General features: G+C 43.1%; 3 protein-coding genes across 7 annotated transcripts in view; 2 read left to right on the top strand and 1 right to left on the bottom strand.

The window, feature by feature from the left end:
* LOC311165066 (glutaredoxin-like protein C5orf63 homolog) overlaps positions 1–2,556 on the bottom strand; it is a 9,180-nt gene extending 6,624 nt beyond the window's left edge. For 3 of the 4 annotated variants that reach the window (XR_014616899.1, XM_084224797.1, XM_084224796.1), the window contains exons 1-2: positions 2,518–2,556; positions 6–131 (exon numbers count right to left, since the gene is read on the bottom strand). The gene's annotated coding sequence lies outside the window, so the exon portion shown is untranslated. The remainder of the gene's footprint in view (positions 1–5; positions 132–2,517) is intronic. The other variant, XM_084224798.1, reaches the window with a different exon arrangement.
* A 47,013-nt stretch (positions 2,557–49,569) lies between these two features.
* MEGF10 (multiple EGF like domains 10) lies at positions 49,570–112,984 on the top strand (the record flags this gene model as incomplete). The annotated part of the gene is made up of 24 exons (XM_084224555.1): positions 49,570–49,685; positions 52,340–52,441; positions 53,137–53,237; positions 58,236–58,328; positions 70,455–70,701; positions 71,244–71,364; positions 73,209–73,345; positions 75,696–75,908; positions 81,241–81,415; positions 82,243–82,363; positions 84,791–84,954; positions 87,776–87,878; positions 97,058–97,204; positions 99,241–99,375; positions 99,712–99,840; positions 102,395–102,523; positions 103,610–103,738; positions 105,623–105,751; positions 106,280–106,516; positions 107,451–107,578; positions 107,741–107,864; positions 109,673–109,717; positions 111,619–111,825; positions 112,732–112,984. 24 exons carry the CDS (start codon positions 49,570–49,572, stop codon positions 112,893–112,895), a joined length of 3,396 nt encoding a protein of 1,131 aa, XP_084080681.1. The 3' UTR covers positions 112,896–112,984.
* Positions 112,985–143,558: 30,574 nt separating this feature from the next.
* The window catches only part of PRRC1 (proline rich coiled-coil 1), a 22,851-nt gene continuing 22,230 nt past the window's right edge, over positions 143,559–144,179 (top strand). Inside the window, exon 1 of one of the 2 annotated variants that reach the window (XM_084225610.1) lies at positions 143,559–143,682. The gene's annotated coding sequence lies outside the window, so the exon portion shown is untranslated. Of the gene's footprint in view, positions 143,683–143,779; positions 143,912–144,179 lie in introns of those variants that run through there. The other variant, XM_084225611.1, reaches the window with a different exon arrangement.

The following is a 144,179-nucleotide window of genomic DNA, read 5'->3' on the forward strand; positions in this document are numbered from 1 at the left end:
CCTACCAAGGCAATGCTGAACAGGAAAACAGGTGACACAGACCAGGGAGCCCACCTGGAGTGGGGACAGCAAACCCTGCAGCTGCGGAGATCCCCACGCAGCTTCTACCCCGCCAGACATTCAGAGGAGACCTGCAAAACACAAGAAAATCTTTTTGCTCATGACCCTAGAAATCTTTCAGGGAGAATCAGGTTCTTGCAGCAGCTTGAAATTCAAAGGTATCATCAGCAACACGAGCTGTGTCTGTGGGGTGATGCTATTGCATCAATCAGTGCATGATTCCGTGCACTTTCTCCTCCAAAGTGCAGTAACCTGGGGAAAATGCCACAAACACACTGCATTCCATCCCAGAGAAGATGGAAGTGTCACATTTGTCAACACATTTCGCTCAGTAATCCCTCCAGATTAGAGGGATGAGGCCATGGAAGTGCATCCTAGAATCTGGTCCAGGGCCACAGTCCAAATGCCAGATAATTTAAATTACACCCAACAGGTTGCTGTAACGGTCTGCTCTGATTACTGCACAGAACTTGCACAAAACAAAACACTGCTACCATAATGTAAAGTTTGTAAAAGAGCTTAAAAGATAACAGCAATAATAGCATAATAGAGGATAACATATTACATGGTTATATGTAAAATTTTGTATGCTGTGTTCATATATATTATAGAACACAGCATACAATATTTTATATATAACCATATATCTCATGAAATTGTATTATCTTAGATGCTACACATCCTATAACATCATCATATTAACAAATGTAGCAATAATATTAAAATATTAGGATATTGTTGATATTAATACATATTAATATTTATATAGGTAATATTAAGGTCAAATTAATATGTCAGTAATATTGCTTTGGTGCATTGTATGAATAATTATATTAATGCTACTGTATATATATATATACAGTGTATAATATATCTATATTATATATATATATTATGTATATAATGATACAGTATATTAATTATGGATATAATGATGTATATTATATTGTATATTATATATTACATTATATACAATCAATATATTGATATGTATATATTTCATTTCTATGTACAGCTTGTATGTTTTCAGTATACACATATATACATGCATATAAGTACATACCTATATATACATATATTCATACAAATAAATATTTTAATGAGTGTATATATATATATGTATACAAATTTATTTATATGGTACAAATTTATGTTAATATGTGTATATACAAATAGATATATATATTAACATAAATTGTATATACTTATCATTCCTAAACGATAATATCTGCATAAAAATATACATTATACATTATATATACACATATATGCATACAAGCATATACACATACACATATATATCTACAGATACGCATATAAATACATTAAATAGACAATAATACAAAATATATTATAAATAATATTTACATATAAGATACACATTTGTGTGCCTATACATATAATAATATGTACATATAATTTTGTGTGTGTATATGTGGAAAATAGGAAAATATATTATATATATAAGTAAGTATAAAAATTATAAATTATCATCTATATATATGTTTATGTGTATATGTGTGTGTGTGCGTAGATAGATATAGATATAGACATATGTATATGTGTATGTGCATATATATGCATGTATACGTACAATCTGGTGGGGCTGGGGTGGTTTTGCTCAAAAGTTTCCAAGTAGAAATGGTCAAAACTCTTATTATGTCATATATCTATATTGTATATAATGCCTACATATACATGCATATATATATACACACACACATATATGTATGTGTATATATATGCGTATATATACACACATATATACACATACATATATGTATATATACATATATGTGTGTGTATATATACATATATATGTGTATATGTAAAAATATGTATATATACACACATATATAGGTGTATATACATATATGTGTATATATGTGTATACATGTATATATGTACATACGTACAAATATATACACATATATAAATTTACCTATGTATATGTATATATACACACATATACACATATATACATACACACAAATATATGTATATATACACACATACACATATACATATGGATCTATATACAAATATATGCATATATGCGCGTGTGTGCGTATATCCGTCTGCATGTATATGCAGGCATTATATACATTACAGACATACAATAAGAGCTTAAAACATTTCTATTTAGAAACTCCTGAGCGAAACCACGGCGGCCCCGCCGGCGAGCCCAGCAGGGTACAGTGTATCCAGAGGCCTCCTCGCTCTCCCCCGCAAGGAGCCAGCCCGGCAGGTGATGCTGATACTCCGCAAACCTGTACCCGGACCCTCCGCGGGACAAGGAGCCGCATCCCGGGGGAGCAGAGCCGCATCCCGGGGGAGCGGAGCCGCATCCCCGGGGCTGCCGCATCGCGAAGAGCCGCATCCCGGGAGAGCAGGATGCCGAGGAAGCAGAGCCCGGGGAGCCCAGCCCCGCGGAGCCGCGGCCGGTCCCGCACCCACCTGCGGCAGCTCCGCCGGAACGCGCGGCCGCGGGCGGGGAGGCAGCGCCGGCTGTGACGTGACCGCGCCACGGGAAGGAAGCGACAGCGGCTCGGGAAGCGCTCCCGGGGCACAAAGGGGGGGGGCGAGGTCCGCCAGAGAAAGTAAAATGCGAGGAAGTAATAAGAATAGGGGTAGTAGTGTGAAAAAGGCCAAATCGCTTGGTTTTAGAAGTTTTAAAAGTTTAGTAGTGATACAATGGTTATTAAAATAGTGATAGAATTAGAGTAATAATAATTTGGACAATTTGAATTGGGACAATAGGAGACAATAGAAACAAAGAGTTACGGACAAAATAAGCCGAAAAAGGACACCCATTAACAGGATTAACCATTAAAAACACCAGCCTGTTGCAAATGCATAGACCTCATACTTGATGCATAAATTCCATTGAAACACAGGATTCTGTCTGGGCAGAGTCAGCTTCTTCCTCTGGATCCTGACGGCGTATCCTGATTCAGGGCTGAGTGAAGCGGGAAGAACTCGATGAGAGAGCAATGAATTGTTTTTCTCAGAAAGGTTTAGGTGTTCTGCGGCTGCTATCTCAGTGCGAGTCCTCTCTTAAAAAACGTATCTTACATAGCACAGTTTCTATTTTAAGATTTTGTTATAACCTAAAACTATATTTAACACACTACTGAAGAAAATTAGTACAGCATTACTTTCTAACATAACACATATAATATTCATTTTAATATTTGCAAAAAGCCAGTCATAAAATATGCATTTTTCACAGTAATGCAATAGCAATAATAGCAACGCAACAGAAATAATAGTAATGTAATAATAATAATAGAAATAGGAAGAGTAAAGTAATGGTTATTACAAAGTTTTGTTAGTAAGTTGAGAGACTCGCCATGGAAATTGGTGTGTTATTCCCTGAGGTACTGCTGTGAGTGCATGGAGGGTGGGTTTGGATAAATGGGATAAGGTGAAAAGTAGGGGAGAAAAAGAAGGGACATTAAAGATGGAGAAAAGGGAAGGCGGCAGGGAGGGAAGGAGGGAGGGAGGGAGGGAGGGAGGGGGGAAGGGAGGAAGGAAGGAAGGAAGGAATTCAGTCCAGATGATGACCCCCAGGGTCCTGGGGGCTTTGAGGGTCTTCCATGGCCTCATCCCCCCTACAAATCAACCTTTGGCCATCACTTCATGCTCACTTCCATGCCAATGGTACCTTTTTTTTTGTTGTGTCCTAGAACAAGGACTTTTGTCCCATGAAAGTGCTGCCTTGCCTCCATGGCTCTTTTCCAGTCACATCTTGCTTTTTCTTGGTGTGTTGGCACAACAAGTCCTGGTTGGCTCCACAGCCATCAGGCTCCCCATGGCCAGCACTGCTCCAGTTCTGCCCCCGGAGCAGAGTCCTGGCTGGTAGCTCCCACATCCCCCTCACTCCACTCTCTTATGTACCAGAAAGTGGGCAGCAGCCTCAAAATCTTCTCCTCCATCCTCTTGAAACATGGAATTTGGGCACCCACTCAGGCGGGTATACTGTATAATGGAAAAAAATCCACATTATTGGAGGGTATCACTGGTATCACAAAGGGTCACAACAATGAAAGCACTCAGGGAAAGAGCTGGGCCTGAGATAAGACCTTATTACTGCACGTAAAATCTCCAAGTGCTAGGGATGTCCTTGATACTCCATTTGACTACTCTGAGGTGTTTCAGTTGTCAGGTGTGTTCATTTTCCTTTCCCCAGAAAAGTTTTAAGTAAAAATTAGCAAGTGTCCACTGCCGGGCAACTAAAGCTGCAGGCTGATGTTTACATACTGTAAATACATACTGTATTTCTGCCAGGATTTTGGTTTTGACACAGCAGCTGTCCCTAGGCCGAGTGGGAGACAAATCTTTGGGTCGAGGCTCAAGTCAGCTTCTCCTCCTCATGTGTGCTTTGAGTAGCACAACAGCACTCAGGGGAAAGGCTCTCCAGGGCTGTAATCCTACCCTGCTGATGTGACATGTGTCATTAGCCAGCATTTAAACTAACACGAGGGACAGTCAGCTTGGGATCTCAGTGACTCCTTTTCAGACACTCTTAATCCCTGCTGCTAAACAGAGATGTAATGCTGGCAGCTGAAGCTGGCTGCTATTTATTTTTTTGTTTCCCAGCATCAGAAAATCCAGTGTCAGGCTTTGGTGTTTGGCACTGCTACAAGACAGACCTGACAAGCCTGACACAAGGGAAATGCTGAGCTGGCTCTCACCTGGATTTTAGTTTCTCAGAAAGGGTGGGAGGACATCCAGAGAGAGGGCAGAGGCAGGCTGGAAAGCAGTTTTAAATAAAGAGACCAGCATGCTCTTGACATCTCAGGTCTCAAATTAATCTTATCCCTCTTGCTCCCAAAGCAGTCCTATCCTCTGTGGGACGTGTCTAAAATTCCCAGAGGAACCTGAAGGACAGAGCTCCCCAAACTGGTCAGTTTATTTAAACAAAACTGCTGCTGAAGGCAAGAAGTGATCTGGTGTGTTCCTTTCCTGGTTTCAGTAGCATTGTCACTCTGTTGCCTAACACACAGTTCAATTAACCAAAGCACTGACCATTCCTGCCAAATCAGAATTTTCTTACTCTGCCAGATGTGTTTATTGTTGTGCACCCAGGTATAGACTGGTTTCACCCCCAGATCAGGCTGTTTATATAATACAGTATAAGTACCAGAATAAAAAAGAAAAAGAAAAGATGGAAAAGCTGGGAAAAAAGGAAAAAAAAATTTAAAACATTTTCTTATGCTACAAACATCTGCTTTGCAATTAACCAGTTTTGCTTTGGCAGGTTTTTGATACACCACTGTAGATATCTCAGCACAAAATTAACTTTGGTTTTAATCCAGTATGTATGAGATGAATCTTCTTAATCTTCATAGTGACAGATGCAGAAAGAATTATTACTTAGAGCATGTTTCACTATCACTGTGCTTAGGAAGATTGCTTGTGAAATGAGATGGATTGCTGTAAAGTTTGGTATTTAAAAATGTGTTCTGACATCTGAAAGTGCAACTCCATGCTATTTTTCATTATGGCACAAAGGACATCTTTAAATTTCAAGGGCAGTTAGGACTCAATGGTTGAATTTGCTGCATAGGTACCATGCTATGATGCACAAGTCTTCCTTTTTTATTTTTTCTTTATAGATATATCTGTTAAATAAAGCGTGGACAGGGCTTCACAATCCGAACTAAAAAGAACTCATGCTCTGATGGATTGCATTCAATTTGGTTCTCCTCCAGATTTCTGTTTTATTTCTCTTTGTTATTTTGAGTTAGAATCCCAGAATCACAGAAGGATTTGGATTGGAAGGGAGCTTAAAAGCCCATCCAGTGCCAGCCCTGCCATGGCAGGGGCACCTCCCACCATCCCAGGCTGCTCCAGCCCCAGTGTCCAGCCTGGCCTTGGGCACTGCCAGGGATCCAGGGGCAGCCCCAGCTGCTCTGGGCACCCTGTGCCAGGTGCCTCAGCACCCTCACAGGGGAAGATTTGTTCCTAATAATTGGGCTAAATCTACCCTTTTTCAGCTTAGAGCCTTTCCACACCTCAAATCCTGGGGTCAGTTTTGAGCAGCTCACTCCAAGAAGGACCTCGAGGGGCTGGAGCGTGTCTGGGGCAGGGAACGGAGCTGGGAAGGGAACGGAGCCCCAGCAGGGCTGGGGGAGCTGGGAAGGGGCTCAGGCTGCGGAAAAGGAGGCTCGGGAGGCCCTTGTGGCTCTGCACAGCTCCTGACAGGAGGGCACAGCCGGGGGGTCGGGCTGTGCTCCAGGGAACAGGGACAGGAGCAGAGGGAACGGCCCCAGGCTGGGCCAGGGCAGGTTTAGGTCATTAAATTTAAAAGAACTCTTCACTGAAAGGATTACCAAGCATTGGAACAGGTTCCCCAGGGGAAGGAATAATTTTGTGAAAAGTGAAATTCTTACTGCTCAAATAACCTGAGTATGGAAAAGGTGACAAATCGAAAAAATAATCACAGCATCACATATTCAGTAACTTCAAAAAGGACCAGAGGAACAGCAGAAAAATGCATTAGAGAATTTTATTCTAATATGAGAGAGAATTTTTTGCTGTAAAAAGAAGAGCTTTTAGAGATCTTAGCCTGAGGAAAAGCACCTTGAGGAATATGCTTAAAAAAACCCCATAATGTGTCCCTTAAATGATAAATGCCAGTGGAGGAGGATTTTCATTTGCCTAAATGACCTGCAGAAGGGAGGGGGGCTGCCTGCCCATGAACTTTTCCACTGCCTGCTAGCCCAAGGATCATCTGAGCACTGAACACGGCGACACGTTAATTGACACACTGTGTAACAGCAATTTAAGCAGGAATTTGAATTTATTTTTGTATCTCGTGTTTTCTATTGGACCATTGCCATGGTGACACATGGTATCCAAAAATTAATTTACTGAGCACCAAGAGAGCACTGGGTTCCAGGCTAAGGCAGAGCCTATTGGAAATCAATGCTGTTCTTTCTCTTCCCTTTAAAAAGCCTTAGGTCAGGCTGTTCTTGTGCATGCAGCTCAGAAAATAATTTGTGGTATGTTTGCTCTGAGTGCTAAGACCGAGCTGTGCTTAGCAGCGTTTTTAATAGTGAAATTTACTTCACATAATTTCCAGCTCAGCGGAGAGTATTTGAGGGAGAAGATGGAAAGTTTTTATGGGATCTAGGATAAACACTTATTTTTAAACAAACTGAGGCTGCTCTGGTAGATGGGGTCAGCAAATGCCCTACTCCCCTCATCTCTGAGATTATATAGTTGAAAAGTAACAGGACAGTGAAATAATGTGTATGATTTTGGGCCATGTATATTATGTGAGGGTTGCAGCAGTCCCTTTGCTGACCAAAATTCTCCCATCAGAGGCTCACTACCCCTTTGACTGCTCATAAATGACATGTGAACAAATAGCATTTGTCTGGCATTACAAAGTGAACAGCAGAAATTTCATTTTACTCCTATATATTCATACCTTCTTCATAGAAATATCTCCCTGTGCTTTGTCTCTCAAGGCAAAAAGAGCCTCACCACTTGAAAAAACATTTACAAACATTTCAAACATTTATTTTGAAAGAAAATTGGGGGAAAGACTGAGTGTGAGGCTCTGCTACGGTTTTCAAAGGAATAACTTTTTCTTTTTCAGGCTAACAACGCTAATATAAAATGTAGTGGTTTTTATTTTCTCTCACATAATGTGAGTTTTTAGAGGGAATGGATCTTATTCTAATACCTTTCACTCAACACTTTTTTCAAATTAATGCAATATATAGTTACTATCATGCAAAATTTGATTTTTGCTGTTATTCCTAAGTGATTACTTTACAGTGAAACACAAGTCATATTCTGCCCCTTTGCTAAAAAGCTAACAAGAAGTATTAGAGTGTTAAAACTCTGTATTCTGAAGACGAACTGAATAAAAAACCTGTCTTTACATTGGAAATTACAATTGTTTTAAACTTAGCTATCTGATTAAAGTCAGCATGTGGCACAAAAATTCTATTCCCATGAATTTTATTTTTTTTTTGGTGGGGATATTTTGTTTCTTTCTTCTGTTTCCCCATTTGCTACCCAGTAAATAATTGACTGATCACCAACATAATCTATGTTATAACCCATTCCCTTTAATGCCAGGGACATTTTTTGGCTAGTGTTTTTGTGTTTTGCTAATCACAACAGCAGCAGTGTTGTGTTTTGTGCTGATTTAAAATCAATTAAAAAATTAGTTTGAAGTCAAAACTTTGCATTTGACTCTGATATAAAAAAATGCTCAAAGTGGTTCAGCTGCAGAGGATTTTCCAGGCCTAGGGATGGGGCAAGTGACTTGTATTATGAAATTTTCTCTTTCATCAGAGAGATGGAAGATGAACAAAGGCAAATGGGAGCAGCTTCAAAATTCATACAGAGCCTGTCCCGTGAAGAGGACTTTACCAATGCATGGGAATTACTTCCTTGTGGATTTACTGTTCTTTTCTTAAACAAGAATCTAAAGTAAAGAAAAAAAATCTTCATTTGCTGCCAGGCCTTTACCTGGGTTCTTTTTCTGCCCAGAATGTGATATAGCACAATGTGATGTTACTATGATTTTTTTTTGCCCACAGATGAGCTCTGATTTCCTGTATAAAACCTTTAGTTACAAAGAAAATGTAAACCATGAAGAACTTCATTTGACAGGAGGGGTGTTGTGTGGATCTCAGAGTGGGGGTGATCTCAAACCCTATTCAGAGCTAAGCTTCTAATAATGTTGTTTTGGTTTTTTTTTTATTGCAGAGAGACACATGATGGGCTAAATATGATGGATGAAGTGGACACATGATGGATAAAATGATGGATAAAATAAACAGCCAGAAAGGATGACAACCCTATTGCAGCAGCATTTCCAATTAAAGCACTCCTGTTGCAACTTGTGCACAGGTACTATAAAATATGAACTCTTCATTTTATTCCTAATCAATGCAGCTATATCATGCTACTCACCTCCTCTGTTCCCTTCTGTTTGATTTAATTTCGGGATATTTCATTCGTTACTTCACTAGAGATTCAACACTTTCCTGGAGAGATTACACTGGAGTTCCCACAATTTAAATAAACAACATGCAGGCATTTTGTTCTTTCTACCAAAAGTCAAATTTTAATCCTGAAGTAACATTTAACAACACTGTGTGGCTTTCAGTAGGCATATAGCAGAAAAATTTTATTCTTTTCTAATGACTCCTTTTTTTCCTGATGAGCTCTCTGTTTGTGGAGGTGTGTGGATTACTGGGATGAAAACAGCTGAAAGGAGGGAGGATTCCAGAATATTCACCTCTTTTCTTTCTCAGCACTTCCTCTGCCAGTGAATGAATCCTCAAACGCAGGTTCAGCTGCTGGTATAAACTGAAAATTCCTTACTCTACACATTTCTACTCTCCAAATGAAAATGCAGCTAGTTAAGTACCTTTTTTTCCTTCTTTTCTTTTTCCCTCCTGTTTGTTTAGCTTTCAGTTCTGCTGGAGACATTATCTGCCTCCCTCTGGGTTCTCCATTGCCATCTTGTTCTATTCTGCCACTGTGGAATATCACCACAGCATGTCTTGTCAGGCTGACGACTGGGAAAACCCTTCAACTGGGAAAACCCTCCCCCCTCTTTCACTGCTTTCTTCTTTGGTCTACCTAGATCTTGTCATACAGCATCTCTAAACCGTTTTTTATGAGTTTTTATTACTTTTTTTTAATAAATAAATTTATTGACTACATGCTTGTGCATCTAAGATTCTTGTCTGCAATTCTTCAGCTCATTAGAAAGACTTTCTGCCACTTTGTTTGTGTTGGAGACAGCTATTTTCAGTATTTCAGAAACTAATGACACACAAAACAGTTGTCAGTTGGTACCATTCTGTTTACTATATATATTCACCTGATTTTCTGTTATTTTCTTCTACTTCCACTGTTGTTTCACAATGAAGAAAAGAAAAAGGACCCTGCTGTCTGGCAGCCTGCACCTTCAAGAGAAGTTCTTGTTCATGAAGCATATCTGGAATGTGACTGCATGCTGCCCAGGCATTGAAATAATACAGTAGATACTCAACAAAATGGATTTTTGACAACACTTGCAGAGGCTTTTTGGCAGTTACATTGCAACATTTTGTGTCAGTGTCGGTGTGATGCACATATTTATTTCTCTAGTGAGATAAAGAGAAATATACTGAGACAGTTGTTCTGAACAAAGTAGAAAGATATCTAAGTAGGCAAGAATATTTACTGAACTCTGGGTTAGTACTGCTGCGCAAATGACGAGGTAAGTTTTATCTAAGAAGTACAAGCAGAAAGTTGTACAAGAAAATCATACTTTCTTGTACATATTTTCAGAACTCGTATTTTGGGTTCACTGGGCTGTGTAGACAGGAATTTGGTGAGTCAGCCTACATGGAAAAGGAGCCGCATCATGGCCTCTTTCTAACAAAATTATTTTCCTGATTTATCTGATTTATTAATACCCCAGTCATGCTGCAAAACTTACTCCTTAGGGTGCAATCTTGGGCAAAAGCTGAAGAACTACAGTCCTGTTTTTTACAGCCTTCCTGTTAACTAGCAGAAAACTAGTATTTTGGGAAAAGTGTTAGGAGTTCATGCTGCCTTACAGATTTTTAATTCATAGTTGAGTGCTAAAAAAAGTACATAAGCACTTCATCAATACAGTATTACTGTAAACCAAATAACAGATAAGGTAATAAATCTGGATTGATGCTGCTGGTGATAAAGTGCAGTGTTAGCAGTCATTTTATTTATTTAAACTGGAAAGCAAAATTAAACTGACATGACCGAGATACAGCATTTGGGGGTCTCTTTTTACAAGTTTTTCCTTGTATTTCAGGCAAGTCCAGTTTTGGCGTTGCGATGTCCCTCTGGTTTGAGCTAAGTGGAATCTTGTCAGGAGGCAAAACTGAAGCTCAAAAATTTTGTCTAATTATCTGCTCAAGGACTTTGGGTTTGTCACAACAGAACAAAAATCACGATTCAAAGTTTATATCCAGTACAGGTCTAATTCTTTTAAAATGTGCCTAGGATTCTTCAGCCAGACAGTACAAAACTATCAAGGAATCACACTTTGCAGTTGTAATGTGTAATTTTAATTAGCAGATCTTCAGTCTAATGAGCTTCCAAATGTTCCTTGCATTTGCTGAGTTTTCATACAACCATGTGAAGTTTTAAGTACCTTAAATCTTAGGCTTAATCATAACCATGGTGCTCTTAAGTATGGGTACAGAATGACATCAGGCTTGCAGACATTTTCTTCGGCTGGAAATTAACATTGTCTGAAAAAGTGGTCAATTAAATCACTGGAGTAACATTTTTCTCACTGTCTATGCATCTCTGATTACTTTCAGCGGCTGAAATTGTGTGCCCACAGAATCTATAATGGGTTGTTACTGCTACATTTCTTATTTTTAGTAATACTACTCTAACATTAGCCTACGAGTTTTGGAGGGGTGGGGAATTTTGCAGAATTTTATGTAATAATACTAAAAATACTGTATGTTACTGAATACAAACAAAATCTTTCTTAATGATATTTAGGTTTAATTGTGCAGAGAGGTGAGAAGCTCATAAAGATAACTATATATTTAAATAGGAATAAGTGCAAGATTAAAATAATTTTATCTGCTTATGCTTCAGTTTTTATTCTAGTGTTTGCCACCTCCCAAGTTTTAAATCCCAAATACCACATAGGTGATACTCATATATTTTAACTCAGCTAATCCCACTCTCTTGCACTCCATGACTTCTTCCTAGCAGCTGTTTTCTAAGTAAATATGGCAGTGCTCTACCCATAGTAAAGTTACTTGAAAGGTAATTTTTTAAAATTTAAAAATAAAAAATGCCACAAGGAGGTGCTGAGGCCTGGTTTCCATTCCTGTATTAGAGCCTCAGTAAAAGCTATGGGAGAAAGGTTCCAGTTCTTAGCTGAGAAGAGTAAACAACAGAAATTAATAAATCCAAAAAATTTAGGTGAACTGCAGCAAGCTGAGGTAGGGCAATCTTCTATTTATCATATTTTTACAGCAGGTTATGGAAAAGTAATTGCCTTCTCCTCAGCAAGGTAGCTATTTAAAAGCAGGAGAATCTGCTATTCCTGAAAATTATCACTGCAAGGCATTACAAAATCAGTATAAAGACCAGAAAGCACTTCATCACTTCGGGGTTACTACAATAAGCAACTGCAAGGCACCACAATTTCCCTAGCAGGTACTTTGGTTTTAAAGCAGTAGAATAAATAATTTCTGTTGACCAAGGAAAGTCAACCTCTGCCAAGGCCATTTCAAAACAGATTTACTCAGTCAGTGCAGACCAGTTCTTCTTGAAGCAACGCTACCAAGAGCCATTTACTACTTAACCTTATTTCTGTCCCAGGTACAAAAAGACAAGGCTGCCAAGAAGGCATTTGCAGCTCAGGAATTAGGCAGATTTTAAATTAGGAACTCTGTGCATAATGCCAGAACAGGTGGAGCATCAAGATCTTGGGGGGATCGACTTCCAAATGTTAGGAGCCTGTCTAAATACAGCACACACTAATTAAAACACAGACTACAGCATCTGATCAGAATTTTGTGTGGTGTTAAGAGCAGAAAGAAAGAGTTGTTTGGAGCTTGTCTGGCTCTGTCTCTGCGTTTTACTCCCTTCTGCCGTTCCGCTCATGCCGAATTTCACTCCTCATTTTAATCATTTCACTGATTGCACTGAAGCAGCCATGCTACACCCCGCAATTACTCAAGGGGAGTCATCGGGATGCAAAATCACTCCTCAGCTCTTCCGAGGTTATCACCGCAACTTTTCCTGTTGCCCCAAATTCACGGGGCAAGGAAAATGCAGGAAATGTTCGTTATTTGGCAGAATAGCGGCACCCTGTGGCTCCTGCTCGACTTTGCTTTGAAATACTTACAATCCTTCCAACTTCCTCTCTTGCATGCTGGTTATTATTATAACACAAGCTAGAAGTTATTCTAGCCCACGAAAGGCAGCAGATTTCTTTTTAGAGACCTTGATACTCTGAGATACGAAAGAGTGCACTGGGGGCAAGAACAGGATTCTATCTTCAAAATGCTATTAAAGTGAAATTTTGTGTGTATTTATTTTCATTATTCACAGAATACCACGAAGCCATCTCTGAGGTATTTACAGGCAATTATATGTCCTACAGTATGGAGTAAAATTAGTCAAACTGACCTGGACCTCAGGCAGTGCCTTGGGTAGGCTTTGTGAACTTGATATCCTAACGTTTAGAAACCTAACGTTATTATTTCAATTTATTTCTCAGATAAAAAGCCTGGTGCTAATTTTTGCAGGCTCTGTGTTCTGCTGGTGCAAAGGACCCTCAAAAATGAGGCAGTGATCTGACCACCTTCCAGTATCACACATTCTGCGCCCCCTGTGACACCTCTGAGTGTCACTGTCACAGCATCTTCAAAAAATCTTGCCACACCTGCCAAAAAAACTGAGGCAGTGACACAAAATAATCCAAAAAAGAAGTTTAAACTCTTAGTGCTCTATGGTTTAATTAATTCTTTGTTAACCAACCCTAATATCACTGCCATTTGTTCTACAGGCTATGAGAAAGTTTTTCTTTAATAATAAATCTCTGCAGTGGCTAGTGCTATCCTCGGAAAGAAGTGAAAACGTTGATATGTTTCTGTTTTTTGCTGGCCACCAAACTTTCAGCACAGAGCAGGGCTCAGCAGAAGTCCCAGGTGATGGAGTTTTACTTCAGCAGCACAGACATGTGCCTTGGCCATGCAATAAAAGCAATAATCAGCATTTCTAGAAGAGCAAACTACAACTAAACCACACAGAGAAGTATAAGGGATTTCTACTGCACTTTGGGTGGAATTTCAGTTGTGTAGGTCAAACCAGGGCTTTACTAAGGTCACGCTGCCCAGAACCAACTTGTGAATCTCTTCTATCTGCAGGTTGCTATGTAACTTATATATGCTTATTTCATGTGCCCCATCCTGATTTTGCACCCGTATTTCAGGGTTTTGTCTCAGACACTGAAGCAGCAGCTGAACAGCCCCTGCTAGCTGACATTTTTTCTCAGATACACTGAAATGAGAATCACAATTCCAGAACAGCAACTACCCCTTCACTAGGAGCTGGGGTGGAGGCAACACTACTATGGCAAGAAATCCCAGAGCAACCTGGTAACAAATATAAGAAAACGAGGTAGAGTGCAGAGAGTGTGGCTGGTGGGTGTACAACAGCATAAGGGAGCAGAAAGGAGATTCTTCTGTTTTTCTTTTTTCAATCTGAAGTAAACAGATTATCCCCTCTATGCAGAAAAAATGAGAGCAGAACTGTGAAGATACCTGACTTGCTTCAAAATTACTGCACGGGATCTGTAGCAGGTGAGATACAACATTGCAGAGCTCAGGGGGTAATTTGCCCTAATGACAAGTTAATTGGCATGTTTAAATACTAACAGCTGCTGAAGCTGTCACCAGTATTTACTCACGGGTTCATATTTTCAATAATCAATGATGCCAATAACACCTTTCAGGTCTGAGCTGTTGGATATTCCATCAGAGGCTTAGGAAACAACTCCAGGGCAGGAAATTTACTGAAGAGATCCTGAAAAATAAATTTAATTCTCCTGAATTTTCAAGTGAGGTTGTGAAAGAAAGGTGCGATTTTTAAATAAACATCAGGTTCCATACATACATTTGCAACCATTTATGCACTTAAGATTCTAATGCAGAACAGAAATAATGATTTTGACACATTAGAAGAAAGCATAGTGAAATCCGAAAACTGAAATCTGTCAGTATGACATTTCAGTAACTGTGCTCCATCCTGTCTGTAGATTATGCGGGGATGGATCATTAGCAGTTCAAAACTCTCTATATTTAGGCCCTCTGAATGTACACGGAAAGTCTGAAAAGGGTGTAGAAGATTTTTAGATCAAATCTACTTGCATTTAATGCGAAATGTACAAAGGTGATAATGAAATAACAATCAAAAAAAATTCCAAATACAGTACACAGTATATACATTTTCTGTTTTTTTCCAAAATTAGAAGTTATATTTCATGTTAAAATATATTTTAGTATTAACAATCCTGTAGTTTCGTCTGTTGTGCAATATATAAGGGGTAACTAGTCAACAGGCTGGCTAGGTTATTGCAAAAATTGGTAGAAATTTAAATGAAGATTCTTATACTGTCTAACACTTGAAGCTTATTTCGGGGGGGGGGGGGAGAAAAAATTTGATTATATACTGATTTATATATGTAGAGGTATCATAGACCTAGTAACTGCTTTGTAACCATCAAGTATTTAATAACAGAAAGACCTAACTTTAAAGTTACTCTGATTTATGGTTCTGTCTGAAAATTTCCTGAAGAAGTGTTGCTTTTTCTTCCTTCATAATCTGGGGGGTTTTTTAACATGTTATTCCACAGAAAAAAAATTGAGGTATGTGAAGTGCCACAACTTCACCAGTTTGTTTGTAAAAATATATACTGGCATTAGAAGTCATATGCATTATAACTGGAAGAAACCTAATTATAATCTGTGGAAAGTAGCTCACATTCAAGCCTGGACGTTAAGTTTAAGGAAAGCTAATAATGAGAGATTCATCTTTCAGAAACTCAGGTCAGGTAAAACACAGAAACATTTTAAGCAAAAGCACTTTTTATTTTTGGAAACAAAAAAAATCCCTTTATCCCCTCCTTTTCTGAAGGAGGAGAATAAAACTCCTTAAACTCTGGCAGCTTGGAAAATTTTTGTCCTAATTCAAAAAATGACTCCTCAAGAATTTTACTCAGTAGAAGTTTACACTTCATCAATAAATAAGTAAATGTAAATCGCTGCTTAACATAATTTTTATCTACAGATATCTCTGTTTCACTATAACAGGGGTTATTATATTTATGTACTAAAAGAATTAGTATCTAATATTATCTAATTGATGTATTTAACAATACTCATATTCTGTTCCTGGACTTTTGCAGAGAACAAAGACTAAAGCTATAAAGAATCCTTTTGCTGTAAAAACACTAAAAAATGTCTTTCAAAACAAAAACTCTTTGTCTTAAATATCTTTTTTTTTTCACCTAGACTTCTCCATGAGACAGGAATGTCTGCTTTAAAGTGTATTTTGGAAGCCATACTCCTGGTTTAATCCAGAGCCCTCTCCTCTGTGCACTGCAAACACAGAGGAGAGCAGTTTCAGCCTAAAATCTGGCTGCCAGTGTAGCACCTGGAGGTAAAAATCAACACCGAGGTGTACAGGTTGATGTTATTTCCTGTTAGATTTGTTTACTGCAGCCTCGGGGAGGAACTGGTATTTTCTATGTAACAACCTTGACTCCTTTCACCTGGAGGAACTACTCAAAGAGTCTCCTTTGCCTTGTTTTCCATGAATTTTGATTGTTGTGTGTACTTCTATGCATTACAGCATACAGCACCTGGAGTGGCTGCAGTGCTTCCTGAGACAGCATATACACAAATACCCTAAAAAGTACCAGGCAAGTGTTTTTATTCTGTTTTATCTTTTCTGGTTTTGGATCTGTAAGGCACCATATCAGCTTGTGCATTCTTCAGATGCTTCAGCATAAAAATAATTAGTCATTTCTGCTTTATTATGTGGGAAAAGCAAAGGTGATAGCCTAGTTTCCAGAGTGATGTGAATGTAATACATAATTGAAAAAATACAGGGTGAAATAAACAAACAAACCCCCATGGGTAATAAATAAAGTTATAAATTAATATTGACCTGTTGAGTTGAGATGCACACTCTGTGCCTGATCTATTGCCCCCAAGAGCTTGGTGATTTTGTTACCAAGAATGCACAGCTGTAAATATAATTGCCTTATTGTTTTTTCTCCCCTTAGGTACCAATGTGAACAGCAGCAGAGGACAGCTGTGCTAAGCACAGGCACATCTGGCAACACCTCAAAGTTCCAGCACCATCTCAACGTTTTCTCTGCAATCCTATTTCCATGAGCTCTGAGATAAAGAAAAGCTGTGACAGCCAATAACCTGTGGCATCAAATTGAACTTCAGGCCACTGAATTACAGTGGAAGCCATGTGGCAGTAATTCCTATTTCTGCTTTTCTAGCCTGGCAGGCATTTCTTGTCTTTCAGACTTTCAGCTCTGCCAGAAAATGCAGCTGCTAATACACACCAGTTGTGTTAAATTGGAAGAACATCCCCTTAAGTGTTTAAGCTGAATTCAAAATGCAAAAGAAGTAATCCCAAACCCCAATTATCTTTTGAAAAAGTAAATAAAGCACTAAATCCTTGAGGGAGGTTGATTAAATCCTCCACCCTTTTAAATGCTGAAGGATGTCATATTTAAAGTGTGAGCTAAACACATGAGGGATCTCTGCTGACTGCCAGTGCAGCCGGCAGGGCAGCATTTGGTGCCAGATAGGTGTAATAGGGAAGGGAGTGCTTTTCCTGTGGAAGGGTGGAACACCTTTATATTTCTTGTAACTCTAAGTTGTGTAACTGTTCATGCATTTTAGCCACCATGAGTTTACCCACTTCAAACATCTCTTCCAGGGAAGCTCATCGGTGAGATCCAGATCGGGATTTTTAAGTCTAACAGCTTAATTCCTGCTTTTGTGGCTTATTTATTTTCTAGATGCCTGAAATGGTGCAATTCAAGTTGAGGAAGAACCAGGTATAATGTGAGACATGCAAACTGTCTTAAGAGTCATAAGGAGGTAGACAGAGTTTCTGCAAGCAAGCAGGAATACTGTCCAGGACGCACAGCAGGGTTTTCCACGTTAATTGAGGTGGTAGAGGTTGACTTTAAGTCCTACTGAGTTTTAAAACACAGAGCTCATGGTAAGAGTCTGATCTTTGGCACAAACTATTTGTCTCCCTTTAGTCTGTACAAAACTGCCAGCTATATGGGAACTGCAAAATTCCACAGAGTTTGGTTAGAGAATCAGACTGCAGTCTGCTCCTTGAGATGCAGAAGTTAAGCAAAATTACACTGCTAGGTAATAAGTACAAGAACATTTCTCCCAATTCCAAAACTACTCTGCATTTTCTGCCAGCTGTGGAACTGAAGCTAGCGAAAAGCTGCTTTTCTGTAATTGCCAAAGCTGACTCCAATACCATACATCTCATTTTTTAGATAAGAACTGACAGTACTTTCACACTACTTTCACACATTAGAACTCGGTTTAAATTGGTTTAAAAACTGTTGTAGAATTGCACTTTTAGCAGACTGAATGTTTTATGAATAAAAACACCCTGTATTGATGTGTTTGTCATGAAAGAAGCAAGAAAGAAGAAAGAAGAAGAAAAGGCTGTGGTTCCTGCTGTTGCTGCTCAGGACATCGGACTCTTTGCCAGGGAACAACTGCTGCTGCTGCTGTTCCTGCACAGAATCTAGGACTCCATGCCAGGGACTCTATGCCAGAGAGCAGCTGTTGCTCCATGCCAGAAAGTTTTTTGCACAAACTTTTAATACTTAGAACTCTTTCCCTTCGAGACTCATGTATTCATGCAATAAACAACTTTATAGCAACCAACCACTGCTCTTTCTTCTTTCAAGACCCCAGACCCAAGGACAGCCATAAAGGAAAGTAACAAAGACATAGCACTATGAAAACATCTCATGCTTTTCCGTAGGAGCTGAGATCACTTTTACTGTCACTGCTAATACCTGAAGGTGTGTGGAAGAAAACGATACTCCATTCCCTTTTAAGATGTCTGCACTAAAGCCCCTACAGCTGCCTTGCTGTGCCCTTGAGAACAACTCTGTGTCAAGGGTGAGGCATAACTCACTCTCAATGAGCTAAGGAGCTACAGGCCTTTGCTGCAGTTGGTGGCCAGCGTGACTGTGGGGGATGAGAGCTTGAACAGCTTTTAGGTATGAGACAGCAATCACACAAAGCTAGAGGGAGACAGAAAGGGTGAAAAGGATGTTGCAAGAGCGGGAGTTTAGCTGTAGAATCCTGCTGCCACAACTCACACTATGGTTGCGTACCAAATTTACATTATGGTTGCACCAAATCTTTACTCCTGTTGAGTCTCCCTTTTGAACATCCAGTCTCCATCACCAGCTGCATCTCCCTTTCTGCTACGTCTGCACCTCAACCAGCACTCTGCCCATCCACGGCCTCACCAAGGACACATCCCCTCCCACCTGCAGGTCACACATGACCTCTGCCACCAGCTGCTGCCCCTTCTTGGGGATGCAGCACTTCATCTCCAAATGGGGACTCAGAGGCCATCTCAGGGCCATAGGGGCCACCAGGCTGCACTGCGTCCCACTGTCACCACCCGTCCTGAGAAGAGCTCCCAGCCCTGCAAGCAACCTCAGGGACCCCCAGCGCCCTTCACCAGCAGAGCACCCACAACCTGCCAGCCACAGGGCAACAGCAGCAGCAGCAGCTGCCGCCCCACCCGCTCAGCCTGCAGGTGAGGGTATCCCCATCTTGCAGCAAACGAAGCAGCGCTGGAGACACCACAGCAGCCCCTCAGCCACACAGTTGGGGCTGCGTGGCCACCCCACGGCTCTGCACTGGGGCAGGGATGGGGCACTGCCACAGCACAGCCTAACCTGGTGGCCCAAGGTTTGCCTGTGCCACAGCCTCTGTGCACAACAGTGTCACTGTGCCCCTCCACTGTGTCCACTCGGAGTGTCCTGGCTCGCTCTGGCACAGCAGATGACAGAGGACACTCTCCCATTCCCTCCCATTCCCGGGAGGCTGGGAGAGCAGCTAAGGCTCTCACCTTGCACTGATCACATATTGAACGACGCTGATAGGAGTAAAGAAGTAGACTCCTATCAAGGGTTCTGTCCGGGTTTATTGCAGGATGGTATCAGGGGAATCCACCCAGGGGAGCCAACCAACACAAGACCCAGAACTGGGCTCTACAACAGCTTATAAACTGGGAGGGAAACAGCGGAAGGGGCTCGCCCATCCACCACTGAGTGTATACATAGGGCGGAATAGGGAAACAGACACCTGGGAGAACCAACAAAAGTAACTCGGGAGGAACCCCGGTGCCTGAACCTACCACTCAACACTCTGGTGAAAGTTTCTAGAGGGAAGGGATGGGCTTCCGAGTGACAGAATGGACACCAGGGAGGATTGGGGAAACTTCCAGGGCACAGGGGGTGCAGGCAAGGAGATGGACACGGAGAAGGAGGGAGGAGGCAGTAGGGGTAGAAGCATTCCAACAGCGGGGAAACTGGAACAAACCAAAGTACAAAACATTGTGACAGAACATACAGAAACACAATACAATACCCACAGCTCCTGGCAGCAGCCCTGTGGTCAGGGACTACTGCTGGGGCTGGCCCTTCTCTCCTGGCCTCCAGGAGCAGCTCCTGGCAGCCTTTCCTACAGCTAAGCTCCTGCTCTTGCACATCTGCAAACCCTTCCTGGATGACCCCCAGCATGGTGTGCTTGCTGTCCCACACCTAAAAGCTGTTGTTGCTCTCACCCATCACACTAACCTACAACTGCCACAAAGGCCTGCAACTCCTCAGCTCAGTGAGCAATGGTTCACGCTCAACACAGAGCTGCAGGGAGAACCACGACAACTCACCCAGCAAGAAACGCGGACACAGAGCTTGTTCCTCATGGCTGTGCACCCACAAATATCCACATCCACCTCTCTCCCAACACATCACACACCCTGGGGACACAGAGAAAGTAACAGAGCCAATGCCACCAGCATGAGCCCCCCTCTGCAGGGCCAGGCAAGTGTCCATGCAGGAATACCCCAAGACCCGCCTCTGTCCCTACCAAGCTGGCTCAAGGACACAGCAAGATAGCCATTGATGCCCCACCACCCAGCCTGCCCACACTGGACCCATACAGGTGCCTCATGGACCCCAAGCCTGCTACCCAGGAAGCCCACAGTGCGTGGGGACAGCACCCTCTGCACTCCATGGGCCTGGGGACAATGCTGTATGGGCCCTTTATGGGACCAGATTTTGATTGTGTGGGCACCTACAGAACTCGTTTCTTTCAGATGCTGCTGCTGGAAGCTTCCACCCACACGATCTACAAAGTCCACAACACCTGTCAGCCAAGTCCCAAACCACCAATACACACAAGCCCAGAAGCACACCCGCAACACCCAACAGGCAGGAGCTGCCTCACTGGCTGTCCTGCGCACCTCAGCACCAGCACACCCCAGGACAAGCAAAGGAGTGACTGGCTGAGAGCACTAAATGGAGCAGGCAAGACGTGCCTCAGCTGGGCTCTTCTGCTCAGACCTTCCACCCCAAACCCGTGGGCATACACACAGCCTGTGTACAGCCCAAATTTGCTGCTCTGGTATCTCAGCCCTGTCCGTTCGTTTTGCTCCCTGCCTCCCTGGCACAGGCACGTGCCAGCACTGCCCAGGCCATGCCTCTGACCTCCCAGTGCCCAGCCTTGGGCACTCTCCCAGGATGGGGCTCTGCTGGACAATGAGGGGAACCAGCCTTCAGTGCCCCAGCAACACCCAAGCCCAGGCACTGCTGGCTCCTCTCACCCTCTGCTTTCACCTCCTCCATGGAGCAGAGCACAAGAGACTCATCACAGAAGGCACCAGGGCCTGGCCTGGCACTGCCCTTCTGACACCTGACCACTCGGAAGGAAAATATCCAAGCTCTTGGAGAGTTGGATCCCCATGATGAGCACTGCCCAAACCAATGGCTCAATCTGCTCCTGACACGGCTGGGAGAAAATGCTAGTATGCAGAGCCTGCTCCTGGCTGCAGCTCTAATACAAAACCATGCGCTGGGCACACCGTGGTTTAGAAAGAGCTTTCATTGCCCACTATCTCCAGGGACATGATGCACGTCTTCTTCTGCTCTGGCCAGGTCTGCAGCTGCTGCTACTGAGGCTGCAGCTCCCTCACAAGAACCTGTAGGCACACACAAAGAAAGGACAAGCACCAAGGTCTCTGGCGCTTGCCCCTGGCATGGCCAGGAGACCACAGACGCTGTCCAGGAGCCACTGCTTGTCCATAGGAGGTCGTATCACTTTTAATGCCACTGCTAATACTTGAACTCGTGTCTAGAAAAAACTATCTTCCAATCCCCTTTAGACCTACACTCACACTAGGGCTGCACCAAATCTTTACTCCTGTTGAGTCTCCCTTTTGAACATCCAGTCTCCATCGACAGCTGCATCTCCCATGTACAAAATCAAACTACAAACATTGTGACAGAACATACAGAAACACAATACAATACCCACAGCTCCTGGCAGCAGCCCTGTGGTCAGGGACTGCTGCTGGGGCTGGCCCTTCTCTCCTGGCCTCCAGGAGCAGCTCCTGGCAGCCTTTCCTACAGCTAAGCTCCTGCTCTTGCACATCTGCAAACCCTTCCTGGATGACCCCCAGCGTGGTGTGCTTGCTGTCCCACACCTAAAAGCTGTTGTTGCTCTCACCCATCACACTAACCTACAACTGCCACAAAGGCCTGCAACTCCTCAGCTCAGTGAGCAATGGTTCACGCTCAACACAGAGCTGCAGGGAGAACCACGACAACTCACCCAGCAAGAAACGCGGACACAGAGCTTGTTCCTCATGGCTGTGCACCCACAAATATCCACATCCACCTCTCTCCCAACACATCACACACCTTGGGGACACAGAGAAAGTAACAGAGCCAATGCCACCAGCATGAGCCCCCCTCTGCAGGGCCAGGCAAGTGTCCATGCAGGAATACCCCAAGACCCGCCTCTGTCCCTGCCAAGCTGGCTCAAGGACACAGCAAGATAGCCATTGATGCCCCACCACCCAGCCTGCCCACACTGGACCCATACAGGTGCCTCATGGACCCCAAGCCTGGCACCCAGGAAGCCCACAGTGCGTGGGGACAGCACCCTCTGCACTCCATGGCCCTTAGGACAATGCTGTATGGGCCCTTTATGGGACCAGATTTTGATTGTGTGGGCACCTACAGAACTCGTTTCTTTCAGATGCTGCTGCTGGAAGCTTCCACCCACACGATCTACAAAGTCCACAACACCTGTCAGCCAAGTCCCAAACCACCAATACACACAAGCCCAGAAGCACACCCGCAACACCCAACAGGCAGAGCTGCCTCACTGGCTGTCCTGCGCACCTCAGCACCAGCACACCCCAGGACAAGCAAAGGAGTGACTGGCTGAGAGCACTAAATGGAGCAGGCAAGACGTGCCTCAGCTGGGCTCTTCTGCTCAGACCTTCCACCCCAAACCCGTGGGCATACACACAGCCTGTGTACAGCCCAAATTTGCTGCTCTGGTATCTCAGCCCTGTCCGTTCGTTTTGCTCCCTGCCTCCCTGGCACAGGCACGTGCCAGCACTGCCCAGGCCATGCCTCTGACCTCCCAGTGCCCAGCCTTGGGCACTCTCCCAGGATGGGGCTCTGCTGGACAATGAGGGGAACCAGCCTTCAGTGCCCCAGCAACACCCAAGGCTAGGCACTGCTGGCTCCTCTCACCCTCTGCTTTCACCTCCTCCATGGAGCAGAGCACAAGAGACTCATCACAGAAGGCACCAGGGCCTGGCCTGGCACTGCCCTTCTATCTGACACCTGACCACTCGGAAGGAAAATATCCAAGCTCTTGGAGAGTTGGATCCCCATGATGAGCACTGCCCAAACCAATGGCTCAATCTGCTCCTGACACGGCTGGGAGAAATTCAAGTATGCAGAGCCTGCTCCTGGCTGCAGCTCTAATACAAAACCATGCGCTGGGCACACCATGGTTTAGAAAGAGCTTTCACTGCCCACTATCTCCAGGGACATGATGCACGTCTTCTTCTGCTCTGGCCAGGTCGGCAGCTGCTGCTACTGAGGCTGCAGCTCCCTCACAAGAACCTGTAGGCACACACAAAGAAAGGACAAGCACCAAGGTCTCTGGCGCTTGCCCCTGGCATGGCCAGGAGACCACAGACGCTGTCCAGGAGCCACTGCTTGTCCATAGGAGGTCGTATCACTTTTAATGCCACTGCTAATACTTGAACTCGTGTCTAGAAAAAACTATCTTCCAATCCCCTTTAGACCTACACTCACACTAGGGCTGCACCAAATCTTTACTCCTGTTGAGTCTCCCTTTTGAACATCCAGTCTCCTTCGCCAGCTGCATCTCCCTTTCTGCTACGTCTGCACCTCAACCAGCACTCTGCCCATCCACGGCCTCACCAAGGACACATCCCCTCCCACCTGCAGGGCACACATGACCTCTGCCACCAGCTGCTGCCCCTTCTTGGAGATGCAGCACTTCATCTCCAAATGGGGACTCAGAGGCCATCTCAGGGCCATAGGGGCCACCAGGCTGCACTGCGTCCCACTGTCACCATCCATCCTGAGAAGAGCTCCCAGCCCTGCAAGCAACCTCAGGGACCCCCAGCGCCCTTCACCAGCAGAGCACCCACAACCTGCCAGCCACAGGGCAGCAGCAGCAGCAGCAGCTGCCGCCCCACCCGCTCAGCCTGCAGGTGAGGGTATCCCCATCTTGCAGCAAACGAAGCAGCGCTGGAGACACCACAGCAGCCCCTCAGCCACACAGTTGGGGCTGCGTGGCCACCCCACGGCTCTGCACTGGGGCAGGGATAGGGCACTGCCACAGCACAGCCTAAACACACCTGGTGCCCCTGGCTCCCTCTGGACACAGAGCTGCAAGGAGCATGATGAGAACTCACCAAGCAGAAAGTGTGGACACAGAGCTTCTTCCTCATGGCTGTGCACCCACAAATACCCACATCATGCCCCCCCACCAATACCTCACACAAAGCAGGGGCACCAAGAAGGTAACAGAGCCAATAAGAAGCATGAGTCTCTCTGCAGGTCTAGGCAAGTGTCCATGCAGGATCACTCCACAACCTTGCTGTGCCCCTGCCATGCTGCTTAGGGCACAGCAAGGCAGCCATAGATGCCCCAGAAGGTGCCCACAGCCCAGCCTGACCCCACTGGTCCCACACAGGAGGCACACTGACCCTACTTGACTCATTTCATACCAACATACACAGAAACACCCACAAACCCTGACATCTTCCCCAAACACAGCAGCAGCCAACAAACCTGCAACTTATCAGCCACCACCAAACCCACAAAGATACACAAACCCATCTCTGACATCCAACAGTGCCCCATAGTCTGAAAGAATTGCCACATAGATCCCCAAACCAGAAACAAAACCAAGCCAGCAAGAAATCAGCAAAAAGCTGCTCAGTGCTTTGCTCCAGGTTGGACTCACACACTACTCTGATGTTGAACCCCAAATGTGCCTGATGAGCACAAAGAAAAAGGAACACGCTAACATGGAAGGGCTACCAGTTACAGTGGGGCTGTGGACATAGGAAATGGAGGTGAAGAACCTCAAAACAGAAGGAGGACCCTTCAAATGGGGAGGAGGCACACCCATCACTGTGTCCTCTTTGTGACTGTCTGCTAACTCCTGATCAGACCTGACACCACAGACAGCAGGGAACACTCCCCCACGCCCAGGGGGTAACAGGAGGGTGGCTAGCGATGTGAGCCCCAAGTCAGAAGAAATGCTGGCAGAAAATGGCAGAGGAGGAAAGACTTGAGTGTTCGTTGAGTTTAATCCAAGGTTTATTGGGAATGCCAAGAGGAGTCCGGCACCCCTCAGGGCGACCAGAGGCAAAAAGCACAGACTGAACTCTCCCAACAACCTTTAAACGGGGGTGGAAACAAGGGCGGGATTCGTCCAACCACCAATGGGAAGAACTGGGGGTGTGGAAAACAGGGAGACAGATAGGAGCAGACATAAATTGGGAAGAACCTTGAGGGAGGGCCCTGACCTCTGACCAATCACTCGACTCCCCTGATGGAAGGTTCTGGAAAGAGGGGATGGGGGGGGCCAAGTGACTGACAGAGGCCCAGGGAGGACACTGGGAAATGAATTCAGCAGCAAATTGGGGGATTGGGGGGGGGGGGGGGGGGCAAGGTGAGGAGTGGAGAAGATTGACATAGGAGAGGAGGGAAGCAACTTGGGGTAAACCATCTTTGGCAGAGAACAGAGAGAACATAGATGAAACCATTACAAACTGAAAAAAGGTAAAAAAATCACAATGCAGCACACACCAACAACTCTGACTCCCATACAAAACCATGTCATTTCATCAAAGCCTTAAAGGCTGATGCAAAACCATGGTTATCAAAGGTGGAACAGCTATTCTCTAAACAAACCTCTGGTGGTCAGTCACGCTCCCAGCACTGTCCCTTTTGCTTTGTGGACTTCTTGTTTTGAGTAAAATTTTGTAACTTATTCTCACTTGGTGTCCGAGTCATTTAAAACAGTAATGCTACATGAAAGCCAGAGTTATCTAAGGCCAGAAATCCATCAGAAACGGACACAGGGGATGCAGCAGTCACCGCCTGATCTGCAAAGGCGGACTGGGCGCTCACGTCTCCATCCCACGGGCACTGGGCTTACCAGACTGCCACTGGCACTCACGGTCCCTAATCACACCTGGCCTCAAGAAAAGCTCCCCTACACTGCAAGGAATCTTGGAGACACACAACCCCTCCCTTTACACCCTGACGGGACCTTACAACCTGCTTCAAAACACTCTGCTCAACATCCCTGTGTCCCTGCAATCCCCTCAAACGAAGGGCTTAAGTGCCAACTGAACCCCACAGCCATCCCAAACACATGCAGTCCCGCCGGCCACTTGGTGTCCCCACATCTCTATAGTACAGCTGCCGTGATCTCCCTTGACACCACATCATTATTCTACCTCAGACAAGCTCCTGAGACCTGCTGCAGGCTCGGCCCATTGATTCACACCCTGGCACCAGAAAGGAGCAGCCAGCACCTCACCCCCGGCACCAGCCGTGCGTAGCCCCAGCTCCTGCCAGGCACCTCTGCAGCCTGTGAGCTCCCGCCTGAGGGCTTCAAGGGCCATCTCCGATTCCCGCCTGTGCCTCCTCAGGCGGCAGCGCCGCTGCGAGCAGTGCCCACCCAGCCCGAAGGGGACGGGGAGCGGCAGCCGCGGCCAGGCACCCGCATAGCGGGCACTCACAGCCCTGCGGCAGCGCCCACAGGTGCGGGCACTCGGCCTCCCCACAGCCCGGGCTGGGGCAAGCGCCCCTCCCAGGAACCCCACACTGCTTGGGGACACCACCCTCAGCAGCCCCACGCCTCAGGGGCAATGGGGAAAAGCTGTATGGGGCGGCATGGTCGGCTTTAGCAGCGTCGGGTCTGGTTTAACTTCTCAGCTTCTCTGGAAGTTACTGGAATGTTCCTCCCTGTCCCGCAGAGCCAATGGCGCCGGCTCCAGGACGGGCCCGCCGCTGGCCAAGACTCAGCCAAGCAGCGACCCTACTAACGCCTCTGCAACACCATGCTCGAATGTGGAAAAAAACACACACAAAAAAAGAAGCAATGCTTCTTGCAGAGTAAAATTCTTCAATAAACTTGAACATCCACAAGTGCAAAAGTCACCATGGCCTCCTCTCCGTAGCAGCTCTGGAGAGGAGCACATGACGTTTCCTTTGCTGTAAAAACGCGTCTCCTGAGGGGACTGACGATCAGCCCCTCACCGCGGGACCGAAGCATTCAGTCGTTTGAAAAGACGATTTCTCTCCTCAAGTACCTGATAGGTAGGTACCTAACTTTCTCTAGGCCGAACAAAATGATCTCTGAGGTCCCTATGTAGGCTCGCACTTAGCCCGCAAACGAGTAAAAGGGTACTGAGGGAAGGCACCGACACCTCACCACCGCGCCCCCAGCGAGACTGGCGCTGGCAACGCGGGTTAAGCGGTTAAAAATGTCTGTGGGACCCTCCCGGGGGCGGTCCGGGACCGGCTGATCCCCGCCGGCCTCGCCGCTCACACCGCCCTCGCTCAACTCCCGGCGGCGGCGGCCGGTCGGACGGGGAGGGCGCCCGCGAGACAGGCAGGCACTGACCGGACCCGTCCCGTCCCGTAGGTGCCGGGTGCGGCAGCCTCGGGGAGAACGTGGCATCGCAACCGCTCTTGCCTCTTTGGAGACCCCAGACCCAAGGACAGCCTCAAAAGGAAAATAACAAAGACACAGCACTATGAAAACATCTCATGCTTCTCTGTAGGAGCTGAGATCACTTTTACTGTCATTGCTAATATTGGAAGGTGTATGGAAGAAAATGATACTCCATTCCCTTTTAAGATGTCTGCGCTAAAGCCCCTACAGCTGCCCTGCTGTGCCCTTGAGAGCAGCTCTGTGTCAAGAGTGAGGCATAACTCTCAATGAGCTAAGGAGCTATAGGCCTTTGCTGCAGTTGGTGGCCAGCGTGGCTGGGGGGGATGAGAGCTTGAACAGCTTTTAGGTGTGAGACAGCAATCACACAAGGCCAGCCCTTGGCTCCAGGCGTACCCTGGGATCACCTTCCCGTTCCCTCCGACACCGAGGCAAATGCCATCTTCTCCTTATCCTTCCCCCCCCCAGGAAGGAGCTGAGGTTGGAGACCAGGGAGAGGAGACAAATCCTCGGGGCAGAACCTAGTGGAAGAGGCTGTTTTGGGCAGATACATGGCACAAGACTTCAACGTAGAAGAAAAGCCCAGGAGATCCCACAGAAGGAGGGGCTGCAAATACAGCCCACGGTCCTCTGAGGAGGAACAACCAACCCTGTGCCAGGAAGGTGGATGGAACTTCAATCACAGCTCGGAGCTGGTGGCCCGTAAGTAGCTTCACACTTATTGGGAACTACAACAGGGGCCAAGCACCCCTCAGGTTGATCAGAGACGAAGAGGTCCAGACTGAGGTCTCCCAACAACTTTTAAACGGGGGTGGAAACAAGGGAGGGATTTGTCCACCCACCAATGGGAAGAACTGGGGGTGTGGAAAACAGGGAGATAGAACCAGACACAAACTGGGAAGAACCTTGAGGGAGGGCCCTGACCTCTGACCAATCACTCGACTTCCCTGATGGAAGGTTCTGGAAAGATGGGATGGGGGGGGATTAGGGGATGGGGGGGGATTGGGGGGGGGGCCGCAAGTGACTGACAGAGGCCCAGGGAGGACACTGAGGAATGAATTCAGCAGCAAATTGGGGGAATGGAGGGAGGTGAGGAGTGGAGAAGATTGACATAGGAGAGGAGGGAAGCAACTTGGGGTAAACCATCTTTGGCAGAGAACAGAGAGGACATAGATGAAACCATTACAAACTGAAAAAAAGGTAAAAAAAATCACAATGCAACACACACCAACAACTCTGACTCCCATACAAAACCATGTCATTTCATTAAAGCCTTAAAGGCTGATGCAAAACCATGGTTATCAAAGGTGGAACAGCTATTTTCTAGACAAACCTCTGGTGGTCAGTGACGCTCCCAGCACTGCCCCTTCTGCTTTGTGGACTTTTTGTTCTGAGTAGAACTTTTGTAAGTTATTCTCACTTGGTGTCGAGTCATTTAGAACAGTAATGCTACATGAAAGTCAGAGTTATCTAAGGACAGAAATCCATCAGAAATGGACACGGGGGATGCAGCAGTCACCGCCTGATCTGCAAAGGCGGACTTGGCGCTCAGGTCTCCATCCCACGGGCACTGGGCTTACCAGACTGCCACTGGCACTCACAGTCCCTAATCACACCTGGCCTCAAGAAAAGCTCCCCTACACCGCAAGGAATCTTGGAGACACACAATCCCTCCCTTTACACCCTGACGGGACCTTACAACCTGCTTCAAAACACTCTGCTCAACATCCTTATGTCCCTGCAATCCCCTCAAACGAAGGGCTAAAATGCCAACTGAACCCCGCAGCCATCCCAAACCCATGCAGTCCCGCCGGCCACTTGGTGTCCCCACATCTCTATAGTACAGCTGCCGTGATCTCCCTTGACACCACATCATTATTCTGCCTCAGACAGGCTCCTGAGACCTGCTGCAGGCTCGGCCCATTGATTCACACCCTGGCACCAGAAAGGAGCAGCCAGCACCTCACCCCCGGCACCAGCCGTGCGCAGCCCCAGCTCCTGCCAGGCACCTCTGCAGCCTGTGAGCTCCCGCCTGTGCAGGCCCGCCTGAGGGCTTCAAGGGCCATCTCCGATTCCCGCCTGTGCCTCCTCAGGCGGCAGCGCCGCTGCGAGCAGTGCCCACCCAGCCCGAAGGGGACGGGGAGCGGGCACTCACAGCCCTGCGGCAGCGCCCACAGGTGCGGGCTCTCGGCCTCCCCACAGCCCGGGCTGGGGCAAGCCCGCCTCCCAGGAACCCCACACTGCTTGGGAACACCACCCTCAGCAGCCCCACGCCTCATGGGCAATGGGGAAAAGCTGTATGGGGCGGCATGGTCGGCTTTAGCAGCGTCGGGTCTGGTTTAACTTCTCAGCTTCTCTGGAAGTTACTGGAATGTTCCTCCCTGTCCCGCAGAGCCAATGGCGCCGGCTCCAGGACGGGCCCGCCGCTGGCCAAGACTCAGCCAAGCAGCGACCCTACTAACGCCTCTGCAACCTATGCTCGAATATGGTAAAAACACACACAAAAAACGAAGCAATGCTTCTTGCAGAGTAAAATTCTTCAATAAACTTGAACATCCACAAGTGCAAAAGTCACCATGGCCTCCTCTCCGTAGCAGCTCTGGAGAGGAGCACATGACTCGTTTCCTTTGCTGTAAAAACACGTCTCCTGAGGGGACTGACGATCAGCCCCTCACCGCGGGACCGAAGCATTCAGTCGTTTGAAAAGACGATTTCTCTCCTCAAGTACCTAATAGGTAGGTACCTAACTTTCTGTAGACCAAATAGAATGATCCCTGAGGTCCCTATGTAGGCTTGCACTTCGCCCGCAAGTGACGGAAAGGCGACGAGTCCGGTACTGAGAGCAGACACCGGCCCCTCACCACTGCGCCCCGAGCGAAAGTGGCGCGGGCAACGCGGGTAAGTGGTTAAAAATGTCTGTGGGTCTGCCCGGGGGCGGTCCGGGGCAGGCGGAGGAGGGGCTGATCCCCGCCGGCCCCGCCGCTCACACCGCCCTCGTTCAACTCCCAGCGGCGGTGGCTGTTCCCGGCGGCGGCTCCCGGCGGCCGGTCGGACGGGGAGGGCGCCCGCGGCACAGGTAGGCATTGTCCGGACCCGTCCCGTCTCGTGCCGCAGGTGCCGGGTGCGGCAGCCTCCCGGAGGTAGCGGGGGTGAGGCGGCATCGCTCCCTCCCGTAGCGGGGTTTGCCCTCAGCAGAAGCATCCTCCGGGGGGCGGGTGGGATGCGGGCCGCCTGCGGTGCCTCCGGCTTTGCAGAGCATCCAGGCGTGTTTGTCCCCGCGTTCGTACGGGGTGACTGGGATGGTAGGGCGGGATGCGGGAGCGCTCCTGCGGTCCCGAGCCCGGACGAGTCGCTTCAGGTTCTCCTCAGAGCACTTCTACTTATTTATTTATTTATTTTCCGCAAAGTGCCTCTTTTTAAAGGTTTCTCTTCGTTTGCATGGAAGGCTTTTGGCAGTCCTGAGCAGAGACTGGAGCGAGTGTACACACTGGAATAGAGGGATGCTTGTGTATTGATGTAAATTAGCGTGACCCGCACGTGAAAATGCACATCTGTTTAATACCTTGATTTCGTTCCAGCATATGTCCCTCAGCAGAAGCTGCCTAGCGAAATTCTCAGTTGTGTGGTATCCTGCACAGATTTTCTTTTGGCGACAGTAGTAGTAGTAGCGTAAACATTTCCTATTTTGTCTTTCAGCCAAGGAGTAGGTTCAATCTGGAAATGTAGGCACAAATCAATTAGGAAAAATACGCAGCTGCTTTTCCTAGAATGAGCTGGGAATGGACAACTTTCAGTAATCTTATTAATTACTTAAATGTTGCTGCCAGTCATTGAGTACTGAAATGTAGTGAAAGTGAGCATGCATCTCCTAGAATCATGTACAGCTCTGAAGTTTTTCCAAAGTACCAGCTTCTCACTATAGAGCGAGTTTAAAACCTCACTTGGAATGTGTCTTTGGTATAGAAGATGCTTCATAGCTTATTTTATCAAGTTGGTAACTGAGCTTTGGCAGCAGTGTTTTAGAAAGCTGATTAACATAATGACTCCATATAGGAAAAATGTTTTATTCCAGCATCTTGGAAGAACAAAGGAAAAAATCCTAAAACGACAAGTCTGGAGAGTAGCATTTGTTTCCCAGCAGATAAGCTGTAGACCTTTGCTGAAAAGTCTTAGATTCTTTGATTGAGCAGCATGTCTGATGTGAGACTGAAACTGAAAGCTGGCTTCAGTTGCCTTGTCAACATCCCTAAATGGTATTTGTGCCCAACTGTACAATAGTTGGAGGAAAGCATATGTAATTAGGTATGTGTGTTCTTCTTGAAGTGGAGGGAGTGGGGGTGTAACCATCTGAGCTGGAGACAGAATTTAGCCAAATAACTATTTAGGCCAAATAACTATTGCTTGCTTGTTACTGGCCCTGCAAATGAAGCAGTATTAGCACGTCTAGTTTGATTTCCCATCTCAATACAGAAAAAACAGCTGGGCAGGTGTGCTCCAGATTTTTAATAAACTGGACAAACTCTAATTTAGGACCAGGTTTCTACTTGTTTGCCTATGTAACTCATGCACCTGTGCAGCATCAATATATGGCGCCTCATGTAATAAACTTTATTTAAATTTTCTTGTCATACAATCAAATTTAAGCATGTGTTGCTCCCACAGGGGGTGAATCAGTGGCATCATATTAGTAGTGATTGTTAATATGCTGTGGAGATGCCGTGGCTTTGTGTGTGGTTCCTTAGTGTGTGGTTTAAAGTCGGGAGTGTTAAAAGTCTCTGACAGAGCAGTTCACAGGACAGGCTATGAAATTTGTGTTCTTTGTCACTGATTATAGTCCATATCTGGCAAAAACAAATTTTCCAAACTGCAGGCAGCTCAGTGACCTGTGTGAAGTCAGATGTCTGTGCCTACTTAATTTCCCTGGAAACAGAGTTACCCTTTTCTGGTGTATCAGTTCCCCTTATCCAGTGGTAAAACGGTCCAGAGGTGGCACAGCTCTCTGGGGCAGGGCTGTGCATGCCAGGTTTCAGCTCCCACAGATGGAAACTGTATTACCCTTGCATTAGGGGAAGATGCCTTAGCCCTTTGTATATAAATTTTACCATTTAGATGTCTACTGAAAACTGGAATAGCTAATGCCGTCATTTTGAATGTGACTGGTAGGGCTGGGAGTGGGCACCTGGAGGACCTGTCCAGGGGTTACAATGTTAAAGGAGCTGTTCTGAGGTGAGCAGAAGGGTTTAACCAAGTGAACAGTCCTTTGGTGACTTGCATAACCATGTTTTCCACCATCAGCTGCTCAGCTGTACGGGTACACGCACCGCCCCCTAAGGAAGCAAGTGCAGTTAACAAAAGCAATTAATTCATCTATGCAAAGAACACAGGAACTGTGCATTACCATACTTAAGTTTGATTAACATCTAGCAGAGTTTGGAGTGGGCTTTTGACTGCAGCTGGTAAGGATCCCTTGAATTTATATTCAGATTACTTGGCAGGAGTTTTGCATGGTTTCTGTATGTTGCTTTTTCTTGTCTAGGCATTTTAATTTCTTAGGGAAGGCAAGTGGCTTTTGAGGAAGGTAAAAGCCAGCTTCTTTGTGGACATGCCACAGTTTTAGTCTAACCAAAGATGTGTTGGTTTGAAAAACCCAAAGTTATGTAGATACTACTGTAAGATGGATGTGATCCTATTTTTTAAAGAAATTATTTTAATGGAGCACAGTGTAGATGAGTGCTGTTTCTTTAGATATGGGCAGGAATGGTGTAGTGAAATGACAAAGTTCTTACATCCTTACTCCTGTTAAGTAGTGTCTTCCTTGATGAATGATGCCAATGGAATCAGATTTCAGTATGTAGTTGTTATGTTATTGACTCACTGCCAGGAATTTGATCCTGATTTTTAATACTAACAGATTCGTTTGTCAGTAATTAGTACTGATTTCATATGCTCCAGTCAGCATAGCATAAATGTAGATATAAGTGCAGTATTTTTTCATCTGTGAGAAAAATCTGTGTCTTGATATTCCAAATGTTGGTTTTTTTTGTTTTTTTACTTGGGAAAAGAGTATGTATCATCTAAAGCCATCTGTCAGAAAACTAGGAGAAATTCTGGGGTGGGATTTGCTTTACTGGAATAGCTTTATTGATTGTGTCAGCATTCATGTTAATTAACCCATTCAAACTGTCTGGTCTATAATTGATGTTTTGCCTGTGTAAGGATTTGTGGTTCATGCTTTTGGATGTACACGTTAAGTTTATATTAAAATGTGGACAGCCATCTCTTCCAGTTTTATCAGTGTTTTGTATCTGATTGTCAAAGAAATTAGCCTATAGTCAGCAGTGAGATACCAATTCTGAGCTCTTTTGATGTGCAAGACAATGAAAACATACAGCAGAAAACATAATTTTAACTTTGACATTGACTTGCTGTGTGACGTCAGGAAAGAAATGTAATCATTTTTCTGTTGCTGTAAAAGAACAGCCTTCACAGCTTACCAGATAATTTTTGTTGAACACACAGAGGTGCAAAATTATTTTTTCAAAGAAACTTAAAGACTTCATATTAGTTTGTCGTTTTAGACTTAGGATTACTGGCACGAAGAGCTGCAGCTTCTATGGCTCTAGTGTCCACCACTGCAGCCACAGGAGATGTACAACAGCACAAGAACAATAGCAAAAAATTATCTTTCCTTTTATAGTCTATACTCAAGACAAAAGGCAAGAGGAAGTATGGAGAGACAATGAAGACAATGAAATAATGAAGACAGGTGTCAAGCTGAAGTCATGTTATTTTTCACCAAAAGTCAACGGAAATTAATACATTTAAAGGAATTAATAATAGCTCTTTTTTTAGATGAGAGTCTTCAAATAGAAGACAGTGAAGAATAGAAGACACTGTAATATCAGTATATTGCCAATGATGGCTGGAACCAGGGCCTCACCAAACAAAGAGTCAACATCTTGTTAAAGTACTGGAAATGCTGGGCATGGGTAGAGACCATGAAAGGCAAGGGGCATCTCAGAGAAGTCATGACCTTAGGATGATGCAGAAGGTGAATTTGTCAGCTGGACAAGAGGGATCCAGCAGGGCTTTATGGTCTAAGTAAAATTGTCCAGGCAAGAGTCAGGGTGGCCATGACCCATCGTGGTGGTGTTTCTCTGGGGCAGTGCTCAGCTGGAAGGGTCTGCTCAAAGCAGCAGTGGAGAAGGAGGTGTAGAGAAGGAGGAAGGCTGGCTCTGGCTGCTTAATAAAGAAAAATGTTCCAGAGGAGGGTAATATGTGTTTAGGGCACCTGGTATGTTTATGAGCAGTACCAGAGTAGAACACCAAAGCAGAGCTCAGAAGAAGTTAGATTACTTTGATGGACTGCAAAGGAAAGAAAAATGAACTGGACAGAAGATGCTAGGTGAGCTGGTAGTTTCCTGTTCCATGCACAACCCTATTTATTTTGGGAAGAAGCCACTGCTTCCCTAAGTTTTCTGCACATCACAGGCATTATGTCATTAATTCTTCCCACACAGTGCCTGTTTATTCAGGGGTAGGTCCTGTAAGTCCTCTTCAGATTGAGTAGTGCTGTATTTCAAGAGTCATATGAGACAAAAATTATTCAAGAGAATGTATGGGCAGGAGGATGTTTTTCTTAATATGGTTTGGTCTCAGCCCTGTGAGACTACTTTTCATTAATGAAAACAGAGATATCCGTGCAGGGTTTCAATGAGTTCAGCATGTTTAAAGCAACTTTTGAAGTTTCTCCTATACAGAAGTCTTGTCTATCTATTTTTCAGAATATTTTTTTGGCTGGGGAAGGGTTGGGTGTTCTTGGTGAATTTAAAAGATTTACAGAGCAAGTAGTAAAATAATATTGTTACCTGGCAAGTAACTTGTCTTTGTCCTATGGAAATGTTTTGATTTTATCTTGCAGACAAATATTCAAGGTGGGGATAGCTTGGACTTGTGATTTTTTTTTTCCCATCCCCCACTTTTATTTGGAGCACAATTCTCTGGTGTCATAGGGCTTAGGGAAAGTGTTTTAAAGTGATGTAAATAAATGATGGCTATATTGCATTACTTGCCCCACTCTTCATGTAGCCCATAGAAAAGCTTCATAATCGGTTGATTTGGATGAGAGCTTTTGAATCCTGACTTTTAAAGTTTCAGTGGTGCTGGGCTGATTAACTAAAGAGCAGCCAAAGAGTTTCGATCGCAGGGCTCTGCCAAAAGGAGCCCCCAAAGTGAGTGTTTCGTGTGAAAGCATGCCTTGCAGTTTGAGCCCAGAGTGACAATGATTGTAACACAATGCTGCTCATGTGACAGTGAGACAAAGAGGCCATTATGCACGGCTGACTGGCATCAGATCCTCCAAAAGCCAATAGTCAGACCAAGCTTGATCACCCTGAGAATGTGAACACGCTGGAAGCACTTGCATGTTAAAAAAAAAAAAAAAAAAAAAAAAAAGGGACATGTGTGTTTGTGTGCGTGCACGCCAAGGCCTGGTTAAGTACAAAATGACATAAATGGTTTGTTTATGTTTTTTGGGAAGCTGCTGTCAGTAATCAGCAAAAAACATGTAACATAGCATTGAGAGCAGAGCAGACATAGTGGGAATAAGATGGAGTATGCCAGCAAGCCAAGTGGATCTTCCACTTCCTTTGCTTCTTTGGTCCATTGCTTCCTTCTGTGTGCTTTTGAGCATGTGTAGTTAAGTTTTTGTTTCCTCTGAAGTGTTTACAAAATTTTGGACCACATTGGTCTGTCAATACACACATTTCACGATCACTGGAACTTAAGAACAAATAATGACTATGTGTGTTTGTGGGAAGCATCTGTTTGGTGTCTTATAAACCCTCTTCAAAGGGTTCAAGAGCACTTGATACATGAAGAAATGACCCTGATGAGTTGTTAGCTGTGGCAGTCTTGGTCCCAAAGGCAGCAGGGCTGGAAATCTACTGAGTAAATAGGATACAGCAGCTGGAGTGGAGAGCTCTTCAATTAGAAAAGTCTTTGTTTGAAGGCAACTTGTTTGCCTTTGCAACCTTAAGGGATGGATTGACTTCTCTAGCACATCCATCACATGAGAGGTGGCACTTGATGACACTTGATGATGGCCAGAGTTACTGGTGATCACACCCTGCAAAGGTTTGGCCTTATTCCCTGACTACTGCTGTATGTCACTTTTCCTTTTTACTGTTTTCCTACCATAAGAAAAATTTCACAATCTGCACAGGCTGCCTGAATCCATCACTCTGTCACCACCAAAAATCTGAGGCAGCCTCTTTGATATCCTCTTCTTGCCTGTGGAAACCACACTTAACTCTCTGGTCTCCTTCCTTCCCAACTTCCTCCTGTTTAGACAGTGAAATTATGAAAGCAGAATGATGATTTGGGCCCCTTTTTCCAGAGATGTGTGTGGGCTCCACCAGATCTGGGGGAGCCCCCTCGGGACAGAGCACTGGACAGGATATTTACCAGCAGCTCTCCCGTTTAACTCGTGGCTCTGCTTGCTCCGTAATGGAGCTTTCCTGCCTTTTTAATCCGCGCCACATGCGGGTGACCCGAGCAAACCCTGTGGGAAGACAGAAGCCCTGTTGTGTGTTTGTAGAGCAGTTGCTCGGAAGCTGATGTACAGCTGTGGCCGGGCTTGTTTGGAAGTGAAGAGTAACTTGATCTTTTAATCTTTTTTTTTTTTTCCTTCGTCTTCTTTCTTTTTTTTTCCCCCTTCCCCAGACTGATATTGTAGATAACAACTGTTTCTGAAGGGTACCTGCCAGTGAGATTGAAATGTGTATTTTAAATTGATGGGTAGAGTTTATGAAGATTTTATCAGTTTGCAAAGAATGTCATTTCTATTTGGGGTATTTTTTTTAATAAATTTATTTTAGCTAGTGCCATTTCTTTTAAAATAAAAGGCATAACTGTAGAGAGGTTGAGAGTTCTGTTTTCTTACTTGAATTGAGTAAAGCAGAAGTGACTCAAGGGAGATCAGACTAGCTGAGGTGAAGTTCATGATGCCAGACCCATTGTTTGTGCATTTTAGGATCTGTGAAGCCACACACATCTGTGTCATCCAAAAGTATCAAAGCTGCCTCCACCAAAGCCAGAACAACTGGCCTCTTTTAATAGATAATTAAATTTTCTTTTAGAAAAAGGTGGAACTCCCAGCACTGTGATGGACTCTGCTGAGACTGCATACGGTGCTCTTTGTGCTTTGGGATTGGTTTGGATTAAAGGCACTGCACATTGCAGGTTCTGCTGTGCAGGTATGCACAGGCCTCCCATCACTTTAAAAGACAAGATGATCCTGAAGAAAAACATCACTACTTCCAGGGAACTTGTTTAAACTCTGAACCCACAAAAGATTGCCTTTTTAATTATTGAATAGGAAGATAGGGTGAGTAGTTGTTGAAAGAGTAAAACAAAAACACAGCAAGAGAAAAGCTTCCTTGTTTTAAGTATCCCCACTGCTTGTCAGAAGATTTTTCAATCTCCGTAACCCCTTTTAGGGAGCTCTGAGACAATCTCATCTCTGGAACAATATTGTTCTTCTGCAACTTTAATGCACTTTTTAGAAATGCTCCATTCTTTCTTGCTGAACACTAGTTCATGCCAATTTGCATTATGTATGAATAATGACAGCCAGGATATGCATTCATGTTAAGTGAACCTCAAAGGATGCAGTGGTTTGGGGTTCTGGTCTGCACCACTAATATGCAGGAGAAGATTTTTTTTGTGTGTGTGTGTGCTTTTGCAGATTGCCAAACTTTCTGTGCATATTTTGACAGTGTATCAACTTCAGAAAAGAGATTTTTGTTTGGCTTGTTTGCTGAAGTAGTGTTGGGATGCAGGGAGGAAATGCCCTTTCTCATCTAGCAATGAGACAAGTTGTGAAGAAACCCTGAGGTTGTTGCTGCTGCCTCTTGGTCTGCACAAGGGGCTTTTTTGGAATTAAGTAGAAATCCATTGCAGTCACTCCAAAAATGTCTAGTGCCACTGAGTAATGTTTCTGGAGCCTGCCTTCTAAAGACACACTTTAAACTTTTATCTTCTTCTCTTGTGGGAGTCTCTCAACAGACTTTAGAAAATCACCCTGCTTTGTTTCATGGCCTATCTTCAGGGAAATAGCAAAGCTTTAGTACACTGATGTTTTCTCTTAGGCTTATGTGTGTGGTTTTTTTTCATTGCTGTTTCCAGCAAGAACACCAATGGGAAAAACAAGCAAAAAAACCAGACTGACGAGAGGGCATTATTGGCCTCTTCAGAGATGACCCAAATCTGTAAAAAAAATTCTCTCAGTCATGACATTGGGTGGGTGGTTCCTTTGTAAATGTTTAGGACCCAGAAGTCTGTATTTCATTATTTGCTACACCCAGTTAGTACCATAAGAACGATGCTCATGTCAGTACCATCATGGCAGGATATCAAACTGGAGGCATGGATCCCGGGCATGGGTTGAAAATGGAGAGTAACAGACCCAAATTCTGTTTGCAGCCCTGCTGTTGACTTGTTTGTGAAACAAGATTAAACGCTTAGACAGACTGGAGCCAAATACTTTCCATGTACAGTGCGGTTAAGAGTAGCCTCGAGAATGAAAGGCTAGTGTTAGAGGAAGTGCTGTAGATCTTATAGGGAATTATGTCAATTAAAATACTGTATGTGAGATTATTACATATATTATTACATATTACAATGTGTATCTTAAATAAATATGCCTAAGGGAGTGCTGGTTTTTGCTGTATTCACTAGGTTGAGGGAAAACAGATATTTGCAAAAGAAAAGAGATCTTGAAGTAGAGTGCTGTGTGGAAACTTTCTGGACCTCCATGTGGCATGGAGCAGCCTTGAACTCCTGAGAGCGCAAAAAAAACCTTCAAACATTGACAAAGAGCATCTGCCCTGGCTTGTCTCACCCATTGGGGCAGACTCCTTCCAAAAAACAGTCACTTGCCCTCCTGGAGGGGGAGAATCAGAGTGTCCCAATCTGCCTTCCAGAGAGAAGAAAGATTTATGCATGGATTAGTTCAGTGGGCAGCTGACAGGTTGGGTCAGGCAGAGTGCCCACTGCTTGCCCAGCCTATGGTGGGCAGCTTTACTTCAGCTTCCAGCACAGAAGCATCCTTCTGTCTTTCAGGAGTGGATGCAATGGGTGTTGGTGTATTTTCTGTTGCTCTTCCACACATACTTTTACCTTTCTTTGCACTCTCTGGAGCAGCATAGAAAATTGGTAAGGAAGGTCAAATAATCCCTTGCTCCTTATTGGATGAAGTGGATGAAAAGTAGTTTTCAGCAATACTGCAGCTGGCCTGTCTGTCTTCATGCTTACAATAGCAACATACATTTCTGTGTTCTTGGTAGAAAGCCTGTGTGAAATTGGAAAAAAGAAGTTAACTGAGGGAGAAAGTGTCATTTTGCTATGTCAGGACAGTAGATGCTAAGAGTTTGGGTTCTAGAGCAAAAAGAAAATCAGCTGGTCATTAAACCAGTTACTGGGCAGCTCAGGATAGCTGGGATTTTCACCAGGTGTCATGATCTGTGGATTTCAGAGAAAGGCAGTTCCTGAGCTCAGGTTTCATCCCGAGTCTCCATACAGATCAGAGGACAGTGTCCATTCCATTTTTGCTCTTCCCTCATTGTGATTGTCCAGTCCCTTTGCAAATGCTATGCTGTTTGTCACTGTCCCCTCAGCCCTTTGCTCATCTGCTGGCAAAATAAGGCAGCAGATGCACCGCTGAATGTGAAATTTCACATGGTCCAATTTCCAAATTCTGGGTTGCTCTCATCCATTAATGAGAGATGACACATTCACACATTCAGGTAACCACTGCTCTTCCTTCTGAAAATAGGGACTGCTTTTCATTTATCTTTAAGAAAGGAAAAAAAAAAAAAAAAGCCAGAAAAAAGGAGGCACAATTTGCACTACTTACTTTAATTTTTAATGAATGACTGAAACAAGGCCAACGTTCCTGTAGTTTTAACTGAGAGGCAGCAGAAGCTGTAACAGAGATGCTGCTAGTGCCAGTTGGGCTATAAGTTATAAGTCTACTTTACAAAGTTTGCCTGTTTTCTGGCACAGTCTCTGACACATACACTCCAGTCAATCAAAGTAAAGTGCCTAATAACAGATGTGGCAATTAAGCTGAAGAATTCTGTCTCTCTCGTTTAATTTTTATTACAGAGAATAACAGAGTACCTCATTAAACCCAGCATCATAGAATTTTTTTTTTTTAAATTTGGCATACAAATGTCTGCAAAAATTAGATCTCTGAATAGGGTGCCTTGTTACGAAAGGTGCTTTGTCAGACAATGATATGAACAGACCATTTTTGTATGACAAATATGTGCTTGTGCTACTGCTGTCCTTTTGCACACTGCAGAGGTACAGGCTTAAGGAAGTCAACATATGTCCTGAAGGATATTTTGTGGGATTTAGAGCCTTGTGTTCAAGTTGATACGAACATGGTCTTGATTCTTCTGGGTTCAAATTACACTGCCCTCAACTGAAATCAGCAGCAGGCACTTAAAAAGATTTCAGATAATCTGTAACGCAGGTAAATTAACATATTAAAGTAAGAGAAGTTTCTTGATGAACAGTATTAATTGCAACCTGAAAAAGTTGTCTTCTGATTGTTGAAGCTTTGAAGGCATTTGCCATCGTTAGCTTCTTCTGCTGATGTATTGGGCACTCTTTTTAAAAAGGCCTCTGATTCATCATTAGACAAAGTTAATTAAAGAATTTAATGATTTGAGGTGCTCTAAAATTTATGGTTAGAGAGGACTGATACTGATATAAATCAGAACAGGAAGCTTTGTTACAAAATTACTTCGTTAGTATGAAAGGCATAAAATTACAAAGTGTTTTTTTTTACTCAGTCATTCTTAGAAAGAATCTGCTTTTTTACTGCCTGCCACAAGTGTTGATAGCAGTTTTATTTCTTGGAGGTTTTATTTATTCACTGAAGCACAGCATCTTGTCCTACAGCTGCAGCTGATACTCCAAGGGTGTATTGAACCAGTTTGTGCCTGTGTACATTCACCTGCATGTTTATATATCCTCAGTGTGCAGAAAACTTGCAGACACCACTGGCACCTGGCAAAGTTGAATTTCTCCCCAGGATTTTTTTTTTTTCCTGGCAGATAGGGAGTACTAGAGTACTAAGTACTAGAATTACACAACTGCAAACATGGTTTTAAATTTGTATTAATGTTTACAGAGGATGTAATGTGTTTAAGCCAGTTTACCATGAAAACCACATATTTTGCATGTTGCTCACTCTATAGGCCTCTTGAGGTTGTGTTGTAATCCCTGTGAAAGTCCTTCAAGGCAGAAGTTCTTCAGGACTTAAAGACAGGATTTATCTCTTTAATTGTGGGTTTGTTAAAAAACTAGAATTAACCAGTCACTTTCAGTTTTGAATTATGTTCTTCCATTTTCCCCTTTGAGTGCAGGAGTACTACATCCATTCCAACCTCTGCAAATCACCAGAATAAAAGATGGAACTGAGTGAATGAACTGTCAAATGAAGTGCTTTTGCCTTCCCCATTCTTCTGCTAAAATGTTATGGATTTTTTTTGTAGGGGGGTGGTGGTAGCATGCAAGGCTTTGTGCAGTGAATCACAGATGCTCTGATTGCTGGGGTTGGAAAAACTGATCTGTAAAGCATTTAAATGTTTCAGAAGCTGTTAAGGGGAAATGGTATCAGAATTAATTAATATTGTTTTTTTAAGCACATCATTTGAAACATGAAGTTTTAAAGCTGGGATAAAGATTTACAGAAATGTAATGCTTGGTGTAAATCATGAAAACAGGAGCTAGCTGGAAAGAAACTTTATTATCGTGTGGGTGATACATGCAAAATGGCATTTCACTAGATGATTTACAAAGACGAAGGTACTGAAGCAGTGTTGCCAGCAAATTTTTTCACAAACTATAGAATCTTGTTAGCAGCTAGAAGTTGTAAACAAATGCAGGAGTTCATGTGTCTGATTTTCATAATGAGAGGGTCCAGTGAAAGGCTGTGACAAGTGCAGGGAGCTGCAGACTGAAGAATTTTGCCAGTGATAACAGAGGCTGTGTCTAGGAAAGGGAAGAATCTAATGTATGGTGGAAATGTATGTGGAAAAATAGAAAGTGCTGTCATGGGGGAGGGAAGGAAACAGAGGCTGTCTTTGAAGAGGACTGAAAAGCAGAACACTTTTATAGGAAGGTGGGCACATTTGAAATTGATCCTAAATTGCATAGGAAGCTAAAGTAATTATCTGAGTTCTTTGACTGTGCTCTTTTATATCCTGGCAATAAACTGGAAGTGACACGGTGTCTGCAAGACTGGTAATAGGAAAAGAGGGGTCACAGAAACTTTGTTCAAGAGAGGGTAAAACCATGAATGATAATTTCCACAGTGGTGGAACCAGGGCATTGGTGTATTTAGGCAACCACAGAATTGTCCCAGGCAACTTGTCAGCAACCACAAAGTTTTCACAGTTACATCCACAAGTGCAATGTCCTTTTTTTTATGATTAGCATTTGGAAAAAAAAAAAAATGGTCAGAAATCCATATGCTCTATGGCTGAGGGACTATGACAAAAGTTTGATACAGATATCTTTGTCATGTAACTCAGTAAGAAAGTTTTCCTGCATGCTAGTAATAGCTTATTTCAGAAATAATTCTCCTTTAACACATGCATTTAGCCATTTTTACTTAATCCCATAGTATTCTAGCCCTGTTCTATTAAAATAGACTTGATGTTAAAATAAAGAGATGTTTCAGTAAGGAATACAGTATTTGAAAAAAACATTTTTTAGATATATTTATTTAAAAAAAGAAGGGGGAGGGAGTGGGGTGGGATATGATTTTTTGTCTGAAGCCTATACAGACTCTATTAAATTATGTTATTTGCCTTTTCTGCTGAGGACTAACTGTTAACTCCCAATATCCACCCTGGGAAAGATGCCTAGGGCTGAGAGGTGCCATCTGTTTATGGACCTGACATAGTTTTTTATGTTTCACCTGAAATGTCTTGTGTCAAACAAGAAAATCAGTATTTATGTTCAAGATGCTGTTTCATCTTCTCAAAGTGTGCTTTTCAGAAACTTTGGTTTGGATTCTACACAGTTTTAACTGTCTTTATTTGGTAAATTTTCATTTGGGGTAAAAAAAAAAAAAGGCAGCATATTTAGTCAAAAGATTTTTGTTAACAGCTCATCCTGCTGTGGAAATAATCTTTAAACATACAATACCACGGGCTATATGTAACCTTAATGGTTGAACACCTATACTTGCTATCTGCCTAAAAAAAAAGAAATACTTTCAAGTGAAAGGGCCCTAATTTATCAGACAATGACAGCTACAGTGAAGTGATGTTTGGCAGCCTTCCTCTGAGGAATAATAAGTCCATCTGCAAAGTATCTGGCATGCTGGCATTTGTCTTTACCATGCCTCCTTGCCTTGTGCTGACTTGACTTGCACTGAACTGTCTTTTCCTGCCCTTTTAATGCTAATTTGAGGGAGAAGAGGACTGATAAGTGGATATATGGTCCCTGCCAGCTTAGCAGCCTCAGAAACTCTTACTGAATGGCAGTGAGTGAAGTCAGCGGGCCAGAGACAATCTTGTTTTTCAAGAGGACAATTCCTAGAGGAAACTCTCATGATCTTTTGCAGTAAGAACAGGTCTTGTAAAAGATACTGCTGAGTGTTCTGTAGAGAAGGACAGAATCCTTGAGGACCTTGGTGCAATATTCCCATGCTTTTGGGTCTGCAGCATGATCCATGCTATCCAGCATCTGGATACCCGTTGCATCTGGAACTGTGTGGCATTACAAGTACAAATCCACAAATTTGCTGGGTGGTAAAGTTTCCTGTTTCTTCCCATGTTTCCAGTTATCTTGCTTCATTCTGTGCTTGTAATTACAATGCAAGAGGTTGTTTGATGGTTACAAAACAATGTGCTGTGTAGCAGCTCCCAACCTCTCCAGGTGTCCACCAGAAAATGTTTAAGTAGAAAAAAGAAAAATTAAGTTTAACTCCAAAATTTGCTCCAAAATTTACTCCAGTTTACAGTTTTAGTATAGTTTGAAGGCTGCTCTCTGTTATTTAAGATCAGGTCATGTATTGTTGCATTTCTGTTTAGTAGAAATGGTAGAGAAATGCATTCTATGAAATTACAGCATTACTTAAAAGACTGTGATGCTGTAGTTTTCAAAACTGGCAATTCCATCATTTAGGGGTAAATAAAATCTGATCTCCTCCAGACTTGTGCATTATCACTGGATTCTCTGGAACTCCATGATTCAAGACTTCTTCCCCTCTCTTGCTTTGAGTGACCAATAAATTTACAAGTTATTGGGCATGAAGCCAGAACATAAAGACAAACACTGTGATTTCATAAATCTCATTTTCTTAGAAGCCTCTGATAATTGAAGAGGGATGAAAAATAAAAATGATCTCATCTAATAACCAAAGAAAAATGGTAATTGATTACTGGTTTTTTTTTCTTAGCAATGTAACTTGAAAAAAGTAGCAGCATATCTGTGTCCATCAAGGAGACTTGTTCCAGCTCACTCAGCCTTTGATTTGGTTATTCTTCAGACACCAGTCTAAATGAGTTCTTTTTCCCACATCCATGCTTAGCCCATCTTCAACATCTTTGGACTCTCCAAATGTCTGTTTTACAGTGAGGTTTAAAAGTAAAACAGCCCAGGTGAAGAGGGTCAAAGCTGATTAAGCTGCATCAAGAAGGGCTCTTATCATCTCTGACCATGGAGGGTGTGAAAGTTTAAGGCAATACTGGGTTATTTTTTAGCAAACTCTCCTGCTGGCTGTGTAGATCCCACACATTTTCTGTCAGGCAGAGTCTCAACCCTGCCAGCTTGGTCTGTCCTGAGTTCCCCGTGACAGTGACAATCAATGCTGCCTTTGGAGTGATATGTTCTGAGGATTTGGGAAAAGACCAATCAGTTTCCATTTGCTGTGACTGTACATCTTCAGCCAGCCTAGGGCCTGTGTGATAATGCTCCTAATTCAGGTTATTTTGTATTTGCTTTATGAGTGAGATTTCATGTGACAAGGTGTCAAACTGATTTACTGATTTCCAAAGGGAAAACGCCTTCTGCTCTTCATCCATTAATTCTCTAACGTAATCGATAAAAGCAATCAGTTGCGGATTTTTTTTTTCATGGAAGCTAACACGGGATTAATCATCATTGACAAGATCAGGTCAGATTCAAATTTGGCTCTGCCTGACATCAGTCGTGAGAGAGATGTTTTTATAAGCAAATTGTGTCCCTGGTAGAGGAGCTGAGCCTCAGGAGTGAAGCGTGTTAAGAAAAAGACTCCGTAGAAAGACCAAACAATTCTTCACCCAAAAATGCTTACAAAAACTCTTTTATCTCATGTGGAGCTGTAATTTCCAGTTGCAGTCACCAAGTCTGTGTGGGGTGCTCTGGAGAGAGTGGGGGCAAGGACACCTGCAAGAGGCTCTGCCCAGATGACTGTGTGGTTTACAATTCAGTCTGAAATTTGAAGAAATCTATGATGAGAAGATTTCTTTTGAAGTAGCACTTCAAAATGGTTAATGCCATGTCAGTGCAATTAAGAACAGCCCATGGGTTTGCAGCTCAGAAAACATTTTGATGTCCCTGTGCCCTATCACTGCGGAAGGGCAGGACTGAGTGCTGTAAAACCTTTGAGATGCCACAACAGAGTACGAAAGGCTCTCACTGCTCTGGAGTTTGTCTTCTAACTAGATGGCCCGTTCCTGCTGCATTTTTCATGTTTCAATGGTAAAAATGCTTTTGCAACAGTAATGGGAAAGCTGCATCAGCATTTCCCTTGGTCTTGGGTCCATTATGTCATGTTAGCAACTGTGTTGTACTATTCTCTGTTGCTCATGCAGTTCTAATCCTGGTTAATTCTCTGGCAGCACTTGATTTTGCTGACCAAAAAATATTTGTTTGCAGCCTTGAGCAACTTTCACTTCTTTTACAGTGTCCATCATATCTTCCCCTGCCCCCCTCAGCTCTGCCTGTATTTATTTAACTTTTATTGCAAGAAATCTGAGGGAGAGCTGTGCACCCTCAGTTTTGCCTGTGGCTCTGTTCTGGGTGGGTGGAGAGATTAATTTGTAAGCATGTTGGAATTTTCACCTCATAAAGAAGAATCATTTTTTTGCTTCTTTTTTTTAGTTACCTGTTCTCTCTTTGGTTTTGAACTCTCCATGGGGAGGAAAAAACCCCAAAGCAAATAAAAGCTGTCAACACAGTCACTAGTGGCAGAGAAAGTGCCTGAAAATCTCAGATATTGGGTATTAATGGTTAACTGTGTTTACATAGTGCACATACAGGATTTTTCATCAGTTTACTAGTAAGACAAGTGCAGTATGTGTAGTTGCTCAAGTTTAAATATATTTTAGGGGAGTATCTGTAATTTATGGGAGTATATTTTGTACACTATTTATACCATTTTTAAATGGGCTTGTTAATAGTTAAAATAAACCTTGGGGTGACAGGGTTTATTTTTTAAAATGACTGTTATTGATGATCTGATTTTGTAATAAAATAAATATAAAATGAGTTTAATTTCCTTAATTAGTTTACAGAGATTAAGAGAAGTACTCTACAGTTGTTTCATGCAGCTGCGCTGCTTTCCTGTTAAAAGTTCTAAATCATGGGCATGGATTAAAGTTGAGGGAAACAGAGAAGTCTGACCTGAGCAGACACTGGTACTGCCTTAAAGTTCCTGCCTGAAATAGGAATAAAGATACGGCTTTGTCAATGACAGATTTTGCTTCAAATGCTGTAGAAAAAACTAACAGGCAATAAGATTTTAGTGTTGTGTTGTGGAAGGAAGTCCTGGTGGTGAAACACCAAGGATTATCCTAAATTTGTTGGGTTTTTTTCCCTGTCTCGTATATGTACTAATTTGCACAGGGAAGGCATTCCTCAAAATGAGCATTTTCAGTACTTAATCTACAGGTTCTGTGTACGTGTAGATAATTGAAATACTCATGTGTTATTGGGTGAGATAATTTGAGCAATATATGGCATGAAAAGTGAATCTCTGAACAGTTGTTCTTGGTGCAAACCATAGGCAGCAAAAGTTAAATGAGTCATCTACATCTTTTATTGCTAATATCAACACTTCAGCGATGCTAATCAGCTGTACTGATTTTCTGTTTTGATTTTCCTTAATAATTAAGCAAAAGATCTGGAATGCAATCAAGTTTTACTCTAGGGGGTTCATGCAAATTTATTTTTTTAATTTTAAATTTTGTTAAATGTATCCTGCAAAAGGAAAGTTGCTGAAGTCAAGAATAAAAGAAAGAAAAAAGGGAAATACCGTTTACAGTCTGCTTAATCAGAGTGAATATTTTCAATGAAATCACACCTTCACTGCACTCATTAGGTGAAAATACAGCTGCTGTTGAAATAACTGCACATTGACTGCTTTGCTGCATGCAGAGAAATAGTTACAGACCATGAAATACCTTTCAGCAGCCTGATTTTTCAAGAAAAATTCAGCAAAATAGGATCATCTCTGTATCTTCCAATATCTTAAATATAATCATTTCATGTTGTGAGCTTTTTAATGTTGCCTTCTGAAGTAAGAGTTAAGTAAGACTGTTTTGTCTCTTTTTTTCCCATGGTCCTGTGGTCTTTCTCATATAATAAAATGATTGATGTAACTTTCTTTATTCTGTTCCATAATATTTAAAGTAAGAAATAGCTATTTCTGGATTAATGTACTGTGTTAAAAATATTTTTATTAAATCAAACATGTTTATTAGAAATTATTGTCTCATTATACTACAGATTAGACTCAAGAATCTCATTTTTTTTTGTTATCTCTGTAGCCACATAATGTTAGAATCAGTGTCTAAGTGAGGAAATAAGGTCAAATGTTCACTGAAACAGAAATGTAGCTTAAGTCATTACAAATAAATTACATGTTAATAGCATTCATTCTGGCATTTGTGGATTAATGACCAGTTGGATTGTTTCAGCATGCAAATTAAAATAATTTCCTTAGTAAAAGTGTTAGGATAATCTTTTCAGACCTTCATGCTGCTACAACAGCTTTCTTTAATGAATGTTTATTCTGTTTGGAAACTGCACAGCCGGCTGAGGAGGAGGAATTAAATTTTGGGGATTCTAGTTTAAAGTGCAGTGACAGTGCAGGGTGACATGTGCGGCTGTGCTGGCCATGGGGAGCACGTGGGGAGGCGCAAACCCTTCCTGTAAAGGGGGGACGTGCAGGGCTCCTGGTGCTGTGTCACAGCTGAGCCTCTCCACTCTTGTGGTCTTGAGCAAGTGCCAGCCTTTATTCCAGACCTCATCTCTGGCTCTGGGAGTGGGCAGAGCCTGGCTGAGCACACCCAGCCTGGCTGGCTGCAGCTGGAGGGGACTGCAGGACCTCTGAGATGCAGTTTGTCCACCAGCTGACCTCGTGGGAAACGGCTCCATTTGGGCTCTCCTTCCAAAATGGGCATGGTGTTGCTGCTGCTGGGCAAGGAGTGTGTGTTCCTTGAAGTACCCCTTGCTTTAGATTGATTACAGATGGGTCAACATTATTAGCTACTTTATATTCTGTATGGTATTACTAATGTACTTTTTTTCTTTTTCTCCTCACAGTCATCTCTTTGGAAAGATGGTTCTTCATTTCAACTCCCTTTTTGGCTTCCCTGTCATACTCCTGTACCACTGGATGGGTTCAGCTGTGTCTTTGAATCTGGAAGATCCCAATGTGTGTAGCCACTGGGAAAGGTAATACTTTCCTTTTGGAAAAATAAGTGGCATAAATTCTGATATAATAATTTTGCTTTGTTTTGCTTGGCATGCTTCAAATTACTGAAGGCTTTTAGCTGAGTTTAAAAACAGGGGAAAAGAATTCACTTTACTGCCTGGGCAGGTGAGTTCATGGATAAGTGAAAGACTATTTAACAGTGGGCTGAAATGCATCTTTGCATTGAGGGTCAGGATGCAAAGAACCACTACAGTGGTACTAGCAATGTTACACAACCATCTGGGTACTAGAAGTGAGTAAAAATAGCTCTTTCCAATTTAGGTGAAAAGAAATTTTACATATGCAGAATATGATTAACCATATTGGAATTTGGCCAAATTTGATTATGCTGATTCCTTCCTATTCAGCACTCACAGGATCTGAATTAAGATTTGTTGTTTAATTATTTTGATGAGGTTCAAAAATTTATAACATGCAAAATGAAATTCATCATCAATGTAGTTGTTCTGTTTGTTCATCCAATTTCATGTGAATTGCAAAAAGCCGCAATGAGTTGGGAGAGGTTGAGCCTCCAGCATCTGCTGAACTTCTTTCCTTTTGTAAAGGTTATGATAGTGAAAACAAGACTTCTGATCTCATTATAACTGTTATGCCTGTAATTGATCAGTTGGTCCATGAGAAAGTTTTAATTTTCACAGTTCACTTGAGGACAGTATTTCCTGCACTTCATGTAAACTGTGTTGTGTGCTTAGTCATGGGGAGTGCTGCTGAGCCAGTGTACATTTATTTGTGATTGTTATGACTGAATCTTTACGAAGAAAATTGAAACTTGTATTTACTTCCTCAGCTTCATGTAAAGAACTTGGCACCTCTGCGTCAGCTGCTGTGTATGGTTCACGCAAGGATGTGTATATGAAGTAGTCACCATATTAAATACCTGCTTGTAGTAGTCAGAAATTTGTCTACAGTGCTAGTGGGTACTGTCCTATATTGTGTGTGCTTTGTTTACAGTTTTCGTAGGTAGAAGTGGTTTTGGGGGGAAGCTACAACCTAGTGAAAGCAAAATGGGAAAGAAACCCCAAATACAACTATTTACACTGTATAATATAATTTAAAACAAGCTAATCAAAGTCTGCAGAAGGAAAAACATACCCAAAAATGCATTTTAAAAGCATGCCCATTTTGTTGCATGAACTTTTTTTCTTTCTTGTGCTATCTCACAAACAGGGCAGAGCTCCAAATAAACTTAGTGAAACGTTCATGCTGCTGCCCAAAGCAGGTGACAAAGGGACAGAAGTATGAAAGGGCAAAGCCCCAGACAGAAGCTCTTCACTGCCACTGTCACTGATGTATGCTTTAAATATAAAACAGACCTCAGTCTGTACTAAAATGGTCTTTACAAATGGTGAGAAGGGGTAGAGACGCCCCTGCCTCAGGGTAAGAGCACAGAGCCACAGGCAAGCGCCAGCGTCCCAGTGATATTTTGTTGGGCTGGGACAGCTGGGTGGATTAGGGCTGCTTGCCTTCGTGCAGGAAAACAGGGAGTAGGGTGTGTGCATTTAGGGGTGAGTGGCTCTGGAAGTGCTTCCCCTTGTGTAGATGGTGACAGCAGGATGAGGAGTCTCTGGCTGTCACCCTGCAGTGGGGGCTCAGGGCTCAGAGAGGGTGTGAGTGGAAGAGAGGGAGAGCTGGGTGAGCTGTTTAGTGTTTTGGCTGGTCCTGGGAATCAGTCCTGCTGCAGGAGCTTGCCACGCATTCCTGTATTTTCAAGCTCCCTTGCGCAATCCAGGACTGGCTGCCAGCACAAACAGCCTCTCAAAGAGTTTTCTAGGATGATTCAATATTTTCCCCTTTTGAGACAGGGCTCTGCTCCTCTTGTCCTACTGACAGCTTTGGAGGCTCTCAGCATGGATTTGTTTCTAGGACACTGTATAATTGTGTAACTTGGCAAAAAATAATAGTAGGATTTCGTATAGTATTTCTGGGAGTGTGGTGTGGTGTGGGTGGTTCTCTTTTAAAAATTATCCAGTAAGCAAAAGAAATTATGGTCTTCGTATTCATTAATTTCTGATTGCTGAATAGACTGTTTGGTGGTATGCCTGTAATGTAATTTTTGAATAGTTACTACTCAGGTGTATTTCTGTGTTAACATTCACTTAGTATATAAGTACACTGGATGTCTTCCATAGGCCCAGGTTTTTTCTTTTAAAACTTGATCCCTATAGGATCCAGTTTTACAAGAAATTTCTAAGGATGTCCTGTTTTTTCTATTTTGAGTGATAGTAGAAAAAACCTAATTTTCTGTCTCCTTAACTAGTTGTTCAGTCATCCAGTTCATTAATAAAATTTTCTACAGGAGCACACCTAACATGCACTACTTGTATTTGCTGCCTGAGTTACAGCTGTTCTCATTTTAAAATAAGTTAGGCTGACATTACATTTCTTTAAATGTCGAGTAGTGGAATTTCATCAAATGTGTTAAACAGTATAAACATGATGACTCTCTGCACGCTTATTTTTCTTTGCAAGCTTTCTGTGTCATTTTTTTAGACGTGAGTATTTTTAAATATTTTTTCCATTCTGTAACAGGATTCTGTAAAAGACCTAATTTAAAGAGACTGTACTAAAATGCCTTGCTTGATGATCTCCCTTTTTTCTCTCTGTCTCTCCCCAGTTACTCAGTTACAGTGCAAGAGTCATATCCACATCCTTTTGATCAGATTTACTATACCAGTTGTACTGACATCCTAAACTGGTTCAAGTGCACACGACACAGGTGATGTATAAATCCTAATATTGTCAGTTTGCTGATATTGTTAAGAATCCTGACTCAAAATCAAGCATGATATGTAGGATTTTTTAGCTGTAGTGTCCAGCCCATCTAACTGCTGTGATCTGTGTCAGCTGGAAAATTCCTGTCCAAGCAATGTGACATAAATTTTATTAGCTGGTTGGGGTGTACTATCCCATGGAGTACTAACAGAAAGCAAAGAGCTTGGGAAAAACTAAATTCTCCAGACCCTGCAAGGTGTTTTTGTTCAAAAATATCACAGGGAACCCTTGTTGCTTGCAGTGTTGTGTTCTGAGAGAAGTAAGTGTATGGTTCTTGAAAGAAAAGTAAAAGGATTTCTTAAAGGCAACTTTCTGTGCAAGCATAAAGCAAGCAAAGGTTGAATGATTAAAAACTGGTGACATCTGTAAAGAGCATTTTCCTCAGAGGAATATGCCCATAAGTATGACCCATCACCAGCCAAAAAAGTCCCCATTCTTTTCCTGCTTTCTGACCACTCATGAACCTAAATCATGCCAGGAAACCCCTTGGACTCTTAAAATTAGCAACAGATAAATCAAGACAACTTGGAACATTTTTTCTTTTCTTGTGACACCTGAATGTTTTTTAAGATGTGTAAGAGTACATCCTGTCTTGCTTCTGAACCAAGGTATGTGACAAACACTCCTTCCTCTCTTTAGGATCAGTTACCGTACTGCCTACAGACATGGTGAGAAAACAATGTACCGGCGCAAATCCCAGTGCTGCCCTGGATTCTACGAGAGCAGGGAGATGTGTGTCCGTAAGTTCAGCTTTTTATTATTATCTTTTTGGCTTTGAAACTCCATCACTGTGCTGGTGTGACTCTGATGGGTGGCTTGTGGAGGCTGAGTTGCAGGAGCTCAGTTACTCACCAGTGATGCCTGTGCAGCTCTTGTTGGAGCCAGTGGGGGCTGAGCAGATGCAGGTGAGAGGATGGTTGGATTTCAGATGTCTAAGTGGCCAGCCAGCCTTCATGTGGTTCTAGCTAATGATTGTGTGGAAAATGCACTGTGTTTTAAACACAGTGTTTTAAACATCAGTGTTCTAAACACAAGGTTTAAAACCACCAGGGACATGGAAGTCTTTTCTCCTTGGAACAGACCCCAGCAGGTCCTCGTGCTGAACCTCTCTTGGGCATACAGAGGTCTGTAACAACTCTTTGGAGGTCTCAGCACCTTTTTTGGATGGCACTTACCTCTGTCTCCTCATCTAACCCAAAACTGGGAAAATTTGTGGCTGGGGAGTACGGAGGTAACCTTGGCTCAGTTCTTCCTCTCTCTTGTTTGGCCTTGTGCAGACCGAGGGAGGTATTAAAATGGTATTTGATAAGAATGTGTTTTACGTCCTGGAATTTGAAAGAAAAAAACTTTGATTCAAAACATTTTCTGCTTGTGCAAAAGCAAGGTCAAAATATTTTTTAGAAAACTAATATATTTGATAGCAGATTGGCAATGATTTGAACTTTTTTTTGTAATATGTATATATTAGACTTACAAGAACCAATTTCATTGGTATAATAATAATAATAATAATAACAACAACCAATAACATTTGGTTATTATACAGCATGTGTGAAATAATTATATTTAATTTTTTTATTAGGTAGAATACTTTTTGAAGTGTGTTACAGCTTGACTCATGATGTAATGACAGGTGTGATGGTGATTCTTTTATGTGACAACAGCTTTTATATAGCTGTAGCATAAGTAGTAAATTCATTGTTAACACAATGATATTCAGAACCTGAAAAATTCAAATACCATTGGACATACTAATTTTTCTATATGAAAATATGCTTGTTTTTACTACATGAAAATATGCTTGATAATGATACTCTCAGGACATATCTGCTCTGACTTCTGAAGTGATTGTGGAATGCCTTAGACTTTGAATTACATGACAATACAGATCCTTCAGTGTAGCTGAGTTTGCTTTTATTTGACCTTGGAAGAAAGAGAGAGACCTTCAGTCTTCATGATCTCCAGCTGGAGCATTTCCATTACTGCAATTTTATTTCCATGCTGTGTGCATTATTTTGTTCACCTAGTGGAAAGATGTAAGATGCCTCTAAAAGGCTAAAATCCTTGTGTTGTTGTTGATATTTTGTTGTTTGTTTGTTCCTTTCTTTGACTTCTCAAATTAGAAAGGTAAATTAGAAGAGTCTACTGTTTTGGTTTTGGTATGACTCACCATTGCACAAATTGAAATTTCATTGCTGCTTCTCAAAAATAATAGGAATCTGTGTCATTTTGTCTTTAGGTGGGTTGACAAGAAATTGTATTTTAAATTTTAAATCCAGCATTATATGCAGTCAGTACTTGGACTGTTTGTATGAGTGTAGATATCTTGTTACTAAGTACTAATTCACTTCCACTAAAAAAATGTGCTTAGTCCTGTCCTCATGAAACTCCTGTTTATAGAGGATATAAATAATGCACAAATTTCTCACCTCTATCTTCACTATTGCCAGCACCTCTGTAGAGCAGAAGGTTAACCTCAAGTGTTATTTTACTCTTATGTTTAGACCTGATGCAATTTCTGAGATAATGTAAATGCAGTTTATATGCAGATACAAAGGCAGAACACTAATTCTGTGAAGTTCTGTTAAGGAGCTTACTCCTGGCAGCTCCACCCCAGGCTGAATGATTGACTAAATTTCTTATTTATTCCAAAGATTTTCTTGCCTCTGGTCTGCTACTGTCAGTGGCAATCCCTAGGAGATTTGCCATATGAATACTAGGCTGAGCTACAGACTAGAAACTTTTTGCAAAAGTGCCTTTTTTTTTTTTTTTTTGTGAGCATATATCTGAAAAGGAAGATTTCAAAGGTTGTAAGATATTTTTTAGTGTCTTTCTTGAAGTTGGACACACAAGCAAAGGTTGATTGTTCCTGGCAGCTTGAACATTTACCTCAATTAGTTTCTAACATTGTAGGACGTTTCAAAGAACATTAATGGAGAACTATGCCTGTTGAATTTTCTCGAAACATAAAATAGAAAATGCACCATCTATCTTAAGGTATAACTGGAGAGCACTCACTTTACTAGCAAATAGCCGTCCAGCACAGGAAAAAAAGGATCAAACCAGAAATATGTTCCAGCATACAGTGTAAAAGTGAAGGATTTATTTGGAAAAAACATGTTATAATGTAGTTTAATAGATAAAATTTATTTTTTCCCACGACAAATGCTTGTTTCAATTAATTTGGAGGAAGTTGGAGTTAAACCTTGCAGTCATTTAATTTATGTGCATAATTACATCCTAAGTGTTTCAATTTTGTCTTAACTGGTTTATGGCTGGCTTTTCGAAGTGAAAAAGCAACAGATCCTAAAATGCATGCCTAAACTTACATGAAAGATAAAAATACATTTTCTCAAGTTTTAACATCAGATAATGAAGGGTGTAGAAGAGATCTTGAAAAAAACAATAAGGCACAAAAAGAAGGGCAAATAAGATGTAAAAGTCAACGTCAAGAGTAAACCGAGATTGTTTTTCATACAATAATTGAGCTTTTTCTTGCAAGAAAAGAAGACATGGCAATTGCTGCCAGGGAGTTTTTCGTGCTTCTTTGCCCTGGTCAGTAAAAAAAGAAAACCCTCCATGTTAAGTTTTTCACCTGTACCTGCATATAAGTATTTTTTTTAATACCATGCCAAACAATTCCATAGAAAAGGGAAAGTAGTTAATCTGTTCCTGGTATTATTCATGTCTTTTCAGCTTCTTCTAGGTGATTTTTATGTTGTCCTCACCTCTTTGTAGCGCTGTGTAATAAATTTTGGTTCTCTCATCCCTGTGTCCATTGCAATTTTTTTTTTTTTTTTGCGCTGTCTCTTACAGATGTAGGATTTCCTTGCCAAGAATCAGCTAGCCCAGAAGGTATCTGGAGAATAATTTCTTTTGGGTAGAGAATAGGTTTTTATGTATACCCAGAATGTGGATCTGTGTTCTGAGCATGGCATGAGGGGCAGTGCAAGGAGATAGGTCTGGTTTCTTGCCACTTCTTTATTTTTCTGTTCTGCTCCAGCTGCCTCACAGAAGAGGTGGTGGAGCGTTGCCTTATTGTATTTAAGGCTCAGTGCTCAGAAATTTGGGCTGAGCATGTTTGCATTCCCTGGGTTATTCCTACAAGTGCTCACACTGCATGTTTACAGTGACCTGCTGCTGCCTCATGGCTTGCTGGCAACGTTTTTCACACATTTGGTTTGTGGAGAGCCTCAGTGCCCAAGGCAGGACTAACTAGGAAGGAATCTTCAAAGATACAAGTGATTCATGTCAAGTTACAAGACTAATGGAAACTTGCGATGCATTATTTAAACTCAGTCTTTCCATAACACATAAATAGGCAACAACGCTCTGTGTTAATGCCTTGCTTCATCAAATGTTTAAAAATTATTATTCTCCCTGTTGATTTCTAATGAAGGTCATTGTAATGCACATCTGAAACGTAGCTTGTTAGAAATAGTTGAGAATGAAAACTAAAGGCTGTAAAAATAAGCAGTTAATGGCTGGGATCCCATATAATCAAAAATTTTTATTTTATTGAATTTCATGTGGTTTTTCTTTTTCGTGGACCCACTAAATGTAAACATGACCAATGTGTTCATCATCTTTACTTGAGAAAAACCCAGAACATTTGCAAGTGTTTTACCTAAATACCTAATTACTCTTAGAACATTTTCAGTCTTTCAGGACCACAGTGATTCACATGTAGCCTCATTAAACTTCTTTTTAGCATCTGCTTTGTCTTTTTCCCCTTGATAACTTTATATTCATCTGTATAGCAGTCAGATTTAGTTTCTCTGGACATGTTGGTACAAAGAAAAGTCTTATCCTGTGCACATTTTCTAATTTTTCTTGTTGTTTAGAATAGAAGGAAATTATTACAGTGCATATATTTTGGAAAATTAGGGGTACTTTATGATTAATATGATGACAGCAAATTGTTGCTGGTCAGAGGTTTTTCCTCTTGGGTGTATTATATTCTGTCATTGATAATGCTGTATATCAAAGTCATTTCAATTTTTTATTAGATATTTCAAACAAAAGGTCTGTTTCAAAGTGAGACTTATCTTAGAAACATGTTTGCAAATCATAAAAAAAAAAGAAAATAAATTTAAGTGCACCCTGTTTAGCACTTAGAATAAAGGTTGCAGTGATTCATAAGGTTTATATGTCACACTTTACTTGAATCACTGTCACTGTTTGTTTTGTTCTTCAATTGAACTGTGCAATCATTTGGTGAAGTTGATACTAAAATGTTGGCGTGTGGCAAATCATATTTTATCCATGCTGTTGCAAAAGAGCATTTCTTTGGATGCCTGCTGAAGTTGCCCTCTTTTTTATTGAGGGTTTGCAGCAGAGAGGATGGTTTGAGGTTGGAAGGGACCTGTGGAAGTCATCCCATCCAAGTTTCAGGCAGGGCCAGCCAGAGCCTCCTGCCCAGGACCATGGTCAGATGGGTTTCCAGCCTGGATCATACTTTGACTCTCTTTTCATTAAATTTGGACAATTTCCTCTGAAGTATTTGAGTAATACTAACACATTTTTAGCTGGATTCTTCAAACTTAGAAGAAATGGAAGAGCTTGAAGTGAAATATATTTTTAATAGATGCCACCAAATACACTGGTATTTATTTTGCTTTTAAGAGGTACTTGAGACCCTAAAGAACTGGGTTAGGACTATTTTAGAGTATTTAAAAGAATATTTTTCCTAGTGGTAGGAGTTCTGTAATTGTTCTTTTTATTCCCTTCTCTGACAGCTCACTGTGCTGATAAATGTGTCCATGGCCGTTGTATTGCTCCCAACACCTGTCAGTGTGAGCCTGGCTGGGGAGGACCCAACTGCTCCAGTGGTGAGTTTTCACCTGCTTCTGCCTGTCTTGTGCTCTTTCCGTGGTATTGTCCTCTCTTTTGGACAGATAATCATCAGTTCTGTGCTTGGGCTTCTGCTCTCTGATCAGGGCTTTTTTCTCAGTTATCAGGTTACTCTGTGTAACCTGATTTTTCTTCATTTACTTGCAAACACTGTTCCCACGTAGCAGCACTAATGAGGTTTTTTTTTTTTTATTTGTGCTCAGAGACATGCAGATTGCACAGTATCTGGAGTAAAGACATAATTTTATTTCACATGTAAGAAAATCTCACTGGTTTTATTTTACTTATGTGTGAAGTTTGATGGTGCCAGGTCACATTTAAAAGCTACGAGGAAAGCCTTCCCAGCAACTCTGTCCTCCTTTTTCACTCTGACACTGACTCAACCATTTTTCCCTTCACTCTTCACTCCCTGAACTCTCAATGTCTTTCCATTTCTGGTCAAATTTCTCCCACTTCCTTCTCCTTTCCCTTTGCATGTACAGGAGATGAGGAGAGTAGAATTGTGCAGAGCACAGATAATTAACTTTTCTTCCCTTTGGCTGAAATACAGTTTCTCAGAGTAGTTTTCCAATTTATTATAATTCTTTATTTATTCCAGCCTTGTGCCTATCTTTTTAAGGTCTTTAAAAATGTATTTTTGATGCTAATATAAAACCACATATTTAGTTACACTCAATTTCAAGGTAGGTCTCTGCTAGTGATTGTCCAGTTGAAAGAAATGTATTTTAGCCAATAATAAAAAAACTGCATTTACAAGTTACGGTCAATAGACATTGTAAATCTTTAACAAAAAAATTGCAAAGGTATTACAGTGCTAATTTACTTAGTACATGATTCCTATAAAACTAACAACTCCCATTATCTTTCTTTAACAAAAAGGGAAATGTTCTTAAATTTTCAAACATGTTGCTGTCATAATTCATCTGGAACGGATCTGTTGTTCCAGCAGCATATTTGTTGGCATGAGGAAGAATTTAACTATTTTAAAATTAACTACTACATTTGTTGCGTAGTTTTTGTGTATTCTTACATGGGATTCATATATAGCTCCAAAGAAACACCCAAGTTTTGCATAAGGCATAAAACTGAAAGAGCCATTGTTCTTTCACAACAGAGTGTTGCTGTAAGACTGGTCTTAATCTAATGTACTGTATTGTCAAAATAAATTGTCAAAACACGCTATCTTTCTTTCTGAAAACCTTATGCATTAAGCTCTTCTGTAACTAATCAAACTTGCAGAAGAAATGTGAATCATTAGACAGCACAGATTGCAAAAATACTGTTATTTACTGAGATTTTCAAGCCTGAAAGTGTGCTTTAGATGAGACAGGAACCTCTAAATCTGCCTTTGGAAGTAATCCTTCCTCTCACAGGATTTCTGTCCGGTATAATTCACTCTGAGTACACATGCAGCTCTTTTCCTCTGCTTCTTCCCTAGCTGGTTCCCTTTTGTGTATCTTTGAACAGTGACCTCTGGAGAGGCTGGTGAGCCTATAAAGGCTCCTGGGTGACCTTAGGGCTTCCTGAAACTGCCAAAATTTGTTAGGGATTACTGGTGTAGCCACAGGAGAAGGGGGGGTGGGCTGAGGAAGGGGATATTTCTGTGCATGTGCTACAGGAACATTTGTTCTGGGATTTATCCCCTTCTGCGTGGACAAACCTCAGAAAGTTGCTGATTTCACTTGTTTGTCCTTCTGAGTTTGACAGCTGATGTTTGCTGCTATCTGTCCATGATTTGCTTATCTGAAGAGCACAGCACAGGTCAAGTTGAATTGAGGAATAAAAGTTAGTGTTGGAAGTAACAGCAGGTGTGAGGGGATTGGCTTTCTGAGCGTTCTTGTTGCTTGCCCTACGTAAAAGATTTTGATGCTCTGTCTTTAGTTGTATTTTCTGCATGATCCCCAACTTGGTTTTAGTTTTAGTCACAGAAAGTTACAATGATACAAAATAAAGATCTGTGCTTTTTTAAATAATATTTTTTTTATGTAGCAAGTTATTAGTTCAGTAAGAATATATGCATATTGCCCTACTGTAATATGTCCATCAAATAATCATTTTCATTACTTAACTGAATGGTGGAACCATATTTGAAAGACAGGCTGTTGTCTTTGTAAAGCAGAGGTTCAGGGATTTTATGGCTGCTGATGACAGATAAAATGCCCTGTCTCAAAAGGAGGTATTATCCTCAAAGGGTGAGGTATTAGGCCAACTTCCAGATGCAGTTGTCTGTTCATTTTCATGGATTCACACATATGGGAAGGAACTGTTCTACCTAGGGACCAAACATCTTGTAAAACTAAAAAACAAAACATTTTCTTCCAAATTGCTGTCCTATCTCTGTTGGAATTGTTTATTCTCCTTACAAAGGAATTTTATCTGCAAGTATCTGAGAACAGATTCAGTCCTGTTACAGCATCTGCCAACCCCCAAACTGATTTTTATCTGTTGTTTCTCATGAGGGAATAAATTTTTTGGGTGACTCCCATTTCCTTTTGTAGCAAATATTACCTCCTTGCCAATTCCTGAATGGTTTAGGTTAGTGGCTGCTCTCAGTTTAGGGAAAGGAGCCTAAGGTTTGACCAGAGTGCTGAGACTATCTTTTTTCAGTGCTCAATTTTAACCCAGACTATAACACTGCTCCTCACCACATCCTCTGCTTTTCTGAAAAAATTACATCCCAGCTGAGTGGGAAACAGGATTGGATCTATTCTTTAGCAAAGAAAATATCAGTTGTAGCTTAGCAGTTTTGTTAATTAAATAATGTTTCCTTGGGGAACATTTCCTGCACATGGTGTAATTTTTCTTCAGGTGTTTTATTTTTATTTAAAGGGAATTGAGTGTATTAGGCAGTGTTTGCTTGCAGTGAAAGTCAGTGTGAGGTGGGTCAAGAAAGTGATGATAGTGTGGATATATCTGAGAGGAAGCACCACTTGGATCAAGAGATCACTCCTTTGCAGAACATTGCATTCTGGTGGGAGAGATGACAGTCATGCAAAACAATTTATTCTAATAAAGATTTATTGACTGAACACAATAGTCAGGACAAGGGAGTGGGCAGAAGATGTGTTGAGTGAGAGAAGCAAGTGAATAAGCTATAATCCATAAGCTGTCAGTTCCCTTTGAAGAAATACTTGTGAATTCCAGGAATATGAGTTGGACAGTTCTGGGCTAGGGACAAGTGCAGTGTTAACAAAAGTGCACAGAGTGCTAAATAGAGGTTTAACAGATTTTATTGAAGAACAAACAAACTGACACAACTTTTCCCTCCCAAACTAAATTACTGTTTTATCAAATTTTTAACTGGCAGGTGTCAGATTAGGTTGTTTTTTAAAATGCTTTTAAATACAGGTTGAAAATACAATAGTCTTCTGTAGAACTTGTCCTAATAGTTGAACTATGTGCTAATGTGTAGATGTTGGGATGATCAAACACTATTGCACATTTGTGATTTATGTTTTCTGCCTGTTTTCTGCTCACACTCGTGCAACACTACTTTATATCTATTTATAAATGTTACTTATTTATATTATTTATATATAAATATGATATTCTTTATATTTATATTATAATGGATAATACATGGACCTGGTTGTCAGTTTTGAGTGGGTGTGCAGTTCAGATGGGTTTCCTTTATAGCTACTTATAAATGTTATTTATTTATTTATATAAAATATTATTTATATTTATATTATTTTCTATATTATAATGGATAATACATGAACCCGTTTGTCAGTTTTGAGTGGGTGTGCAGTTCAGATGGGTTTCCTTTATAGCTACTTATAAATGTTATTTATTTATTTATATAAAATATTATTTATATTTATATTATTTTCTATATTATAATGGATAATACATGAACCCGTTTGTCAGTTTTGAGAGGGTGTGCAGTGCAGTGGGTGTCCTGTCCACAACCAGGACATCCCCTTTGTTTTTCTTCTCATGCCTAGCAGTCCGCAGATAATTCCTTCAAAATCAATAGGACACTTTCTGAATAAGCTGGAGTAGAGGCAGAAATCAATATTACACTGACTAGTCTGAAGTGGTTATAGCCTTGTGATCCCCCCCAGCTGGCATGAGTGGTAAAGCAGAAAAGGGAATGACATGTCTTTGGTTTATGACCAAAGAATGTTTGTGAAAATGGGAGTGGGATTCTTCCATTTTTATTGTGCTGAAGTAATCTTGATATTTGTTTGAATCACTGGGTTTTAATTTGTAATTTGATTCTGTTGGTGATTAGCAGAGCTTTATTGGGACTATAGTCTGAAGTCATGGGAGTAGAAAAAGAGGCATGAAGACATAATTTGTCTCCAGGGTTTTGTAAAGCATGAGAAGAAAATTGGATTTTTCCTTAATACATTAAGCTGCAGGTCTAAAGCTTGCACCTCAGAGAAACCTTTATCTTTAAATGGGTATTATTAAGGTAACTTTTAAACTACAGTAGCTCTGCTACGATCAGATTTCCTTCACAGCCGTGGGTGTTTTGTAAAGTTCGCAAATTCCGTGAAAATCTCACTGTTTTCTTCATGGGACTTGGCAGATGCAGGCCATGGCAGAAACTGGATCCCTTGGCACTGCTGTGTGTGAGACACTCACGTGAGCCACGGGCAGTGCCAGTTTCCCAGTGCAGCCCTGGATTTCCTTTAACCCTGCAGAGGTGGATGTGTGACTTTCCCAGTGAGACAACCCCTGTGGAACCTGCCTGGAGCCACCTTGCACACTTTGATGGCACAGAGTCCTCCTAAACTGAGCTTTTTCTGGGCCAGGGCATTGCTTTCCCTTTTTCTTTTTCTTTTTCTTTTTCTTTTTCTTTTTCTTTTTTTTTTCTTTTCTTTTTTTTTTTTTGACTAATGCAGCTTCCAAGATACGCTGAGGGAGTTAGCTCATCCCTGAGTTTTCCAGGCCATCCAGCAGGCTGCAGAAATAAATTCTGGTTTTAACCACATCCTTGCATTAGGAAGGCTTGGTTCCCAGAACTGGGGAGATGGTAAACACACAGGCAAAACTGCAGAGTGTGCTGGCAGACGGCTATTTTACTTTTATGGAAAATGTAGAGAAATAGCTTGTTCAAGTAATGCAGAATTGCCCCCAGCCCAGCTCCCAAACAAAAGTACCAGCAGGTCATAAACAATCTTAAATGTAACCTGTTCGTATTTAATGTGTCTTCCCTATGTTCACTGCCCGTAATTCTTCTGTAATTTTTGCTGCTGTAACTTCCCTGACTGACTTCTCCTCACTTTTTCCAGTTGAACACTTCATTTTCCCCTTTAAGGAGGCTGAATATCTTTGAGTTGAGAAACTAACCCACCAGCAAGTCAGATGAGGTGCAAATAGGAAAAACAGATATTAATGGAAGTTGCCATCACCTTCATTTTTAACAGTCACTGCAGTGTCACTGTGGTAGGTGGCATCAAAATTTCCAGGTCCACATAGCACCTCTGCTTGTCTTAAGGTTCACTTCAACTATGCATTTGAAATAATAAAATTCTTGTGTTTAGTATGTCTTTGGTGCAATGAATCATTTTGGTTTGGAAGTTCTAGGGAAACTAATAAATTTTATGGCCATGTGTCAGAATTTTGCTTAATTATAGTATTACTCTTCAAGCAAAAGTAGAAACAAAAAAATTGCTTTCTACAAAAGAGAGTTTTTAAATTTACTTATATTGAGATTTACTTAAAGGAAGGCATTCCAGTAAATGGTGAGAGTTTTATTGCTTTATAAATTTTTTCTGGACCAGAAAAACTTCATTTCTGCTTTTCACCGTTTTGGAAACCCAGTAATTTGTACTGTTTGCCGAAGCTGATTTTTTGACTAAGGTCTGTGTTGGGTTTTTTTTTCCCCCTACTAACAGTGCCTAAGTATTTTTAGTGCTGATTTCATTTCAATCTGCCTTATATATTGGCGGACTTATATATTTTCAGTGGCTCGGTTAGTAGGTTTTCAGGGATGTGAGGGATACCATTTGAAGCAAATTAAAAAAAAGAAAAATGAAGATGACCTTCAAATCATTGCAAAAAAAAAAAAAAGGCGGGGGGGGAAGAGCTAACTTATGGTTCTACAAGGATATCTATGCAAAATCAGGTCATGGGAAGGATGTACTACAAGCAGGTTCTTAAAATTGTTCCTATAATAACAATTATTTTTAACAGGTTTTATCTCAGCAACATGGTAAAATGAACACCAACAACCATCTGTGTGTGTTTTCCTTATCAATTATCCATCCTTGTGTTCTGCTGTCCAAAGCACTTTAAAGAGTCTTGGAAATTTATGGCATGTGAAAGGCATATAGTTCCAGTCTTTCATAAGATCTGAAAAACACATTTTCATTGTTCTTCCACTTCACGGATCAAAAGGCTTTTATAAAGTAAACAAGAAAAAACCCTGAATTAAGTTTAAGCTTAGCGTTTTGAATAAAAATCCTTTCTTATACACAAAACAAAAAGTAACAATGAAAAATATGCCACAGGCTAAAAGGCCTACAGTATAACAAATGCAATCAGAGAGAAACAAAGGACTGAAAGAAAATTCCAGATCCAATTGAAATGGCATTCTAAGGAAAAAAAAAATTCCTTGCATTTTTGTGTCTGGGATGTAGGTAAAGTAGGTCTTTTAGTAAAAGACATTGGTATTTATAATTATTATGAGTGATTCTCTGAAGGAAAAAAGAGGTTTTTTTATTAATATGCATGTGCCATTTTCATAATATTTTGTGATGACTGATGACTAGAACAGAGAAAAAAAAAAACTACTGTAGAATAATCCATGGTTTTATGGAATAACATGTTGAAGGTTTTCTACAGGATGTTTTTATTCTAGTTTTCAGAGTAGTTGGCTTTGTTTCCTGGCTTTTTTGACTCATCTCTGAAGTTTCTGTTTGCCATGTTCCACATTTGCTGTCCAGGCTGACAGACAGGCTGATGTCACCAGGGGCTTAATGCATCTTGTCAAATTTAAAACACACTTTAAGTATTTATAGCTTTCAAAATCAGCAGGAATTTACTTGTACTTGGATTAAATTTCAGTTGGGAGAATTATTATCTGTTTCCTACCCTGCAGAATTATCCTAAGGGAAACAAGTGCAATCCATTTAGATCTGCAGATGGAAATAGCAGAGAGTAGTTTCAAGAACACTCTCTAAACTTTCCTGTAGATGTGATGTGAGTATAGATTAGTGATAACATCCATATTTTTGTCTTTTTTTTTTGCTTAGAAAATCGACAGATTTCCCTTCTCTTGACTCTTGGAAGTCACACCTTGGGGCATGTCCAGGGATTAGCAATCTTGTTTGTAGTAACAGCACTGTCAGTGGAGTACTCCTTTGGATAAATCAAAGTTTTCTCACTATTGTCCTTCTTTTACTCACACTGTCTATGGTTGGCCATTTGTGAGGGAAGGGAAGGATGTTGAAGCTATGGACAGCTTCACTTTGTTTTACATGCTGAAGCAAGGGAAATCACCTTTCACTTACTAAAGGCTGTAATTGCTTGAAACTTTCTTAAGAAACAGTGTTGGGAGTTTTGAAGGCAGAGAGATAGCAATATGTATATGTGCCAGTGTTAGGTTATTTTAAATTTATACTTCACAATATTGCATTGCAAGGGAGGATTTACTCCCTGCTGTCTGTGGTAGGGAGTTTTGTTTTCAGTTTTTTAAAAGACCATAAAAATACATAAGCCTAATGAAGTGATAAGAATCTCCTCTGTTTTCAAACAGTGGTATGTATTTCCAGGAACACACTGCAGTGTGTCTTGCAGAAAGATGGGTAAGATAGACTAAAATCTCATTTAGTTGTCTTGGTACTGCATATGAGACACCTGCAAGAAACTGACAAGCAAGGACTGTAAATCTTAGTTTTGCTGTAGTTCTTCTCCCTCCCCGATGGCACAAAAAGAAGTGATCTTTAAAAATAGCATTGCAATAAACATTGTCTGGCTTGAGTATGAAGTTATAAGGGAAATTGTGGCAATAGTGGGGAATAGTTAAAAGGTATTTGCAAGTTAGAGTTTCTAAGGTGGTCTTTCTTCTGAACTGCTCTTTGGCTTGGTCTGATAGCCTTATTTGTTTATCAGCCTTTAGAGAAGTGCAGAGTTTTAGGTGATCAAGGTGCATTTGCCAGGAATGAACTGGGAATTGTTGCAATTTTTTTGTTGCCCTTTAATGAAATCAATGTTTCAAAGAAAGCAGGAAAAAACTTACAAGCATGTGACCATATTTAGTTAAAAGTGTTTTTTGTTTATGGAGAACAATAAAATAGTTGCCAAATTCTACCCATGTGTTCCAGATTGTTAGAAAAAATCATTAAAAAAGATAAGTTAAAAGTTCAGAGCTTCCACCGCCCCAGTTTGAAAATTACAAAATCTGTTTGCACAAAACCACATTTAGCCCAGCACAATAATAGAGTGGATTACAGTTATTTTACAAGGAAATCACATGCTATATAGGAGAACTTTACATCTTCAAAGATGCTACAGAAGGCCCCAAATTGGTAGCAGTTTCCATCACAGTTTTCAATTTCTTCTCAAAGGTGGTTCTTTTACCATTGACTCCTTAAGCTTCTTCCTGTTTCTCAAGTCATTTGGCCCTCAGTGCCAGCAAGAATTTTTATTATGGTAGACCTGCATGGTCTTAGAGATCCTTACCATAGGGCTCATGTTAAATAGAATTTATGCAATGCTGTTATTCCAGTTCCTGCTTCTGCTCAACAAACCAGAGAGCAAAGTTCTCCTTCCTGTGTCTGTGGCATTGTGTGATGTGCACAGTGCATACTGTGGTGACAAAAAAGATATTCCCAGATGAATAATAAAAGGAAAAGATTATAAGAAGGCGTGACATTAATACCACAGTGTTAAAAGTGGTGTTTATGTGTATTTTGTTTTTTCCCCTAGAGCATTAGGTGAAGGCAGAAAGGACCCTGTGAATCTGATACAAAAGCTGACAGGGAGACTAATTCTTTTGTTTAAAACATAAGAAAACCTGAGGGTGGATATAATGTGTGAAAGGCAAAGAGGGCCTTTTGTAAAGAAGGTGTTCTGTGTAAGACAGAGCAACAATAAGCCAATTCTCTAGGATCAACACAGAAAATTAATACTGGTTTCCTGGCTGGGTTTGGCACCTCTGAGTGGTTCAGACTTTGATTGGGGCTGAGATGCACCATCCTTGTGCTGAAACCATTGAACATTCTCTTTCTGTGCATTGCTCCCTCTTCCCCTTGTGCTGAGAGAGATGGTATCACAGCTCTGGATCTGTGCAGAAAATCAGTGTGTGAGGATTTTGCAGATGCCTGCTTGTGTTGTGTGCCCTGTGCATGTGTGCCTGTGACCTGGGTGCAGCCAGCACAGCAGCTCATTAAACTCCTGCTGACACCCTGTAATGTGGCAGTAGTCACTGACTGACTCCAAGAATATCCCATTCCACCAAATTAGCAGATATGTGTGACTTCCAGCCTAGTTTTCTCAGTGTTTGAATCCTAGAACTAGTCTGATGTAATAAGCGTGTAAAAGTAATCCAAACTCGCCACAGGAAATATTTCTACCCTTTGCCTTCTTTTCTGGTAGTAAACTGAGCATCATTTTCTGACAAATCACTCTTATTTCCTAGGGAGAATTTTACTGATGATCAGTCAGGGGAAATAGAGGTAAAATACATGATTTATCCATCTTGTTCAGTATTATTATTTATTCCCCTTAACCCTGCACATTTCTCCACAGTTCCGCCCATAAGTCACAGGTGGATGGAAGGCTGGTGACAGACCTTGTGTGAAGGGTTGTGGCAAAACTACACCATGCTGGGGCCAGCACTGGAATGTAATGAAAGATTGTAAAGTCAGTATTTGTTATTCACCTGATCATTGCTGAGAGAACGGTCCTGAGGCTGAGTGTCATCCAGCCATAGAATGTACTTCTATTTTAATGATTTCCTGCAAACATAATGAGAAGGTCATGCCCGGAAACTAATTAATGGTTATGCACTGGGCAGTGCATCCTGCCCAAGTGAGGCTGGGTGATGGATGAAGGGGCAGATGCTTGGTAGGAGCAGTTTCTGGGCCCTGTGGCTCTCAGACTCATCGCACTGGGTCTTCCAGAGGCTGCAGGAATATTGCTGGCTGCACCAAACAACTCATTCCCAGCAGCTGGTGAAAGAACACAACCTCTCACTTACCAACCAAGAATAAATCTCTTGCCAGTCCCATCTTTGTAGCAAGAGCATCTTCTGGCTCCCTCCATCCTTGCCTGTACTGGAACAGTTGTGGTGTGGCAGTCAGTCTGAATTCTCCTGTTTATCAGATGTGTCTGGACAGGGCTTTTTGGGTTTTGGTTGGATTTAAAAATAGTAATAGTAGTAGTAGTAGTAGTAGTAGTAGTAATAATAGTAATAATAATAATAATAATAATAATAATAATAATAATAATAATAATAATAATAATAATAATAATAATAATAATGGTTGTTGTTTATTTTGGTTTATTAATGAATATTTCCATGGGGAATCGCAACATTTGAAATTTTGTCTGAAATGAGAACTTTCATCTGAATGTAGACCAAAGTGTTTAAAAATATATATCTAAAATTATGGGGTTTCTTCTCTGTCGTGATAGAACACGTGACTGTCTCAGGCATCTTGACAGCCATACATGTATTTTTTATACCCAAAATAGCTAGTTTCCTGCCTGGTTGAGGAGGAGGATTAAATGTTCTACTCTGTGCAGACATGTTGAAAATGTATGAAGTTATCATGGCAAAAGGCAATTTGAGAGATGCAGTATGCTGTAGGCAGCAGAGCGTTACAGAACTGTTGTAGGCCTGTTGTTTGTCTACAACAAAGCCAACACATCTTTAAAGACAGAGGCCAATAATTAGATGGGCAGTTGTTCTTACAGCCCAGCAGCATTGCTGGGTGTTTATAATACATAACACTACTTTCTGTTGCTCTCTGTTTTATTGTGTGTAAGTCCTCACAGTATCTCCATTTATGGATGCATGTTCTAGTGACCTATACTGTGGAAAATAAAAAAATAAAAACAACCTTAAGGAGCAGATTCTTGAAAAGACCCTAATTCCTTTTTATTAGTGTAGCCTGGGTGAACAGCTCTTACAGCTGAATAATTCCTACCCTGAGGAGCATTCTTGAATTACTTTGCATTAGTCTAGGAAAGTGTGGCTGTTCTCTGCCTGGCTTTTTTGCCCCAGGAGAAGACTGGGTGAACAATGGTTGTCAGTCTCCAAGAGGAGAGCCTGGGCTTACAGTCATTGCAATTGAAGCTTTCCCATTGTGCTGCTGTTATCAACAGAACATAAAAATAAAATCAGATCATTTGACCATATGATTAACACATTCCTGTTGAACTCCAGGTGACCCTAATCTTCTGGCTCTTTACAGAACCTCCTGTGTGTCTTAGGATAAAATTTCTTCCTTAACATTGAGTTCTTCTTTTGATACTGAAATACCCTCTGAATGGTTTGCTTATAGTGCTTTAATGGGATGCATTGGGGCAGACAAGAAAAGATGGATTTGAATGATCGTAAAGACGCATTGGATAATCAAATTTGTAACATCCAGATGAAGTTTAACCATGTAGTTGTTAATTTCCTATTGCTTGGTGAAGTGCTTCTTGTATTTTCTTTTGCCCTGTCGATGTATTTGAAGATTGCAAAGGAAACATTTGCAGTTAAATGAACAAATAGGAATTCTTTGATGTGCCCAAAATCGTGTCTACACTGAGCAAGCTTTGCAACTTCCTTGTGGGATTAAGAGAGTTGTGGGTGGATTTAGACTGCATTTCTTAAATTAGCAAGACTTCCCTCTGTAAAGGGATGCTCATGGCTTGATGGTGGAGAGTTATAATGAAGAGTTTTGCGAATTAAGAGATTTGAATTAGTGTTTCGTTTTCAGCCTCGTGTTTATAATGTTTGCTTTTCTCAAGAAGAATCAATTACATAAATCACATAAACAAAGTCTGATCTGCCTGCCACAATCCTTAAGGACCAAGAAGGAATAACTATTTCCCTTCCATAACTTCTTTCTTGTTGCTGCACCGCCAACTCGCAGCACCTCCAGTGCTGTACCCACAAAAACTCCTCTAAAACTTTTCTCATTCTGCCCGTCCAGCGTGCGACAGCGACCACTGGGGACCCCACTGCAGCAGCCGCTGCCAGTGCAAGAACGGGGCCCTGTGCAACCCCATCACCGGGGCCTGCCACTGCTCTGCAGGCTTCAAGGGCTGGCGCTGCGAGGAGCGCTGCGACCCCGGCTCCTACGGCAACGACTGCCACCAGAAGTGCCAGTGCCAGAACAGAGCCACCTGTGACCACGTCACCGGAGAGTGCAGGTGTCCCCCCGGATACACCGGCGCCTTGTAAGCAGTGCCCGTGTTGGTTTTTGGGGCGGCGGGGTGTTGGAGAGTTCAGATTCCATTTAGATTCCAGGACCTCCGTTCTGAGCTAGCAGGTTTGAGTAAGGCCATGTGTGTGGAGGGTGCATTCAGATGGGCGGCCAAGAGAAAAAAAAGCCTTGACCCAGATGGGTGAAAACACACAAAAAGGAGCAGAGGAGCAGCAGAGGGTTCTTCGTGGCCATCACAGTCTGGCCACGGGTTTGGGAAATGGCATTGAAACATGGAGTTGTTTGGCCTTGGTCATTCCAGAGCTGTGTGAGCAGCAGGGAATGAGTGCCAAACTGCATGTAAAGACATGCCTTGGGAAGGAGTAATTCCTAGAATTCCAGGTCTGTTTCCTTGGATCCATTGTGTGGGTGCCACACAACACTTGGGGCGCATCTCTCTGCGTCACACTGCTCTGTGCTCCACAATTTGTCAGGAAGAGCTGATGATGATAGCACTGGAAAGAAAGCTGGGGCCTGTGGTAACGGGTGTCTGTGCTGTCCCCACCCTGTGCACAGCTGTGAGGACCTGTGTCCCCCCGGGAAGCACGGCCCACAGTGCGAGGAGAGGTGCCCGTGCCAGAACGGAGGCGTCTGTCACCACATCACCGGGGAGTGCTCCTGCCCGCCGGGATGGATGGTAAAAAATGCTCTCTGAAACCCCCACAACCCCCCCAAAACTTCCATATTTGTACATCTCGACAGGGGAAAAAAACCAGTGTAGCAAACGAGGATAGCAAATGTGGTCTACTTGTAGCCAGGAGTAATGAGAAACATATTTTAGCATAGGGGACTGAAATAAAATGCTTGTGAAACCATCTGTTACTGAAAATGCTCCAGTTCTGCACTGCCTTTTTAACTGTATCAGATTTTGGGAAGCAAAATACATGGGTTGTGCTGTGACAAGGCAATATCCTTTAGATCTTGCCTGGGAGTCATTGGTTTCTGCATGTAGGTTGATATTACAGGGAGATAACACCATTGTGTTTATTAATAGTGGGGTTTGTGCCTATTTTTGTATGTCTAGTATGCATGGAAAAAAGCCCAAAACCTCTGCCTGGTGTGTTCACTGTTGGGGAGGAGATGGGACATCAGATCTTTGACATTATCTTTAGTTTTCCTTCCCTTTCATCAGACGGTAGGGAATTAAGACCTTACCTTGTAGCTGCAAATTACCTTCCCTTGCTATCAGGCTGCCTGCTCTGAGTTGGAAAATAATGCAATTGGAAGGTGATCAAGGCCCAAATAAATTCTTTAAGTGCATTTGCTGATAATATTTGTCATGAGCATTTAATATGTTTTCCATTTAAATGTTTCTTTTGTGTGAAAATTCACATTTACTGATCATTTAATATTATATTATACTGAGAACAAGCTGTGGCAGAGGCCAGTTTTTCACCAGCTAGAGAGCATGCTATAAAATACAGTCTCTGGTTGTGAGATTCTATAGTACACCTGACTACCCAGCTTGGAATATGTCCATTTTTATTTTCTATTGCATTTCATGCTAGAAGAGCAAAATTACTGGTCGTGTATACAGGTGTTTGCATAAATTCTTGACTCCCTTTATCTGTCTAAACAGAGCTACTAAAAATGAGATATAGCACATGAAGCAGTGAGGAACTGCTTTATACTACTAGTATGTGTGTTAACTAATACATGACTATTTAGACTTTTGGCTAATTTTCCATTCCAAGTAATTTTTTTAAGTATAAGTTTTAATTTTAGAATTTTCAGTTTCGTGAAACACTATTTTGTCAGTGTAACCTTTTTTTTTGCCTTTTTTTTTTGTAAGGAAGGTTTAAGGTAGCCAGGTGCAAATTCTGCAGTGTCTTACATGAGATGAAGTACCTGGATGTCTTTTGTCTGATGAAATGCCTGTAAATACCTTTTTCTTGAAATGGCTTCTTAAAAGTCTTAGGTTCTGATGTTTCCCTCACCACCCAGGTGCAATTAATTCCAAAGATGTAAAAGGCAGTGCAGAAATTCAAAACCCATTGAAAGGAGCAATCATGCTACTTAAGCTTTTAGGATGTGCTGCTTTAAGTGAAATTTTAAACAGCTTTTTCATTCATCAAAAAAAAAAGCCCAACTTACCCTAAGATAGAATAATTGGGGCATTAGAGCAGCTGCTGATTCTTACACCTCTATTCACTGGAGGGCATTCCTGAGTATATTGATATATAGTACTCCTGGTAAATAAATTGGGAAGAGATTGACATCAGTTAGTCTTTTATGTGTAAGTGTTTTCACAGGTGCTTAGAGAGAGTGTTTTTCATGAGTGTTTTACTTCCAACATGCAAATCCTTGAAGATTATTCCTCCAGTGCTGGAACATGCCCAGTGTTTAAAGCTGGAGAAGGTTCTGGCATTTCCAGATCAGCACTGGGAGAGTAATACAGCATATACTTGATCTTCCCTCATTTCTTCCTTGTCCATTCAAGCTGCAGTCCCAACTCTTAAGATTTCTCTTCTGCACTCCCAGGGCACAGTCTGTGGTCAGCCTTGTCCTGAGGGTCGTTACGGGAAGAACTGCTCCCAGGAGTGCCAGTGCCACAACGGGGGCACCTGCGACTCGGCGACGGGCCACTGCCACTGCAGCCCAGGCTACACAGGGGAACGGTAAGGAAAACCCATTCCTGCCAGGCTGCGGGGCCTGGAGGGCTCTGCTACAGCAGGGCAGCTTCAGACACTGGTAGGAGGAGCGGTGGAAGCATCTGAGGTATGATTGGAAGTGGTGATTTTGGTGATGAAATGTTTGCCGTGTCACTCAGCTGATGCTGGATTGCAAGTTGAATGTCCATGTGAAAAGAACACGTCCTGTGAAGGAGCTGCTGGGTTTCACTGTTTCCCTGCTGTGCTCTGGCACTTCTTGTGAGTCTTCCTCTCTTGGAGTGTTGTGCAGAATGGTGCAGCCTAGGCTGTGTTGGAGGGGTGAGGAGGGAGGCTCATGGGTTTGTGCAGATGTCTGGCACTCACAGCAGCGAGGGAGGCTTGTTCAATCCCTCTTCAAAGACTGCAGGCTGGAGAGTTGTCTCCTAAAAATGCTCTGCTCAAATGAAATGAAACATTTCATTTTCTGATGGCTGTTAAGTCAGCTTTGGCAGATTGGAAAGATAGTAGAGTGAGACATCACTTTTGAAGGCAGTGGAAAGCGATGAAAGAACGTTTTCCTGCATGTATTTTAAGCAGCACACAACTCATTTTCAGGAGTCAGCAGCAGCCTGATCACTGGGGTCAGTCCAGGGGATCCCTGCCAGCAGCTGTGGGTTTTGTAACCATGTGCACTCCCCACACCAGCATTCACGGGACATGGGAAGTGCTCTGCCAGACGTAATGTGGAAAAAGACCTCAAGAAGAAGAGAAGTAATTAGCCCAGAGCCATTTGCATGCCAAAGTTATATTTGTGTCTGTGAAGAAACAGTGCAGAAGGTGGTACATGCATTTAGGCAGACATAGACAGGGGTTCCAGGGAAAATCAAAGGAGTAACCACACAAGTGTCTACACACTGCTCTGCACTGGTGTTTTTAAAAGTAATTAAATTTTTTGTATTGCAATAATTTAAATCTTTCCTCTGAAATGCCTTTAAGACTTTCATCTGAAATGCCTTACAATTTGCAGCATTGTGATCACTTTCACAGATCTGAGCCTCCTTCTTTTCTTGCAAAAGAGGCTGTATTTTCAAATCTTTCATTTTTCAAGATGGTTCCAAGGGCAGGAAGGATTCAGTGGCAAGGTTATTATTTAAATAAAGACCTGGTCCTTATTTCATGTCAGAGAACTGTGTGGGCATTATCTGAGTAGCCCCTACGCACCTCCTCCAAAGAGATGGGTTTTGCAAGTTAAATTTAAAAAAAAATAAAATCTGGGTTAAATTTTGTCTGCTTTGGCTGAGGTTCCTGGTTGCCATTTGAAGAAAATTCTTTCACAGGTTTATTTGTATAACTTCATCAGGACACATTGATACAAGGTAATTAGCTTTATTATTATGCTGTTAGCACTACTGTTATGCTACACCTCAGGAGAAAAGAAGATTTTATTGATAAAAAGAGGACAGAGTTACAAATACCTTGAAACTTCTGGGTATCAGGATCGGATTGAGAAAAATACTGCATGTCTACCCATTTTACTTCAGTCAAAGGGCTTTGCTAATTTCTGTTACATTTTACAGTTCCTTGTATCATGTGTCGTTGAAGTTTTCATGCAATGAACCACTAGTCATACCTGAAAGCAAACCAAAACAAAAAAGCCAAATCTAATTTAAACAGAAGAAGGAAAAAAAAAAAAAAGAGGAAGAAATAAAAAGAAATTAAACCATTAGTAATGTGTTATATTATCAAGTACTATTTTTCTACAACCTGTAACTTGACTGGCATTCAGAATTTAACAGTTCCTTTTTTAGAACACAGGAAAGACAAAGCTGAAAACATCAAACTCATAAGACATAGACAAATGAAACTGCTATCCAGGAAATCATCAGTTTATGAGTTGCAAATGTGAGAAGCAGGACACTGAAATTTTTTTTTATAGTAGTCCGGTTAAAGATACAGACTGATCTTTAGGTTAAAAAATGTGTTCCATCTCTGAAAAATGAAGGAGATAAATCTGTTGGCTTAAGTGTCTATCTTCTCAAAACTCTGTGAATGAGAGAGGAAGAGTTCGGTGAAGTCTCTTTCTTGAGATATATTTTCCTTAAGCAGCGACCAAAATCATTGCTACTTCCCCATGTGGGTTAATCTCAAGTCTTTACTGATTTTCATTTTCATCTGTCAGAAAAGTGAGATGAAAAGAAGGGGTTTGATCTCCTGAAAGGTTTCTCCAAGTTACACAGATTTTTGCTCTTATTTAAGTGGCATTTTTAGCCAGTAGAAGACATCCTCATAAGCCAAATTTCTTTTGACCCTCCAGAAGCTGTAATTTATGGGAAATATAACATTTTTTTGTTTGGTTGTTTGTTTTTTTACCTCACAGGTGCCAGGATGAATGCCCAGTGGGGAGCTACGGGCTGCTTTGTGCAGAGACCTGCAAGTGTGTGAATGGTGGGAAGTGCTACCACATCAGTGGTGCCTGCCTCTGTGAGCCAGGCTACACGGGGCAGCACTGTGAAACCAGGCTCTGCCCCGAGGGGATTTACGGCCTCAAGTGTGACAAAAAGTGTCCCTGCCACATGCCCAACACCTGGAGGTAGGCTTTGCACCCTCTACCCTGCTTTGTTTTTTCCTAAACAGAACACAGAAATCCAATATAACCTGAATAGGGGTATTTCCTGATTTTTCTAATACTTTCATGCAAACTGAAGCAGCTATACAGGCTTGTAAGTATTTGGTATTCTCTGACTACAATGCGAGAGAAAATACCATCCCAATAGATGCTTTGAATTTTTACTTGCAAGCATGTTTGATCGTCATATTCACTGCTGTGTTTGGTCTCTGACCTAATAAATGAATACTAAGACAAAGCATGACCTTTATCTATGTTTGTCACCTGAATAAATCATTATGTTGCTCACTGTGACTGAATAAAGTCAGTGCACATGGGCTGCCTCTTATATACTCTGCTTTACTGTAGATGAGAAATAACTGAATTGAAATCATTGGATGTTTCAAGTCTTCTGATTAGGGCATGAGAAGCTTGGACATTTCTCCCAGTCTCTTTGTATAAGAATTTCTGTGGGTGACTGATTTTAGTACAAAATTTCAAAAGCCTTACCTACTGTAAATCTGGGAAAAGTACACTTCTTGTCATTTAAGAGCTTTTTTGAGTGAGCAAGTAAAATCCAATCTGTGGAAATCAAATGAAAATAATTTTCCCATTAGCTTATCTTTTACACATCTCTCCTCATTCAGGAAATGATGAGCCTGGTTTTTTGAGTTTTTGTGGATTTTGACAGCATTTGAGCATATTGTTATGAAAATATAAGAACTAGTTATTTGCAGACAGAGTTTCAGCTGTGAGGGAGGGATGTCAGATGTCAGTAGAGGCGAGCCAGCATATTTATAGAACAATTGTGGAGAGCTTTCTCTTGTTACAAAACAGTTCTTCTGATTAGATACTGTGGTCATTGTGCATTCACTTACACTTAATTGCATTACTAATAACAGTACCTTGGAGAAGGGTCGTGAACACAATTTAAATTTTTGCTATTGAAAGTAGCTGTGAGGGTAATTTGCAGGAACTACTGAGTGTCACAAAGAATGCTGCTCTACATTAATTTAAGAGGCACTTTTTCTCATAGACAAAACAAAAGCCTTTAGTCAGAATTTAGCAATGATGCTAAATCCATGCATGGAAACAGCTACTCTGTTAATTCTTTGTGAAAAATTATTTTGTGTTTTGTTGCAGTTGTCCAGCACGCCTTTTGTTGACAAACTGTGTGACAACAAACTGAATAATTTTCCCCTTCCAGTCATATACTTTTAGAGTTGTGTACTTGTGCTTTTGCTCATCACATTTGTCTGAAATACCTTGAAAAAAATAGAGAAGAGTTTTGATGGAAATTCAGGCAGTTTATTATTTGGGCAGTGTGTTCAGGAATAAATGGCATTATAATGCAGGGCCCTCCAGCTCTCAGATTAGGCTAGCACACCAAACACTATTGTGTTATGAATTATAGTTAGCTACTTCCCTACAGAAAATCTGTCTGCAGACTCTTGCAGCAGCCTGGTTTGACAGGAATGCATTGCACTGTATACCATTTCTAATATTACAGGGATTACTTCTGATTCATGTCTCACACAGCTGTTCCTTCATTTATACCACTGGAAGAGACAGCTCGTGGTCAAATCAGATCACAAATGTTCACAAGTAAACAACAGCATTTGGCTGGTCTTTTTTTTTGGACATTATCCCCCCCAAATGACAAATCCAAAGGCACTTATCAGCCCTGAAGGTGCTGGAGCATATTTGCCTGAGCATCTTGAGATGAGAGAAAAACAAATATTTTCATTGCTTCAGAAGTATATTTTACATATGTGTTAAGTTGGTTCCCCTTGGGTTAGGATGTGCCCAAGACCATAAATATCAGGAATCAGGGTAATGATGTAGAAGACAAAACTCCCTGTGGGCACTTGAGGCTTGTGAGTATCTTTTGAAAATCTTTTTAGAAGCCAGTTGTGCCTGGTTGTCCTCGCTTCTTGATGTCAGTCAGCCATGAGGCAACTCTTTAATCATGTCAGGGAATGCCCTCAACCTTCTCTTGCCTGCCACAAGCACTGCACTAATTCATTTAGCAGAAAAGTAATCTCAGGACATGCAAAAAAAAAAAGGGGTGGACTTCCTTCTGCAAATAAACTTTGTGGGTCTGTAGGTCTGGGGTTCTGCTTTGGGGGCCTTGATACTATAACAGCTTTTTTCATCTGGATGTGATCACTGGTTTAGATATCCTCAATCAAAGAGGAGCTATTGGTAGGCTTAGAGCTCTAGGTTATTGGTATTAATCAATACAGAAATGAACAGAAAGGTTAATTAAAAAAAAGAGCTTAGCTGTAAAAAAATACTGCTCTAAAGAAAGTGTACGTAAGTTCCAGAATACAGCTATGTTTTCTTCACTTACTTTTCCACATACATAGTTGAAAAATGCACATTCTTTGGTTTTTAGTACTGTTGTATGATTGACAAAAATTGCATCAAGACAGCTCTGACAATGATTCTCTATTTGCACTTTGGGTAGGCTGAGCTGTAGGGATTTTGCTGCTGCTGTTGGTTGATGGCCGCTCCTGGAGATGAAAGGCAAGCCCTTTCTTGCTCTTGGTTGTACCAGCAGCCTTTATTAAATGCTCTGTAGAGCATAAAAGTAGCTATACTTGAGAGATTTTAATCTGTTTGAGGGGCCCAGAGGACACCAACAGGTAAAGACCTTCTTGTACCAACACCCTTGGTGCAGTTCAGCCTGCAATTAAGATTTATTCATGACATGAGCACTAGTGTAGGTTTTTTACTTGTCTCATGCCCTTTCTGAGATACCTATGTAGTTTTATTGGTGGAATTCATGTAGTTTGGCTCTGTTTTTAAAATAAAGATTAGGGCTTTTTAAATTTCCATTTTTCTAATGGGCTTGTATGTACAGGTGCAAGAGCTTTTAATGGAAATTTTGTGTTTATTCACATTTATGTTTATATTTATTCTTTAGGGTGCTACAGAATTTGATTGGATATTTTAAAAGCAAAAAAGTAAATGAAGCATATAAAGATAATTATTTTCACTTTAATCCTTCAAATTATAATATGAACCACCCACAGTAATTCATTTTTGTCTCTGTTCAGAGTAGGGTTACATTTCCAGCAAGGGTGAGCAGACAACCAGGAATAAAAGAGCATATACTGCCAGTATCTCCCAACATCTCTTTATATCCCTACCTTAATATTTAAACATTATTGCCAATTAAGATAACTGCGTGAGAACCCATCAAAACCCTCCAGAAGTGGTTTGGCTTCCTACATCTAATTACAAATCACGGAATACTAATTTCGGCGCCAATCAATACGTGGGCAAGGGCGCCTCAGTGACACTCACTGGGGGGCACAGAATATCAATGCCTCTGCCTCATATCCAGTGCTTCCTCATGCGTGTGGGCTCCCCCTCTCCTGGAAGGGGAAAAAAGAAAAAAAGCCCAACAACAAACCACACTTCCAACCGGGAATTTAGAGATTCCGTGATCGCTGGGATTTTTGTCATAAGGTGCCACTGAATTTATTTTATATGAATATATTCTGGTTGTTATCCTAACAACTATCTAGTTGTGGATTGATTTTCTTTTTTTTTTTTTTTTTTTCATTTTCCCTGCACTGTATTCTTCCACTGATGAGAGCTTGGGGTCCTACAGGATTTTAGGATAGGAGACAAACTGATTATCTTGCTGCATCATGTGTCTTAATAATTTTGCCCGTGTTTTATATGATAATATCTCCATTTCATCTTGTTTCATGGCTAGCATGCACATCACTAACAAATAACCAGGGCTGTTCAGTATGAGCACCATAAGTTTTGAACCATTTCTGCAGGAAAAGGCCTTTCCTCTCACTTTATATCAACGCTGTCAAAGGTATTTTAATATCCTGAAGACCCACAAATTTTTATGGTGCAACACTGTGTGCGTTAAATATGCAGAAAGCAGAATACATAGTGATGTTCCAGCTTTCACAATCCTTGCCTTCCCTGATTAGCAATGGTCGTTTGCAGCAATTTTAAACTCTTACTTGGACAAGAGCAGCCCTCAAGTCCAAAAGCAGTTGTAACTCGTTGTGTTCCCATGTTACACTGCAGCTCTTTCAGAGATTGTTGTTGTAATGTTATAAATGTGCAGCAGGTATTCTTTCAGACTTTGAAATGGTCACAAAAATACTCAGTTTCCAAAACATCCCCCACACAAAGTCAGCAAGTCTTGCAAAACCAGGCTCTTGTCATGGGTCATTTAATTTGTCTGGAGGAAAGCTTTCTTTTTTTTTTTTTTGGTCCTTCCAGCACTCTTAAAGGAGCTTCACTTCAATCAGTGGGAGGCAAATATCTCCAAACAGTCTTCCCATTGTAAATATACTGGATTTGGATACTAAGGCTTTCCTTTGGTGAGAATTAAGCAAATGCTTTGTCTGCCAGAGTGCTACAGAGCACCCCATTGTGTCCCCTCTCCCAGCCTATATATCCTTGCACAGCTGATGATGTCCATTTGTTACGAGGCAGCAGCTGCCTGCATGGCCCTTCAATGAAACTGCTGTTCCAGGTATAGAGGCAGCTGCTGTGCCACCAGGTATGGCCAGCAGAGAGGGGAGATACTCCCCAAAAGGTCACTGCTCTCATGCTATAGCTGGCATCTGCCCAGTGCTGATGTTTTTCTACCATTCTCAGTTGTCCTCTTCCAAACTAGTTTAATGAAGAGAATGTTCTTGCTTTGCTGATGGACTGCTGTGTTTTTATTTCCTGTTGGATGCCATGCTATTTTTCTTGATCATGTTTCTCAGAGAATGTGCTGCTGAGCTTCTGCAGGGTTACAGAAATGATCCTGATAGAGTGGGAATCTAACAACAAATGTTGGGGAATTTAATGGTTTCCTCTTAGTGTTTGTATCCAGGGTTATCTGTCTTATGGTAAAAACTGTATTTCACCAAGGTTTCTGTTCAAATATAGAAAAATTATACCCTTTATTTCTTTCCATGTCCTCCCAAAATGTCTGAATGTTGTATGTTGCATTTCCTATCACAATTGGCACACATTTTTATATAAATACACCAAATTGTGTTGTGGGAAGTAAAATCATTTCACACAAGGCCCCTTCACGCAACCCATATGCAACAGGGGGGATTTTTGGGTGTTTTCAGTTTTTTTGTTTGTTTGTTTGGGGGGTTGGGGGGATGGGGTTGAGTTTTTTCATTGTTTGGGAGTTCTTTGTTTGGGATTTTTTTTGGGTTGGTTTTTTTTTGTATTTTGGGGGTTTTTTTGGGTCCAGTAGTAGAAAGAAAACAATACTTATGCCCCATTTAGTCCTGAATTACCGAGTTAACCTTTCATCCCCCTGCCGTGGCAGCTGTCACCCCATGTCTGGGGAATGCTCCTGCAAGCCAGGCTGGTCTGGGCTGTACTGCAACGAGACGTGTTCGCCGGGCTTCTACGGGGAGTCGTGTCAGCAGATCTGCAGCTGCCAGAACGGGGCTGACTGCGACAGCGTCACTGGGACCTGCACCTGTGCCCCTGGATTTAAGGTAAAAGAGGTCTCGCTTTCACAGTTCCACAGTTTTCAGCCCCAGTTGTGCAACAAATTCTTCAGGGTGCCACCTCGCCTTTTCTCCTCCGCTGCGGTAAAAGGGAAGTGAGGGTGTTCGGGTAGCATTGCTTGTGCTGTAGGACCCTGAAAAATCAGCATTTCTGGTGGGTTCTCACTGCTAAAATGAAGGCATTTTTAGAAGGAGAAGTTACTTGCTTTATAAGATGTTGGTAAGAATGAGGGCGTGCTGTTGAGGTGTAAGTAAAGGGAAGGATGATGGGTTTCAGTCATCAACTCCTCACACTCCATCCAGAGAAACTCCAGCCAAAAGCACTGCTTTTTATACTTCAGGACAGATTATTCTGCAACTTTTACACACATTTCCTGTTACATGTGCTTTGGATGCTAATCCGACATTTTACAGTATGACTGTTCTTGTGAAAGTAATAACTGAAAACGTCAGCCAAATTAGTTCTTAAAAATATTTTACATACCCACATAATTTACCATTACACTACTTTCTTACAGTGTTTTGACTTCATAAAGAGCTTCTTTATTACTGTCCACTGATCCACCTGATCTAACCAGGTGCTATGTGACCTAAGCTCTCAGAGCAAATCATAGAAAACTAATAGTTACTCAAAAAGACTTGAAAATACTTCAAAAGCATGAAAAGTGTCCCTCTCCCCTAAATTAAAGATAATTTAGTGACAGCCTAGGAGTCGCATGGCCTGTATTTTTTTCTGGCTTTTGTGTCACTTGAGTCAGTTGTGTTGCCTGAGCCCCCTCAGACGGTTTTTAGACTCTACTGTTTTTATAATTCAGGGTGCATCTTGTGGTACCCCTTGTCTCCCTGGGACGTATGGAGTGAACTGCTCCTCTGTGTGCAGCTGCAAAAACGGGGCCACCTGTTCACCTGTGGATGGCTCTTGTGCCTGCAAAGCAGGTAAGTGTCTCCTCAGATGGATTTCATTTCCCTGTAACTGTAAAATGAAATTGGGTTTTTGAAGTAGAGAAGAGGAAACTTAATGAGAAGCAGACACCTGATGCTTCTGCTGCTCTGGGAGGTGAAAACAAGGAAAATGTATTCTCAGGGAAGAAAACTTGTTCTCTGCCCTTTCAGGACATCTGTAGGGTGTACCCTTTATCTGATGTCAGCATTCCTAATCAAAATCATGCAGAATCCCAGAATGGCTTTACTGGAATTACATAACTTTTCTATTTTTTTTAATTGATGGTTTTCATTAACTTTTAATAATTTGTTTTTAAATAATCATAACCCGTATGTTGACTGTAAGCAGTATGAGTTTTGAATCACTTTTAGCCACAATTTAGCAGAGTTTGTCATAAGCAGCTGTTGTGGGAATACTTAGGAAAAGTTACTGAAACTTCAAGTTTTCCTTAGCTAAGATTGATGTGCTTCAATGAACAAAGCCTGGGGGAGGGAGAGAGGGAGAGAGATGTTTAAATTTAATACAAGAAAAGCAGAATTTATGGGCTACAAAGACATTTTGCAGAAAGGAGAAGATGAGGAAGACAAGAAGATAACTAAGACTCCATATATGTGTGTTGGAAGCTCCCTACCTGTGGAAAAGATAATAAAAATAGTAAGAAATACAGAATACTTAGCCTGAGAAGTGAGGAATCTATTACCAATAGAGGATAGAATGCTATGTAATAAAAGAGAATTATGTAATTTAGAACCAATGAATTATAGTTTCTTTGTTTGCTAAAAATGGACAAATAAGTGAAAAGGTTTAGTGTCTGCATCTGTGTGGAGGCCCGAATTTTGTCAGCCACACACACACAGACCCTGACCCGGAATAAACTAATGCCTGACTTGCTGATACACAGAAAAGACAGTGTCAGAGGGGTTTATTTATACCAAGGATTTTGGAGGATTTGGTAACAGTTTGAGTTGGAAAGAACCTTAAAGATCATTTTGTTCCACCCCCTGCCATGGCAGGGACACCTCTCACTGTCCCAGGCTGCTCCCAGCCCCAGTGTCCATCCTGGCCTTGGGCACTGCCAGGGATCCAGGGGCAGCCCCAGCTGCTCTGGGAATTCTATTACAGAGCCTGCCCACCCTGCCAGGGAACAATTCCTCATTGCCAGGATCCCATCTAAATAGAGTTTGCCAGAAAAATAGCCACTAAATTTTTCAGGGACTGACACTGTTAAATCAGTTATGCAGCAAATGTGGAATTTCTGCTCTTTCCAGAGACAGTATGGCTAATATAACCCTGTTCAGGTTGATACTGCAAAGCAGCTAGGTCATGAGGACAAAAATACTCCTTGGGCAATGCAAAATCCTATCTTCCTGTATCCCATTCAGTTTTAATCACACTACAGTGAAAGAGGACAGCAAAAAGTAAAATTAAACTGAACCTAGGTACTTGTCATGTAAACAAAGAAAGATAATAAAGCCTGGGAAGACAGCTGAGAGAGAGTGTCTCAATTTCCTAGTCAAATTACAAAAATACATTTTTTCCTGAAATGACCCCTGAATTTGAAGTTATCAATGAAGCACGAGGCAGCCTGATTGCTGTGCATGTGTTTTGCATAGCCTATTGATCACTCTCAGTGCAGAATTATTTTTCCCTCCACTTACTGTAAACAAGGTACAAAATTAGAAGCTTGGTCTGTGTCACTGGTGATGGTAATATGTGACTGACTGCCTCACACTGTTCCTCTTGAATCTGATGGATGATCACATTTTAAAAAATCTATTCACAGCCCAGTCTATGTAGTCTGCCAACCATTGCTGTTGGGCATGATCAGTGGTGAATGTTGCATTTTACAGCTCTTTTCCACTACATTTCTTTTTTTATTTGGAGAGAAGTACAGAAATCATCTGAAAGGTCTTCTGTGTTTCCTCAAAGGATCTAGTTTATACAATACTTTTATTTTTTCTCTTTTTTTTTGTTAGATACATGTTAAAACCCTGTTACAGGACTGCCTGAGTTGAATGCTGGTGGAACAATTACGAAAGCAGCGGCTTGAGCCTAGGGAAAATATTCCTAATTGTTTTCAGGCTACACCTTAACATTCTCAGTGTAGTTTTGAGCTTCTCAGTGAAATGTCAAGGTGTCTCTATTTCCATTTCAGATCTTCCATCAGTCTCTTTTGCTTGTTGGCACCCATCTGCAGATGTGTGCTGTGCACAGATGTTACAAGGTGCCCTTGAACACCTTTGTTCCAACCTGGACAGGCCCTCAGCTGAAGCAGCTGATAAATCCTGCTGTGAATTTTACCCCAGCATTGCCCATCTCAGAGACATGAAACATCCTCTGAGAGGAATGGGGGGAAACCTGATTAATTTCTGACTTTAATCCCTTCTTCTTTTTTTTTTTCTTTTGTTTTGTTTTGGCAGGTTGGCATGGTGTGGATTGCTCCATCAATTGCCCCAGTGGCACGTGGGGACTGGGCTGTAACCTGACCTGCCAGTGTCTTAATGGAGGGGCTTGCAATGCTCTGGATGGAACCTGTACCTGTGCCCCAGGGTGGAGGGGAGAGAAATGTGAACTCCCTTGCCAGGTAGTTTAATAATTTCACTGAATTTTGAGGTTTCTGTAGGAGAATATTGGGCAGGGAGGGGCATCTGTCTCCGTGGGGATGAGTCCTTTTGGAGCACACAGGATGGTTGCAGGGTCAAGGACAGGCACTAAAAATTCTTCTAATATTTCTTCATCAAATGCTATCAAACTGCTACTTTTAAGTGTAAATAATGAGAGAAAAATACAAAAAATACACCCCAAATCAAATAATGACAATTTATTACAGTATGAAAAAAGAATTTTCATTCCCTCTCAGTCAAAAGTGAGAAGTTGCTCTTACCACCCAGTTCCATGACAGGTCTTTGCTTTTCTACTGGGGCTTTGGCTTCTACTCTCTCCCAGACTTTGGAAAATCAGAAATGATTGGGAGGGCAATGGCATGCTCCTTATCAGTTCTGTTTCACCTTGTATTCTGCACCTTTGGGAAAATAAAATACATAAATTCAAATACGTAATTTCAGAAGTTTTTAAATTGTAAAGTTTCAGGTCAATTTGTTTTATTGTGTAACTGTTTGGTTTCAATTATATTTTATACACTGAAAAGAAATATTTTATAAAAAGTGGGTTTTTCCAGAGTCCACTGTTTTCAGTGATGGGTGTCAATTCTTTGGGAAACTTTTAACAAAACGAATCATTAAAATACATGCTCTCTGCCCTTCTTTTCCCTTCCCCTGACAGTAGATAACTTTTGCAGTATATCTGCAGTGTAGATTGTTGGTTTGATGTAACTGCAAAGCAATCACCTGAAGGGAACACACACCTTGTAAATATCACACTTTAGCTTCCTTCCATTTGGACAAGCTCTACTGAGCAGTGACATGATGGGAGCAGCTGAACTACAGCAGAAAACTGGAAATCCCCTCATTTTCAATGACAATTTTTTCTGCTGAACTGCACTAGGAACACTCAGGAGTGATTTTTTTAGGTCTCTGCTTTTGCTTTTAAGATGAAGCATTCCTGTAGTGAGTAAAGTGGCAAAGAAAATTGAATATATTCTGGAAAGCTGATGGCAGTACCACCTGTGCAGTGTTTCCAGCAATGCATCTCCATCAGAAGACTGATTTTTCTGTTTCCTCAGGCAGTTTTGTTTATCACTTAGTGCCTGATTCTGAAGGGTGATGAGACCCCCCAACGGCATTAGCTCTTCCAAAACTGACATTTAAAAAAGATATGTATTATTTCAGAGCAATTGCATCTCTATCCCAAACTTAGTAAAATAAAGCTTCAAACTATTTCTGCATCAGATAATTCAGCATGCCCAAGTTCATTGTCTTCCTTTCTCTCCATCTGTATCAAAAAATGTCCATAAGCACTTACCTATTTCAAATGCAAATTCTGCTTCAAAATTCCAGAGCAGGGGAATAAACAGAAATTGTTTATTCAAATAATAATAAATATAATAATTTAGTTAAAAATAGTTCAAATACCTCCAGTTGTCTGAAATGTTTTTCATGTCTGAGCAGAGACTTTATTTAAATCAATGTATCTCAATTTGTTTCAGTAACTTCAGAACATTATTATCACTGCTCAGATTGTTGTTCAAGATTTGAACAACAGTTTGGACTTCAGTCCAAGAACATACCAGGCTAAAAATACTGCTTTTCAACAGCATATTTGAGGATTTCCTTTCATTCCAAATCTGATTATATGCAAAGGAAATGCTTAACTTTTACTTTTTCTGTATATAAAAATGTATTGTTAGGATGAGTAAAAGGCTCCTTACACTGAAGTAATGTATGATTTTTGTTCTACTTTAGACTTGAAAGACTGGCAGTTGAATAGCTAAATCCTGTGGCACTTGGTTGGAATGTATGCATGAACATCAAAGAACAGCAGATTAATTTTCATACAGGTTTTAATCAGATTTTTAATGTGACTGACACCAGTTTTTAGCTTTGAATGTAAATTATTGGGGTTTAAACCTGACATGATTCTTCCTTTTTTTGCCTTTGCTGTTGGTAACCCTGAAGTATTACTGTAAATTATACTGGCCTTTTTTCCATGCTCTTTTTTTTTTAAATTTGGTTTTGATACTTTTTATTCACGATCAGTTGACTGTTATACTTCGCCTTGTTTGGAGATTTTAAAAAATCTGCTCTTCTCAGTTTCTTGGGTTGATTTTGTGTGAAATTATCCACCAATCTGTGTGCCAGCTTCTATGGAAGCAGCAGGAAAAGCCAATCCAAGTGTTTAAATGTTTCCCATGAAAAAATAAATAGACCAACAGGGTGATTCAACTTGTGAAATCTCTAGTTGATTCAAAAAATGTTGCATAGGTAAAAAGAAAAGTTTTGCTTTGTGCACTATTCCATAGCCAAAGATTATCTCTTTTTGATGGAGTATATGTTGTAATGTGGAGAGAAATGCTTTTAATCAAGAGAAATGTTTCTAATCAAAAGAAAGTGATAGTTTGCTTTATATATGCAGTGAACCTCACACTGAAGGTATCTTGTAAATTAATGGGTTTAACTCATTTCTTTAAAATTTTACCTCTGTGTGGTATCCATTTTGACCTATAAGCAGAGATCTCAGAGTTTGATGGAGAAATGAGACCTAATTGCTTTAGTCTGGGATTTTTCAAGAGAGCATAATTCATTCTTTATCTTCTCCCCTTTAATGAAAGAACGAAAGTGTAGGATGCTGACACGTTCCAAACGCCACAAGTATTTTACATTAATAGCAGCCTGGAGATTCAGGAGAGGTCTGTGTCTGCTTTTTGAGGCTGGGCTGACCCTAACCTGTCTCTCCTCTAACTCCCAGCTGCCATCATCTCCGGGGTGTTGTGTTTTTTGTTGCCACAGGACGGTACCTACGGCCTGGACTGCGCCGAGCGCTGTGACTGCAGCCACGCCGACGGCTGCCACCCCACCACGGGCTACTGCCGCTGCCTCCCAGGATGGTCAGGTACAGGACACACCCTTGGGAAGCACAGAAACAGAGTTTCCCCCCCAGGGGGACTTGGTTTTGTGGGCAAAGGAAGAGTTTGTGAGGTTGGAAGGGGAAAGGGCCCCCGTTCCGTGGCTGCCGTGTCCGTCCTGTGACTCACGGGTGGGGAGGTTTTGTCCAGTGTGATCTGCAGAAAACTGGGAGTGGAGAGGGAAACTTTAAAGCTTGGGCCCCTCCAATACACAATTCCTTACAAAAGTGGTGATGAGCTGTAAATATCCAAGGTTGTTCTGGCAGGGGTAAAGCATCATGTACAGGAACTCAGGAAGCTTCGTTCAGGCAGCCAAGAAGAGGATGAACCATTGCCCTAACTTGTCAATCTCATAATTTGTCTCAAACCAAGACAACTGTGCTGCCATTTCAGTGTCTCAACCTTTTTTAAGTTTCTCTGCAGATATTTTGTCCTCTACAAAAATTTTCTCACAACTTTTTTTTTTTTTAAACATTGTGATTTTAAGGACTATGTCAGTTGAATCATTCACCAAAATTCATGGTGGGCACTGTTGTTACATCCTCTTGCTAGTGGAGAGCAAGATTTTTTTTTTTTGAAAACGTGGTGGAACTCTGCAGAAAGGCAGCTATCATGAAATGTTCCCTTTATGTCTGGGAGGGAGTTGTAGGTCTCACTAATCTCTCTCTAGGATTTCTAAGCTTTAAATTTGGAAGAGCTCTTTGATCTTCTGTAAAGTTTAATTAATACTGTAAGTTTTCCCCCCTTGGAGTGTTCCAGCTGCCTCTCTGTGATGCTGCAGCATTGCAAGGATCACACAGGTCTCACATCACCTGTTTGTGTGGGCTCCTTCCATTTAATAATGAGGAGTCAGCATGAAAAACAAATCTGAAATGAACAAAGCATGTTTGTCCTCTGAAAATCAGTGATTTGTGTTTTATTTGTGATTTTAGACATAATCCACTCTTCTCTAAACTAATGTTTACCTGAGTTTTAGGTTCATGATAGAATTGTTTTCTTTTTTTCTATGGTGCTTTTAGACAAAGTAGGTGGAGGTGAGCTTATAATCTCCTCAGATAGGTACAGTCTTGCTATTGTTTTTTTCCCAGACCTTATTTTTATATGCTCTTTCTTCATAGCTCTCTGGATGGATTGCCAGCATCTTGTTTGAAGTACATAATACTCAGTGTCTACAATTCAGGTTGATTAACTGTAGCTGATTACAGCTTACCTGCTGTTTTTTCTGCTTTCTGTTCAGATGAACATGACTTTTATGATTACCAGGGGGTAAGATGTGGAAATCTCTAGGGGATACAGATACACAGGCACACAAAGAGCTCCTGCTTTGCTCTGGAAGACCAAACCTCTCTGCTATTTACTCATTTTTCTGTTTGTTATCTCTTTGAGAAGGCCTGTCTCACCATTTCCTCTCAGAGTGAGTGAGAGGAGCTTTAAGAGCCAGCACTCACCTAACTGAGGCAGGACTTCTTTTGGTTCAGTTCTCTTCCCACAAGCTGTGGGATTTGTGGCAGTGTGACTTGCCATCAGCCACTCAGATGCCTCAGGAGTGCAGAAAATAGTAGAAGCTACCTGAATGAATTACAAAAAAATACTATTAGCCTTATACCAGCTACTGCTGTTCTTCCTGACAGTACTTTGTGTTTATTTTGTTATGTCAATGTCCTTAACTTTCAGGTAGTTTTCAGGTAATTGTGTGTGTGTATGTGTTTGGACACATTTCCAAAGATTTACATTTGAATATACTCAAAATGGGATCTCATGAATTACTAAATGTATTCACCAAAGAATACCCACCATAAAAATATGTGAAGAGTTGCTGATCTTAATGGTGCAGGTAGGTAGAGCTGTTGAGAATTCCTAGGGGCACAGCTTGAAGTACATCCTGTGAGTCTTCTAAAATTGAGACAGACAATCAGGGTCAAAATGTGTTAATTAATGGATCCAGGTTAAAACAGGCAGATTTGAAAGGACAGATAAAAAATCTAGCAGCGTTTTTATAACACATTATAAAAGTTACCTGGCCATTGTGATATAACTAACCCAGGGTGTGACAGAGGCCTCAAGTGCAGCACAGACCTTGACTGTGCTTGGATTCAGGTATGGGAAAGGATGATATATATCAATAATATAGATTATATAGCATATAATAAGATAAAGACATAATATAGTAATTTTGTATAGTGTCATCTTACTTCACCTTTGCTCTTAAAAGGAAAAATACTTCACAAGAAAGAGACTTGAGGCCTAATTATTGATAAAATGGAGCCCCCATCCCTGGATGATGTCACCAGAACAGCATGTGTGTGACAGACTAGTTTTGACATGTTGGTGATGTCTAGACACACTTTACAACATCCACAGCATAGCTCACTTTATACTCCGTGTCTGGAAAAAAAATCCTCCACCCACACTTTGCATGTCAGAGCAGTACCCAGAGAGGAATCCACGCTTGGTGCAGATGCTTATATTTGGAATGATTAAAAAAAAAAAGGAGGGAATACTTCAGGAAAGGGGTCTCAAATAGCTGTGCTGTAACAGTGCATTGCAGGAATAGCAGAAGATTGTAGGATTAAGGAGGAGGTTGTGCAAAGGGTTGTATGGAGAAGCAGGTGGAGGATGGAGAGGGAAAATACAGGAGCTTCTAAAATGAAAGAAATTATGTGGCTTGGCCTTTGTTTTGTTTTTGGTGTTGGATTTGTGAAAGAACCCATCAGGCATGCAGACATACTAGTTTTGGGTGGGTAGTGTTACATACCTAGTTCAAAAACAAAGAGAGAGAAAACCTGATTTTTGATCAGTTTAAAGCTGATCTAACCCAAATGAAGAATTTAGTTGCTTAAAACCAGTGGTGTTAAACCCATTTTAACCAGTGTTAAAAATAAATACGTTTTGAGGAAGCTTAAAAATGTGAACTTGTGAGTATTTCTTGTTTTTAAGCACAAATAAATCCATGACGCCAAGGTGAACTTCCCAGAATGTTTTGATGCCATCAAAATAACACAGACTTTCCAAGAAGGTACTTTAAATGCAGCATTTTCCTCAGCCCTGTGAACAGAACAGCTATCTGCACTTCCCCCGGGGAATTTCATCAGAGGGAATGGTTTATGTAACTTTTCAGAAGTACATGAAGGAGTGACACAGTTGTCCCACAAGGCTGGGGAGCAGGAAACGCTGCATGGGGAGGATGGGTCAGTGACCTTGGGGTGTGAGGGAGTTCTGGGCTGCTGATGTGAGCACGAGGGCTTGGCCTCAGCCTCCAGACAGAGCTGCAGCTCCCCACTGGGTCAGCAGTGAGATGCTCTAAGGTTTCGTTTTGTTAGGTAGTTTTTAGTTTGGTTTTGAGCATGCCCAGGGTGTTGTCCTAATTAGGTTCTGCTTAGGAGTAAAAGTTCAGTTTTTCACACAAGTATTGTGTTAAAAGAGTCAAGAAACAGTTAAAATTAACTTTCATTTGAGCTCTGTTTTTATTTGGGGTTGCTGGTTTTCATTTGGGTTCTCTTTGACGTTAAACAGATGTGACTTAGGTTTACAGGAGCTGTGTTAGAAATCCTGTGCTTTTTTGTAGTTTGCAAAATATTTTCCCTCTGCAGGAGCTTAATTCTGTTTAGGGAAGGAAGAGTTAAGGGTGATGTTTTTTTCCTGGCAGTCTGACCATTCCGTCACGTTCCAGGAGCCACATGACAGGATGGCACAAATGAGAAACATCCGCCCACACAGAGGATGATGTCTGCCCCAAACTCCCTCATCCCTTGACATTTTCACTGTATCTTATAAATAACTTCTTGTTCATTTGGAGGGAAAATTCTTTTTTATTTCTCACTCGCCAGAGAGTGGAAAAGAGTAAGAACTATTCAAATAGAAAACAGAAGAAACACACAGAAAATATACTCTCCTGATAGGTAATGATAATTCTCAAATTATACCAAAACTTTTGGTTAACTTCCATTATAAAGGTATATCTAACATTTCTCTCTGCTAGCAAAGTAACAAGCACCATAATAGTTTCATCCCTTAATCTTATCTGTTCTGCAAGCAGCTGTCAAAATAAATTTCTCCCAAATTTCTTGGAAGATTAGGGAACTCATACTTTTGCAAACAGAGGTTTCGCATTAAAGCATTAATCAATTAAATTAAGTAAAGCAGTATGATTAATTAATTAAAATGGCAAAAGCTTTTTCCCTCCAGACAGTTTATTAGTGTAATTGCAGTGATGTGGGTGTTCCTGATCAAACCTCACTGCTGCAGCTCTGCTGTACCTTTGCATTTGTGAGGAGATGTCACGTCAGGGTGGCGCAACATTTGTTACTCTCAGAATCGGTTTAAAGGCTGTGTGATGCCAGGGATTATGAAATACCACCAGTCTGCTATCTGTACCAAAACAATGGCAGTGGTTTGTGGAAAAGACAGATGCAGTCATACCAGCCCACATTTCACCAGCGGGCAGAGCATTCACCCGCAGGCTGCCGCAGGAGGGGTGTCGGTGACTTCTTCTGTGCTGGACACCTGCTGGCATTACTCAGCTCACCCATCACCAGATGTGTTGTTTCTGTGTCCTTCCATGTGCCTCTGACAGTATTTCTGAGAGGCACATTTGTTGCTGGATTATAAAGGGGAGGTCTGCCATCTGACACCCGTCCCGCTGGTGGAAACACCCAGGTCTGGTGGGAGGCTGCAGCTCTGCCTTCACCCTCAGCTTTCCATTAATATGCATTTTTCCTTGTCCTACAAAGCAAAAAAAACAGAATTGGAAGGGTTCTGTCTCACCTTTGGAACAAAAATGAGCTGCTGCTGTAGCACCAGTGCACCCAAGCCAAGATTCTCTTGTAAAAACATAGTTTTCCCTCCACTGCCACCAGTTCCACCTGGCCTCTTGAAGGATGAGGCCCCATTGGAAGGAATACTCAGTGAGCTGCAAAATGAATTTATTTCTGAGCACTCTCTCATGAAAAATGACAAATTAGCTTTTCAAGCTTCTTGGGGAGAGGAATTCTCCAATCAGAAGTTTGGTTCCACCGTACATCTGGGTTTAGCTGTGTCCGTATGTCTGTTCTCTGTGTCCTGTGGTGGATTTTCATGTGGGAGAAATACCACCCTTTTAGGAAAAAAAAAAGCTTTAAATCAGTGATTAGGTGTACCTGTTTTCTGCCTAGAAGAAGTTGAAAAAGGGAGCAGTCTTATTTCCTGGTGGCTACCTAGGGGTTGATAGATGAAAAGAAGAGCACCTGTGGAGTGGATAACAGTATGTAGTAGGAGTATGGCCTTCAGAAGGATACCACAAATACCTCAAAAGGGATTCTACCACTAGAATTTGCAGATAAGGATTTCTGCCTTCAAGCTCAGATGTCCTTGTTGACAGCCTTTTCTAGCTAGCTTCTGACCAAAATTTCCAGTCATGAGTCTCCTGCTGCTTCAGGGAAGCAGCTGAAATCTGAACTACAGAAAAATATCTGATCCTCTCATTAGCTCCTCAGTTTGGGACACTCTAAATTAATTCCTCTGGCTACCTTCAGCAGTGGAGTAAGGTACCACCCTCCCTCAAAGGCAGTAAAGTACTTAAAAATAGTGCCTGTGACATTTTTCACCACCTCTCTTTCTTTGGGCTGCCTGTTATTTGACAGAGAAATTAGGAAAGTAATTCTCACCATCAGAAGTTGCAGCTGCCTTGAATAGAAATGCTAGTTTTTCTCAAGTATGAAGGGCAAGCTGCAAGCTCTTGGACCAGAATGAAAAAGCATCATTAGCTTTAATGACACCAGGATTCCTCCAACCTTTGAAAGTCATGTTCCTTCTTTAGTTTGGGCTGCTACATATCCAGTTTTGCACTGACACATGGGAAGTACACCAGTATATAAATAGTTTTTAGTGCTGAGAGGTTATACAGGAAAGTTCCATGTGTGTTAATATAAATTGCACAGCAAATAAAAGTTGTTTACAACAAAAAAAAAATTCTTCCTAAAGTTTGGATAACCTTTTATCAGACTAATGGAAACAAAATAAGGTGTAAAACAGCACTTACTCCAACAGTAAATTTGCCTGTGAAGATAGTAAGAAATAATTGGTAAATTTTTTTCCCCCACTTCAAGTCTTAAAACAAATCAGCTCTTTGTTGATCTGACTCGGGTGGATCACTGAGTCTCAACTTAAAAATACAGCATAGGGAGTGTGCAAATGCTCTGCTAGCACGGGCAGAAGGAGTGGTATCTCTGAAGAATTCTTCACTTCATTCATGCAATTACGAATGCTGGGGGAATGCTGATTTGGATGTGAGGCCCCCAGCATAAAGCACTGGGCATTAAATGCACGAGCATTTCTTCAGAGCAGCTTAGCTGAAGTTTATCATGACCATTCAGCTATTGCCTAGCAACTTGTGAAGGCCATCAAAGAGCTCTTTGTCCATTGCTCTGGCAAAAACATTTTCTCTCAGATATCCTTATCAGTATCAGAACCAACACGAAAACTTAATAAAAACAATTTTATTGTGTAAGAGATTAATACTTGCATGAAACTGTGGCATCAACCAGTTGGTAACACTGTTGTAAAAGCTGAGTCTAATCTTGCTTTGCAAGTTCTAGTAAAAATGCTTTTTCTCCCTGAACAATTTCTGGCTTTTCTATCAAAGCATAGCTTTCTTTGCTGAAATTTCATTAAAAGCATCACTCTGGAAATTAATTTTTAAAATTTTTTTAATCCCTTTGATATTTCTAAACCTGTTCTTTCTCAGAAATATACATATGATTTTTACAACCATATGATACGAAACTCAACGTGTTATTTTTAAGTGCCTTGTGAACTTTCCAAAATAAATAAATAGTGAGTGAGACTGAAAACTATTTTAATAAGTAGAGATGCAGTAAATAACTAAATGATTTCAGCCTTGCTGCATTTGTTCTTTACACTCATAGGAGTAAAATTGATTTTCCTAATGATCAAGAGTGAATATAATAAAACTACAGTGAAACAGAATTGTATTCAGCAGTCTTTCAGTGTGTTATGTTGTCATCACTATTACTCAGTGACATTTAGTGCACACTGTTTATTTGCTAAGTAGAATGATGCCATTCTTCACCTCCTCGTAAGGGATGAGAGTGGGAGATAAAACGCAGGTTTTTTCAGTTTCCCTAAGGGATGGTTTTCCCTGATGTGTACTGAAGGAGCCTTTTTTCCCCTTTTTTTCATTTTTAGTGGTAGTTTCTGTCTGTTTTAAGCCCCGTGGCTCTGTGCAGCATGGGACCCATTGTCTTCCCCATCCCAGCGTGCCTGCATCACCCTCGGACACTCTGCTGTCATAAAGCATCCTCTGTGCACAGATCAAGGCAGTATAATTGAGCCTGGTGTTATTGTATGTCACTGGTCTACATAATCTCAGATAATGCACTTTGGTAGCTCTTGGCAACCACTGGCTTGTTAATAGTGACCATTATACACTGAGCACCGCTGACACCCATTGAGGCTGTGAAAAATGTCTTTTCTGCAGCAGGGTGCACCGAGTGCAGCTATGTGTGATGTGGCAGATAACCCTCTGAGGGGCTCTGCCTGTGTTTTCACAGACTCAGAGACCCAAATTCTCAATTTTGGGGAAAAAAAAATGAATTAATTGCAGTGATGTCAGGACTGCTCTTGTGCACCAGCATCTGTCAAAATCGAACCTCTCTCTTTAATTTGCTTAAATGAGTTAATGAAAAGTTTGAACTAGACTGCTGAGAACCAAGTCAGCACTGCCTCTCAAGTGTAGATGGAGACAGGAGAACGGCACTGTCTAGGCAGGCAGAAAGTGAAAAAGGAGTGATATAAGCAGCCTTTCATTTTCTGACAATAGGTTTGTTTTAGGTCAGTACTGATGATCATTGTGCAGTTAGGGCTTTGAGGTGGCCTGGGTACTTTCTGTCAGTATCTGGATTTTTAAAGTCAGGTGTTCTTCTGTCGTGCTGGCACAGGTTGGTGCAATCTGTTGAAACACATATTTGATTCTTCAGTCTGTTGATTGTCCTGCAGAGAAAAACAGTTCAAGAGTCTGGTGTTCTACCTTTCCTCTAATTAGAGAGTTGGTTTTTAGATACGGGCAGCTTTGCAAGGCACATGCTGGGGGTGTTGAGGAATCACTTCTTACTCTGATCTATCAGCAAACTATGTAATTATTTCTCAGGATTTTTACAAGCAATAGGTTCTGGCGTTCAAGGTTAAAAGATTTTTTTTTCCTTGTCACATGTAAAACTGTTTTACTTTTTTTAGGACCCTGGCAGCCATTGAACCTGTGGCATATTTTGGTGGAAATACTTACAAAGCAAGACATGCTTGTGGTTGGATCCAGTCCACTTTTCCCTTAGTGGAGGGTTCATTCAGTAGAGGCATTACAATAAAACTTGATTGTTAATGCAAAGTGCTGCAGACACAATAGGGTCTGAGTTCCACGGTGGTGCCTGCTGGCATTTAACATGCACAGTGCTTCTTAAAAAGCAGGGAAATTATATTTAATGCTGCTGCATTGTGAAGAAAAATGACAATCAAACAAACAAAAGAACCCAGCAAACAAACTGTGATTGGAGGATTGTAATGGGTGGTGTGTGTTAGGATCTATGTGTAGAGATTCAGGTTATGGCCATTTTACAATCAGTTTTATACTGAAACAGGTTAAACAAAGCACTGACTGACCAGCATCCTTAACACAGTGGCAGCTCAGCATTTTGGAATGCTCACATGGTGTGTTTGGAAACCCTTTGTGTGCACTACATTTTTCCGTTCAGTACGAGGCTGAGCAGTAATCAGCTCACCACTAATTAGAAATCATTCCATGTCCTGCACCCCATTATTATACACAAGTTATATCAGACACAAAGAATGCTCAAGGGGAAAAGTTCCTGCACTACCTTCTGTTGTGCATTTCCCAAACATAAAATCTGATACCAAAAACCTGCTGCTATTTTGAAACAGGCATTATGGAGGAAGCAAAAGCCATTTATGTGCCTGTCACCAAAACTGGAATATGAGGGAAATTCACTGTTCTGGGGAAAGCAGGAACAGAGATGCAGGTTTATCTTGTTGTACTTTTCTGATGTTAGTGGTGTTTTGATAAACAGGTTGTGTGAGCTTTGTTTTAAAGTTCAGAAAAGGTTTAACCTAACTCTGCATAAGAGCTCTTCACAGATGTTTTGTTTGTTTGTGATTGCAGGTATTCACTGTGACAGTGTGTGTGCTGAGGGACAGTGGGGTCCAAATTGCTCCTTGCCTTGTTACTGCAAAAATGGAGCATCCTGCTCTCCAGATGATGGGATCTGTGAGTGTGCACCAGGATACAGAGGCGCCACTTGCCAGAGAAGTAAGGACAACATAAATGCTCTAAAAACTTCTGTCTCTCCCTCAGTTGCTTGGAAAACATATCATACAACATCCTAATGCTTTGCTAATTGCAGTCTGAAAGACTAGGAAACACTCCTTGATTTGACATTTTGTCAAAACACATGACTATTCAGAAGAAAAATGGGTTACCTGAAATGAACAAATGTGTCCATCTAGTAGTGCTCTTCTTGTTATGGTGCAGCTTTCCTTTTATTCACTGTCTGTCCTGTGGCACTGTTAAGAGCATGACTTTCCAAGACATGTCATAAGGGATTCCATTCTAAGGCACTTCCAAACGTGGTCGATGAGTGTTGAGTTTGTAATACAGGTAAATAAAACATGATTTTCAGAAACTAAAAGCTTTCCAATTGTCTGCTAGGGACCATTAGCTTAGTTTATATTTGGGGCTTTAACACTTGTTTTGTAAGAATAGTCAGTGGGATCAGGTCCCACAGTAAGCAGAGGATGTCAAGCGTGCCCATGGCTCCTTTTGGAAAATTGGTTTGGGTAAAATTCAAATTTCACAAAGAGAGATACAGATGAACTAAGGAAAATCATGCCAGAATCAGGGAGGTAAATAATAAGTCTGCCCTCCCAAGATTTTGCCAGCAGTCCAGCTGCCTTCAGTTTGAACCACTGAAGCTTTGAGGGAAAGGTGTTCAGGGAAGAAAAATGTGATTTGTCTGGAAATGGAGGCAAGCCCAGTTTCCAGAGCAGGTCTCCCAGAAACAGGATCCAGGAGCAGGTGGGTTAAGGACAAGCAAAGATGCTCCTGGCTCTTCTAAAAGAGGCTTAAAAGGCAGGAGATGACCTGAAATGGTCACTGTCAGGGGAAGGAGAACCAGAGGAAGGTGAAGTTCTGTCAGTCCAGGAATGGCAACATTTCCAGCTGAAGGCTGGGTCAGGGCACTGCTAAATCCCACATCAGTGTGGCATTAGTATTCCTTGAGCATTTCTGACTGTGAGCACTAATTATTCTCACTATCTAATCTCTAAGGGCCCTGCAGTCAATCAGTGCATCCAAAGTGTAACACTGCCATGTAAAAATGTTCCCTGGTGTTTTGGAATTGTGCCTATAACCTGGACAAGGGGCTCCCAGTCCAGTGCCCCTCTGAGGCATGGTCTGCAGGCTGGGAAGACAAAGGTCATAGGAATAATTTGGATCCTGGTCAGAAACTGCCTTTTCAGTAAACAGGAAGACCCTTTGGCACTGTTTCACTTGGAGAAGTTAATCTCTCTGGAGAGATCCTGGCCATATAACTTGTATCAAGTGTGTAATTAAAAGACTGAATCTTGAATGAAATTGAAATATTGAAAGGATTCCAAGGTAGTTTAGTCATTGCTAATTGCAGCTGTTCAGGTATTTCTCTTGATCTCTTACCTAATATTCTAATTTATCAGGAAATAAATGCCAAAAGGGATTAGATCAACAAAGAAGGAGAAGCAGCCTTTTTTCCTCCCCTTTTTTCTTTTTCTTCTTGAGAAACTCGTGCTTTTAGCATCACAATTAACTGCACAACTCTGTATTTCTGGTCTCAGGTTCCCTGAAAGTTAGAGTGACTCTGTACCATGTAAAAGAAAGGCTGATTAGAAAACATCTGTGCTTTTTATCCAGTGAAGTTGTGGCTATTTGAATTCCAAGTTAGAAAACACATCAGGAATCAAGGTCTAAGATGACCTTACTCATCAAGAGATAAAACTTCAGATGTGCTTCAAAAGATGTCCTTGTTTAGCCAAAAAGAAAAAGTATGTATGCATTCCAAACATTATCCAAATTCAGGGTGGCTTGACATGTAATGGAATGTCAACAAAGTCATGATGAACCAAAATTACACCAAATCCTTGAGGAGAGGGAGCAGATCTTGTTTTGGGAGTGTAAATCACTGAGCTGCGCAGATAACAACGACCACCTCTGGGGCTGGAAGGCAGAGCCAGCTCCAGGCCAGGGGCAGGTGGCCTGTGGGGTGGTGATGGCAGGACAGCAGCAGTGACAGCTTGTCCTCTCTGGTTTTCCAGTCTGCTCGCCGGGGTTCTACGGCCACCGCTGCAGCCAGACCTGCCCCCAGTGCGTGCACAGCAGTGGCCCCTGCCACCACATCACCGGCCTGTGTGACTGCCTGCCTGGATTCACAGGAGCCCTCTGCAACGAAGGTACAGCTGGCCATAAACACCCCGTGGGATGATTTCCATTCCGTCTCTTGGGAGCTGTGACACCAAGGATCCTTTCTGTTGTGGAATGTTCAGTTTATAAAATCAGAAGTCTTGCGTTGTTTCATCCTTCAGTGTGAAAGTCTCTGTACTCTTAATTGCATTGTTTGTGTAGTGAATATGGATATTGTGCTCACTGTAATTTATAATACCTCACTTTACCCTTATATTAAGCAATACCTCTCTCAATCCAAATGTTAGTAGTTTTCTCCTGAAATGAAGAAAATGAAATCTTGTTCTGATCACTAAGGAGTTCTAATTCTGACAATGTCTTCTCAGTATGTCCCAGTGGCAGATTTGGGAAGAACTGTGCTGGAATATGCACCTGCACCAATAATGGGACTTGCAATCCTATTGATAGATCCTGTCAGTGCTACCCTGGATGGATTGGTAGTGACTGCTCTCAGCGTAAGTACCTGGATTTTTTTCACCTTTAATTTTAGAACAAATAATCAGGGTGCACCTACTTACAATACCTTTTTTTTTGTTGTTTTTTTTTTTTTTCTTTTGGTAAAGAAACACTGTCTTAAGTCATAAATAGAACTTCATGGAGAGATAAATAATCCCAAACTTCTCTGGCCAGGCCAAGAACAAAGCTGAAATTTTCTCAGGCATAAGTTAATGCTCTGGCTGCACAGCCATCCTTGTTCTCACTAAGCATTTGAACATTTTGTTAAGACATTTTTTCACTGTGCCTTTTTTTTTAAGTGCTTGTAACTCTCTGATGGATTTTCTTCTTTCTTCCTTTTATAAGGAGAAACAGATAGAGATGTTTTCACAAATAGACATTTTTAGTGTCATTCTGCCTCACTCAATGAGTATTGTCTTCCTGTGCTGAACTCACTGGACTCTTTATTATTGCCTAAAAAAGGAGAAGGGAAGGTCCTAATTCTACTATTTTCTGTAAAGTTACTTTATTAAGTAGTCACTCCCCATATGCCTGGATGGGTCTACGAGATTTACTAATTAAAGGAAAGATTTGTTTTAAGGAAGACTCTCACAAGAAGCATATCCAATCCCACAAGGTGCTAAAATCCACACAGTCTGCAACACACACATGCCAAAATTTCACTCAACCCACTTTTGTGAATAAAAGAAGCTGCACCATACCCTGAAATGTCAGACGTTGTGCTGGGATTTCCAGGGAAGTGCATTTTTTAATGACATGGCTCATTGGTTTGCATCATTTATGGTTTGACTGGCCCAGGTTACAGTGCAGGGTAACAGCTGGTCAGTTTGGGAAAGGAACCTGAAAAACAACTTTCCAGGCTAAATTCTGTGAAGTGATTAGCATGCACAGCCCAGTATGATACCAAAATAAATCTTGGGCCCATTCCTGTGGAAGCCAGTGGCTACAAAGGTCCCTGTTTTTATGGTAAAATAAGTAGGTAGTTGGGAGAGTAGCAGAATAGGGGTATTTAGGAAGAGGAGGGACTTACTCACTGCCTCAATATCAAGAAAATGGTGCCAGCAATATGAATGGAAGTGTTTATTGAGGCTGTGCTCACAGACCATAACAGAGGAAGTTTATTTGCTTTGTATAAAGGCCTTTCGTTCACATGGAAAATAATGATTCCATTAATTTCTTTCAGAACCAGCGACCTTTTTTAAACTTCTAACCTTTTGCCTGTATGTGATTTACATTCCTTCCTAGCTGACCACTAATTTCAAACACAAAACAATAACAAAAAATAATTGCAAGGCACAACTGGAGTGAAAATAATAAAAAAAACTTGGTGGTTTTTTTTTTAAATTCATCATAATATAATTTTTCATGAACTGAAATTTGGGGAAAAAAGGTGATACTTTGGAAGAGTACAGCACACTTATACATTAATTATTATGCAAATTTTTAAAGGATTCAAGAGTTTTATTGGTCTCTGGCAGCCAGATCAGTACAAAACAATAAGGAGTTACCCTTTTAAATTTACACAGGAATAAAACCAAGGCTTCAATGTCTGACCTCTTGCTTTTCTCCTGCAAAATACTGATACTGTACTTCCATAAAATGATTTTTAAAGTACTAAAGAATTATTTATTTTACTATTTATTTTTAAAAATACTGCTTTCTTTACTAAAGAAAAAACTCCTCAAGATGAGAATCCTACTCAACAGAAAGGGTCTATTCTCAGAGTACCCTCTTCACTTAGTGATATTCTACCATGAAGAAAATTATCTTTTGCTGTCTCTGAATAGTAATTAGTATTTTGGAACCACTTCACAGTTCTAGTGGCAGCACATAGCATCAGATTCATCCATCATGACATTTCCAAAGCAGCCAGTAAATTCTGTCTCATAATGAGTCTACATGATTGTGCAAAAAATAATCTCCATTCTGTGGATAATTACTTGGTGTTTAGAAATATTATATTGATTATTGGATAATTACTTGGTGTTTAGAAATATTGTATTGATTTTTGGAGCCACGGAAGTAACTGAGTTAACCAGATTAAGGTACAGACCTGATTATCTTCATCACATTTAGACAAATACATTAAATTTAACAGTGGAAGCACAAGAAGCAGGCTCAAAATTGTATCTGAAGCTCTAGGCTATATAGGAGTTTCCCCTTTCTCTGTTTTCCTTCACTTTTTGAGGTTTAAGAGCTGTATCACCTTGAATGTTTGCAGAGTAAAAAATAAGTGAAGAAAGGAAACCTAATGGCTTTCTCGCTGAGAAAGCTGCTGTGAGTGCCCTATTTACTGAGTATTGAGTATGCATTTTTCACCCATTTAGTATTTTTAAGCACTTTTTACCTGGAGTAAAATGATGCCTTAGCAGAAATAAATGAATAAATCTATGGCTGTTTGCTCAGAACAGAGCAGCTCAAACCATGAACTCAGGAGAAAAACAGCGAACAGCAAACAAAGCAGTGCTCATGTGTGAATGGAAGCAGCTCTATTCATGTGCATCAAGGAACCTTTGTCATTTGAGGTTAATTAATTGCTCTGGGTTGTTCCAGCTTGCCCACCTTCCCATTGGGGACCAAACTGCATCCACACGTGCAACTGCCACAATGGAGCTTTCTGCAGTGCCTACGATGGGGAGTGCAAGTGCACCCCAGGCTGGACCGGCCTTTACTGCACACAGAGTAAGTGAATTTTGTGCTCATTCTCAGTCTGAACGTCAGTGACACAATTATCCTCCAGAACAGCTTGAACCTGGAATTCAAGTACTGATACAGAAGCTGTTTTTATTTAGAACCTTGAAAGATTATTTCACTAGACTGTAACATCATAATTTCTTTTGGAATTTTCTTCATGTAATAATACATTAGTACTGATTTTTTTTTTTTCCCCCTAAGAGCTTTTTGTTAAAGTAAAATAGCTGAGCAGTGGCTGGGTGTAGGTATCTGTCATTCATTACATGCAGGCTAAGAGTTGATATGAAGTTTGAGAAATAAGCATTTGTTAGAAATAAATATGAGTAAAGCTGACTTCTTATCTTTTTTGTATTACACTTTCAGTTTGGTTTACCTTCAGTTCAGGTTGCCTCACTGTTTGTGATCCTGGCCACAACCCCTGCATTTGACCCCCAGAAAAATAGGACTGCTGAATGTATTTTGCATTCAGTGTTCAAATACATGTTTTTCATAAAATCAGAACTTTGCTGTTTCAAATGAGTAATGTCATAGTGGCAGGAAATAACAGATACATAACAGGACCATATGGATGCAGTTCTGGGAGACATTCACTGTGCTGGTTCAGCTGTCAGCTATCAGGTTTTTTTTGCTTCCTGCTGGTGAATAATGATCTCTTTGCAGTGGTGTGTCTTCTTCATACTGAAATGGTTTCTTTGTGAGTAGCTCAGGTACAATATGTTGTTGTTTTGGCTTTTTAATGCTTTAGTACAAACCACGAAGGAAATAAGTCCAGGGGTTCACTGACTGATGGGCAGACTCCCAAAGTGCCCTCGAATCTCTTTGGAAGCCCATTTCTTCAAGGAGCTGTCTTTTCAGAACCTCTGCTGCCAGCACCATTTCCCAATCTCATTTTTGCCTGATGTGTGTTTTAAACCACTCCACACGAGACAGGTCTTGGTCCCTTGTGCTGACACAGCTCCCCATTTCAGGAGCTGCAGGAGCAACCCTCAGTAACACACCGAACCACAACGTTTGTCTTCCCCTCCCAGAGCAGCTGTTTCACCCCTCTCCCCCCTCCCTCTGCTTGTGTTGCAGGGTGTCCCCTGGGGTTTTTTGGGAAGGACTGTGCCTTGATCTGCCAGTGCCAGAACGGAGCCGACTGCGACCACATCAGCGGGCAGTGCACGTGCCGGACGGGCTTCATGGGGCGGCACTGCGAGCACAGTGAGCACACCCCTCCCTCTGCTTTGGGGCACAGCCTCTGGCCTCCAGGGCCACCTCTGATGGGCACAGAGCTGGCCACAGGCTTCTCCAGTTTAAAACCTGACAGAATTAAGCTGTCACAATTGTGGTTTCTGTTTCTTTGCACTGCGTTTTAGTCGCTTTGGGCGTAACGCTAAAGGAACAGCAAGTTACTCCATCATGTAAAAGCAACAAAATGAATCCAAGGAATTAACATTAGAATCCTGTGAAAGTAATTAAATGTATCCATTAGTACAAACCACAGTGACAACTAATAGTTGGAAAACTGGAGGCAAGAACTAACACATCAGTGCTGGTGGATGAAATTAACCTTCACGGTGTGGTTGTACAGCACAGCTGGTTTGTAAAAGTTGTAGGTGGCATTTTGTTTTCATGTTTTCACACACATGTGTGGTTCTCTCCTCAGGAAGATCAGGGATAACATCACTGACATCACTGGTGGTGTAATGTTGTGCAACATTAAAAGAATAATCGGGCTCATGAGCACAGGACTGTTTGTCCAACCTTTGCTGACTTTACAGGGCTCTGCTCCCAAATTTGTTCATTCAGATGGTGTCTCTGTTCCTCCTCAAAACATCACTAATCTTCAGGAAAAGATAACTTTTTAAAACAATCTCTTGATGTCAAAACATCACTTTGAATAATTTGGCAAGTCTAACTCTGTTACAGATTTTTTATTTTATCCTACAAGTTGATAATAATGATTTAGCAGCATTAAGCTATGTGTTTTGGTATTCATTCTAATTCAGATCTTGAAATGCAAAAACATATTATGACATGATGGGTTTTGGCCACCCATTTACCTCAGTATTTATAATCTTGTTTTGTTGAGTGTAATCAAGAGAAGGAGGAGGTACATAAAAATGAATTTTTTCACTGGAGTTGGGATTTGTCAAGACTGCAAGACTATTCTCTGGCACACTTTGTGTTACTTTATTTTTTAAATTATTCCAAATTAGGAATGCATGAAAGATGAGTTAGATTATTTTAAAAAGACAAAAGGAGGTAAATCTAGTTGCAGGACTCTCAAGAAATTTCAGAAAAAGTGAAGAAACACGACACTTGCTAAAACCATCAGAACTACTGTAATGTGCCAGACCACATCGTACCAAGAGGTGGCAGTATAAAAGAAATTATTTTTATCACTATAGGGTAATTCTCTACCAGGATACTTACATGAGGTAGGAGATACTTTGATCAGTAATTAAGTATTATATTCAAGTTATTCAAATAATTTAAGTACAACTTCCCCAGTTACCTTATTTTCCATAATTTAGCATTTCTCTCCTGTCGGTAGTTTCTCAGTGTGTACATTACAGTATCAGAGCATGCAATGGACAGCAATTGTATTTCTCTGTAAATGTGTGGCGCATTTTAGACTCACTGTAAGGGCCCTTTCCTTTTTCTATTTTACACCAGCACACCTGTCACACCACAGGACACCATCCAGGTGTCTGGCTCCACCTGTACGATAATGAGATTTTACAGGCACTGGGATCTGAGTCTTCTGGCTCTTTATTCACACCTCGCCCGTTTCTTCACTGCCTTCTAATTTCTAAAAAATTATCCTTTTTTTGCCTTGTTTTTTTTCCCCTTGATTCCTCGCTGCAGTGCCTTAGTGACATTGCAGGTGAAGCATGAATACACGTGTGAGCACAATTTCCCTCTCTCCTGCACACTGAGGAGGATGCTCCTCTTAGGAGCAATTCAGGAGAGATCTGATGCTGATGACACATTGCCACCTGCTGCCCAGGGACAGGAACGAGTGGGGTTGGACTCCTGTGGTGCTGCAGACCTGTAGCTCCAAACTTTAATGAGATTTTGCTTGCTTTTTGTCCTGTGCAGAGTGTCCCCAGGGCACATATGGGTATGGATGCCGCCAGATCTGTGACTGCCTGAACAACTCCACCTGTGACCACATCACAGGGACCTGCTACTGCAGCCCAGGCTGGAAAGGGGCCAGGTGTGATCAAGGTAAAGCCCAGATATAATCAAATTTAATGCCATCTTCTCACACAGAAACTGGCTTCACCTATTGAACACCATCTCTGTGTCATTCATTAAATAAATCTGACAGGTGTTTTGTTGTTTTTTTTTTTTTAAGTAGCCCATTCTGTTAATTCACGTAAGGTTTTGAGGCTTTAAATTAGATTAGTGATAATTAACTGGAACAAAGTAACTGGAATGTGGATTTGCATGAAATTCCAGGGCAGTGCTGCTCACAGGTGCTGATGGAGCATGGGCTTTACCATCTCTTTTGCCCAAAGAATGTTCTTACTTTTTCAAATTCATGAAAACATCTATTTGCTGTGAAAATTCTGAGTGTTTTTCCTTTCTGTGAAGATTCTAAGTGTTTGTCCTTAAATTTAGGATTGGTTCCTGACAGAGTTCCATTCTGTCCTTACTAAATACAGTTAGATTTAGAAGTGAAATTTTGTCCCCTGCTCCTAACACTCCCTCTGAGTTTATGCCACTTTATTTTCATTTCTTCTTCTCTTCCAGCTGGTGTAATTATAGTGGGAAACCTGAACAGCCTGAGCCATACCAGCACTGCCCTCCCTGCTGACTCCTACCAGATAGGAGCCATAGCTGGCATCATCATTCTTGTCCTAGTTGTGCTCTTCCTGCTGGTGCTGTTCATCATTTACAGGCAGAAGCAGAAAGGGAAGGAGACACACATGCCCACCGTGACCTACACCCCTGCTATGAGGGTCATCAATGCAGATTACACCATTTCAGGTAGGTCATGTTTGGAATACTTTTTTTCCTCCTCCAGCTCTTGGCTTTGTGCTCAGATCTGCCCCTAACAGGGCTTGAATTCACATATCTCTGCTCTTTGATACCATGAAGGTGGCACACCCTAGCAAAATGTCATTATTGTAAAGAAAAGTGACAAGGTACCTCGCTTTCCTATGCAACATTTTACACCCTCAAACTTTTTTCTGCATTAAACATGGACATTTCTATCCTCTGTGCCTGCTTTTATATAGCTGGAATGTGACAAAATCTGGTTTGTACACGGGACTTTAAATTCAGTGCAGCAGCTTGAATAGAGGAAGAGTGTAGAAAATCAAGATTTCATGCTATCTGTGACAAGATTCTGTAGAGAAACAGACAGCAAAAGGTTTTTAGGGAAGGAGCAATGAAACAAACAAAGAGTTTTTGACCTATTATAGTTCCTGTGAGTTGGGATTCAATGGGTACATGAAACTTGAGGCAATTGTGCCTGCTGAACACTGCTGTCAAGGAAAGCAGCAGCTGAAGAAAACACCAGAAAGACTTGTCAGAGTTAAGAAAAAGCAAATCAGCAAAGATCCTGGTGTTCTTGAAGCACCAGAAAATGTTGGTGCAGACTTGATGGACAGGTTGACTGCAGTGATGGCTAGAAAGGAAAAACAGAGCAAGGGACCACAGCAGAGCAAGGAGTTAAGTTTGCAGGTTGCACTTATGACTGCTCCTTGCTAAAAACGAGGATATGACTTGTCACTCACTGCCCTGCATCTCTCATTTCTTGGAATAAATAAAAGATACTTAGTATTGTGTTTGTTGATTTGTTGGGGTTTTTTTTAAGAAACTCTAGGTCAGATTTAGAAATCAGTGCAGCACTCTCAAAAATGTATCTTAAGAAAGAAATTCCATGGTTTTGTTCATTTTCCTTTCTTTTTCTTTTCAGAAACCATCCCTCATACCAATGGTGGAAATGTCAACAGCCACTATTTCTCTAACCCCAGTTACCATACTCTGACTCAGTGCTCCAGCCCACCTCATATCACCAACATGGAGAGACTGACCTTGGCAAAGGTAAAGCAGGAAAACATGGAAACTTCTGGCAGTCTTTAGGTTATTTTACATTGTTCCCTAGTCTCTCCTATTTGGCTTATTTTTGCTCTTCCTGATTACCACCTGGAAATTCAGCATCTTCCCTGCAATTTCAGTTTTATTACCTCTCTTTCTTTGAAACAGGCAAAAACCAGCCAGCTGTTTGTGAACCTGAAAAATATGGAGCCTGGAAAACGAAGTGCTGTCATGGACTACACAGGAACACTGCCAGCAGACTGGAAACACGGTGGCTACCTCAATGAGCTTGGTAAAAATAAAAACACAAAGGAGGAGAATGGGAATGTTATTCACTGAAGAGATTAAAAAGTGACCCCTTGTGAGGAATGGTGGAAGAGGTTTTGATGCCCAGTGCAGACATGACATATAAAATAACTAATTTTTATTAAAATACTTTCTTATTCACTAGTTTCATAGAACAATGGGGTTTTTACAGTAAGGGTCTGCTTGGATAAAATGACAAATTCTTACCAAATAAAGGAAAGGTTGCATTTTTTTTTTAATCACCACAAGATGTAATCAGTGGTTTAAAAAGTATTTTTTCATTACCTGAGGCATTTCAGGTGTAAATAATAGATCTTCCCAGCTAAACCTCCCGTTTGCTAAAAGAGCATTGTCTTTAGAAGAGAAATTCCCAAGAAATGGTGAGAGTTGCTGGATCCTGCTTTATGCTGTCTTTTCACCCTCTTCCACTCTCATGCATTCCAAAAAGGCTTGACTGCACTGCCCAGTGAAAGCCTTAAAAAGGACTTTCAGTGGCAGTATAATTCAGATAATTTAATTACCTTCATTTCTGGTACTCAGATGTATCAGACCCTGGGATTCAGAACAACAGTATGCAGCACTGTTTGGTTTTTTTCCTGCTCTTCCCCAACCTTGGTCAAACCACAATTCAGGTTCAGATCTGTTGTGTTTGGTTTGGGATTTGTTTTTTTGGGTTGGTTTTTTTTGGGGGGGAAAGGATTTCAGTCAAAATGCTCAACATTCAGCTTTATATTTTCTTAGAGCATTTGAACTTGCACTAAATGCTCCTGAGAGCACTTGCTGTGGTTAACCCAAGGCAGGAGATCTTGAGCAACAGGGAGGTTCCAGGGGGCTGGATGAATGCTGATAGTGTGTATGTTTTCTAGAAAATAAAATCGAATTACTTGGTAACTCGAGGCTGGTGACCAGAGCATTAAACTTGTGAAAACAACAGCACAGGTGACATGAGAGTGATCTAGTAAATAAAGATGGGGTAGGAATAAAATTAATTATATTTAGGTCTCCTTATGCCAGTATCACTTTCCTCTTGAAAAGCACTCATTTTGTTTAGATAGTGCATGGATATGAAAGCCATTTTAGGCTTTTATAATGCTTCTAGCATGGTCCCACAATACAGCCTAATTAAAAATGAGCTCTCCACAATATCAATGAAATCTATTTGAATAGATCAGTAAGCAGGAAAGTGCCAGGTCTCTGAAGACAGCTGTTGTGCTCTGCTGTTTATTTTTATTGAGAGAAATCAGTAACAGGTAATTGCAGAGCTGCAGATTGAGGTGCAAGGTGTTCAGGGCACTGGGGGGGAACAGGGTGACCCTGATTTTGAGAGTGATTAAATTTGGAAGCAGAGAAATGAGAACTAGAGCAAGCTCTGCACACCCTGAGATTTTCAGGTCAAGGTGGGATGCCTTTCTGGTAGATAGGGTTTCTCCAGATCAAAAAACAAACAAACAAACAAACAAACAAACAAACAAACAAAAGCTTCAGCCCAACAGTACTTGCTAGGATTGTTCAAGAGTGAGTAACTGGCATTATGTGAGGTCAAATTTTAGATAATGTAATGGTCCCTTATGACCCACCTCCCCTGTTCCTGTTGGAAAATGTGGAAACAAATAGTACAAGGGTTTCTGTACCCCCATCCTGGGCATTTCCACAGGATTCTTACGAAAGAATTATTCAGCTAGGGCAGGAATGAGTCCCAAGGCAATTCTTAAACATTTACAAGCTGTTGTCTAATCACTTTTGTTTTCTTTGGTTTTAAAACTACTCAATTTTTTTGTATCATTTTCTCCTCAGGTGCTTTTGGACTTGATAGGGGATACGTGGGGAAGTCCCTGAAAGGTGAGGTTGTTTTCTGATGTATTTAGATGAAACTACATAGACATGCCTCTTACCTTTGGTTTCTAGGTGAAGAAAATATCACAAATCATTCTGGAACTAAATTTTTCCTAGACACTGAATCAATGCATGATTGGTTGCTTTGCTGGTGTGGGGTTTTTTATCTTTTTTTGAAGGGAGGTTTTTGGATTTTTATTTTTTTTTAAACTAACAAAACCACAAACCAAGCCATTTTCAGTCCCCTGTGTGTCACATAGATAAATGTTTTTTGTCATTCTTGAGTCACCACGCAGCTCAATTCTAGACTGCAGAACACTTGCTGCCTCTGCTGAAAGGCTTTAAAAGGCAATTCCAACTGCAGCTGGCATGGTCTGCATGACCACAAACCTTCACCACATCCACTGCAGTCCCTTGGAAGGGAAATCAAAATACAGAGACACAGACAGGAATGAAAAGCTTCTGAAATTCAGGCTAGTGATCTGGTATTTTGATCTTCTGAATTATCCAGTTTCCTCACATGACTTTACATTGTACCACCCTGCGGTGTGTCAGTGTTTGTGCACATGATCAGGGCATGCCAAGGGTGCCTGGATATCCAAGCAAAAGAAAAGGTGTAGCAAAGTCCATGTGAATGACGAGTTAAACACATTGACAGAAAGCAGCTGGTTTGTCCCCTTGTGTACAGCAGGGCACACTTTAACTGACACAGTGATTTATTACACCTGGTTTTTCCTGCCCTCGGGTCACAACAACCCCTGCAGCTCCAGGCTGGGGGAGAGGGGCTGGAAAAGGCCCTGGGGGTGCTGTGCTGGCTGTGGGACTGTCCCCTGTGCCGAGGCCACACCTCAAATCCTGGGGGCAGCTCTGGGCCCCTCAAACAAGGCAAACATGGAGACAGTGCATATCAGGAAAAATATCCCTTCCTGAAAGGGTTGTCAAGCATTGGCACGGGCTGCAGGGGAAGTGGTGGAGTCACCACACCCAGGGGGATTTAAAAGATGTGAAGATTAGGCAGTTAGGAATGTGGTTAAGGGATGGATTTGGCGGGGTACATAAATGGTTGGACTCGATGATCTGAGAGGTCTTTCATAACCTAAGCAATTCTACACTTCTGTGATTACAGAAAGCCCAGTTCAAATGGGCTTCACAAAACCATCCACCAACCGGTCCACCAAGATCAGTCTCATCTTGATATGGAGTCAGGAATGAGCTAAGAAGTCTCATGCTAAATAACACATTATGTCACAATGCAACACAGAGAACAAAGTAACAGAAACACCACAAAATCACTTCCCAGCACAAGCAAATACATCTCTGAAACCAGTTATTCATCCTTCAGTCAGATCCTGACATCACAAGCCACCTGATGTTTCCTTGCCTGTTCTCCTGCATGTGCCTAACAGAAACTTAGAAGAAGCTGGTTAATCTTTCTGTGTACTCAGATACTCAAACTTTGCAGCACCCACCCTAGAAATAAATCATGCCATTTGCCCAGACACTGCTTTTGGAAACAGTCTCAGATCAGTTCTTTTAATTGTCCTGAGTTCAACACCTGGAGGGGCACAAAGTGTTCTGAAGTGCTTGTTAAAAATTGATTCCACAGCTTTTCTCTGTCATTATCCCTCTGTAATGCTAGGCACTGTTTTAACCAGAACTGAAGATGCTCGGATTTTGCAACAGTAATTTGCTGGCAGCAAGATGAAGTCCATTAAAGAGCATAGCAGCTGAGATGCTTCCATTGATTGTTGCAAATAATTTTGAGGTGTTACAACTGCTTTCATTTAAATATTCACTTCTGAGTGACTTTTTAGAACTCAGCATGAAACAAAATCCTTTTTTTTTTCAGTGGCAGTCTCCATAGCACGCAGCATGTTCGAGACAGTAGCATGTTTTTCTTTTTGTAGATCTGGTGAAGAACTCGGAGTACAATTTAAGTAATTGCTCACTGAGCAGTTCTGAGAACCCCTATGCTACAATCAAAGACCCACCAGCTCTGGTGCCAAAGAGTTCAGAATGTGGCTACGTGGAAATGAAGTCCCCGGCACGTCGCGACTCCCCCTACGCCGAGATCGCCGGCTCTGCCACAGCCAGCAAGAACGTGTATGAAGTTGGTAGGTACAAAATCCACCTCTGGATGCTGGGGGTTAGGAACAAAGAGCACAGGGCTTTTTAATCTTTGATACAGTTTCATCAAAACATGTGAAAACCACTGGAAAAACAAAACTACGCGTTTAGATCCTGTGTTCTGCCCAAAAACTGTAACAGCAGCGTTTTTACTAATTTGGTATAATTCACACAGTCAGGGTTTGAAGTACCTTCAGCTCTGCTCTGTCACCTACAGGTACCTCTGAATTACTCTGGTGGGAAAGCTTTCCTTTAACCAACAGCATAAGAAAAGTTTAGCATTTGATTGCAATGTAGTTCAGCTCTAGGTTAGACTGAATGCAGCTGGAGTTACGTATGGGAGTATTGAAGTTCTGTTTCCTTCTTTTGATCGGAATAAAATGGCATCTTCACCCACAGACATAGTGTTTCCCTAATATGGGCCCTACCTAGTTGCCATATTTATTTAGTTACAGAGAACTTTGGGGTCCTGTGGAGTGGGAGCTATCCCCATCAATTCTGGGCTGTAATAAACTGTGTCCAGTGTCACAGGATTTATTTTCCTTTTCTGCATGCAGTTAGAGATCACTGAAATCCATCAACATACCCATTCTTCTTTTAAGGACTGTTACAAAGTCTTGATTAAAACCCTCAAATTCAGGTTGTTGTTTGGTTTGGATTTTTTTAATTTGCTGAAATTAAAGACACATAAAGAAGAGATGCTGTCCTGTTTCTGTCAGTAAAGACACTCATGGCAGGGCACTGCTGCAAGTGTGAAGCAAAAACACCAAGCTGTGTTTCTACAGCTGCATTTCAGGATTCAGCACGATGAGGAATCTTCCTACTGAAGCAGAAACTGAAATAAAGTATCAGTGTTTGCCCTGGAGTTGAGTGCATGCTGTCTCTCCTCACAGAGCCCACGGTGAGCGTTGTCCAGGGCGCGTTCGGCAGCGGCGGCGGGCGCCTCGGCCAGGATCCCTACGACCTCCCGAAAAACAGCCACATTCCCTGCCACTACGACCTGCTCCCCGTCAGAGAGAGCCCCACGCCCTCCACAGAGGGGGTCAGCAGCAAATGACCCCGCAAGGAGCTGATGCCTGCAACCCTGGGACTCTGAAGGGGCAGAGTGGCACGGTCGTGCTCCTTCCTCTCTCGTTTACCATCTCTCTTGGCTCCTGATCTGTCCTGCAGATAATTGCTGTACCTTAAGCAGAATCTCAGCACGAGGTCTGTATTGCATATACCAGTGACAGATGGACAAATGCCACACTCTGGGGATCCTGATTATTCTTTTTGTTTTTTTCATGGCAGTAAATTTTATAGAAACAGGTATGCAACACATTTATACTGTAATATACTGGCTTAAAAAAATAGTAGTTAGCAGATTAGTATTGATAACATCACATTTTAGCAACTTCAAACATAGGTTTCATGTCTGTCATGTTCCAGAGTAGTAATACTCCCAGGACAGTGCAATTTACCAAATACCACTTTGTACAGGTGATCTCATTCACCAGTTACTCACTAGTAGAAGGAAAACTGCCTTGCCAAATTTTACCTTCCATTCTTATCTTTAGTCAAGACGTATTACAAGAAATAAGATCTGATGGGGATAAGGAAGCACAATGTTGCAGTTGTTTGGGAAATCCACCATCAGGCTTTGCTGTCCATTGCAGGTGGTGGCTGTACTTGGCTTGAATAGTTCTGGAGATAAAATAATTGCATACATCAACATTTACATGATGGTTCAAGATCTCTTAGTACTGTAGACCCAGCACCAGTCTTCAGCAAGTATTTTGCTACAGCTCAGCTTCATATGTTGCAGTTCTGACCACTGTTTCTGCCACACACAAACTAATTATCCACAACATATCAGTTATTACTTCAAAAAAGATGTAAATTGAATCAGTTTATTTTTGTCACCACGGACTGATTATGTAAGGAGTGGACAAAGGTGATGACTTCTGTAAATCTTAACTGCAAGGAAGGGTTTACATTTTATAAAAAGGTAGTAATAATGACTGTAATATAGGATAAAGATAGTCAAGTGTTCTGACTTTTTTTTTTCTTCGAAATAACTAAGCAAACTCTGTGCATACTTGCTAAAAAGGCACCTTTTCTTTTTTTATAGTTGATGTAGGGAAACACATGCTTAAGCTGGTCTTTTGCATTGCTAATAATGTGACACATGTACCCCCCCTCACCTTCATTAACTTCTCTCTCCATTTTTACGCTGTGTGTCTGTGTTTTTAGTGAACTAGCTTGTAACTGAAAAAATATTCTAGTGTGTGTGTATCCATTTCTTTTGCATTTTTGCCAACTGGCCTTTCGTTTGTCCGGTTCAAGGGACCTCTGGGCAGAGCAAGAGGGTCGAAGTAAGAATTCACAGTGATGTCAATCAGGGGTGATTAAAAAATACCTAACAGTTCAGACTGATGCATTAATTCAGGGGAAGAAAATCAAGGTGGTTTTTGTTGAGAATGACAACAAGAACGCAGAAGAAAATTTAAAAAAAGTTCCTCCTTTAAGTTTAGCTTATTCTGTTGGTCATGTGGATGGAGACCATCCTCACAAAACAGCCACCTTTTCCCAAAAGAGGCTTTGAGTCCTTCCTAAATGGTCTGTTGCAAACTGCATGATTCAGTGGAAATTAAATTCACCAAGGGATCCGTCCATTGGACAGAATTTTCCCCAGACATGTCAACCTGAACATAATCTAAGATGGTTGTTATAGATTAGATACCCTCTCTCAGTGAAAAGATATTTTTAGGAAGCTAAGACTGAGGTGCCAGCATTTAATGTGACCTGGCAGTGCCTCTGCTGCACCTGGTCCCGAGGGTTGGTGTGTCACTGATGGATGGGGAGAAGGATCCTGGCTGTTCTGCAGTTCCCTGGGCAGTTCTGGTACATCCTTGGAGTAAAGCATTCCATTACCTTTGGATTTGGAAAGTACAGATATTAGCTAGGAGATTTCTAAGGCTCCTCGCCATTTAATCCCTGTCCAAAAGGAAGTATTCATTGGGTTTGTATGCATCTAGAGAAAATGTAGAGCTTCTGGTGTATACATTTTTTTTTGTATTGTGTGAAGCAGACTTTAAAATAAAATCTTTCTTCTCTAAAGCCATGAATACAAAATGCTGCATTTAACAATTGGGAGGTTCACTAAAACTTCTTGCTCTTTTTGAAGACCATTAGGTAAATTATCTTCATCATACAAACAATTCTTTTGACACGGAAAAGGGAAGAGCTGAATAAATGTTGGGAGGTTTTTTAAATTTCCAGCATGTCACATATCCTCAAGTGAAATATTCAGCCAAATATTCATGAAAATAGATGAGTTTGCTGTCATTTTGCTTACTGTGTGTGTTCTAAATGTACACATGACTGGGGTCTGCCTTCCTGCGTGTGGGTGAAACTCCTGCTGTGTAGTCAGCAGCAGCAATGTCTGCATAAATCTGAGCTGGATCTGCAGCACACGCAGGGCAAGCAAATGGCTTGTGAATTTACTTCAGAGGATGATTCCTGGTGAGGTGCTCAGAACGCTGCTTTCCTGGAGTGCACTCTGCTCTCAGCTCCAGAGACCCCCACCTCAGTCCTGGCGACTGCCAGGCAGCTCTTCTGTAGATCCATCCCACTGTGGTCTTCACACAATGCAAATATTCTGCTGCAGGTGCATTCTGTGCTGTGGGGGAGACTGAAGGGCTCAGGTGATGGAGCAGTTTTAGCCAGCACTGAGGAGTGGCTTCACTTCCCCACAGACAGGAATGGAAAGGGATGCCTTGCCTCTGTATATTCACTTCACAATAGTGACAAAATGTAGCATTGAAAATGGAGGTAGCTCTCCCTTAGCAAGGTGTCACCATTTTAATAAAAGGCTACACACCAAGTTAATAGCTGACTTTATAGTGAATATAAACTTTAGGCTTTAAATACTGTAGGCATTATTAGTTCAGGCCTTAGAAGCATAACAAACCCCACGGCTTTCTGCTATGTCCAAGATTTTAATCACAACAGACTGTTACACATAAAATCTGTCCTTATCTTGATCTACCCAGAGAACTTCCATTACCTTTAATTGCAGATCCACATGCAGATTACAGGAAGGAAGGTTTCATTGTGCTCACACTTTCTGCTGAGACAATCTGCAAGTTCATACTAAAGTGAAGTTAGGATAAAATCAAAAGCAAGGAATGTGTTACTCTAAATATATTGGATTTTCAAGTACACTAACAACAATTTTTCATCCAATATGTGTCCAAATAGTAATTCTTACAGTGAAGCTCCAAAGTCCAGACTGAAGATCACAGAGCTAGTTTTGACAAAAAATGCTTTATATTAAAGATTGTAGATACAGTATCTGAAATTACTGAAAACAAATGAGTGTGTTTATTGATTACTGTAGAGAAAAGCTTGTCATTTGATACACTCATCCTAGTGCTAGAGCACTGAACATAACTTTTCAGTTTTTTAGCCCACAAGACTTCACTTTGATATGATTGAACTGTATTATATTTTTAAAGAAAACCTATCAAGTATGCCTGGCTTTTTTTTTTCCTTAGTTGTAACAAAAAAAGTGTTTTGTTGTGAAAACATATATATATTTTCCAAAGATGACTGATGTTCATCATTCTCCCTTTCACTACCATATATTTCACTTCACTTCACATCCCTGTAGGTTAATACAATAAAGTTTCTAATGAAAGATGAGAAGGGCTTTGATTTTATTTTTTTTAACTTTGTTTTTCATACAGGAGATCTTGAAATAGCACAGGAATGTATGAAATGTCATTTTTGCTCTCGTGGTTTAATCCCAGCTGGCAGCAGGGTACCATGTGGGTAGTTACTCACTCCTCCAGGGAGGAGGAGAGGAAACCAAACTCTGTGGGTTGAAATAAGAACAGTTTAATAACTGGAAGAAAATAAATTACTAGTACTGATTGTAATACTGAAACAGAAGAATTCATAATAGAGGTCCAATGTTTCAGGTTTTAAAAGCTACAATCCAGTATTGTAAAAGTATAGTTCTACTTTGCAGGCTTTTCTGTGCAAATCTGAAAATCTCAGTATTCCTTCAACACTGTTGAAAGGAGGCTTAATCCTAAGTAATTGACTTGTTTTACATTCAAATGGCCATGTTATCAATAAAAAAGTAACAAAGACTGGTCCTGATGAACTACATAAGGTAAATGATCATTGGTTATAAATGAGTATTCTCTATAAATATGAGTCATGATTCCACATAAGGAAAAAAAGGGTCGGGACATTTCACAGAATCACAGAATCAATCAGGTTGGGAACGACCTTGGAGATCAAGTCCCAGGCTGTGACCTAACACCACCTTATCAACTAAATTATCTTTATCCTAAATTGAGGGGCCAGAGCTGGACACAGCACTCGAGGTGTGGCCTCACCAGTGCTGAGCACAGGGGAAGAATCCCTGCCCTGCTCCTCCTAAACCACACCATTCCTGATCCAGGCCAGGAGCCATCGGCCTTCTTGCCCACCTGGGCACACTGCTGGCTCCTGTCCAGCCTGCTGTCTGTCTGTCCCTGCAGGTCCCTCTGTGTCTGGGCACAGCCACACCACCCCCAGCCCAGAGCACTACAGGGGGTTATGGTGGCCACTGTTCAGGACTCAGCACTTGGATTTATTAAATTTCATCTTGTTGGACTCTGCCCATCCCTCCAACCATTCCAGGTCTCCCTACAGAGCCCTCCCACCCTCCAGTAGATGGACACACTCTCCCAGCTCAGTGTGCTCTGCAGATTTACTGATTAAAGCCTCCATCCCCTCATCCATGTGGTCAGTGCAAACACTGAACAGGGCTGGCCCCAGCACAGAGCCCTGAGGGACACCCCTGGTGCCTGGCCCCCGCTGGATGCAGCACCATCCCCACCACTCTCTGGGCCATCCAGCCAGGTCTGAGCCCAGCACAGAGTGCTCCTGTCCCAGCCCTGGGCTGCAGCTTTTCCAGGAGTGTGCTGTGGGAGACACTGCCAAAAGCCTTGCTGGAGTCCAAGGAGACACATCCACAGCCCTTCCTGCTTCCACAGGTTGGTCACCTGGTCGTGAAAGGAGACCAAGTTGGTCAGACAGGTGCCCCCCCTGAATTCCACACTTTCTGGCTCTGATCCCTCGGCCACCCTGTGGGTGCCCTGGGATGGCACTCAAGGTGATCTGTTCCATTTCCTTGCTGGGCACCCAGGTCAGGCTGACGGGCCTGGGGCTCCCCAGATCCTCCTTCCAGCCCTTCTTGGGGATGGGCTCACACTGCCACCTCCAGTGCTCTGGGACCTCCCTGCTGAGCCAGGACTGAGGGTAAATGATGGAGAGCAGCTTGGGGAGCTCTTCCACCACCTCCCTCATCCCCCTGGGATGGATCCCATCCGATCCCATACACCTCTGAGTATCTCAGTGGCTCACCAGGTCTCTGACTGCCTCCTCCTGAATTACAGGGGGGTTGTTCTGCTCCCTGTCCCCATCCACCAGCCCAGGAGGACACTTGGCCTAAGCCTGGCCTGTCTTACTGTTGAAAACTAGGGCAAAGGTGGTGTTTAAGTACCTCTGCCTTTTCCCTTTCTTTGGTTACCAAATTCCCTCCCCCCATCAAATAAATAAAGGATGTTGTCCTTACCCATGCTTTTCCCAGTCACGTATTTATTTAAATTTAAAATATGTTTTATTAGCCTTCACAGCAGAGACCAGTACATTCTAATTGGGCTTTTACCTCTCTATTTTTTTTCACACACCTTAAACATTTCCTGAGTTACTTGCCCCTCTTTCCAAGGGTGACCCACGCTCTTATTTTCCCTTAGTTCCTTTAAAAGCTCCTTGTTACACAGATGGAGCCCATCTGCCTCTAGCAGGCCTGGTGCTGTAAAAGTTGCCCTCTGACCAAAGAACCCAAAATTCCACTGATGGCACCAGCCCTTAAATCATTTATTGATAATGTGGATTCTCTTGTTCATCACTCTTCCCTCAAACTGGAGGAACTGACCAGAACACCTCCAGAGCTCCTGCCCTGTTGATTAAATTATTTTCTGATTTAGAGATGGGGCAACTGAGAGGTATTTTAAAAACTTTTATTCTATTTTAGTCTCATGTGAAGGGTGAGACAATACAGATGTTATAATACACAGTATTACAATTATAAGTCAACTATTTCTTAATTAGAATACACCATAAGCACTTCTTGGCCTATCAGCTTTTGCTGTGCTAAACTGCAAACACTTTAAAGCTAATACTCTAAAATCACTCATTGTAGGTGTTTATATAACGCATCTTTCATAGTTCTATTCCTCCAAAATATCTAGTCTTTTTTGCAAGGCCATCCTTTGAAACTTGCTTCTATTTCTGTTTTTCTTTCAACAATGTCTATCTTATTCTATAACATTTCTAAATCAGCGTTTCTTATCTCAAAATTTACATACAGGTGTATACTATGTGAACCTTCTGTAAATTTGGAAAATTTTCTACTAATCTATTTCCCACACTGCCCTATCAACCAAGTGACTCAGAGCCTTGAAGACCTTTTTAACTACCCTGGTGCTCTTCTTTTCAACCTCATCACTGCCAGCCTGGACAACCAGCAGTGGGCAAAAAGCAGAGAGCTGAACCAGCCCAGGGAGATTCCTGGTGATATCCAGACCAATCAGGGATTACAGGGGAGGAGAACAGTTTAAAACAAACCAATGAGGGGAGGCACAAATGACAGGGTAAGTTCTGGGAACAAAGGTGGTGTCATCCTGATAGACAAGGGAGAAGGGCAGGGTTACAATGACGGGCATGGAAAGAGCTGGAAGGTCTTTGGGAAGATGGACAAGGGAGGTGGGAGGATATAACTCAGGGACAACCCACCTGCAAAGGGGCAACAAGACAAACCATGACAGCACCAGATGACTCTGGGAGCAGGGCAGTTCCTCACACAAATCCTTGTGTCACAAATGGCAAATGTGACCCAAGACCAGACCAGTCAGGAGTGGCAAAATGAAGCAGCGACAGGAGCAATGGAGTAACCCAGAAAAGAAAACTTTAATAACGAGCAAGCAAAAGGAAATAAGCCACTCACAATATCGGGTTTCCTCCAAAGACCCCAGAATGGGGGAAACACAGGAATATATACACACACTCTGATCTGAGGGCATGGAACCAATCATTAATGAGGACTGAGAACATTGCCTTGTGTGTAACATGCTATGAAAATCAAAACCAGGAACTAGAAACGTAACCTTATATGAAACAACAACATTAACATAACCACTACCATCATCCCCTTCTTCTCACCATAACTGAGCTCACAATTTCCCTCTTAACATCCCATTTCCCACAGCCTCAAGCTTTTGGTAATGAAGGCTAGCACACTACCCATCCCAACTAGTTGAAATCCCGCATCTCCTCCTTTCTGTTTAAAACAGATTTCAAAGCCTTCCTTAAAATCCTAAACAGCCAACCTGTTAAACACGGCAATAACATCAATACAACCATAACAACAACAAGAATTAGCATTCCCATCTCAATTAAAGACAACAATCAACCCAAGTTTGGGTTTGGTAAACCCAAACTTTTAACCAGTCCATTTCATTTTCAGCTTGAAGTTTCTTGACTCCATCCTTGAGGACTTGAATGCTCCAATGTATCGACTCGCTGTGGCCCAATAAGTTCCTACAGCACAGTCTATCAAGGCCTTGGCAGCCACGTCCTTGGGCCAGCAGCAGAAAATCAATTGCAGCCCTGTTCTGTAGAGTGGCATGCCCAATACTGCCAACATCTGTTAGCATTCCCCTCACCTTCTGCCCAGTCCCAGATGGATATTCTCTGCTCACCAGGGTAGAAGGAGGTGACTCAATCCCAGATTGTTCCAACGAGTTCATTGCAGGATCCAAGGTGCAGGAAAAGTTAGAGAGAAAAGGTGGTGGAGTGAAAGGAGCAGAGAAACAACTGCAAAGAAGGGCAGGGAGGAGAGAATCCAATTGTTGTGGGAGAGTCCAGGGTGTATAAATGGATAGGGGTGGGAGGAGTCACAATACAAACACTCCAAAGGGAGCAGGTACAGGAGGAGGGGCAAGGATGAGGGAATGAGTCCAGTGGGGAATGACGAGGGGGTGGTTTCAAGGGAACAACCAATGGGAGATCGAAGTACAGAGAATGTTCTAGATAGGGGTGTGTACAACACTTGTCATTTTCATACACGTTAGCGTAACAGTTGTAGAGAACTACAGGAAATTACTACATCAACTCAGTCTGACTCAAACAACAGAGCTCTCCCATGGCATCCCTGTGCCAATTCTCCCACACCAATCACCCACAGCATTGCTCTCAGTGCAGCAAATCAAATTGTAGCTTTGGTTTTTGGGTACTCCAATAAACCTGTAAATGATAAACTTAAGATGAAAACTTGTGCCACCCTTTTATAAAACCCAGTAACAATGGATCAATGTCCCCACCTTCCATTCACCTGCACTCTGTCGTGGATGCTTTTCATCATCAAATTCTCCCCTTTTGGTTGAGGTACACCATCACTGCCAGCCTGGCTTCCAAAACTCCAACTTTGGAAAGGGATGAACTACTGGTCAGCACTTCCCACTGGTCTGATCCCAACAGCACCCTGAATATCAGCTTCCCTGTCCAGGCGCCACGTGCCATAAATTACAAGTGCAACTTGAGACCAGACCAACCAGGAGTGGGAAAAGGAAATAGGGACAGAAATGATAGAGTAGCCCAGAAAAAAAACTTAAACAACGAGCAAACAAAAGGAAATAAGCCACACACATTACAGGGTTTCCTCCAAAGACTCCAAAATATTGGAAACACAGCAATATATATACTCTGATCTGAGGGCAGGGAACTAATCCTCAGCTGAACCATCAGCCCTTGAGCTGTAGTGGTAGTTTTGAAAGATTGGTGGGATTGGAACACCCACTCTATTATAAAGAGTTGGTCTTTCTGAGTGGGGTACTACTGAAAGATAAGTCTATGAAACTGGGGTGACTTACCTAAGACAGCAAACTGAAAAGGCAGAGTCAGGCCAGCATGGTGGGCCTGCCTCGTGGACAGTACTTCTGAAACCCTTCCAATCTCTACCTTGGCCCCCAGCATGATGGTTTGTGGTGAGATGAGGTCCTTGCAGCCTCACAGGAGGTTCAAGAGCAGCACAAGGTCCTCAGTTTTGACTCCCAGCAGCAGACAGACCCAGCTGATGCTTCCACTTAATTAGTGAAGATCCCTGAGGTCTTCAGGTCATCTCTGATGGTGAGGTGCTGGGGCACAATGGTTCACTTGCCAATCCAGAATCCAAGGTCCATGAGCAGGTTTGCTGGATCTTTTCAGTTGGTATTTCAAATCCTCCTTCTTCAATGGCTTGGATGGTGTTCTCAAACATGGTTTTCAAATAGGAGTCAAAGTACATATTACAATATCACATGTAAAATAGAGTATTACAGTGTCAGGAAATTTCCTCCAAATGGTTAAAGAACGTGGGTGACAAATAACTGGCAAAGAGATGGAGAGTTCTTCATCCCTTCCAAGAAAACACGCCAGTGGTACCACCTAGGGGGGGAAGGCCTGCTCAGGGATGGGACTGAGAAACCAAACCTTGGGGCATCTCTGGGATGGAGAGCAATGTTAAAAAAACAGTCTAATATCAATCACTGACAGTCTCCAGTGTCTGGGGAGCATTGAGGGTGAGGGCAGCTCAGGCTGAAGGGCACCCACGTCCTCAATGATCTCATTGATTTTACAAAGGTTGTGCAGGTGCCACCTGTCTCTGTTGGATTCTTTTATGACAAAGACAGGGGTGTTCCAAGAGCTATTAGATGATAAAATGTGGGCCTTGGACAATTGCTCCTGTGTGAGGGATTCCAGCACCCTTAACTTTACTTCTGGCAGGGGCCACTGACCCGCCCAGACTGTCTCATTGGTCTTCCATGAGAGTGGGAGGGTGGCATGCTAAGGTGATTCCAGACACAACCTTAACAGTGATTTCATCCCCTGCTCCTACAGTCTGGACTTCTGGGAGTACTTGTAAATTGTCCAGTCCATTGAGACAATCTCCAGTGATTAAAATCTCTCTCGGCCCATCAGAAGATCTAAATTTCCCTGCTGGTATTTGATACACACATTCGTCATCAAATTGGATAGAAAGGACACTTACCAGCAAGTGTCATGTCCCCACCAGGGCCTGTTGGTAAATTTTGGAGAGTTGGTGCTTGTTGCAGTTTGTGTTTTATGTTTATTTCATTAAATTGATTGTTAAATGGTCAGTTTGGTTATCCCCCATATTTTCCCCAAGCTGGTTTCTTCCTAAGTTGTGCCCTCCCTTCCAGATGTCCCTCAAGGTCTCCCTTCCCCTTTTTCCAGACCCTTCCCTGCCTATCAAGGCAACCCTGCCCCTTGTTCTGGAACATTCCCTGCCATTCATTCCCTGAACCAACCCCTAACTGAACCTTCTCTCCTCCCCCCATCCTGGTTGGTTATTACCCCAAAACTCCACCTCGAGTGTCACCCTACTGGTTATCCCTTTGCATCCACCCTGTTTTGCTATGCTTTAAAACACCGCACACGGAGGTGATCAGGGCTCTCCTCGCCCTGGCCCCTCCGACCTCATTAAAGTTTCACTGGAACTTCAAGACCAGAAAATCTCCTCTCACTTCTTTATCCAATCCCTGCCTTGCCAGGTAAGAGCACCACTTCTCTGTTTAAAGCTTTGCTAGCTCAAAGGTTCTGCCTGTGGCTTCACCCCAGCCAGGGCAGTTCCCCACTCTCATCACTGCTCCAGAATAACAGAGAACTAGCCCAGGCTCTGGTAGGCAGCGGCAGCTGGCGCCCAACGTGTGGCCTGCCTGAGGGTCCAAGACCCCACGAAGGACTGGCCAACTTCCTCCGAGGGAGCCAGCAGGAATTTCGGACAGCGGCTACCCCGGTTGCAGCAGGCCGCATTTTAGCCGGCAGCACTCCCAGGGACAGAGACAGCAATCCTGCGGCAGCAGGGATCATCTCCAGGACTGGGACCACATTCACATTCCTTCTTGGAGCAGGCAAGTATCCTCCAAGTGGGGGGGTTGTGTGTGTGCAACTGCAGGGACCCTGTGTGAAAGTGGTGGTCTTCCCCAGCCTGCTCCTTCGGCCCTTCTTTTGATTTCTCTAAGTTTTCCTTTTGGTGCCGGTGTGGGTGAAAGGTTGTGTGGCAGAAAATGGGTGCTTGCCTGTCCACACAACAAAAGGGAATCTATTTCCAAGCTGGGGAAATCCTGAATGGTGGAGTTAACATTTTTCTAAGAGGGTGTTGAATAAGTTGCTTGGGTGGCTGTTTCTTTAGTTCTCTCGGGTGTCTCCTTTGGATGTTGTCTCTGTCCCCTTTTGGGACAGAGTGGGAGCAAAGTTTCATCTCTTCAACCAGGTAGACACCTCAGTGTCAAAATTTTATCTTTTAATTTGGCTAATCAGGAAGATTTAAGTAGAGTAGAGAAGGAATAAGTAGGGAAATAGGGAAACAGCCACAACCCAGTTCTACCCCACTTACCCCTTCCCAGTCTCCCCGATCGCCTTCCGCTACGCCGGGAGGATTGCGCAGTGTGGCAGTACCAGTTGTTGGTTCCTCTGTGTCTGGATGGAAAGCACTTGAGACAGCAGTTCATCTTATTTCTTACTAGTATAACAGTCTCACTACTCTGAGTCCTGCAGCTTTTCTTTACAAGGCACAAAATGGCCAACAATCCTCTTGTTACAAGGCCTTTTAAGACTTAACTATCCAATGAAGAACAGACACCTGGATTATTTTCCCTTTTAACCCAACAACTGATCCCACAGAGCTGCAATGGGGACTTTTCTGCCCAATTACAAAATGCCACCCAAACCCATGAAGAAGGAAAAGGAAGCATGAAGAAGAAACCCAGGACAACACCCTGTGCCCTCCAACTTGCTTCCATCCGCAATATACTAAAAATCCCAAAACCTAAATTTATCAGCAACTGATACACCTACACTTCTCTCTATAATCTATTGCACTTTTGTGGGTTTTAGTCTACCTTGAAGTCTAGGAAACTTTCTCCATTAATGAGGGTCAAAGTCAGTGCTCCCGTGGGGGTCAGGGCACCACAGAGCAGACAGAGAAATATTCCCGGTGCCCTGGGCTTCCACAGCACACAGCAGCCCGTGTCATGCAGAGCAGCAAGGTTCACCTTAACCTCTCTGGCGCCTCACAACCCTCTCAGCTCCCTAGCCCTGGCAGCAAGGGCTCTTTCCCTCTCAAGCCCATTACCCCAGTTTCAACTCCTCAAGTTGTTAGGTTTGAAGTTCCAACCCATTCTCCTTCCCTGTCCCATCCTCATGTCCTAGTTTGCCCCTGCACCTTGTCCTTCTGTGCTACCTGACAATCCACAAAATGGTTCCCAAAAGGCACAAGATGGAGGTGGCCACATGGCAGGACTTCCCACTTGTGCTCCTTCTTCCCAGAATCCCTTTCTTCCCACGTTTTCCAATCCTTTCCTCCATTCAGACCCTCCCCTTCCTTTCCCTCCGGGCTCCTTCTTCTCTGCACTGGCTCCACCCCTAGAAGCCACCCTGACTCCACCCTTGGCAACCCCAGGGAAGGCTCCCACACCCTCAAAGCTGCTGCTCCACCCCTGACCCCTCCTCCTGAGGTTCCCATGAGGTTCCTTCTGGTTCCCACGCCCCTCCTTCTGGATCCCATGCTATGGGGACCAGGGGTTGGGGGAGCCAGGAAACCGGAATCCAGAACCAGATGTCCTCCCTCCCCTCGCCCCGGTTGCATTCCAGGGTAAGGGAGGTGCAGTCCCAAAATGGGAGCCCTTCCCTTACCAGAATAAAAGAGAGTTACACAAGGCTGTCACGATCAGTTCATACAACGGGGTCGTGGTAGTTTGTTAACTTATCTTGGAGTGCAAAAACCACAACACGGAAAAGGGATTTCAGTATCAATCAAAGCAAATGCACCTTTAATTAAATGACCACTCTAATGCGCTAAAGGAATTTGGGAAAGGAAAAGAATAGAAAAAGAGGTAGAAAGAGAGACAGAGTATAGCTACCAAACGTAGCTCATGGTCCAGCTGATGGAGTTCACCTAGTCACATCAGGGAGATCCCAAAAGTCTTGGTTAACTTAAGCTTCTATTATAGTGAAATGGCTGAGGGAGAACAGATAAAATAAAGAATAAGTCTATTGAAATCACTGAGGGGAAAAAAAGGTATTGTAACGGGTACAGACAGTCCATGTTCTCAGCAGCATAAGTCAATATCAGCAGTGAGTGGGACTCATTGTTTCAGGACTGGTTTCTATGGGAAACCAGTCTAGGTCCAATGAACACATCTGCAGGCAACACTTAGCAGGCCTCCTGCTTCAGTCAGGCCAGCACCCCTGGATCAGAATGACAGGGGTTTTGGTGTCAGTCTTGGGAGGGGGCTTCAATCTCCATCCCTCACGGTGGTAGTGGAGCAGATGAAGGATTTTCCATGGGGGGCTACCAAAGTTGCCCCAGCAAGTTCACCTGGCTAAGAGGTGGGAAAATCCCTGGGCTGTTGACATGAAGCAGCTGCAAGCATATAGGGCGTGTCGCCCCTTGGCCAGCCCTGCTAGAAGCTGTCACTGTAGACACAGCTGTGAACAATCACTTGGCAGGCCAGAACTCTGCTCAGGGGTCCCAGGATTGTTGGTGTTCATCCACCACTGGCCGGCCAGAATTCCGATCAGGGTCCTCAGGATCCTGAAGTCTGTCCTTGGGATGGTCATGAGGCAAATGAGGGGAACTTCAGACAGTCTTTCACAAAGGCCCAAAAATAATTCATGAGGGAAAGTGAGTATTTTAAGTGACTGATCAAAGCCACCTTTTCTTCTAACACCCTCACCCTTCATGATATAAAAGAATTGTTCTCTTGCCTTATGTCCCCAGCTGAATACCTGCTATGAGAAGGTGTTATACTGTGGTTTTTGTAGGTTTTAATTGCTCTAAGTTATGCCTTGGTTTGTTCCAGTTCCTTCCCCCCACACTGTAATGTTTTTGCTCCTGTTGCCTCCTCCCCCTCTTCCATTAAATTGCTCTGTCATTCCCCCAGCCCCTTCCAGTCCGTCACTCAAAAGCCCATCTCCTCCCTCTAGAAACTTTTACCGCAGGTGTCAAGTGATTGGTTCAGGCACCGGGGCCCCTCCCCTGGATTATCCTCGTTGGATATCCTCATCCTGACTGCCTGTTCCCCTGCTCCACATGTCCTCCTGTAACTCCATTGGTTGGTGGGCAAACCCCTCCCCCTGTTCACTCCCCTCGTTATAGCATGGTGCACAGCCCAATCCTGGGTCTCCTGTTGACCAAACGCCCGGGGCTGCAAATCCCTTCTCTGAGCTTCTCCAATAAACCCAGGCTGAACCCTCAATAGGTGTCCCTCCTTTTTCTGCCACAGTTGCAAAGAGCCTCACCCGTGTAAGGTAAGAGCCTTAGCCACTCTCCTGGCCTTCCAAGGAATGGGAGAGTGTCCCACACCACTCGTGATGTCGGAGCAAGCCTAGGTGACTCTGAGTGGACACTCGGAGGAGCACAGCAACAACTTGGCTGTGGGAGAAGACCACAAGGAGGATGGGGCAGAGATGCCCTGGGAGAACACACCTGTTTAAACACCAGTCAGACGTGGCTCCCTGCCAGTCCCAGCAAGATCTATGCTCTTCCCTTCCCCACTGGATGTCACTGTAAGACCACCCTCTTCCCTTACTCCCATTGGTGTACCCCTCGTCACCCCACCTCGACTCCTCCTCTGATCCCTCTCCCCATTGGTCCTCTGTACCCTGGCCCCACCCTTGTTCTGTTGTTCTGGGCTCCACCACCAGCCTCCCTTTGACTGCGGTTGTGTCCCTGTCTCTCTCCTCACCTCTACCCCTCTTGGACCCTCTGTCTCACCCTCAATAAACCCAGATGGACCCTCAGCTGTGCCTGGAGCCCTCCTTCATCATCTGGTTGGCCGAGAGATTGTCTATCCGGGACTGAGCGCTAGGTGGGCTGGGAAGGCGGCTCTTTCGGGCTCTGAGGAGTTTGCTCTGCCCGCACCTGCCCAGGAATTCCCCCCACAGGGAGACAGACATCCCACAGCTGGCGCCCAAACAGGGACCTGGGCAGTTCTACTTGTCCAGGTCTCGGAGAGCAACTCCTGGGCACTGCAGCTCTGTGAGCAGCAGCGTCAGGAACAAAGCACCGTTCGGATCCAGCCCCAGGAAGAGCCGTGCCTTGGTTGTTTCGAGGACTGTTTGACCTGGCCTGCCAACACCCGTCTGCGCTTCGCATCTGATTTGCCTGCAGCTCCGGGGGAGCACCAGCGAACCAGAGGAACCGGCAGGAGCCAACCAGCTCCCACAAGGTCCTTCTTTTCACCCAGCTTCTTCTGCTTTGGTGAGGGACTTGGTGCTGAGGAGCACCACTCCCCCCAGGCTCGTTTGTTTTATTTTATACCCTTTGCCTCCTACAGGGAGACAGTGGGAGATGGGTGGAAAACTATCCCGTCCCCAGGAGTTCTACCACCAAGTTCAGACAACCATTGTGTTGGAGAATGTTTCTTTTGCACAAAGGGATCTCCAAGTTTTCTTAAATTTTGACCATTTTCCCAAGATTTCTAGGGAAGATGCTTTATCTCTTATGTTTTGGGGGAAAGTGGGAAATGCATTTACATGGAACAGGTTAATGGGAACTTTAGGGTGGGAAAATAGAATGTTTTGTTCAATCCAATTTTTAAGTTAGTAAAAGAAAGGGAGAAAGCTGGGGCCCGCAGTTCTCCTCCCCCACGTTCCTCCCACCCAATCCTAAAGCCTCTTTCCCTATGAGTAGGACAGGACCCAGATCCTGCCTGAAGGCATAGGGCTGCCACCTGCTCCCTGCTGCCTCCTGCCCCACTCAGTCCCTTTCCCAGCCAGGGACTGGCCACCCCAGTCCAGACCCTACCCGAACCCTCAGTCCTCAAACCGCGGCTCCCAGTTTGGACCCCAGTGTGCACCTGCAAGATGGCGCCAGCCTCGTGGCACCTCAAAATGGCACCCTCTCACCTCCCCACAGTCTTCCTGCCCTTCCATTGGCACCTCCTGTCAAATTCTGCCCTCGCGTCGGGTCCCACCCTGTCCTGCATGACAACATCATGTGGGCCAGGCTCCGCCCCTCCTGTCCCTCTCGCTCCTCCCCTGGGTGTGTCTTCTGTGGGCGGTCCTACTCCCCAGGAAGGCCACGCCCCAGTGCATGAGGCCAGCCTCCCATCAGGCCACGCTCCCCTGTGTCCAGCCCCTTCCGGTTCCCACGAGACCAGAACCAGAAGTGGGCCTGACCAGAAGGCGGCCATCTTGGCTTGCCGGGGTCCCAGTCACCAGGCCCCACCGGTCAGCCGGAGACCCCGCACCCTAGCCTGCGTGGTCTCATCCTGTGAAGAGGATAAGATTCGCTACACTCCCGGCCATAACATCAAGCTGGGCAGTAGCTGGGTGCGGATCAGGGAGGAAGCAGTCAGGGATGGGGATTTGGAGTTGGCTCGGGACCTTGACTGTTTGGTTGCCCACGTCATCTTAAATCGGAATGGTGACGCATGGTGGGAGCAAATCCCATACATGGAAATCAAAGAGCTGCAGAAAGCAGCAAAAGACTATGGGAGAGGTTCCCTCTATTTCAAAAACTTACTGGACTTGATATTCACGGGACACACCTTAATCCCGCATGACTTACGATAGATTAAGACGGCCTTGTTGTCCCCAACTGAGTTTCTCCTCCAGAGTGGTGTTATCTCTTTATACTCAAAACTACGTACAACATGTTTACAATAAGTTTCCAATACCTATCATCTATACTAGACAGTGAGCTTCTACTCTAAACAAATTTAAAAGTGCCAACATCACAGCAGAAGATGGAGGCAGAGAAGAAGAAGAAGAAAGGCTTGACACGCCCAAATCCCTCCATCTTGTCCCCGTAACTCCTATACTAAAAAACCCCAAAATCTACTTTTTCACCCAGTCAGAGTAATATTATCACACTAATTAAACTTCAGAGGCTTGAAGATCTTTATATAAGGGTTGGCAGTTTGCTCCTAGGCTCATAGTCAAAACCTCAGGTGGTTTGGGCTTTGTGCCAGGGTCTCTGAGCCCCCTGGCAAGAGGGGTCTTGGCAACTCTGGACTCCCAAAGGGATATCCTGAGTTCCGACAGGCGATGGTCACACTGAATAACATCCAGTGTTTCAACTGCAAACAATTTGGCCATAATGACAGCAACTGACCCTACCACCTGTCCAACAGCCACATTTCATCCTTCACGCCCGTGTCCTCTACGAGACCGGCCTTCACCACCTCTCCTCGTACGTCACGGTTCCAGCAGTCCCCTTGGTGTCTGGGAAACAGATAGCAGAGCGCGCCCCAGCCCTGCGCAATGACATCAAGTGGCAGGCCGCAGCAGCTCCCTACCATCCAGGAGAACCAGTTCCTGGATGGATAATTTCCGAGGCTTGGAGCCACAAGGACTGTCTCTGGTACTTCCGGCAGACAGGACAATTAGACAAAAGTCTATGCCAGGTCCTCTGCAGCTCCATCCAGATCCTGTTGCCAGACGAGGACCTTGTCAGAGTGCCGGCAGGCTACATGAAGCCACTCATCCACAATAGGGCCATCGAAGTGTTCCTCTTAGGGGACAACAAACACACATCTTATGAAATAACTGCTACCCCCGAGGTCGTCACCGTCCAATCTTATGACAATATCACCGTCACAATTTCCTGCAGCACACCACCATACACTCTGTGCAAGCACTCCTCATTGGCACAGATGTACATGCTCCCTGGACAGGACCATGACTCCTCCAATTATGACATCTACCTCACTCAGTCATTGAGCAGGGAAAAACCCAACATCTCCGCCACCATCTCCGCGAAGGAGAAATGTTTCCACCTTGTAATGATGGCAGACAAAGTTGCGGATGTCACCATCACTCCAAAGCAAAGGGGAGTTGGTGTCCCCCTGCGGCATTGTCTCCGGCATCGGAGGAGCAGTCAACTCCCTCAGGAGCATACACTTGATCGCCATAGAAGGACTCGAGGGGCAAATCGCCACAGCAAGTCCTTTTGTCACAACCTGTCATCGTGTTGCTAGGCCAGGATGTTTTATCACCGTGGGGGGTTTGGTTGGACATTCCCAATGTAACCTGGGATTTTTAGCTGGGGCCACTGTAGAGTGCACCACGCCACCGCTCACATGGAAATCCCACAATCCAATGTGGGTGGAACAGTGACCCCTCCCTGATGAAAAATTAAAAGCGCTTAATGACTTAGTTGAGAAGTTGTTGTGCCTGGGGCACCCCAGTCTTTGTCATTAAAAAGCCTGGCAAAGACAAGTGGCGACTGCTCCAAGATTTGCGCAAGATAAATGAGGTCATCCAAGATATGAGCCCCCTTCAACCTGTCCTCCCCTCCCCATCTATGCTCCCAAGAGACTGGCCGCTTGCAGTCCTCAACATCAAGGACTGTTTTTTAACATCCTGTTGCACGCCGGAGACACTCCTAGGTTTGCCTTTTCGGTGCTGTCCATCAACTGGAAAGAGCCGTAAAAGTGGTACCATTGGGTCATTTTGCCTCAGGGGATGAAAAATAGCCCTGTGCTCTGCCAGACTTTCGTGGCGCAAGTGCTTTCCCCAATCAGGAAGCTTTTTCCTGAAGCCATAATCTATCACAACATGGACCCTATCCTGGTGCATGCACCCACTGAAGCCTACCTGAAAACTGCCCTTGAGAAGACCGTGGCTGCCATTGAACGCACCGGCCTCCAGATTGCAGTGGACAAAATCCAACTCCCTAGCCCGTGGAAGTACCTCAGCTTCTACATCACTGGGAGGACCATCGCATCTCAGAGCCTCACCACCCAGGATGATCCATGCACCATGCAGCAGATCTGCGGAATCATCACCTGGATTCAGCCTTTCCTGGGTCTCACCACCAAGGAGATGGCTCCACTCTTCAACCTCTTACGTGGTGACTGTGATCTCGCCGCTCCTCGTGCCCTGACCCCAGAAGCTCAAAGAGCCCTGGAAAGAGTCACAGCTGCTGTGGCATCCCGTCAGGCCCACCACATGGACCGGTCCATTCCCTTGGACGTGGCAGTCTTAGGTAAGGCACCACACTATCACGCCCTCATTTTTCAGTGGGACAGTGGCTCTAAGGACTCGACTGTCATTGAGTGACTGTTCCTTCCACACCAGCCACAGAAAACCATAACACCTCCACAAGAACTGGCTGCACAATTAATAATCAAAGCTGGAGGTCACCTCCAAACCCTTGCAGGGTGTGAACTGGCAGGCATTTACCTTCCATTTACTTTAAAGTATCTAGACACACTTCTACAAACTAATGAACACCTCCAATTTACATCAGACAGCTACCCCAGCCAACTTTCCACTTACTACCCCCAAAGCACAAATTCTTTAAAGATTCTTTGTATTTGGCCCCAAAAACCACTCAAAAGCAGCACACTGATTAAAGATGCTCTCACAATGTTCACTGATGGGTCTGGAAAGTCCCACAAGTCAGTGATCACTTAGAGAAGAAATGCGGACACTGGAAAGTAGGAGTCCAATGTCCAAACTGTTGATGGACCTCCCCAGATCGCAGAACCTGCTGCGGTCGTGAGAGCATTCAGGAAATTTCAACAACCTTTAAATGTGGTCACTGATTCGGCTTATGTTGCCAGGATAACTGAGTGGGCAGAACATGCTCTGCTCAAAACGAAAAATTGTTTAACTTGCTCTCAGAACTAATTTGCCTACTTTCCCACTGAGAGCAACCTAACCATATCATGCATGCGCGGTCTCACATAGACCTGCCTGGCCCCATCACCAAAGGCAACTGGAGAGCAGACCTTCAAGCCATGCCAGTTCATTCCAATCCCACTCTCCACACTACACCTGACATTTTTCAACAGGCTCAATTGAGCCACCGCTTCTACCACCAGAATTCACCTGGCCTTAAGGCGGCAGTTCAAACTCTCTGTTGACCAAGCCAGAGCAATTGTGGCGACATGCCCCCGTTGCAGAAGGTTGAAAATTATTGAAAATCATATTATAGTTAATAGATAGATATCTAGAGTAATGAAACAATACTATAGTTAGCATGAGTAGCAGTAGTTATGCTAAGACCGCAGCAGGCCCGGTAAACTTAAAGTGAACTTTAGTGCATGATACAAGGTTCCGTGCATGGTAGATCGAAAGAATGTATTATCTAGAGAATGTACTAAGCCTTATCTATGGAATGTACTTTTGGCTAAATAACAAAATGTCATGATGTATCTAATGAATCTTCATTTATCTATAAAAATGATTAGTGATATACGCAAATCTAATGAAGCAATAATGTTAAGAAAAGTATATAAACCCTGTAGATTTTATCGCGAATTTGGGGCTCTGACTTTGGACGAAAGTCCTCAGGCTCCCGGGCCCTCAATAAAGCACCGCATGAAGCAACTCCGGTTGTTTTGTGTTTTCTTCGGATCGGGCAACACCCCTACTGCCAAGCCTTTTCTTTACCTTCAATGCCGGCTGGAGTCAACCCAAGAGGCTTGGGAACCCTTGAGCTCTGGCAGATGGATGTTACTTATTATGCCCCTTTCAGGAGGCTGAAATATGAACATGTTTCTATAGACATCTTTTCAGGAGCAGTGTTTGCATTGGCGCATGCAGGGGAGAAGACAAAAGACGTTATCAAACATTTTAATATGGCCTTGACGACCCTGGGAGTTCCCAAAAATATAAAAATGGACAATGGTCCTGCCTTCACTTCTAAGCGATTTAAAGAATTCACACAGCAATGGGGAATTACCCATACTGGCATTCCCCACAACCCCACAGGGCAGTCTATCGTGGAGTGAGCACACAAAGAAATAAAAAAGTTGTTGGAGCAGCAACGTGATGCAGCTACCACTTCTTCCCTTTCTGAGAGATTCTGCAAGGCTTTATATATACTGAATTGTATTTTGCTCCCAGAAGGAGCCCACCTGCCTGATTCTTAGACATTTTCACAACAGCACACATGCACACATGCACATGTCAAGAAAAAAAGCCCAGTGCTCGTACGCAATCCTGAATCTAAAGTTATTGAAGGCCCCTGCCCACTCATTACGTGGAGGAGAGGATTTGCTTCTGTTTCCACAGGCTCTGGACCAAAGTGGATCCCAAGGAAATTCATTAAACCATAGCTCGACTGCACGCCAGATGACCTCCGAGCTGATGAACAAGTACATCCCATCATCCACCATGCCCCTGATTCCGCCTTCTCCTGGAGAAGGAGAAAGAGGAAGTGGACGTATCCAAACATCGTCACAAGGGTGCTAATAACACGCAGAGACATCCCTCCAACAGACTGCACGAACACTTCAGACACAGACATACCCCCACCCTTTCCCTGATACTGCTACCAATAACCCCCCCCCCAGTGTCTCCTGCTCCCCTTGTCCCCTTATTCCTTCCCTTCCTGCCACCCCCCTTCCCAATCAAAAAAAGGGGGGGGGGGGGTGGTTCAGAGAGTTGTAGGAGGCTTAGGGGTGAGAATAGCAAGTTTAGGAACTGACACATGCTTCCACTCTTTTGCAATGAATGTGTATTTCCCATGAGTGATGGCGAGCTGAAAAATTGATGCATGTTCTTTCTTAAAGGAAAGGTACACCCGGAGTGAGCTGAGAGAGGAAAACTATGGGCCCCCTCGCAACAGCCCCAGAAACCCCCCACAACAGCGCAAGCGCCGCCAGAGCAGCTGGCTTCACCTGTGCTTTCATCGTCATCCAGGTGACCACTGGCTGGATCATACCCCAGCCGAAACAAAACGTCTGGGTCACCCTGGCGAAGTCCCTACAGCAAGACAGCCTTGCATGGCCATGGGAAGCGTGGATGATCCACTTTCAACGTGCCTGGTGGGAATCCCCCTATCACAAAATGACTACCCGTACACAGGTAAGAAACCCAAACCTGTGGATACCTGGGATGAATGGACATGGATTTTCCCACATGCCCCTTAGGAGCCCCAGGAATTGGACTTAGTAGGCTCCACTGTGTCAACTGTGTCAACTTCGAATTTAAGGCGAGAGCAAACTGGCATCTCACAACAAAATCGCTAAGTAACATCCCTAAGGACGATTCGCAAATGACAAAAGATACAATGTGGCTGAATGGTGCAATCACACTAGCTCCGCACCATCCAAGTCCATGCCTTACCCCAAAGTGCTCCTATGGGGAATGTTTCTTATCTGTGGCGATAGGGTGTGCACAGGAATCCCCTCCAATATAAAAGGGGATCCCTGCAGCCTTGGCCAGCTGACTACCCTCACCTCGAATTTCACCCTACTACATGATTGGAAGCAGAGTAACAAACTGGCCTGCCAAAAGAGATCTTTTGAGAAATTTGACCCAAATTGTAATAGCCAAACTTATAATTGGGGAATGACGAAGAGGGTTGAGGTATCCATTCTTCTATCCATTTGGGTTGCCGCTGCGAAGGCCCTCAGTGAGCTTTCTCACCTGGGGTGCTGGGTTAGTAAGCAGGCCAACGCTACATCCACCGCATTATCCGACTTACTGGCAGATGAGACCACCAGACACACCACGCTACAAAATCTTGTTGCTCGCCCATGGCCATGGGTGCGAAGACTTTGAAGGACTGTGCTGTTTCAACTTGTCCTTCCACAGTACAAACATCAAGGGACTTCAAGCATCATCAAGGGATTTCAAAATCAGGTGAAGGACATTCAGGCTGAGAAAAAGGCGGCTGAGTGGCAGGACAAACTCTTTGGACATTGGGGAGTTCCCGAATGGTTCGCTTCTATTTTAGAAGTCTCCCTTGGATTTCCATCATCCTTGTGATCATCTTTACTGCTATCGCCTGCTTCAAAAGAGCCCCTCAAAAGACTATGGGTGAAGCGTTTTTAATAAACAAAAAAGGGGGAGATGTGGAAAGGGACTCTGAAGGGGAAGGGGCGGAGATGCCCTGGGAGGACACACCTGTTTAAATGCCAGTCAGCCATGGCCCCCCCCCCCAGTCCCAGCAAGATCTATGCGCTTCCCTTCCCCACTGGATGTCACTGTAAGACCACCCTCTTCCCTTACTCCCATTGGTGTACCCCTCGTCACCCCACCTCGACTCCTCCTCTGATCCCTCTCCCCATTGGTCCTCTGTACCCTGGCCCCACCCTTGTTCTGGGCTCCACCACCAGCCTCCCTTTGACTGCGGTTCTGTCCCTGTCTCTCTCCTCACCTCTACCCCTCTTGGACCCTCTGTCTCACCCTCAATAAACCCAGATGGACCCTCAGCTGTGCCTGGAGCCCTCCTTCATCATCTGGTTGGCCGAGAGATTGTCTATCCGGGACTGAGCGCTAGGTGGGCTGGGAAGGCGGCTCTTTCGGGCTCTGAGGAGTTTGCTCTGCCCGCACCTGCCCAGGAATTCCCCCCGCAGGGAGGAAGATATCCCGCAGCGAAACAGGCCACCAAAAATTGGAGCTTTTGGGGTCCTCCAACGCCGCATATTGTATTAAGTTTTACTACCGCCATCACTTAAGCCATGGCCAGCTATAGAATATCAAAAATCTATTTATGTGAGAGATGTATCACTAAATGACGAAACACAGAATCAATTTGATTGGTGCAATTACACCAGAAGCACACTTTCCGTCTCCACCTTTATCCCAGACTGTTACCCCACCCAGAGCATGTTCCTGATCTGTGGGGAGTGAGTATGGCCCAGGATTCCCTCCCACCTGCAAGGAGGTCCTTGCACACTTGGCCAGCTTACCATCCGAACTCTGAACTCCCCAGCTATCACCGATTGGCAGAAGAACAACTAATTGGCATGCCAAAAACAAGGGCTCACTCAATTAGATGAAAAGTGGGACAGCAAAATTACTGATTGGTCATACACATTGGTGGTGATATCCATTTTCCTACCTTGGGTTTCTGCCACCAAAGCCCTCAATGAGCTTTCTCACCTTGAGTGCCGGATTGGTAAGCAAGCCAACTTAACATCCACTGTGTTAAGTGACCTCATCACCAATGAGGAGACCACCCATCATGCAATGCTTCAAAATTGTGCTGCGATTGACTTTTTACTTCTTGCCCATGGACATGGCTGCGAGGAATTCAACAAGCTGTGCTGCTTCAATCTATCTAGCCATGACAAAGGCATCCACGCCTGCATCCAAAAGATTCAGGACATGGTCAAAGCACTCAAGACTGAGAAAGAACACCAGTAGTCCAAGAACTTCTTTGGAAGCCTGGGACTCAAGGGTTGGGTTGGTTCCCTCCTTCAAAATGTTTTCTGGTTTTTCTTAGTCATCATTTCCATATTATGACTAAGTTTTAAAAGACTGCTTAACAAGTCTCTAGGAGACACTTTTGTATTAAAAAAAAAAAGGGGAGTTGTGGGGGCTGAGGAATCAGCCAGCAAGGGAGTAGCTGCTCTTGCTGGAGAGCGAACCCTTGAACGAACCACACTAGACCAGTTAGGGTGATGAAACCCTCCTGCCCATGATCCTTTGCAGTTCTATGTTCATGTATTGTATCCCATTGGATTCTCTCATGTCACTCTTCCAAGTTAGATTATCCCATTCATTCCTTGTTTCTCCCTGCCTTCCACTTTACTATATAAACCCGTTTTCCCCATTGAGGTACGAGCTGCTGTCCCTGGCTCCCTTCACAGAAGCCCTGCTCTAATAAAGGCCTCCACTCTGTGGAACCTGCCACACAATGCCTAAGTCTTTTTCTTCGTGTTCCCTGGAACTGCTGCCAGGCTGAGAGCTGAGAAATCACTCAACTGCTGGGATTATGCCTATGCCCTGGGACATCTTTATAAAGGCGCTTCTTCAGGAAGGTCACGGCACTCCAGCCATCGACACGGCTGCAGCGGCGTAGTGCAGAAAAGCGCCTGGGTTGAAATGAAGGGATTAGGAAGAATCCCAGCAACGCAACACTGCAAAGCATCTGAGTGGCCTGTCTGAGCAGGAGCAAAGACAAGTGTCATGGGTTGACCCTGGCACAGTGCCAGCGCCCCCATGAAAGGTGGATTTCCAAAATGGTCACCGTGAGATGTGACCCAGGAACAGAACAAAACAGGCTCCAACTTGGGAATGGAGGGAAAAAAAAAACCAACATTTTATTAATCTACATAGACACAAAAGGGAAAAGGAAAAAACTACGCACAACAATCCACAATGGAACATCTTCAAAAACACTTCTCCTCCCCCCACCTCTCCAACAAACAAATCCCCTCTAACACATCAATTCTCAGTCCAATACCCTCCTTCACACACACTCTCCCCAGTTCATCAGGAGAGAGGAGTCTTCCTCTCACACCATGGGCCTCCCCAGGAAAACACTGCAAAGTCCCCAGTGCTTCCATGTCACACACTGCAGCCGCCCGAAGAAAATCTGTAGTGGTGACCATCTTCCTTCCATGTCCAGCGCTCTCACCACTGTCCATGGATCCAAACTGCTCCTTAGGTCCTTTTAAGAATGCTTTGCCCAGTTCCAAGAAGTGGCCGCCTCTCACCATTTGGGACACCTGTCCCCCCCATATTATTTCCCCTGGGGCCTGGGGCTCTCAGGAACAGAGATCCTTCGCTGGAGGCAGAGGGCTCCACCACACCCTCCCCCTCAGTCTCTGTTCTCTCCGCTTCTCCTCGCGGCCTTGTCACTCCTGGCTTCCAGCCAACCGCCTCCCCCAAGGAGCAGTCTCTGTATTATCAGAAGAACTTGGTTTCGCCCGTGGCTGTGTAAGAGAAAAGTCCAGCCAAAGCCACTCCAATCATCTCCTCCACCTAGGGCACTCTCATCTACAAGCATTTCTTCACCTAGTCAAACTTCTTCTTCTTTCCCATCCTCTTTCCCCTCTCACTCCTCAGCTGAGGAGGATCCGTGTTTTTAAAGCTTCCAAAGGTTCAAAAAGGTTACAAGCTTGGCCCAGTCTGCTGGCGGCTGGGCACCTTGCCCCCCCCCACTTTCTCCTCCTGGCTGTGCTCCCAGCACAAGATAACAAATTTCCAGCCTGCACAGTCTCTATCATTCTCTCTCCCAGGGGGGCTGCCCAAACCATCCCAGGACTCCTCCACCCCTGCACCTTGCCGGGGCTCCGGCCTCCCTTCTCAGGCCGCATGGCCTCCCCTCCCCCACCCAGACGCACCTGGGCAGGGGAGAGGTCCGAGCAACTCACCGGCCGGACTCCAAAGAGGAAGGCCTTCTCTGAACCCTCTGCTTTTAACCCCTGAGTGTGTTCTTGGAGGCGTACCCAAATCCTCAGTGGCCACACCAAATGCCAATTTCACATCTGGCCACTGATTGGTTTGACCATAACTTTCCAAAAAAAAACCTCACTTCCGGGTCAAACCATGACAACAAGCTGTGTTCAACCACAGCAGGAGTGTGGCTGCAAACCCTGCTTGGCTTGCCCTGCCTGTGTAAACAGCACAGAGCATGGTTCCCAGGGCTGAGGGAACCATGTGGCTCAGTCCTCCCAGTGCGGCAGAAGCCCAGAGCAGCTCTGGGGACATTTCCAAGTGCCCCAGGTTCCTGCTCCCTCTCAGCCAGATGTGCTCAGCCCTCTTTCTCCCACCAGCCCACGTCTCCAACACTGGCCTTCATCCCGGCCCGAAGGTGCATCATAGTTTTACTTCAACTTGACAAGAATGGAGTTGAGAAGATGCAGGAGTGCCAGGAATATCTCCATGGTTTCTCCATCAGTTTTGGTTAGGACTTCCCGGCCAATGCACCAATGGCCAACGCCAGCATCACCTGGTGTGTGAGCAATGCAGTGTCCACTTGGTGTGAAGAGCTCAGAGCGTGCCCCACTCGGGCTGGCGCAGCGCAGAAAAGCACTTGGGTTGATATGAAAGGACTAGGAAAAATCCCAGCAATGCAAGACTGCAAAGGATCTGAATACTCTGTCTGAGCAGGAGCAAAGACAAGCTGTGTTCAACCACACCAGGAGTGTGGTTGCAAACCCTGCTGGCTTGCCCTGCCTGTGTGAACAGCACAGAGCATGGCTCCCTTGGCTGAGGGAACAGGGGCTCAGTCCTCCCAGTGTGGCACACGAGCAGAGACGCCCTGAGGACATTACCAGGTGCCCCAGGTTCCTGCTCCCTCTCAGCCAGATGTGCTCAGCCCCCTTTCTTATAGGTTCTCACATACTCTGCTGTTTTCTAAGCAACACAGCGGCCAATGCACCAATGGCCACCAATGGCAGGGGCTCGGTCCTCCCAGTGTGGCTAAGCCCAGAGCAGCTCTGGGGACATTTCCAAGTGCCCCACATTCCTGCTCCCTCCCAGCACGATGTGCTCAGCCCTCTTTCTCCCACCAGGCCATGTCTCCAACACTGGCCTTCATCCTGGCCCTGTTAACCACTCATAATGGGCTGAAGGTGTGTCGGTTTTACTTCAACTTGACAAGGATGAAGTTGAGCAGATGCAGGAGTGCCAGGAATATCTCCACAAGTTTTGGTTAGGCTTTCCCAGCCAAGGCACCAATGGCCAGTGTGAGCATCACCTGGTGTGTGAGCAATGCAGTGTCCACTTGGTGTGAAGAGCTCAGAGCGTGCCCCACTTGGGCTGGCGCAGCGCAGGAAAGCGCCTGGGTTGAAATGAAGGGACTAGGAAGAATCCCAGCAGCGCAAGACTGCAAAGGATCTGAGTACTCTGAGCAGGAGGGAAGACAAGCTGTGTTCAACCACACCAGGAGTGTGGCTGCAACCCTGCTGGCCTGCCCTGCCTGTGTGAACAGCACAGAGCAGGGCTGGGGGGAAACAACAGGGGCTCGGTCCTCCCAGTGTGGCTAAGCCCAGAGCAGCTCTGGGGACATTTCCAAGTGCCCCACGTTCCTGCTCCCTCCCAGCACGATGTGCTCAGACCTCTTTCTCCCACCAGGCTACTTCTCCAACACTGAACTTCATCCTGGCCCTGTTAGTCACTAGGTGTGTCATAGTTTCACTTCAACTTGACAAGGATGAAGTTGAGCAGATGCAGGAGTGCCAGGAATATCTCCATGTAGTAGTTTTGGTTAGGACTTCCCGGCCAATGCACCAATGGCCAGTGTGAGCATCACCTGGTGTGTGAGCAATGCAGTGTCCACTTGGTGTGAAGAGCTCAGAGCGTGCCCCACTCGGGCTGGCGCAGCGCAGAAAAGCGCTTGGGTTGATATGAAAGGACTAGGAAGAATCCCAGCAACGCAAGACTGCAAAGGATCTGAGTACTCTGAGCAGGAGCAAAGACAATCTGTGTTCAACCACACCAGGAGTGTGGCTGCAACCCTGCTGGCCTGCCCTGCCTGTGTGAATTGCACAGAGCATGGCTCCCTTGGCTGAGGGAACAGGGGCTCAGTCCTCCCAGTGTGGCACACGAGCAGAGAGGCCCTGAGGACATTACCAGGTGCCCCAGGTTCCTGCTCCCTCTCAGCCAGATGTGCTCAGCCCCCTTTCTTATAGGTTCTCACATACTCTGCTGTTTTCTAAGCAACACAGAAAGGGCCATCAAGGCTGAGAATATTTTTTGTCACTGGAGTAACAGAGTTTTGGTAAAGTCACTGGGCACAGAAAAGCTTCAGCTTTTGTTCATCACTTACATATCCTCTTAATTCTCTTTTCTCTAACATTTTAATTATTGCTGCATGTTTTCTTTTTATACATTTTTTAACAAAACATATAATTAAATCATTGGTCACAATAAAACAGCTCATCGTTGTCAGTGATAGAAAGCAATGTGCATCAACATATGTGACAAGGGTTTACAAAAAATCAGAATGCACGTATTCCTTCTGCTTCTCCAACTGCAAATATCCCTTGCTTATCTATTCTCTTGGTTAAAGCCCTCGTCTTGTTCCGTTCAGAGGTAAACACTAACCTTACCTACTTCTATTAACTCAGCCAGCTGTCAGCCCCTGCAGGAAGATTGAGGGGAGCAGTGGTGCCATGGAAACTCTGCTCTCTTCTGCACTGCATCAGCCGTGCCTTCTTTGGGTCACTGCAGGAGCCCTGGTTCTGGTTCTGCTCGCTATGGGCTGGTCAGGAGACGGAAGTGTGGCTCTGCTAGCTGCAGGGAGCAGCAAACACTAACACTGTCGCTTTGATATTTTAAGATTTTCTAAGCCTTCTGATGTTGACATTTTTGTAGCAAACTTTCTCACACACTTTCTGTAAATAGCACATTGGTTTGCATTCTTTTACGGAGCATGAGAAATTTGATGGACTACTGGTTTGTCCAGTGTCATTGGAGAGGTGGCACTGTCACTCTCCAATCCACTGTCACTTTCAGAAAACTATACATTGTTAGTCAGAAAATAAATTTCCCTTTTCACCTCGAGAACAGCGGTGTCCGCTTGTGTTCTTGTGTGTCCTACAGTGACAACTAACAACTACTACAGCAATACAGTGGATGCTTCCAACTAGCTTGTTTTACTACAGTCTAGAGGAACAAAAGACTGCTCTTTGTTGCAGCAGACGTTTCCAGGCACACACAGCATGAGAGTTCATTGACTCTAGGGGCACTTCACTCACAGCATCCCTCTAAAAAGGAACTCTGTATTAATAACTACATCTGAGAACACATTGCGCTTAGACTTGTAGACCAATTGGATTTGAGCATAGCAAAGAATTCTGGCAGTATTTTGACGTGTTTCTCTCAGAATGTATGAGTGTAGCCTTTATTCTCCATCAGGATACAGCTTCAAGGGTGTATTACAGGCTCTGGATTCTCACAAACTGTGCTGTTTTCCAAGCAAGATATAAAATGTCAGCAACGCTGAGGACGTTTTTTATCACTGGAATAACACAGTTTCAGGAAAGTCAGACGGCACAGAAAATCTTCAACTTTGTTCCTCACTTAGATTCCCTCTTGTTTCTCTAACCTTAAATTTTACTGTGAAATGCAGATACAACAAATAGAGAAAACCATCCCCTGAAAAAAAATCTTGAAATTTGTCTAGTTTAAAAGTACTTGACTTTGCTGCATTTTCCTTAATATCATACACAGATTCAATGAGAGTGTATCTGTCAGGTCTTATTTTTCAGGCCTTAACTGAAATACACTCCAAATTCTGTATTAGTTGAATGGGTGCCTAATGGAGTGTCAAGCCTGCAGGGCTTAAATAACCATATAACTTATTCCTCTCTTGTAGGATATCAGAGAGGCTATTCACGTCCATGGCGCTGCTGGTGCCCGGGGGCCGAGAGGCCGATGGCCCCGGGCTGTGCCGGCCGTGGGGCGGCAGCGGGAGCGGGGCAGGGCCCGTCCCTGGGCCGGTCCTGCTGAAGCTGCACCGCGAGGGCTGAGGCACCTCCGGGCCCTCACAGCGGGAATGGAGGGGCTGCGGCGGGGCCGGGGCAGGAGAATGGAGCCCCAGCCGAGGCTGAGGGAGCTGGTCACAGGCTGGACTCCATAACGTCAGAAGCTTTTCACACCCTAATTCACCTTGCGAACATAAGTCACTTCAACCGAGACGCACTTCAAATCTTTTCACTTAGAGATCTACACGAGATGCCCGATTGCGTCTTAAAGCTGCCGTTTTAAGGCTGAAGTTTAAAGGCACTACGTAATCCAGACCCATAATTCATCCAACCGCTCCCTCACGCCGCCAACGTGGCGCTGCCGAAATCCCGCCCGCGCCGCCGTTTTTATATGCGTGCGGAGCGAACCAAGCTGACAGGGCAATACGGGGGTGCCACCCCCCAGCGAGGGGCCGTTGGACCCGGCCGTGAGAGACGTGGCATGGCGCGGTGGCGGCGGCGCGGAGGATACTGGGAGTTGAAGTCCGAGGCAGCGCCGGTCGCGGCCTCCTTCCGTGTCTCCCTGGGACGGCAAAGGCCGGGAAGAGACAACACGGGACGGGCGGATCGGTCTCGGTGAGTGCGGTTTTGGCGGCGGGAGGAGGCACGGCGTTGTGACTCGTGGTTCCCGGCGGCGGGGAGGAGCGGCCGGAGGGCTGGGCCGGGCGGTGCCGGGGCCCGGAGCGGCTGCGGGAGGTGCGGGGCTCGCTCCTCGTGTTCTGACCCGGCGTGTCCTTGCGGGGCTGCAGCGGCTCCTGCGCTCCGAGGGCTGCCAGCAGCGCCGGGCTCCGAGGCTCGCTGTGAGGTGAGGGTCGGGGAGCAGCACGGCGCAGAATTCCCGTCGCGATTTATCCCGGTGATAAATGGCTGGGTCGGCGCTGCCGTCCTGCTCCTGCCTCAGGCCGGGTTTCCTCCTGCGTGGAGAGTCTGGGTGCTGGGTTGTTTGGAGCCTCGGGGCATCGAATTCCAGCCCCGCAGCGAGGAATGGGAGTGCTGGTCTGGTAGAATGCCTGCGGGTTCATCCTCATCCTCGGGAATGTTTTAATGCCGGATGGAAATGGTGCTTCAGGAGC

Source organism: Fringilla coelebs (assembly GCF_963513975.1).
Source record: "Fringilla coelebs genome assembly, chromosome: Z".
NCBI lineage: Eukaryota > Metazoa > Chordata > Aves > Passeriformes > Fringillidae > Fringilla > Fringilla coelebs.